The sequence below is a fragment of the Oryza brachyantha genome, chromosome 1, assembly GCF_000231095.2.
Source record: "Oryza brachyantha chromosome 1, ObraRS2, whole genome shotgun sequence".
In the NCBI taxonomy this organism is placed as follows: Eukaryota; Viridiplantae; Streptophyta; class Magnoliopsida; order Poales; family Poaceae; genus Oryza; species Oryza brachyantha.
The window spans coordinates 9616863-9759936 of record NC_023163.2 but is presented as its reverse complement, the minus strand read 5'-3'; the positions used below and the strand labels follow the sequence as shown (position 1 = coordinate 9759936).

At 39.2% G+C, this 143074-nt stretch overlaps 11 protein-coding genes and 6 non-coding genes across 22 annotated transcripts; 10 read left to right on the top strand and 7 right to left on the bottom strand.

Moving 5' to 3' along the window:
- The first annotated feature begins 53651 nt into the window (after positions 1-53651).
- On the top strand, positions 53652-57407 carry LOC102710650 (prostatic spermine-binding protein-like). Its single transcript, XM_040519839.1, has 3 exons — positions 53652-53947; positions 53993-54241; positions 56860-57407. Exons 1-3 carry the CDS (start codon positions 53792-53794, stop codon positions 57121-57123), a joined length of 669 nt encoding a protein of 222 aa, XP_040375773.1. The 5' UTR covers positions 53652-53791; the 3' UTR covers positions 57124-57407.
- LOC121053351 lies at positions 55315-55412 on the top strand. The gene has a single exon (XR_005811034.1). It is a non-coding gene; the product is annotated as a small nucleolar RNA Z119 (small nucleolar RNA).
- Positions 55615-55710, top strand: LOC121053349. The gene has a single exon (XR_005811032.1). It is a non-coding gene; the product is annotated as a small nucleolar RNA Z119 (small nucleolar RNA).
- Positions 55797-55892, top strand: LOC121053350. The gene has a single exon (XR_005811033.1). It is a non-coding gene; the product is annotated as a small nucleolar RNA Z119 (small nucleolar RNA).
- On the top strand, positions 55996-56091 carry LOC121053348. The gene has a single exon (XR_005811031.1). It is a non-coding gene; the product is annotated as a small nucleolar RNA Z119 (small nucleolar RNA).
- Positions 56246-56340, top strand: LOC121053345. The gene has a single exon (XR_005811028.1). It is a non-coding gene; the product is annotated as a small nucleolar RNA Z122 (small nucleolar RNA).
- Positions 56634-56720, top strand: LOC121053344. Its single transcript, XR_005811027.1, has one exon. It is a non-coding gene; the product is annotated as a small nucleolar RNA Z122 (small nucleolar RNA).
- A 3258-nt stretch (positions 57408-60665) lies between the features above and the next one.
- LOC102710063 (serine carboxypeptidase-like 26) lies at positions 60666-64575 on the top strand. Of its 2 annotated transcripts, none has more exons than XM_006644074.2 (10): positions 60666-61039; positions 61302-61409; positions 61534-61629; positions 61725-61817; positions 62389-62477; positions 63023-63298; positions 63387-63535; positions 63620-63715; positions 64043-64148; positions 64306-64575. In XM_006644074.2, the coding sequence occupies exons 1-10, from the start codon at positions 60760-60762 to the stop codon at positions 64456-64458; spliced, it is 1446 nt and encodes a 481-aa protein (XP_006644137.1). In that variant the 5' UTR covers positions 60666-60759; the 3' UTR covers positions 64459-64575. The 2 variants fall into 2 exon arrangements, with proteins under 2 accessions (XP_006644137.1, XP_040375772.1); XM_040519838.1 differs by having other exon boundaries at positions 63390-63535; positions 64306-64535.
- LOC102709781 (serine carboxypeptidase-like 26) lies at positions 64527-68735 on the bottom strand. Of its 4 annotated transcripts, none has more exons than XM_015842710.1 (11): positions 68392-68728; positions 68143-68250; positions 67939-68034; positions 67757-67849; positions 67077-67165; positions 66406-66681; positions 66185-66333; positions 65815-65910; positions 65494-65599; positions 64985-65134; positions 64527-64905 (listed from the first exon to the last, which is right to left on the bottom strand). In XM_015842710.1, exons 1-10 carry the CDS (start codon positions 68726-68728, stop codon positions 64988-64990), a joined length of 1497 nt encoding a protein of 498 aa, XP_015698196.1. In that variant the 3' UTR covers positions 64527-64905; positions 64985-64987. The 4 variants fall into 4 exon arrangements, with proteins under 4 accessions (XP_015698196.1, XP_015698201.1, XP_015698208.1 ...); XM_015842715.1 differs by having other exon boundaries at positions 64527-64861; XM_015842722.1 differs by having other exon boundaries at positions 64527-64849.
- Positions 68736-78523: 9788 nt separating this feature from the next.
- On the top strand, positions 78524-89493 carry LOC102710361 (gibberellin 2-beta-dioxygenase 2-like). The gene is made up of 3 exons (XM_040519957.1): positions 78524-78942; positions 88258-88639; positions 88874-89493. Exons 1-3 carry the CDS (start codon positions 78524-78526, stop codon positions 89153-89155), a joined length of 1083 nt encoding a protein of 360 aa, XP_040375891.1. The 3' UTR covers positions 89156-89493.
- Positions 89494-91194: 1701 nt separating this feature from the next.
- On the bottom strand, positions 91195-95206 carry LOC102710080 (neutral/alkaline invertase 1, mitochondrial-like). Its single transcript, XM_006645785.2, has 6 exons — positions 94356-95206; positions 93505-93670; positions 93212-93423; positions 92459-92952; positions 92051-92099; positions 91195-91962 (listed from the first exon to the last, which is right to left on the bottom strand). The coding sequence occupies exons 1-6, from the start codon at positions 95025-95027 to the stop codon at positions 91639-91641; spliced, it is 1917 nt and encodes a 638-aa protein (XP_006645848.2). The 5' UTR covers positions 95028-95206; the 3' UTR covers positions 91195-91638.
- Positions 95207-102742: 7536 nt separating this feature from the next.
- LOC102709501 (Golgi apparatus membrane protein-like protein ECHIDNA) lies at positions 102743-108109 on the bottom strand. 2 transcript variants are annotated; one of them, XM_015833571.2, is made up of 7 exons: positions 108093-108109; positions 107907-108003; positions 107448-107504; positions 107149-107352; positions 107008-107067; positions 103674-103800; positions 102743-103039 (listed from the first exon to the last, which is right to left on the bottom strand). In XM_015833571.2, exons 2-7 carry the CDS (start codon positions 107919-107921, stop codon positions 102951-102953), a joined length of 552 nt encoding a protein of 183 aa, XP_015689057.1. In that variant the 5' UTR covers positions 107922-108003; positions 108093-108109; the 3' UTR covers positions 102743-102950. The 2 variants fall into 2 exon arrangements, with proteins under 2 accessions (XP_015689057.1, XP_006644135.1); XM_006644072.2 differs by lacking the exon at positions 108093-108109 and having other exon boundaries at positions 107907-108057.
- A 3709-nt stretch (positions 108110-111818) lies between these two features.
- Positions 111819-116860, bottom strand: LOC102709795 (GDSL esterase/lipase At1g09390-like). Its single transcript, XM_006645784.3, has 4 exons — positions 116492-116860; positions 113298-113647; positions 112528-112798; positions 111819-112425 (listed from the first exon to the last, which is right to left on the bottom strand). Exons 1-4 carry the CDS (start codon positions 116772-116774, stop codon positions 112196-112198), a joined length of 1134 nt encoding a protein of 377 aa, XP_006645847.1. The 5' UTR covers positions 116775-116860; the 3' UTR covers positions 111819-112195.
- Positions 116861-123422: 6562 nt separating this feature from the next.
- LOC102709516 (CBL-interacting protein kinase 17-like) lies at positions 123423-124243 on the bottom strand. Its single transcript, XM_040519958.1, has 5 exons — positions 124182-124243; positions 124010-124085; positions 123789-123869; positions 123652-123705; positions 123423-123575 (listed from the first exon to the last, which is right to left on the bottom strand). The coding sequence occupies exons 1-5, from the start codon at positions 124241-124243 to the stop codon at positions 123423-123425; spliced, it is 426 nt and encodes a 141-aa protein (XP_040375892.1).
- Positions 124244-126449: 2206 nt separating this feature from the next.
- LOC121053296 (ervatamin-B-like) lies at positions 126450-127694 on the bottom strand. Its single transcript, XM_040520048.1, has 2 exons — positions 127132-127694; positions 126450-127042 (listed from the first exon to the last, which is right to left on the bottom strand). Exons 1-2 carry the CDS (start codon positions 127625-127627, stop codon positions 126450-126452), a joined length of 1089 nt encoding a protein of 362 aa, XP_040375982.1. The 5' UTR covers positions 127628-127694.
- Positions 127695-131095: 3401 nt separating this feature from the next.
- Positions 131096-132209, top strand: LOC102709231 (ervatamin-B-like). The gene is made up of 2 exons (XM_040520083.1): positions 131096-131513; positions 131596-132209. The coding sequence occupies exons 1-2, from the start codon at positions 131096-131098 to the stop codon at positions 132207-132209; spliced, it is 1032 nt and encodes a 343-aa protein (XP_040376017.1).
- Positions 132210-132611: 402 nt separating this feature from the next.
- On the bottom strand, positions 132612-136181 carry LOC102708949 (GDSL esterase/lipase LIP-4-like). Its single transcript, XM_006645781.3, has 5 exons — positions 135759-136181; positions 133849-134034; positions 133550-133707; positions 133193-133463; positions 132612-133082 (listed from the first exon to the last, which is right to left on the bottom strand). Exons 1-5 carry the CDS (start codon positions 136087-136089, stop codon positions 132850-132852), a joined length of 1179 nt encoding a protein of 392 aa, XP_006645844.2. The 5' UTR covers positions 136090-136181; the 3' UTR covers positions 132612-132849.
- Positions 136182-143074: the final 6893 nt, after the last annotated feature.

Below are 143074 nucleotides of genomic sequence, written 5' to 3'. Positions count from 1 at the left end.
TTTTTAAATCAGAGACTTCTTTTGCCAAGTTAGCACAATTTTCACAATCAATCAAAACTATAGTTTGCTTTTTACAATTTTGATAATAAAATATCTCATGAGTTTTCATAAGATCTTCCACATATTCAAATAATATGTTGAGCAACCTTTAGAAATCAAAGCATATTTCTATTGTTTCAACCTTTTAGCACCGATCGATAAGATTGAACATTGAACTTACATAAAAAGCAAGTTGATATTTTTTTCAATGTTTTTTTAGTTAGAAACAACTCATCTGTGACACGAGCATGCATAATTAATAACACCAAGAGAAAAAAGATTCAATTTTTTTTGTTTTCTCAATCTCATATTACAATCTCAAACAATTAGCAACACTGACATCCCACACAGGAGAATTCAGAAAATAAAACCTCACAAGATGTGTAATTATCATCATCGGGAATTAAATATTTTAATCTAGAAATTTTAGCATTCAAAATCTCATTAGTGTGATCATGTTTCATAAGTCTTTTAGAACATAAGTTATGTTTATCAGATATTTTAAAAGCAGCATGTTCTAATTCATCATAACTATCTTAATCATTTTCATTGGAGCTTCCTACACTATTAGAAATAAGACCTAATCCTGTTAAATACTTACCTTCGCCAATGTTCTCATCTTCTTCTTTTTCAGAAATCATGTTAGTGTAAGGTCATCATGTAAGGCAACATAACAATGATATGGCATAGAAGCATTGCACTTAAGAGAGCATTAATTTCGGATGTCGTGCTAGCAAGAGAAGTTTTAAGTTCACCATTCAAATCAATCAAGGAGTCATTTTGAGCGATTGAATCTTTACAAGAATCTGATAAACGTAAAGGTGTGTAGTTATGAAATGAATTTGATATTGTTTATTTCCTTTAGTCTCTATTTTTCTGTGCAAGCAGATGACAACAATAAACACATATTAATAGGCATGTTACAAAAGTTCAAGACTGAGTAAGATCAAAAGAGCAAAGATGGCTATGATACCAGATTAGGGTGAATGGTAGGAAGACCAAAAACCAAATCTTGTTATTGAAAATAAAAATAACCCTCTAACTTAATGAAGCCGTCGCCGCCATCATTCTGATGGTCACCTCGCGACGGTTGGACTGAAAGGCCGTGAATATTTTACTTGTACTGTCAGGCCGAAATTTATTAGTATGATTTTTACCAGAATTTTCATATCAATCGGTTCAGTTTTAACAAATAAAAGTCGTTCGATGTTAATCAAATAAAAGACGATCGTTTCTTCTTTTTCCCCTCCTTTTCTTTCCTTCCTCCCTGGCCATGGGCCTTCTCCCACCCAGCCAAAGTCGTGGCCAAATCCCTGTTTGGTGCAACGTTTTCTTTTTCCCATGGAGTCTGACTCACTCCCCTCTTCTTGGCCGTGGATTTCTTTTCCTTCTCTATCTTTGTTCTCTTTCCTTACCCTATTCGGTTATTTCACAAGAGGAAAGGATTAAAGAGAATTGAGGAGAATAATTCCACATTACAATAGGTATAAAATAAATCTCTTCCTAATCTCCTTGAATCCTTCTGTGATAGGGATTAACCGAAAAATGCCTTATGTGAGTCATGGTGTCCTCGTTAAACTGATCTAATCTCTTGTCCCCACTTAAACTGATCTAATCTCGGTTCCATGCGTCGTATCAATGATCCCGCGATTCCCGCGGACCGTTTTTTTTTTCAGAAAACAAGCCCAAAGTACATAGCCTCCCAACCGTGCACTGCCTCCTTGCTCCCATGCACCAGTGACCAGCCGCCGCCGCCGCCGCCGCCACTACCGCTGGCCTCCGATCGCAGGCCAAGCCGCTGCCTCAGCACCGCTTGCCGTCAAACCCTGTTGTCACTGCTCTACCCGCCGCATGAACTTCACGCTCACACGCGCTAGCCTCTATTGCCGTGTCCGTGTTTTCCCTTCCGCGCGCGAGTGTCATCCTGTACCCTCTGTTCATCCCCACGAATTTGCAATTCTATAATTCATTGGTGTGAATCTATAATTCATTCATGGTTCTGTTCGACCAAACGAATTCGTGTTTCGCGCGAGTTACTGTTGCCGATCGCTACTGTCCGTGTGAACCATTAACGTGTTGTCATGCGAATATGGTATTCGTGTATGAATTTATTGTCGGGTAATGCCGACAGTCGCATTTGGTCGTGGCTAGACGTTTCGTCTTTGTCGTCGAGATTCATACAGCAGCAGCCGTGAAATGTGTTTTTGGGCATAGTCTCTAGCATACCCACCCATTCTCCCACCTTTTCCATGGTTAAAAATTTAGATTCTAGTTAAGATTACTGCAAGTGCCAAAGCTCTTTATCTGTGAGCAGACTATTTGAATAATTTGTTTCTACTCACACTACATTTGATGTATGCTTTACCTGCACTACCTTGGTTTTTCCATCACATGAGATTGTCACACCGCAGTTTCTCAAATCTTCTTGTATTGTGGCACTCACCAAAGATTCTAGTAGTAGTAGGGATAACTAGAAGAGAAAATGAGAAGAAATAAAATTCTAATCATTATTCGGAAGGATGATCAGTAACCGTGGGTTGTTTAGATCTAGAGCTCATCGAGTCATGCAAAATAGACAATAAGTTTGTGATTATCAAAGTTTAGATGATTATGCGGTGATCAAATTAACTTGAGCCATTGGATTTATTTTTTCTTCATGTATATGTTTTCTTTAAATAAAATGATACAAAAAAAAAGAGAGCCAACCCGGTCTGTCTGCCCATCATCGGTGCTGCTGCCGTGCAACGTTGCAGCCGGCCTTCGGCCGCTGGCCGCTGCCGGTGTAGCCACGGCGTGCAGCTGCACCTGCCGCTGCTCTGCTTCCATCAGATGCTATCGGTAAATTGCTGTTATTGCTTTGCTAGTTATACACTATCAATCCCCTGCTATTATTGCATGTTCTGTTGTTGCATGCCCCTGCGACTCTTGCTGAGAACAGAGGAGGGTCTACCCAGACAGCACGGAAAAAGGAGGCAAGAGAGGAAGGGCATAGAAGGATTGGAAACTTTTGGTAGTTTCTAAAAGAAAAGTCGTTGTTTCTGTCTCAACATAGAGTTCCTATGCAAGGGTAAATTCCTTTTAATCCATAGGAGTTTAATTTTCGAAAAGAAATTGTTTTGTTGACCGATTGCGTGAATTAAAATTCTCTGTTTTGGCCTGAACCCGTTTTGTTAGATTTAAGATTTATTAGTCGATATTCAGGTCAGATGACCCAAACAAAGTTTATATCCATTGTCGTTATCTTTCTAATGTCGCTGGTTTCGTTCAATTTCGATAACTGTTTAGGAGAACGCTAAAAGCAGTACTGCTGCTCGGGTTGGGCACTGGTGTAGCGCAGTTAGTTTCCTTTAAATCGAGACTGATAAAGACCCCCGTATGGTTTCCATCATAAAACAAAAGTTGTAGAAAATTTTCCATAGATGTCCAAAGTGCCGCCGCTTATCTCTTTTCATTAGACTACCTACAATTTATGTATAATACAGTGAATAGATCGGTACGAGTTGTTAAATGTAGGTTAACCGGAATAAATAGAACCTCAGTGTCTTATCGTCGTATATATCTTAAGTATTCTAAGGCCCAATTCGGATGGAGGGGCATAAGTTAACTTATGCTTGACACGAAAAACGTAGTGATAATAGATTAGTACATAATTAATTAATTATTAATCATTAAAAATATAAAATAGATCAATATGATTTTTTAAAGCAACTTTTCTATAGAATTTCTTTTGTAAAAAATATACCGTTTAGCAGTTTGGGAAGCGTGCGCGTGGAAAACGAGGAAGTGTTAGTTAACTTATATGTATGGCCGAAAGCAGCCTATATGCTCAGTTAGTCAATTATATATGTTTTATACGATGTTTTGCTTCACAGGTACGGAGGATTCAAAGTTGGAAGGTGTTGAACTGAATTTAACGTCAAGATTTGAGGCAAGTACATGACGAAATTATATGATTAATATGTGATGAGTAAAAAAGCTATGCTATCATTATTTTCTGATACATATATTTACTCACTTGGTAATGCATAACTATTCAACATGATTTTATATTATTATTCATGTTTCGATCGAGTGATATTATTCATGTATTAATTAGGCTCAAAAGATTTGTCTCACAATTTCTCCCTAAGTACGCAATTAGTTTTTTTTCATCTATGTTTAATACTCCATTTAATTGTCCAAAGATTCGATGTAATATTTTTGGGAACTAAACCAATGTTATGACATCGAATCTTTGAACATCTAAATGTAGCATTAAACATAGATCAAAACAAAAGCTAATTGCATAGTTAGGAGAGAAACCGTTAGACGAATCTTTTGAGCCTAATTAGTATATGATTCACCATAAGTGCTAATGACGGATTAATTAGGCTCAGAAGATTCGTGTCACGATTTCCATGCTAGCTATAAAATTTGTTTTTTTATTCTTCTTCGAAACCCTTTCCGACATTCGGTCAAACGTCCGATGTAACACCTAAAAGTTTTCTTTTGGCGAACTAAATAGGCCTTATCCCCACGCAAACGCACTGGCTACACCATCGGTTTTGTGTGCATGCAAGGACAGCAACGTGCTTCATGCCTGCGTTAGCTATCTCATCACAGTCAAATTGGTGGCGTGTTGAGTTCGTGAAAATTTTTGGTTGTCACGTTGAATGTTTGAATAGATGTCAGAAGCGGTTTTCAGACATGAATGAAAAAACTAATTTCATAACTTATATAGAAATCACAAGACAAATCTTTTGAGTCTAATTACTCCATCGTTAGCACATGTGATTTATTGTAGCACTTATGACTAATTATGTACTAATTAGGCTCAAAAGATTTGTCTCACTATTTCTCCACTAACTATACAATTAGTTTTTTATTTAGCTATATTTAGTGCTCTATGCATAGGTACAGAGATTCGATGTGATATTTTTGAAAAAAATATTTTAGGATCTAAGGGCATGCACTATAGAAGCTACTCGACGGAGAGGTCTCAGCAAAAAAAAAATGGTGCCACATAGGAAAATGCCATACATATAGGATACTACTTTTCAAACTGCAAGTGTCTCTAGGTAATACCCATGTAAACTTTTTTATGTACCCTCTCTCTCCGTCTCCCCCTCTTTGCCTCTCTCTCCGTCTCCCTCTCTCTTCTCGGCAACAGATCTCACCGGCGGCGAGTCCCAGCGGAGGCAACGGCGGAGGTCGGTGGATCTGGCGGCAGCTGCCTCCCCTTCCCCTGGAGCTCGGTGGATCCAGGGCGGACCCCTGGAGCTCGGTGGATCCAGGGCGGAGCTTGGCGAAGCTCAGGGACGACAGATCTGGCACAGCTCGGAGACAGGGCGTCCTCGCTATGGCAGCTGCTTCCGATGAGGCGTCGTACCGTGCCCGGCGATGGAGCTTGGCACGCGCGTCCTTGACGACAAAATCCCAATGGCAGAGTCTCGGTGCACGTGTCCCCAAGGACAGAACTTAGTGGCAGCACGTTCCAGGCGGCGGAGCTCAGCGCACACATCACCGGTTGCAGAGAGTCTCAATGACAATCTCCCTTCTCTATCAAAGTCGGTAACTCTGGCAGAAAGCCTAACGAGGCAAACGTGCCATTTGCAAAGCACGAGAAGCTTCGTGCAGACACGACTCCATCCGAGTTGGAGGAGAATCTCTGACATGGATGGCGGAGGTTCCTAACCATATCACAACATAGTGCATGGCCTAATCATGGCCTTGGTCTATTGCTGCCTACTGCATGCATGCACTGCTTGCATGCGCCGCCCAGTTCTTCATTGTCTTGCTCTTGTCGCAAAGCAGCCGAGTCTTGCTCTTGTTGCAAAGCGGCGCAATCTATATCTAACCCTTAATTATCAAATCTAACCCTTAATTATCAAATCTAACATATATCTAACTCTTAATTATCAAATCTAACAAAAACAACCTTCATCTAACACTAGAGGCGTCTCACTAATCCTATCCGCCCACCTAGAGGGTGGCAAGGGGGCCCGCCTGCAAAATGGCCAGCGCCCTGCCTCTCTCTCCTCTCCGTCGGCTGCTGCTGTTTTGCATATAGGCCCTTGCCAATGCAAGTATTCTTCATGCCGCCATGGTCCCAACCCCTCCTGTTCGTCACGCCGTTTGCCACGTTGGCTTTCCATCCTCCTAGAGGACGGCAAGAGGTTAGAAGTGTGATTTTCTAAAATAAAAAATCAATTTTGTGAATTATTTAATAAATAAAATTAAAAATCCAAAAAATTCCACCGTGGCGTAGCGTCGTCGCTTCTTTGAAGCACAAACTGTAAGCAACAAGCCAGCAAGACGAAATTAGCACACAATCAAAGGGAGTCATCTTTTCATATTTTGAATGAAAAAACTAATCAATATAATTATAAATAAAAAATTATTTATAAATAAAACTTCTATATACATGTTCTTAGTGATCTAAAAGCCTAGGCTGAAAAATAAGCTGTGATGAAAAAACTCTAAAAATCAACTTCAAACTTAAGGTTGAAAATTTAAAATTGACATATAGGCATACGCATAGATGGAAAGATTGGGTGGATAACAAATGATGAAAGAATTGAAACTGGATAATAAAAGGCATGCAAAATTAAGGAGCTAGACACACAGCTGTACAATTGTAGACCATATATACAGTATGCTTTTTGTAATCTTTTCGAGATGATCGACGTACATAATGTTTGTTTCGGATATGATTTTTATTTCTTGGTTGGACAAAAATCTTCTCTTGCATGTTAACTAAATAGTAATTAAAAAAAATAAAAAATAAAAGATAGGAGATATATCACTTCACATTCAAATTTAACTTCTACTCTTTTTTTTAAAAAAAGAAAACAAATTGAAACCACTATGCACATATTCACAATTAAATTTGTTAGTTTTATTGTAACTTTTATAAGTTAAATTTGAACTTGCATGTTTATAAAGTGATATATTTCATGTCAATCTATCATGCCAATTTTTAATGACTATTTTATGTGACCTAGAAGAAAGGAGTAGATATTCAACTGAGTGTTGAAAATACTTTCCGTTTTGTTTCAGGCGTAGACCATCTGGCTTAAAAATAATTAAGGGCTAGGTTTGAAAACAGGTGGAGATAAATTTTATAGATTTTTAAGCTAAGAGTATATATATAAGGACTAAGCTTTGAAAGAAGTCAAACAACCATGGATCGTGGCCCGGGATGCATGAACTGCCTTCGGATGCATGAATTCTCTCTGCAAGTGTTTGCTGCATGGATGAACGACTGTTATTGCCTCCCGTTAGTACTGAACTTTGTAGATATATATTGCTATTAGCTAGAAATTTTGCATCACAACTCTGTTAAAGAATATCTGCTTATGGAACTTTGTAGGGTTTTTCAGAAGCTTTACATTGCCAAAGCTTTAAAACTATCGTTCTAGTCAATTTCACATGAGAGGTATGATTTATTGTTTCTAGTAAGTTCATCTTGTGTATGTCAATTGTTTAGGATTCTAGATTAACTTTCTCCGTTCACTTTTTAGTTGAGATTTTGAGAGATCGGGCTCTGGAAGCATGGAAGTCTGGCCCCTGCAGGAAACTCAGCTCGTTGTGGGCACAACGGTGACAATGTGTTGGAACCTGTACGTGGAAAACAATTTTTAGCACACGGGTGTATGTACACCCGTGTGCTTGCATGTTATCTAAAAAGTCATAAAAAATATGAAAAAATGATAAAATAGAATAATATGAGTTATATCTCTCCACAAACATGCAAGTTTAAATTCAACTTGTACAAGTTGTAGCAAAATAACAAAAAACAAAACTGAAACTAAGTATGTATGTGTGTATATCCGTATGTGACTGGGCTATGCTATATTGAATGTTAAATGGATTTGTGCTATATTGAATGCTAAATGGGCTTGTGCTATATATAACCTATGTGATATATGGGTTGTTATCGGATATAGTGCGTGGGCTTTTAAAATGGATTTGGTCCACCTATCGTGTGATAATATTTTGACCTATAATTTGGCTACCTAATTGAGTCATAGACCTAATTAGATAGCCCAATTGTAGGCCCATTTAGGCTTTTGCCCACTGGGCTCTTTATAGACCACAAAATATTTTATGACAAATTAAATTGTCACTGTATCAGTGTCTACGTGGTATAGTCATTAAAGACTAGCGACTTATAACGTTTCATGCATTCATCAATAACGAAAATGAGTGTCATAAACTCAATGACGATAGAATGATTCTCACTAGATTAATGATAAAAAATATATTTTCGTTATAAAACATGATTAGAGACGCATGATAGTTGTCGATTAACTTTTCGTCATGTGAATGTCACAAAGTTCAAAACATGACATAATTTTTAGTTTTTGTGACGTAAATGAAACGTCATCTATCATAAGATTTTTTTAGTGGGACTCATTACCACCCCTCTATATAACGTCAGCAGCTACCACTCCGAGCATTCTCCACTTTCGCGGCTACCTGAACAGTGAAAACAGAAGCATGCAAATCGCAGTAGGACAGAAGAAACAGGAGTCGTGGAGCATACAATTTTCAGATTTATTCTGGATCACGCGAGTTTAGAAAACAATAACTATACTGGCAATTTTGATCCTGCCATGCTAGGATTTGGTATACAAACATGACGTTTAACTGATGGTGCGTTCGGTACTATATAAGTTATTATCCAGCGCAGAAAACATAGTAATAGATTATTATATGATTAATTAATTATTAGTTTAAAAAAATTCTTAAATATATTAATATAATTTTTTAAAGCAACTTTTTTATAAAAATTTTTTGTAAAAAATATACCATTTAGCTATTATGTAAGCGTGCTCGCGAAAAACGAGTGAACCAGTGTTAGTGTAGGAAAAAATAACGCTACCTGAGTATACGCACTGATGGACCTATAAGTAAAGTTTATTTAATTAAATTAGAGCCCATGTTTATTTGATTAAACCAACCCAAGTCCATCCCTGCGCCCCACTAAGCCCGCACACATATATAGGAGATTTGTACTTTGGTTTACGGGTAACTTGCTATGGTATAGCAGCGCTAGGCGGCAGCTCAGCCCTGGTGGTGATGCCGGCGTGCAGGAGCAGCGCCCACACGAGCGTCACGAACTCGCCGCCGCGCGCCATGGCCTCCACGTGCGCCTTCGCGTTCTCCGACGGCGCGATGTACAGCATCGTCTCCGACCAGAAGCACGCCAGGAACAGCCACCCGGCCGCCTCGTCCTTCGAGAACTCCTCCACCAGCCGCCGCCCGATCTCCGCGCCGCGCTGCACCACCGCGTGGCGTGCTCCGCCGCTCAGCGTCCGCGCGAGCTGCTCGTACGACGACCTCTGCGGCGGCCCGGCCTCTCCGGCCAGCGCGGCGCTGACGTCGGACACCACCTCCGTGTACCGTGCCTCGGTCCACGCCGGGTTGTCCGGCAGCAGCTCCGGCGCGGCCGCCGCCAGGTACGCGCAGTAATGCGACAGGTCGCGGGCGGCGATCATGTGCGGCGAGCTCGACGCCGACGCCGGCGACTGCACCCCGTGCGCGTGCTTCATCTCGAACAGGCTCGTTCCGATGTGCCAAGCTAGGATGTTATCGGTGACGGTGAAGCAGCCGTCCCCGTCAAGCGCGAAGATTTTCCGCCAGGAGGACCCGTACCGTGGCCACTCGACCTTGCCGCCGACGAGCCGCTCCGCCATTCTTCCTTCCTCCGCTGAACCGCCGTAGGTGCTCATCAAGGACTTGAGCACCGCGTCCTTCACCGCCGGCGAGACCTCCACGGCCCTCATGAGGCCAGACCGGCCGTAGAGCTTCTCGGAGAAGAGCCCCGATCGCCGGAAGAACCGGCGGGGCTCCAGCACCGAGTTCTGCCCGATCTTGTCGCGCCACCGGCTCGCCGGCCTGAGACGCAGCACCGCGTCGAGCGCCCAGTGGGCACGGCGAGAACGACGCCACAGAGACTCGTGGCTGATGTAGTGGCCGAGCAACGCCATCTTAGTCCAGTTGGAACGCACGCCGGCGACGGCGTCCCGTACCTCGACGAGCGCCACCGCCATGAGGAGGCCAATCGTGACGACGTAGTTAAGCCTTTCGCCTTCTCTGAACCTGACCACGTTTTTCACGTCATAAATCCTCCCCACGGCGATGGCTCCGACGACGATTAGGACGGAGAAGACGTAGTCGACGGCGGCGCACCACCCGCTGTACGTGCACAGCGGGAGTGAGGAGAAGTAGAAGTCGCTGGCAAACGAGAGCTCGTCGACGAGGACGCGGAACACCCGCTCTGCGCCGCCGGCGCAGGCAGAGCTGACGCCGTTCATGCCTCGCAGCACGAACTCGAGGGCCTTGGTGGAGCCGGCCTCAGCCAAGGGGTAGCCCGACAGCCGCCGGCGAAGGCTCTTGAACAGGGAGAAGGAGAGGCAGAGGTCCCTTAGCTCCGGCCGCTTGGCGAGCAGCCCGTTGACGTCGCCGTGCTCCGCCATCTTCCACACGCGGTCGAGCGTGACGAGGTCGCTGGAGTCGTCGTGCACGACGTCGCGCTTGACGCGGTACCCGCCGGCGCCCTCCACGACGTGCTCCTCCTTCTCGCCGGTCACGATGTAACGGGGCACCTGCCCGTGGCCGACCTCGTCACCGTCCTCCACGAGCTGCGCCATGTAGCCGGAGACCAGCCGGGCGTTCTTGCCGACGGCGAACGAGCGGCTCGCCCGCCATGACGCGAACAGGCCGACCACCGTCCTGGCGAGGCCGAGCGTGCAGAACGCGACAAAGATGTTCCGGTTGGAGGTGCCCACCCAGCCGGCCAACGGGTAGCACACGGCGATCAGGTAGATCAACCAGACGTACCTCATCAGGTGCTCCACCGGCAGCCGGACCTTCTGCCCGTCGCCGCTGACGTCCCCGGACGACGGCGAGGACGAAGCCACGCTAACGGCGGCCGCCGCCATGTCGGACCTTCCCTTGATGACGAGGAGGAGCGCCGACCAGAGGAGGACGATCCACATCTTCGTGATATCCGACCGGGCCGGCATCATCATCACCGCGTTGTCCTGCCCCAGCTGCTGGTCGCCGGCGGGGTCGTTGGAGCCAATCTCGCCGCCGTCGCCGGAGGGTTGCGGGGAGCCATTGCCGCACCTGTCTCCCTTGAGCAAGAAGGAGATGATGGAGGTGGTGACGGGGAGAGACAGCGAGGAGGCGCCGTACACGACGAAGCGGAGAGCCGGCTGGCGGCAGCTCCGGGAGAAGGTGCCGAGCACCACCACCAGCACGGAGAGGGCGGCGGCGGCGGTCAGCTGGGCATCGGGATCGAACAGCTTCTCTCTTAGGACGTCTAGCTTACCTGTCGGGGGCGACGACGACGACGACATTGGATGTCCGGCGAGAGGTGATCTACTGATCGAAGCTCAGCGCGGCGTGCCAAGAAGACATGGCCATGCGTGTATATATACGGACGAGCTGGCTGACGAAATTTTTTTTATTAAATAAACCTTTTTAGCAAGTAAATTTATTACTAAACATCGGATAATTTTTTTTCAAAACTATACCTTTTGATCACGCCAGTGTTGGTGGCGTAGCAAGACAACGCTGCCACACAGTCTGGTTGACGTGGCATGGCGTATGTTAGTGGCGTGACAATGACGTGACAAGCCGTTTTGCCACGTGAATGTTGATGGTGTGGTCAAAAAATTCGTACGGTGAAAATATATTTTTCAGAGTTTTAGTAATGAAATTATTTATTAAAAATGTTTAAAAATAAAAAAATTCCTGGCTGACCTGGTAAGCTGCTGACGTAAGGACGACACACTTGTTGGCCTAGTTGGAGCACTGTTGGGAAGTAATTAAAGTGGGTTTACTTAGTCAATGTACCATTTTATTTTGGTATTTTTGTTTCCAGTGTAACTAGCAGATATTTCTGCACGATTTTTCGTGTGGAGCAACATGTTTTAAAGTAAAATTAGATTCCGTATATTCTAGCTGTTATTTCCGTGAACAGAAATGTGTATAAAAAAAATACTCCCAGAGGGGCGCATGTGATCTATCATTGTGGGCTACCACTTCTGTTATCTAAAAAACCTTTTTTAGAGTAGCGAATTTTGATCAAGAATTTTGTTTTCAAATTTTGCTTGTTTATTTAGCATATTTGGATAGTATTAATGCAAGTCGTAGACAATGTTATCTTGATTGTAGACACAACTTATGGATCTCAACATTCTTGTTCGTTTTTTTATTGCATCAAATTTTGAATAACCATTTGTATTCTACCAACAATGTTCGAGAAAAGTTAAACGGTCTTGCAACTTTGTGCAGTGAGAAGAAATTATCAGGTGATATCGATAGTATCATTATTTACTCTGCAACTATAAATGTTCGGAAAAAAACATTTAAGGTAATACAGATGAAGTTTCTTTAGTTAAACATTGATTTTGATGCAATAAAGGTGTTTATATATATAATTATATATATTGACCATTATGGTATATTAAGTAAGCTTGTGTTTACTTGCATACCACAGCCCTGAAAACTCAAGAATGGGCCTGCTCTCTCCTCGTGACTGCCGCTCCCTCCGCCTCGAACATAGCTACCTGTATAATCCAAATTTACCTCAAAATACAACTATTTTTTACTTCCTTCTCATTAAACCAATCACAACATTAATTTTCCCCATCTATTATCTTCACATATATTCTCATCAGCCAATTACAACAATTTCTCACTTCAGCTTAAATTCTTGGACATAATTCTCTATGTTTTGAGATGGAATGAGTAATTACTATGCTCTTGTCGTGGCGTATACATATCAAAAATAAATAAAGAAAAGGCAAGCCTTTTGGGATCAGCTCTGCATTAGCGTGTCAAAAGCTGATTACTGTAACCATGTAAACATATTCACAGCCCATCATCTAAAAAAAATGTAAACATATTCACACTGGCGACACACAGTCCAAGTAACACACCAGCGGTGATCGGCGGCGTCGCTAGCTTCGCCGTTTCCGAGCTGATTTTACCAGTAACATTTCTTAATAAATTTTCCTTGCATATCATTAAATTCTTGCAGTCAAACCATCCAAAAGCAGCCTAACTTTGCATAGCATTAATTTTTAGCTGCTGCATGTTAATTTTTCTTTTTGGTCCTGTTAGTGGCCACGAGGAGAACAATTCTCTCTGTGCTTATTTCAGCTTTCATATACTTCGAATTTTAGCTGCAACAGAAGCGTAATCGCTGTCCAGGATCACATGCCTTGTTAATTTAGTTTGTTAATTCCACTGCTTCGTATATACTAATGGTAATGTGGTGTGTGCGTGGTATGAACTACTCCCTAAATATTTTAATAACGGAAATACTCCCTCCATATTTTTTTATACGACGTCATTAATTTTTAGGTTCACGTTTGACCTTTTGTCTTATTAAAAATATATAATTATTAATAATTTTGGTATAATATGATTTTTTTATTATATGAACTTTAAGTATGCTTTATAATTTTGCATATTTAGATATAAATTTTGAATCAGACGAACGGTCAAACATAGATTTAAAAGTCAACGGTGTCATATAAAAAATATGGAGGGAGCACTATACTATATACTACGGGATCCCGTTTCAATGGGATCCCAACTACTCTGTGCTTCTTACGAGCGAGGCGGGTGGAGAGGGTGGCGAGAGCGAGGTGGAGGAGCTCCGGGAGCGGGAGAACGTGCGGGGCGAGCATGTGAAAGTTCTTGACAAAGGCGTGGATGGCGGCGCGGGGGAGCTCCTTGCTGAGACGACAGCTACAGTGTCGTCTAAAACTGTGACGGCAACGACGACAACTGCGACGACGACGGCAACGACGACAACCGCGACGACGACGGCGACGACTACGGCAACAACGGTGACAGCGGTGGCCGGGAGCAGCTAGCAGCGGTCGACGACAGGCTACAGCATCAGCGACGACTACAGCGGTTGTGACGGTGGTGATGACGATGGTGACGACGACGATGAGGATTCTCTACCAGTGATATGATAATGTTCATGATACCACTAATATTAGATATGATACTATTCAGGTAGCATTCATGGTACATGTAAGATACCATATTACTTCGAAGGTAATATATTACTTGAATATGTTACCTTGAAGTATCACACACGATACATATGAGATATCATGTTACATGCACATGGTATCATGCCTGATACATTTGAGTTACCATACTAACTGGAAAGTACCATATTACTTAGGCCAGGGTTTGCGTTACCACAGTTACCGTCGCGGTAACCACGGTAACCGAGTCCTCCGCGGACACACAACTTCAGTAAGCCGCGGTAGCGAGTTTAAATTTAAGGAGAATTTAAAAAAATTGAGAAAATTTAATGACAACAGTATATGTTGTATATGTTGATATATAGTATAGTTTTGTCAAAGAAATTCATGAAAAAAATGTATTTCTGGCATAATTAAAAATCATAAACGAGAATTTCAGCAAACAAAATTAAAAAATAGCCTATTGCAAGTAATATTTCATAGGAAGATGGTTAAAAATATTTTGTGTTGAGTCATTATTAATTTACACTGTACACTAGAGTACATAATGTTGAAATACAAATATACAATGATGGATATATGGAAAATATGTATGGAGAAAAATTATAAGTGCATGTTAGTACATATATAATAGTTTTATTCGTAATAATAGGTAGTAGGTATAGTTGTGACGCAATAATAAAAATAAAAATGTTGTTACTTGTTTTTGGTTTGAATTATTTGGTGAAGGGTGATATGACGGTGTATATTTGTATGTTGAAATATTAGGAATTTAGAAAAGATCATGTGAAAATTTTCTTGTTTTCCCTATAACGTGTCCTTTTTTTCTATGTAAAACATAGCACAAAATATTTTCCTATTTTTCATGTATTTTTTAGATTTTTTAAAGTTTTTTTGCATTTGACATCACATCTGCGGTCTCTCGCTGTAACCGCGTTTTCGGCTACAAAAACCGGACAGGAAACCACGGTAACCGCCATTCTCATGCGCAAGTAGTTACCGCGGCGAACCACGTGGTAACCACGGTAAACCGCGTGGCAAGCCGCAAAAACCGCCGGGTTTAAATTCAAATTTTTTTGGATTCAAATTTATCACAGTTTTGCGGTTACCATGTGGGATCCGTGGGAGCGCGGCGCCGTGGTTTTAGCGGTTTGCGCGGTAAGTGGAACCCTAACTTAGACAAGGTAACATATCCTGTTGTATTAACGGTACACCGTACCGTAGCAGTCCCCTAATAATAAACGATGCTACTGTGTGTTTAGCACACGCTTGATTATTTGCTTTTTCAAAAATTCTATGTAAATATGCAAAAAAGTATAATTTACATTAAAATTCTTTTAGTAAAGAATCCACTTGCAACATAGCAAATGATTATTACGTAAGTTTTTTTTACCATGACGAAGGGTCAAACATGTAACAAAATTTTAAAAGCGTTATCTATTAAAAATGACGTGAGTAATTTTTTAGTTATATGCTGCTATTTTTTATGGTGGTTTTTATATTACCCTTTTTGCATCCATTGTCCTAGTACATGTTCATTAAGAAAGTCTATTGAATGAAATGTAAATTTGTCTATTGAAATTTATCGTAGATTTTCAATACAGTCATCATTTTTTTGTCTCATTAAACACATATGGTGCACTCATGAATAGTTTACTCTTTATCATGCACACGGTCAACTGCTTCAAATTTCAGCTCCTTGTCTATCCTTAAGGGCATATATAATTGATAATTTCACGCAAACTAACGGATTAATTTAAGGAGACCGATAGTAGTGTGTGGAAGGGGTCAAAGAAAAACTCGATGCTACATAAGAAATTGAATAAAATTATGAGCGTGGAAGGGATTGGATCAATTTTCATAGGCAAGGATATTTGTCTTAAACGTTTTCTCTCCAATTGAGCCCAAAAGATAAAATAATTTTAAGTGTTATTTTGTAAATAATCACCAAACGGGAGTGTCCTATAGCAAAGGCATATTTCTGCAATGTCCTATGGCAAATGTCACATATCTATGATAGTCATAGGATAAAATTTTGCCTTGAATAAACTGACTATATATAAACAAAAGATTCCAAACCTATATTCAAAAGTTTGAAATGGGCAACGCAAGTTTGTTAGAATTTTTTTGAGAATTAATACTATTTTAATTGAAAATCACAAAAGTAGAGGCCATTAAAAAAATCACGAATTTAGAGGTCTATCGAATATTGGGCGTTCGACTGGGGCATATCGAACGGAGGAAGTTCGACGGGGCCGAACACCCATTCAACTGCTGAGCTAGCTGGGCCTATTGAACTGCCGCAGTTCGACAGGCGGGCCTGTCAAACTGTCGCAGTTAGACAGGCCCTCATGTCTAACTGCGGCTGTCGAACTACGGCAGTTCGATAGGCCCCGTCGAATTGCAGCGCTAGCGATTTAGTCCGATCTCCTCCTCAGTCGACTACTAACGATTCGACAGAACCCTAAATTTACGATTTTCCACGGATATCCTCTAATCTTGCGATGTTCTATTAAAATAATATTAATTCTAAAAAAATCAATTTGTTGGCAGAATTATTGTACCCCCGGACAGTTGTCTAATATTGTACGATCCGACTTGACTTCGGTTGGTATTGGACAACCAGTAATAACACTCACTCTAAGTGAGAACCAAGAATGAGAATTAGTCCTCCTTCCGTTTTGGTATGTTATGTCATTTCTATACAGCGACATAATCTCTAAAATTTATCTTTTACTATAAAATAATTAGAGATACATGATTTCATTAGAGACAAATCTATACACATCGCGTCCTACTGTTTTTAAACTAAAAATTTTAAAAGTTATTGATAGTTGAAATTTAAAATTATCCAAAACGATATGATATGATTTATAGAACGTAATATATATATAATAAAATTTAATCTATGGACGGTCCCGCTAATAGATATTGTTCTAAAAGGACACATGGTCGCAATTTGGCATGCTAGTTGTCGCAAGTGTGAAGATACTTAAGCCAGAAGTCAGTAATGATGAATGCGAGTGTCCAACTATACCTTAAGTAGGATAAACCATATGCATATATACATTAATTAGGAGTTTTCTTACATGCATAAAGAATTTTCTCAATCCATTCTATACGTACTGCTAAAATTTATTCATACATTACATGCGACTGAGTTTTTATATCCTTTCTATATTTGAGATCTTTCTAAAATGACTATATTTGCCCCCTTTGTACTTATGCTAAATTAATGGGAAATGGAAAACCAGAACATTTTTTTATTTGGTTTAGATTTCAAAGAAGGTGTTGTATAAAATTCATCAAATTTGATTTAAAAATTATAAATCTCTTTTTATTTTTTGACGAAATGATTTCATTCCCTTTGTTTTTTATGATGAAGCTTTTTCACTACATATTTGTTCAAGAATTACTTTTGAAATTTGATGCAAAGTTTCATTTTTTTTGAAATTTCAATAAAATGACGGTTCAATATTTTTAATTCATAATGAATAATCAATGATTTACCCCTTATATTTCCAACAACCCAAATAAGGTTGCGTTCGGTAGGAAGGTGGAGATCGGTTAGTTATCTGGTGTGGAAAACATAGTAATAGATTAGTACATAATTAATTAATAATTATTATAAAAATATAAAATAGGCTAATATGATTTTTTTAAACAACTTTCCTATAGAATTTTTTTTGCAAAAAATACACTGTTTAACAGTTCAGAAAACATGCGCGTGAAAAACGAGGGGTATAAGATAACTTATGGGTGTTTGCCGAACGTAGCCTAAGTTATACTAAAACATTTATAACTTTTAGCGACATACCGAGTGTAATAAGGACATTTTTTATAGAAACTAAATGTTAAACTAATGATTACTAACGGAATAACGATATAAAACATCCAAATAAAACCTCAAGGTTCTAGAAGGGAGCAAGCAAATCTTAGAAATATAGAAGTAATCGTGTAAATTTAAGGGGCACATAAATCAATTGACTGGTTCTCACATTTCCCTCTGTACAAAGTTGAACTACATCGATAGCAAAGTGTGATAGAAATAAAATAGCCCAAACACAACGAGAAGCAATAATATAAGTAGCGGATAATGTATTAATTTGCCTTGAGGGTTTGGTGGTGATATTATTTGGAACTAAGGGCCTGGATCCTCCAAACTTTTCTTAGTCCTATCACATTCAATGTTTCGATACTAATTAAAAATATTAATTAAATAGATCATATTAATAAAACTCACATCATACTCTGGACTATTTCACGAGATAAATCTATTGAGCTTAATTAGTTCATGATTATCGAATATGATGCTATAGTAAATATTTGCTAATCGTAGATTAATTAGGCTTAAAAATTTTGTCTAATAAAATTTAGTTTTATTATCCGTTTATATTTAATACTTCTAATTAACATCTAAATATCCGATATGACAAATGACCATAAAAAAATCGCTGAATCCAAACCACTGAGTCCATACTCCCATCCCTTTCAACAGCCGCGAAACTTGCGCCGTGGTCGACAGCGAACGAGCGAGCGAAAGATAGCGAACCACACGGAAGCATGGGCATGTATCTATCTATGTATACGCTGCTATAACATTTATGCTCACTGCTCGATCGATGGCAACCCATGCAAACCAACAAAAAAGAAGGAGCTTGATGGAGCCAGCGGAAGAAGACCGGGAGCGACGACCTCTGGTCGACGTCCCCGATGCGTCACGCCGGCGTCATCTCATGGCCCCGACACGAGGGAGCGGCCTATAGCTAGCTAGGCAGCTCCGCAGCTACTGCTTCCATGGCGTCTGCATGGATCCCTTCCCTCCCTATGTAGCTGGCCAAATGGGCCGGGCCAAACCGTGCGGGCCCAGGCACGTCAGTCCTGTAGCATGCCACGGCACACGCACACCACCGTGTGGGCGAGGCCGGCACGGCCCATTTGTCCGTGTCGTGCTTTCGTCGATGCCTCGGCCCACGGGCTCATTTGATATATTTTTTTTCGTTTTGGTAATACCATGTACCTATTCCGTTCTAAAATATAAATATTTCTAGGTTGTTTAGAAGAGATTGAGATTCATAAAGAAAACACTACAGTGTCCACCTAATAAATAAAGAATTGATGATGGTGGAGATAAAATAAAAGAATTTTATATGAGAAATGATTTATAGGACAAGTAGTACTGGGAATGTTACCAATAATACATCCGGTTTAAGACCAGATTTAAATTACATAAATACTTATATTTACCAACGAAGTAGACACACGTCAGCTTAAAACGCCCATTATTTACTGATCGTTGTTAAATATGTGATCCGAATTGTAACTGGAATTATATCCGGATTAGTTTCCTAATAGGTTTCTCCCAGTTGTTTCCTACTAGGAGTCGGATTAGTTTCCTAATAGGATTCTTTCGCCTAATCCTACTAGGACTCTTAGATTTTCCCCTTATATATACTCTTGTAGTCTGCACGCGAAGAGCAAAGTTCTTATTGTTTCCCCTGCATTGTAATCATATCCTCATAGTGATTATTGCCGATTAGCGCCCGTGGTTTTTCCCGCAAGGGTTTTCCACGTTAAATTCGTGTCTCGTTTGTGCCTTTGTTTCTAACAACCGTAACGCCACACGATGCCACGACACTCAAAACCACCTTGCAAACGATCGAGTGATGTTAAATGATATGGTTTTGACAGAGAGTATCTTTAGTGGTTGAGGGACATGAATCAAAATCAACACATGGTTAAGGGACATAAAATGAATTTTTTATTTTTTGTTTCGTTTCTGACCCTTGCAAATACATGGGCCTATCGATGTCCAAACAGTGGGCCCCTGCCTGTTTTGGGACACGATACAAGCCCATCCATGCACGGACATGCATCACTATAACTTGAGCCACACAACGGATAAACATGTCACTTGCTTGTGTACGGGGTTGGCAACAGGATAGCGCGGGCTGGGCCAGGTTGGGCAACAATGGCCCTGACCACAACGGGCCCTTGACCCAGACCGAGGCCCTGTGGGTGGACGGCAACAGTGAGGAGGCGGGATGAACTGCGTAGCGGTGGGTTCGTGTTGATGTGAAAAATGGTTTTGATGACGTGTCACACACATGGACTTGGAAGACCTTCTTAGATTGCTTAAGCGCAGTACTTACTTTTTAGAATAAATAGGTATGTCAGTCAGTTTTATCCCCCAACAGACGAGATATAAAAACATAGATAATAGCATTAAACCTAAAGAATCTATCGGACAAATAGCCAATATCGCTTTAGGACCTTAAACCGGATGGTAGTCGTCTTTGTAGGAATTTTATGATATATAAGCTTAATACACCTTTATCGGCTGAATTATGGCTATGTTAACTAATAAACAGGCTGATAAACTAGCCAATCCTAAAACATCGGACTTAATTGAGACAGTTTCATGATTGACTAGCCGATCAACTTGTTTTATGTGTTATCATACATGCATTCAGCAGCCGATAGGCTTCAACGCAGAAATAAATATGACAAAACTAGATTTCTAGGCTAATTATCAACATACAACAATATCAAGCAATAGTATGCATGTTTAGGCTAAACCTGAAAGATCGGACTAAACCAAGACAGTTTAGTTTTAAGCATGTTCAAGCATAAAATTGACGTAATATTGTATAATACTGATAATCAACTACCAAACCAGTGTAACCCCTAGACTCATCTACTAAACCTGATAGATCAGAGATGCTTGTGAAACTAGATTGGGTCAGATTACCATAGTCGGACCAAACCGAGTCAATATGCAATATGTGCCGATATAATCACAGAAGACACAACGATCTACAAGCTTAATAAACCAGCCGATGAATTGTTGAAGATAATGCAGTCTATAACTCCAGCAAAAGGAACATGCAAGCATTCAATCTAATCTATAAACACAAGTTCAGAAAATCTGATTGATCAGACTAAACTGAGAAATAACTGCATCATCCGAACTTATATCAATAAATGTGATCAAATGAAAGCACAAACCCTGATCGAGGATAAGCGATTACTTCAAGCTAGAGCATAGATCAAAATAATCATAAACCTTAGGTAAACCATCGAAATAACTAGATAAAATGTCGGACTGAACCGAGAAAGTCCAATTTTATCAATCTAATGGGTTGACAATTACAAACTCACATTACAAAGTCGATGATTTTTTATAAGCTTTGGAGTTCTGTATTTGTATCCCTAAAACTGTCATAACTGATACAAACTCATATCTATTAACTAGCTTAACTTACACAGATTCTATCTTAATAAAACAGATACTGAAAATAAAAAAACATTATTTACCTATATAGTTTACACGTGAACTTTACCTCTTTTTTCCTAAATCAATCTCCATCTTTCGCATCTCAATCGAACTCTTTTCTCTAATCCGACTCGTTTCCATATTGGCTATCCGATTCAGCCTTTAGCCGACAGTCCGATTCGGTTAAATCTTTCCGATTTTGTCTCTAACAGTTAAATCTCTCCCATTTTGTCTCTAACGGTTAAACTCCAAAGTTCGTCGTTGACAGTGCAGAGCTGTAGGCCAGTGCGGGCGGTGGCAGCGGTGCAAAGGAAATGTGGTGGATGCTAGGTGTCTGCCCCTACGCGCGTGAGAGAAGAGATATAGGGAAGAGAGTAGAGAGGAAAAATTAGGGTTAGATTTATATATGATATATTAGTTGAGCCTATTAGGCTGAATATATAGTGGGCTATTATATTTGGGCCTAGCAGGGTAAATTTTTCCCATCTCAGAACCTCGCTAGGGAAATTGCTTTCCCTACTTTTATAGTTATACTGGTTGGTCCCCCATATCCATACAATTAGGGGTGGCAAGAAAAAACCGAAACTAAAACCCCAAACCAAACTAACCGGAACCCAAACGAAACTAACCGAAGCTGAGCTAACCAAGATTGAATTTTTCAGTCACCACTTCGGTTATCAATTGGGACGAACCGAAATAATTTTGATTAATTCATATTGGTTAATCAAAATAACCAAACTAATATAGACAATGGTACATAAAATGTCAAGTAACCCAGAAAAGCTCATCAAATATATTATTCAACCAAATGTTATAGTTGGAGATATATTGGTGATTGGATGTTAATTTTTTTCTCCAAGCTACATCATTTTTAGTTGCAACCTCAATTCGACAAATTTTGGTCATGACTCAAACCAAACCCGAATAAAGTGAAACCAAATTTCTCGTTACTGGCTTTTCCTAAACTAATTTTGGTCTTGACTTTTTGATAAGCGAATTTGTTGATAACCAAACTAATCGGACCGAAATAACCAAACTAACCAAATACCCATCCCTAACTACAACTAAATATGAAGACTTTGTTCCATGAGTCGACTCAGCTACTAAATTATAATCCTACGTGGAATAAACACATTTTCTAAAAGAGCAGCTAAGATGCACATGCAGTACAAGCATGCTAATTAATGATGTGCAAAAGATCATCTCATGTATTGAATGCAAATCAGAGATAATTGGATATGTACGTCAAGATATATACGTACCAAGCGCCTAATTCACGCCTAACTCCAATGTTGCATGCACAGAAATTAATATCGCAAATCACGTGGTTATTACAAGAAATGTTAGTGCCACCACTTCATACTGTTAATTTAATTGGCAAATCGTGTTTCTTAGGGCATTTCCAACCCATAACACTATATGTAGTTTCCATAAACTCCATATCATCAAGAAACTAGTACTAGACACTACTCTTCCAATGTAAACACCACTATTTCATACTTTATTTAATGCTACTTATCTTACATGATATCTTGAATGTTGTGTAGAAACCATGTCTCATGCAAGACATGGTTTCATTCTCTTTCCTCATTTATTCACTTGTCACATCATTTTTCATCCTAGATGCCAACTTATTTAATGTTATGGACACCATCCTAGTCATTGGGTTGGGAATGCCCTTAATGTAGTTGAAGATGCACACAATAGATGTATTAAAAATATTTTTCTAGATTGAGCAGCAGCAAAATAAATTCTTCGGTTGGTATGTGTTTTGTGATGTTTCTTTTTCCCGATGATACATAATTGTGCTCTGTATTGTTTCTGTTAAGCCAATACCATCAACTCAGTAAAAATGACCTGTTTACTGTGTTGAAAAGATATCTTCATCTTATGCACAAAGTATCAGTCAACTCTAGCTTGCATATGTAGATTATCAGTTACTCCGTATACATTAGAGCGGTAACCCTCAATCGTCACAGGCCAAAACCCTAATTTGTCAAGGGAATTGGCCCTGTGACGGAAAAATATTTATTGATCCTAGCAGACATTTGTCATGGGTCACCAGCCCCCGTTACAGATGTAGAATATTGGTAACGGTGCAAGATGTGTAACCGTGACAGATACCCATGTACCGAACACTAGTATCACGAAAACAACCCATTTTTTTATAGATGAATATCTACAACGGTTTTAGATCTCGAATAGTTAAAGACAATACATATCTTTAATGGACCATAAAATACAGACAATGACATGTAAGATCTCACAGTCCTATATTGCGGGGCACTACCAAGTGAACTTTTTATAGTCCCTCTTATTGTATTCATTCTGCTCTTCATCCCACAACATTGCGTCAAGTGTGTTATGCTCTACGTCGAACATTTCACCCCCTTAAAGGTGAAGGAACAAACATGTCTTCATTTTCTTCTGAATTATGTTGCTCCTCTTCATTAACTTCCATGGCATGCTCTTTCAATTGTTCTTCTGAACTATGTTTTTTAGAAACCCCCCCCCCCCCCCGTCTCAGAAGTGACTCTGTATATGCAATTTACATCTCCGTGATTACTCATTCGTGCATAGTCAATGCATATACTCAAGCATTTTTCTCACGCGCTTGTCATCCTTGGGATCTGTAAAAAAAACCGAAGTCATGTTCTGTACTATTCGCTCGACTCGTGACAAACTCGGCTCGGCTCGACTCTGCTCGTTTTATTTTTCTAACTAGCCGAGCTAGCATTTTAGCTCGTTAGAGATAACGAGCCAGCTCGTGAGCTGCTCGCGAGCCTAACGAGCTAGACCAAAGATACAAGATTCACCGGTGTTCATTGATTTTACCCTGGAATGCATGTGTTTAGTACTTTATAGGTTCACCATGTGATTTGTTGGTTCAAACTTTAATATTTAAATACAATTTCATATGATTTGCATGTTTAAAATAAAAATTTACTTGTATATCCTATTAAAAAATTATTTAGGTTACCTTTTTATGCATGGCTTACGAGCCTAACGAGCCATCTCGAGCTTTATAACGAGCCGAACCGAGCTAGGTTTTTAGCTCGTTACGATAACGAGCCGAGTTTATCTTAACGAGCTAGACCGAGCCGAGCTGGCTCGTTATCCAGCCTTAGTGAATTTCCTCCTCAGATATGGTGGGTATGGAAATGATAGAAGAGATCAGGAAAGAAGGAAGCATGCATATATGCATGGCAGATCGATGTCGTTTGGTCGTGCGTGCGCCTCGGTTAGTTTGGGCCATCGGTCGGTTACCCGTAGCCGACAGAAACACGGAGAAAAATACTCCATCTTCTTGAAGTACATGAGAGACTGATCGATGGACCAACCACATTTCGGTACTTTGGTCCCATTTTTTATTTTCATGCTTAGTTATTTTTGGCTCGGTTTCTTTCCCATCCTTAACTATGAGATGATATATAGAACCGACAATCCAATAGCGGTGAGCCAAACCCCTGGGGAGGAAGACAACATACATAACCATATCTCATCAAGAAATTTGTCATCACAAAATATGTAATCTAAGATACGATACTTTGTTTTTATTATCTGCTGCTACTAATAAATTCCTTTAAATACACTCATGGTACGTACTCTCCTCCAGTAATGTGAGAATGCTTTATCAGTAAATTAACGTACAACTAATCATCATCAATAATATCCTATTGTCATGGAAAGTTTATAGAGTAGTAGCTAGTCCATCATCGGTATTCAGTACTACCATATACATAACGTATATGGAAGATATACCGACTTTCTGTTTAATGGAAAGTTAATAGGCATGCATGCATGTGCCCTGTCCTGCATATAGGGGTGGATAACGAGCCAGCTTGGCTTGGTTCGGCTCGGTCTGGCTCGTTAAGATAACGAGCTAGCTCGGCGACTTGTTATCATAACGAGCTAAAAACCCAGCTCAGCTCGGCTCGTTACAAAGCTCGAGCTGGCTCGTTAGGCTCGTGAGCCATGCATGAAAAGTTAATTTAAATTATTTTTTAATAGATTATATAAGCAAATTTTTAGTTCAAACATGCAAATCATATGAAATTGTATCTAAATATTAAAGTTTGAACTAACAAATCACATAGTGAACCTATAAAGTATTGAACACATGCTTTTCGGGGTGGAATCAATGATTGCCGGCGAATCGTGTATCTTTGGTCTAGCTCGTTATACTCGCGAGCAGCTCACGAGCTCGCTCGAGCTGACTCGTTATCTCTAACGAGCTAAAATGCTAGCTCGGCTCATTAGAAAAATGAAATGAGCCGAGCCGGATTTGTCACGAGTTGAGCGAGCTAACGAGCCACAAGCTTTCTGTCCACCCCTACCTGCATATAACGGCCAACTGCCTACTAGTATGAGATGTGCAATTTTCATGTAAGGTTGGAGTACGTACAACATTGTTCATTACTTTGAAGAAACGGTCCTTATCTCCTTTTTTATGTTTATACTTATAAAAAACAAATTTTAAATTTAATTTTGAATTTGACTTTGCAATTTTTATGATAGTTTATTTTTCATTTTTGGAGATCATTAAGAACATATAATTAATAAACATTTTACCTATAAATTATTTCATGAATATCAGTTTCACTTATGCATATAATCAACAGAAAGCTAGATAGGGTTGTAAGGCTAGAAAAATACTGCAATATTGTATAACGAAGTCCATCATCCATGTACCGGTTGATGTGTAGGCAGACGTACGTTATCTCCGGTTCTAATCAATGGAAGAAGGTACTTTTGGACACGAATAGCATGCATGTTATTGCGTATTTATATATGATAATACATATTTGATGTTGCGTTTCCGGTTTAATTTGTATATATGCTATTGTGATCTCAAGACTTTGCTCCAAGACGGGCAGCAACGTACACTAATTCCCTCTGTAGGTTCATTGCACCAATGGTACGTATCACCCGGCCCCCTCATATCCGCCTCAAATGTCCTGGAGCAAAGTCTTGCGATCACATTTGATCGTCGAATATGGCAAGCCTTGTGATCACTCCTCAAATGTCCTCTGTTGTTCCCATGTGTTGTGTGAAATTTTTTATTTTTTAAACTTTTTTAATAAATAATTTTATCACTAAAACTCGGGAGAAACTATTTCCACTGGGTGAACTTTTTTGCCACGCCATCAACATTGGCGTCGCAAAACAACGCTGTCACGCAGAGTTTTTGGCGTGGCAGGCTTGCCACGCCATTGTCGGTAGCGTGGCAACATTGTCTTGCCACACTACTGACACCGGTGTGGCAAGACTGCCACGTCAACCATGCTACGTGACAATATTGTCTTGTCACGCCACTCATACTGGCGTGGCCAAAAGTTTCATACGGTGAAAATATTTTCCTCTAAGTTTTAGTAATAAAATTATTTATTAAAAAGTTTTAAAAATAAAAAAAATTCTGTGTTATATATATACAGGGATCCTCAGGCCAAAATTTCATATTCAAAAGTTTCAGAACTAATTTTCTAAAACACGCGATATGATTGACGCAATTTGAGCGTTTGCACTGGACGAACAACTTAATTGGATCCACTTGAATATCGTAGAGTGGCCTAAACTTTAACAAAAAAATGGGATTAAATTCCAAAATTTATAAACCGCATCTTAGGATCAAGGAGGTTCAAAACATTTTCTTCAGAATAAATTGTAAGACACTACTATAGAAACGATTTTCGCGGGATACACGCTATATATTCTTTATATAGATGATCCAAAATTTCAGCTACCTTTAAAATATATAAGACCGTTTTATGGTCAAACAACCCATGTAAAAACATATTTTTATGGAGGTTCCTTAAAAAAATTACCTGTAAAATAGGGTGGTTTTTTACTGACTGTTCTCTTAAGGCACTATGCGTGAAAATTGATTTCCATGGACCGTTATATTAAGAATCTATTCATACAGCTTTTTCTTATTAAGTTGGATGATGACAAACTTTAAATGAAACATATACCTCTCAAAGAGATTTACAACTTTGTAGTAGTGTGTTTTTGACTTGAGATATTGAGAGGCCGAAGCATGCCTTACAAGATCCCAAAGCTATTTTTTAAAAAAAAACAAATTTTCTAAGGTTTTTAGAAGACCTTTGAGGGAAATATATATGTTCCATACCAAAATTGTAGAACTCCACAAAATCTATAACTTTGTAGTCGAATGTTTTATCGTTTGAGATTTTTTAGATAATCAAATAGTTGTTACACACTCTCATATCTTTTTTGACCTATTGTTTGAAAACAGCCAAAGATTAAAAGTTGATACAGATTTTCGTTTTAAATCCGATTGGGGTGAACCAAAGTCGTCTAAGATCCTTACAATATTCCTTTTAATACATCAAGGTTAATATTTTCTTACAATATTTCCTATAGCATGGTTTTTCAGTAATGACAAGTTACATAACAAGTCGGCTCATATAGGTCAGCTGACGGCCGGGAGACATCCCATCTATTGAATTCTGAAGACGTAAGGAGAAAACAAAACAAAGCGATTTATGTTGGTACAACTCATGTTTAACTGTATTCATTAGAGATAAAACACACACCATGGAAAAGAATGTTTTCACAAATCCTCTTACGAAAAATCCTGTAAATATGTATTCACGTGCAGTTCTCTCGAGGAGCTGATTGATTATTTTTCGGGTAGTTTTCTTAAGTAACCACCTAATTTCATTAAAAAAAATAACAAAGTTTCCGTATGAGGTTTGATGAGAACAAAATTTATATTTAAATTTTTGATCTTCAAAATATGTACAACTTTTCAGTTGAATGTTTTGTCACTTAGGATCTTTTTAATGGCCCAATTATTCATTACAAGCTTTTAGATCATTTTTAAATAAACAAAAGTTGGATGATTTTTATGCCTTGCTACAGATTATGACATGATCGATTTATCTGAGTGCATTTTAAATTGTCAAACGCATGTATCTTGATAAGGAAGAGGTTGATCAAGGACTACCGAATTTCCTAGCTAGTTAAACGAGCGAGGGCGATTATTTTCACCTACGGCTGGGATTCACGACTGCTTACATTTATTTACTTAGAGAAAACAGTTGGCATGCAAGGAATGAAAAATAAAGTGAGTTTTCTTGTATCTTCAAAATTCTTAGCCAAGTGAATGTGATAGACCTTGTGTACAATCTAAGCGGTTGTATAATGCTGAAAAAAGGGAGTTAATCTAAAAAAATAAACAATGTACCAATCAATTTAGAGTACCAATATTCAACAAGCATGTGGCTTAATTGACATAAGCTACACCAACCTGCAAGCTAGAGGCCTATATATACTCTATGGCATCATATCCAACAAGTATCAAACCAACTTTAGCAACAATGGCTACCAATCAAGCAAAGAGCTCAACTTTGTTCATCTCCATGATTCTTTGGGCATTAACATCTGTCAACGGCCAACAGTTGACTAACCCATGTCTTGCTGCCCCAACACCTAACACTACTGAACCACCAATGTTGGCACCAGCACCACCTCCAACGTCATCACCGACGCCAGCCCCGGCACCATCTTCACTCCCCAAGTGCCCACTAATCTCAGCTGACCTTGGAGCATGTGTTACTCTTGGATTAGGCAATAACCCGATAAGCTCTGCTAGGCAGCAATGCTGCTCACAAATCTCCAAGCTTGGAAGCAACACTGCTACTGCTTGCTTGTGTGATGCCGTAAAGGCTGATGTCCGTGTTGGCGTGGATGTCTCCATCGCTCCCATAATTGCTCTTATCCTCAATCTTTGTGGCAAGGTTTCCACCTTAGTCGCCGTTTGTGTTCGTTGATTTGAGATAGCATGCATGCTATATCAAAATTGGACCTCACAAAATTTGCCATTTATGAAGGCAAAGTATTATTCCAATATATATACACATTATACTATGTAAACGTCTAACAATAAATTGCAATCAATATGATTGTCATGTATGTTAGCATATCTGGTTCCAATCATATTTTTGAATGTTATTGTCCAAATAAACTGCATGTATACTAGCCTACAAGATTACGTTTATGTGCACTCTTTGTATGCATGCCTACAAAATAAAAATATATTTATCGGATTACCATTTATCAGTTACTAAATCATCGTTTATCTCTTCATATTGGTCTAATAATCTGTTATCCTGAAACATATTTTCCTATCTCGTGCATGAAGCCTTCTTTTAAGACTCTGCATGCAACATCACTAGGTTGTGCCACATTCTCACCACTTGCACCTGAAGGTGGGCTTTAACCCCAAGTCACAAGAGTTCCCTGATCGATGCATCAAGGAACAGGAACAAGGATCACGGACACCATACTCAAAAAACTTGGTATAGCGGGGGTATACCTCAAGTCGACTAGGAGTGTGGTTTGTGATCCAAAGAATTTGGGAATGATGATCTGGGACGATTCATTGCGATTGCTAGCTTGCCTCGTAGAGATACTTTGCGATTGACACTTAGCAGTAGTACCAACTCATTGCCAGCTACAGCAACCCTTCCCCCACCCCACTAGCTACCTCGCCCTCACTCTCTTTCTTGTTGTCTAAAACCCTTCTCCATCCACCAAGTAAGCAACAGTGACAACAAATAGGAAAGTTGGCGGCCAGTGCTCCACGTTCCTCTCCATTTCTTAGTTTCAAATCATGATGGGACGTGATTCGCCCGTGATCCATTCACTGTCCCATACGGTTCCCGTCCCTTGTTTTGGGACAAAGTTCCCAAAACGAGGAACGCACCAACGCACCACGATCCCAGTTCCGTCATAACCTGGTGGAGGTATGTCTAGCTTTAGCTTTTATTCCTTTCCGTAAGAGACCATGTGAGAGAGAGATGGGCCATAGTTCAATTTTTAGAGCTACTAGTTGGCCATTCTATTGACCTTGTTTTAAATACAAAGAAAATAAATGAGAGCATAACTGAAATATCCCAAATAGGATGTTAACATGGATGTTTTAATGGAATAGGCATCTTCATTGGCACATGAAAAAATAAATGTTTAGTTTTTTATGTCAAAATAGGGCTTAATTAACAATAAAAAGTTTGTACTGGATCAACAACTTTGATCCTCTTGAATCTCCTAGATTTTGGTGTAAATTTTGTGCAAATCAAAATTTTTCCTTAAATATGTAGTTAAGCTAGGTCTTGGATGTTGGAATCTTGGAATATGCCATATATATTTAAAAAATTAAAACCACATTGTATGAAATAATTTGAGTATTTGTTAGATTTATGTGAAAATAAATTATTTTTCATTAATAAGATATACTACCTCTGTCCCAAAATAAGTGCAGCCATGGAATTTGAATTTGAACTGTGGATTTGCACTTATTCTCGGACTTAGGGAATACATTGTTAAGTTTAAATGGCAGTGCTATGTAAAATTGATAATATCCACAATGCTCTAGCATCAAGACTAATCAATGGAACGTTTAATGAACCGACTGACAAATATAATTTTGAAAATTTGGTCTTTAGAAATGGAAAACCAAAGTTGTCAACAGAAACAAAGGAATACTAATTCGGTTAATTGAATGGTCAGTTCGGCATGTCACTGGGAACGTGGAACTTGGGTGAGTTCCTCATTCCAGGAACTTCTTCCCAAATGAGCTGGAAACGGAACTATAGGGAATTATTCAGAAAATGGCCCAGGACATGTGTTGCTAACACAGTGACGTGGCTAGTCGACATAGCTTGTCAGAACTGGCATGGTTGCTGGGACCGTTGTCTCGCAAGGCTCCAGGAAGCTCCGTGAAGCTCTAATGTCTTGAGTGCATCTTAGGTGAGCGACCATAGTTTATATGTGATGTAATAATTATATGAACTTCTTTATTGAGCTTAGGGCTGAAAACGGAGCGGATAGTTTCTGTCCGTTCCGGCAAAAAACGGATACGAAGGTAGCTCGGAGCGGATATTTTCCGGATAATTTGAATACGGATATGAATACAGATAATTTTCTTTGGATACAAATACGAATACGGTATGGCAGTTTTTGACAGATACGGATATTCCGATGGATATCCAAAGATTATAATGAACGGATATCCGCGAACACCTAAAATCAGTTCAGCCCACTTGGTTCCAGGTCTGGCCCATCAACCAATTTACTATAAATTGCTTTTGTGCTATTAGATTATCAGTATTTGTTGAACTCATTATGTGCTATGTGGTGGATTTATGTCACTTATCTGTTACCCGTGAAATTAAATGTAACGTGTTTAATCTATGAGAAGGCCTAAAATGATAACTATCTCCATTAAGTTAGCTATATATATGTGGTGCTATTTGTCTTTACGAATGGTTTGAGTGGTTTGTATGTTCTGAGAAATATTTATTTTCGTATTCGTGTTCGACTACATCCGATCCTTATTCGTATTCGAGATAGTCTGTATTTGTTTCCGTATCCAAGATATCCGTATCCGTTTTCGTATCCGCCTAAAAATATGGAAACAAATACAGTATGTCTGTTATCCGTCTGTATTCGCTCCGTTTTCAGCCCTAGTTGAGCTCAATTGAAATCACACTAGGTTAGAAAGTGTGTAACCTAGCTACTAGTGGTCTTATGGATTAATCCCACTAATTAAAGCTCCTTAAGTTAAGTTAGGTATGCCCCAACAAGTGGTAGTATAACATTTCTTATTATTATGATGTACACAATTTTCATACAAGATTGGAGTACCTATAATATTTTCTATCCTGAGGCTACAAAATTACTGCGATGTCGCATACTCGTATTGGATTGATTAATTGGCTTATCTAGGAAAAAAGCAAACGTGATATTTATAAATGAAAAATAGTTTGTGAATAAAACTTTGATATACATGTTGTTAGTCATCTAAAAGTCAAGGTTGTAAAATAAACTAGGATAAAAAAACCCTAAAATCTACTCCAAATTTAAGATTAAAAATTCAAAATTTGATTTATAAGAGCATAAACACAGACAAAAGGATGGACCTGGTACCCCGGCTCATGAGTTAGGCAGAGATGTATGTTATGTGTTGACGTACAGACTCCAGCGATCTCCCGTTCTAATCAATATGAAAAAAACATTCGGGCATGAGTATATATATATCACGCATGCACTATGTATATTATATTTCTTATTATACTTGCTGTGTTAATTTCCTGTGTACGCTGCTACCCGTGTCAAGGATCAAAGCCTTGCTGTAACGTCCACAGCCTACTTTGTTGACCTACTTGAATGTAGACTCCATCCGTAGAAGAGGAGGAGCTCGAGCTGTACCAAACATGCTTTGAATCTCCCAGAATTTTGAAAATTTTGTCTAAATTAAACTAAATTCTGAAATATCTAAGCCATATGTTAGGATCGATCTAGGAGGTTCACATTTTTTCATCTTCAAAACAAGTCGTGGTTCCACGGCACGACCGCAACATGCATGAAGTGTAATACACTGGCCCATTCTTATTCTTTTGGTTCTTGTGTGTGATATGGATTAGGGGCACATAAATGTTTTGTATATATTTGTTTAGGATAAGGGATCTATAGATACAGAGATAATAAATCGTGTATAGTATGGCTCGGATAGGGAAAGGTCTAGTATTCTACGGTTGATCTGAAAATACCAGACCGGGCTCGGTCAGATATTACCATTCAGGACTATCAAGTATGGAAGGCATTGCCAAAGGTTGTGTGCAGCGTACGTGAAGTCACGGCAGGCTGAACTCTCGCCTGGGTAATCCTTTGTTAGCTCTTAGCAAATCAATTACAATATGCTTACATCAAAAGCATAGAGAAAATCTAAAAAAAATATCATTGACAAACGTCTAAGTCTAAGAAAATGCCATTGACGAATACGAGTTCTAAGAAATGTTATCGTACAAACGAATTTGTTTGAGAAATGTCATCACCGTTAGGGTTCTGTCCATTTCCACTGTTAAAAACACTGTTCATACTATAGCACTTAACAGAAAAAAAGATGACGGAACCCTAACGGCGATGGCATTTTTTAGACAAATTCGTTTGTATGATGACATTCTTAGAACTCACACTCATCGATGTTATTTCTTATAATTAATTATTTGTCAATGACATTTGTTAGATTTTCTCAAACCGTTTTAACGTCGTTTTTCTGTCCATGTATCACTGCCAGTTTGTGTTCATTGCTTGGTTTCTAACACGAATTGAACTGGCACCGTTTTTATGCATGAACCGACAGTAATTGATAGGAAGCGAGTATGATTGCTTAGTTTCTAACAACAGATTGAACTTGCACCGTACTCAATGCACCAGTCCATTGAGTATCAAACCGACAGTAATACTCGAATGGTTGGTGCCGAAGTTTGTAAAGCGATCCAGCTATGTTTGCCTTCAAGTGTGTGTTTCTCAGGTTTTATAAGCTACTGGGCAGTGAGGTGAGGTTTCCTTGCAGGTCCAAATGTTTTCTATGAGGATCCCTTTTCAGTGCTCTCAACCGGTAGTATTGTATTATCAGTAGAATTAATCTGAGTCATTGATTAAAAGGTATTTTAATACTTTGTTAATTACTTGATTGGTAGTATAATTTAATTACAACCATTCGATAAAAATAGATCAACGGTGTTGATTAAATTCTACTATCAGTTGAGAGCACCGGAAATGGGTGTGTTCTGTGAATGTAAACTGGGTTTATACCCTTTCTTTTGGTCTCTCCAGAATATTGGAAGGGATGGGATCCAGTGTTTCTTGGAGAATGGCTCTATTTCCTTGGGGTAGCTCACTTTTCTGCTTTTTAGTTTCAAGTGGTGAATCTGCTACTGTATGTTGTAAGACTGGTTGTTTTCATTTCTATTAATGGGAATGGGATGTGCCTTGCCCTTTTTCTCAAAAAAAAAAATACCTATATTTTGAAATAGTGTTCGTAGCCGTGGTTGTACCCATCTTGTAGCAAAACCTTGATATATCACTCTAGGTAATGTCCACCACATACTCCATTGTCCCATATGTGCTATATATGTTTGCTCCAATGATCTAGTACAAGGAAGCCAGATTAGGTTATACACCTTGATCTGTGTATGGTTCACAATAGCAGTTCCAAATTTCGGATTTATGGCTGAATCTTTGCAGGAAATTCCTTTGATCAAATTTGACCAAATTTCATATACATAAATTTCAGTCCTCCAACTTTTTTACATTCAGTTATTTAAACTTTTCACCATATGGGTGTTTTATTACAAAGTAGGAATCCCAACCTTTACTTAACAGAAAGAGTAAAGTATATGACCGGTCCTTAAACTTGTGGCGCGGTACCACTTAGGTCCATCAACTTAGAAAATGCACGTTTAGGTCTATGAACATGTTTTAATGTACCATCGAAGTCCATGAACTTATTTTAGTATACCATCTAGGTTCATGAACTCGTTTTAATTTACCATCTAGGTCCATCATTTTAGACATTAAAACGAGTTCATGGACCTAAACATATATTTTCTAATTTTATGGACCTAAGCGGTACCACGCCATAAGTTTAAGGACCGGCCACGTACTTTACTCTAACAGAAAATACATCCATATATTGCACAATTTACAACTCAAAAGGTTCCCATTCAAACAATCCAAATAATGACAAAGAACCCTAAACAATCCAACATATAGCGAGATAAACTAATCAAATGGAATTTAATCATATTGATGAATCTCCATCTATTTTTGGCATAGATATGCATAAGCATTAATTGCCTCTAGACTCTAGGGCACAAATATTACTACCTCTGTAATGTAAATATTTCTATATTACTTATTATAGATTAAGGTTGAGAAGAAAAGACTCTGCCGTCCCCCAAGAAGACAAGGGATCAGCCTCGTTGCACTAACTTCCTTTCACGTGGTTACTTTGTGAATGGAATTAATCCAAAATTCATGGTGGTAGATTACACATTAGGACTAGAGATCTAAGCTACAAAATGATTAGGACTAGATGACTCTCCTGCGGGCATGGCAAGATTAAGTATGGTTGAAATATGGTGAAGGTGGAAAATATATAGGTAATCTTTTATTGCAGAGTTTCAGATTTTCGCTGATTTGACTGGTTTAACTTAGGTATCCTTTGAAGTGATAAAATTGTGCTAAAACTACCATCGACAAATTTTTGTTATGTAGTATTTTTGTAAGTGTTTCCATTTTTTATCTTGAACCAATTTGCTTTAATTTTTTGTCCTTAGTCACCGTAATGTATATGGATCCTATTATGAAATACATTTAAATTCAATCAAAATAAACCGTTCGCACAAAAAGATGGTTTTTATGCCTCGCTACAGATTGTGGCATGGTTTCTCTGAGTGAATTTTAAATTGTCAAAACCATTTATCTTGAGATTGTAGAGTTTTTTTTTCTGTTATCAAGTAGATATGGAAGAGGTTGGTCAAGGATTACCCAATTTCGTAGCAAGTGGAATGGGCAAGGGTGATTATTTTCACCTATGTTGGGATTCACGTCTGCTTATATTTATTTACTTAGAGCACACAGTTGAGATGTAAGTAAGAAAAGTAAAGTGAGTTTTCTTGTATCTTCGAAATTGTTTGGCAAGTGTACAATCTAAGCGGTTGTATACTGCTGAATAAAAGGAGTTAATCTAAAAAAACAAACAATGTACCAATCAATTTAGAGCACCAATATTCAACAAGCATGTGGCTTAATTGACATAAGCTACACCAACCTGCAAGCTAGAGGCCTATATATATTCTATGGCTTCATATCCAATAAGTATCAAACCAACTTTGACAACAATGGCTACCAATCAAGCAAGGAGCTCAGCTTTGTTCTTCTCCATGATTCTCTTGGTATTAACCTCTGTTAACGGCAAACAATTGACTAACTCATGCCTTGTTGCCCCAACACCCATCACTACTGAACCACCATTGTTGGCGCCAACACCACCTCCATCGTCGTCACCGACACCAGCCCCGACACCATCCTCACTCCCTCGGTGCCCATTGGTCTCGACTGATCTTGGAGCATGTGTTACTCTAGGATTAGGCAATAACCCGATAAGCTCTGCTAGGCAGCAGTGCTGCTCACAAATCTCGAAGCTTGGAAGCAACACTGCTACCGCTTGCCTGTGCGACGCCATAAAGGCTGATGTCCGTGTTGGCGTGGACGTCTCCATCGCTCCCATAATTGCTCTTATCCTAAATCTTTGTGGCAAGGTTTCCACCTCGGTCGCCGTTTGTGTTCGTTGATTTGAGATAGCATGCATGCTATATCAAAATTGGACCTCACAAAAGTTGCATTTATGAAGGCAAAGTATTATTCCAATATATATACACACTATACTATGTAAACGTCTAACAATAAATTGCAATCAATATGATTGTCATGTATGTTAGCATATGTGCTCCAATCATATTTTTGAATGTTATTGTCAAACTAACTGCATGTATACTAACCTACAAGATTATGTTTATGTGCACTCTTTGTATGCATGCCTACAAAATCGAAATATATATATCGGATTACCATTTATCAGTTATTAAATCATCGTTTATCTCTTCATATTGGTCTAATAATATGTTATCCTGAAACATATTTTCCTATCTCGTGCATGAAGCCTTCTTTTAAGACTCTGCATGCAACATCACTAGGTTGTGCCGCATTCTCACCACTTGCACCTGAAGGTGGGCTTTAACCCCAAGTCACAAGAGTTCCCTAATCGATGGATCAAGGAACGGGAACAAGGATCACGGACACCATACTCAAAAAAACTTGGTATAGCGGGGGTATACCTCTTTGGAAAGTCGACTAGGAGCGTGGTTTGTGATCCAAAAAATTTGGGAACGATGATCTGGGACGATTCATTGCGATTGCTAGCTTGCCTCGTAGAGATACTTTGCGATTGACACTTAGCAGTAGTACCAACTCATTGCCAGCTACAGCAACCCTTCCCCCACCCCACTAGCTACCTCGCCCTCACTCTCTTTCTTGTTGTCTAAAACCCTTCTCCATCCACCAAGTAAGCAACAGTGACAGCAAATAGGAAAGTTGCGGCCAGTGCTCCACGTTCCTCTCCATTTCTGAGTTTCAAATTATGATGGGACGCGATTTGCCCGTGATCCATTCACTGTCCCATACAGTTCCTGTCCCTTGTTTTGGGACAAAGTTCCCAAAACGAGAAACGCAGCACCGCACCACGATCCCAGTTTTATCTTAACCTGGTGGAGGTATATCTAGCTTTACCTTTTATTTATTTCCGTAAGAGACCATGCGAGAGAGATGTGGCATATACTAATTTTCTAGTGTGAATCTATAGCCAGCTATTATACAAATGGCCCATAGTTCAATTTTTATAGCCAGTAGTTGGCCATTCTATTGACCTTGTGTTAAACACAAAGAAAATAAATGAGAGCATAACTGAAATATCCCAAATAGGATGTTAACATGGATGTTTTAATGGAATAGGCATCTTCATTGACACATGAAAAAATAAATGTTTAGTTTTTTATGTCAAAATAGGGCCTAATTAACAATAAAAAGTTTGTACTGGATCAACAACTTTGATCCTCTTGAATCTCCTAGATTTTGGTGTAATATTTGTGCAAATCAATTTTTTTCCTTAAATATGTAGTTAAGCTAGGTCTTGGAAGTTGGAATCTTGGAATATGCCATATATATTTGAAAAATTAAAACCACATTGTATGACATAATTTGAGTATTTGTCAGATTTATGTGAAAAAAAATATATTTTTCATTAATAAGATATACTACCTCTGTCCCAAAGTGCAGCCATGGAATTTGAATTGAACTGTGGAGTTGCACTTATTCTCAATCACTCCCATAATTGCTCTTATCCTCAATCTTTGTGGCAAGGTTTCCACCTCTATTGCTATTTGCGTTCGTTGATTTGAGATAGCATGCATGCTATATCAAAATTGAACTACACAAAATTTGCCATTTATGAAGGCAAAGTATTATTCCAATATATAGACACTATACTATGTAAACGTCTAACAATAAATTACAATCAATATGATTGTCATGTATGTCAGCATGTGTGGCTGCAATCATATTTTTGAATGTTATTGTCCGCAAATCCTGCCTGTATAGTAGCCTGCATGGTTATGCTTATGTGCATTCTTTGTATGCATGTCTACACAATTGAAAATATATACCAGATTACCATGTACCAGTTATTAAATCATATTTTATATCTTTACCTTGGTCTAATAATCTCTTATTCTGAAATATATTTTCGTATCTTGTGCATGAAAAACTTCTTTTAAGACTTAGCGCATGCAACATCACTAAGTTGTGTAGCATTCGCACTATTTTAGCCAAAGGTGGGTTTTAACATGCCGGAGGGTATAGCTAGCTCTTGCTTTTATTCCTTTTCCTTAAGTGACCATGTGAGAGACAGTCGGGCCATGTACAAATTTTGTAACGTGAATCTATAGTCAACTATTATAAAATTAGATCGTAGTTCAATTTTTAGAGCCAATAGTTGGCTATACTATTGACCCCTTGCTCTAAGCACAAGGAAAATAAGTGAGAGCATAACGAAAATGTCCCAAATAGGATGTTAAAATGGAACAGGAATCTTCATTGGCACATGAAAACTAAAATATATACTTTTTTATATCAAAACTGGGCCTAATTAACAATAAAAAGTTTTCGCTGAACCATCAACTTTGATCCTCTGGAATCTCGTAGATTTTGGTATAAATAAATGCAGCCATATATTAATTTTAAATTTGAACTATAGTATTGCATATATTCTCGGACCATGGGAATGCATTTTTATGTCTAAAATGGCAGTGCCATGTAAAATTGATAATGTAGGCAGTGCTCTAGCATCAAGCAAATCAAAGGGTCGTTTAATGGGCTGACAAATGTTCTTTCGAAGGATTAGTCTTTAGAAATGGAAAACCAAAGTTGTCAACAGAAACATGGAATGCTGAGTTGGTTAATACTCCCTCCGTCCCTATATATTTGACGCCATAGACTTTTCTATACAAGTTTAACTACTCGTCTTATTCAAAAAATTCACATAATTATTAATTATTTTTATATCATTTTATTTATTTGTTAAATATACTTTTATGCATATATATAGTTTTACATATTTGACAAAAAAATTTGAATAAGATGAATAGTCAAACATATATAAAAAAAGTCAACGACGTCAAACATTTAGGGACGGAGGAAGTGAATATAGTTGGCTATAAGGCTCGAGGCCCGACGGTCCGGCCTAAGCACGGCACGGCCCGGCCGGCCTGATGGTTGGGCCATGCCTGGGCCACACCCTCGGCACGCTGGGCTGGTCCGGCACGGCCCGGTTCAATTAAAAAAATATCGATTTTAGACTTAAATTATTTATATAAGGCCTAGTCCTAAAGAAAAAGTATGTAAAATAGACTTATCGTAGCCACATGTAACATGGCCCAAAGAAGAAGGGGGAGAAATAGACTTATTTTAACAGCCCAATAAAGTGAGGGATGAAATATAGACTTGTTTAGTGAAGAAGCACGATGGGCCATTTTTTGCTTCGGGCCGGCCCATATGGCCAACTATAGAGTAGAATGGTTAGTTCGGTCTTGGGGCTCCACCAATTTGACTGACAATAGATGGATTTCCACGGGTGGCTACACTGAGGTCATGGTGAGTGGTGCAGAGGCAGGAATTCTTTTTGTTCCAAAGCTGCGTATCTTTCTTGTTGCGAAAACAATCTTGAATATTATATCATTTTGTATGAATATATACGTCTAGTAGGAATTATTAACTATATATACATGTTCTATGGCAAGGGCGGATTCAGCATATAAACAATATGCCCTCGAACCCCAGTCAAAATTTATATTTTTTACATATATCCACGGTAGTATGACCTATGGGTCCCTATTTCAATCGGAAAAAAAATAATTTTTTATAGTTGTTTTAAGTTGCAATAAGGTGAGTTTTACTTTATTTTCTAACGGTTCTATGAGTTATATATGCAGGCCTCAGTCAATTTTTATCCTACGTCCATCCCTATTGTGTGGGATGGGTTTACCAAGCTACGCAATACCTTGTCTGCACCACGTTGCACCGCACTGCCGATTATCGGGGTTGTTCTCTTCCTTGGTTATTACACTAGGATATAGACTTAGTTCTAATTGGTTCTCCTAAAAAATACAATTGAAAAACTACTATATCTAAATGTATTTAACTGGAGCAGTAGGAAAACAAAAGGTATCTTGTATTCGACACATTTTGTGTTATTTCTTTTCTTCACATTACACCATATATATATATGGTTCCTCGCTTGACTCACACATGTTATCTCGCTTCTTTAATCTGCTACCATAAGTAACGAAACAACTGAACTACCCAGCTACCAGAGGCGCCATACGACCTGTCTACTGCCTACACCAGTTATTAGGCTGCCTTCTTCCACAACTCATTGGTTCTCAATTTCTCATCCCCATGCATCTGTATGTCACTCTCACCAGCAGCCGTGCGAACGTTTTTGAATATATATATATATATATATATATATATATATATATATATATATATATATATATATATATATATATATATATATATATGTATGTATGTATGTATGTATATTTTTTATCTCAATTTACATGTATATATGTCTAGTAGAAATTCCCATAAATATATGTGTCGCACGATACGATGAGTTTGATCGACAGCGCCATACTGTGCCCCATCACGTGCACCACGCGGTGCTGCACCCGGCCCATCATCGCGGCGCCACACAGTATCATACCAATATCGTGTGGCACCACACGCTACTTACACGCTACTGATCATATTCTCTGATTGGTTATCATCTGTTATGTTATCCACTTAATTATCTTAATTAATTGGTTCTCCTAAAGAAGGATATGCCTAATTAAGTAATTAAAGTTATCTAAATTTGTGTGAATCTAACGTAGAATTAGCAGTATCATTGTTTAGATGGCATTTACGACTGAATTGACAATAGAGACGTGCTTCCATGCTCTTCAAAAAAGGCATAATTTTTAAAGAAAATAATAGGCGCCGGCTGAAATTAGAAAGTATTTAATAGTCTAAACTTCATGTAGAAAGGACAATTTCGTCCTTGAGTGAGTTAATATTTGTGTACTACTAGCCAGCAATAATATGCTACTGTGGAAAGTTTGTAAAAGGAGTACCGTCTTTCTTTTTAATGGGGGTGCATGCGTGTGCCCAATAATGGGCAAGTGGCTACTAACAAGCTAAGGGGAGCTAAGGGTGTTTGTTTCTATGGGCTAAACTTTAGCCGTCACATCAAATGTTTTGACACTTATTATAAATTTATTATAAATAGTAAACGAAGTCTATAAATAAAACCCATGCATAATCTTGGACTAATTTATGAGACGAGTCTAATGAGTCTAATTAATCCATGATTAGCCTATGTGATGCTAAGTAAACATTTGCTAATTATGGATTAATTAGACTTAAAAAATTCGTCTCGCGGATTAGCTCTCATTTATGAAATTAGTTTTTTAATTAGTATATATTTAATACTTCAAATTAGTGTCTAAACATCCGATGTGACATTGGGCTAAAAAGTTTAGCTCCATCTAAATAACCCCTAAGTAGTAGTACAACATTTGTTATTACTATGTGATAATTAATTTTTATAGGACTTTTAACTTGTTTGTCACTCTTTTTTATAATACTTTCTCTATTTCATAATATGAGATGTTTGACTTTTTTACTTGTAATGTTTGACCATTTATTTTATTCAAAAAATTATAGAAATATCATTTATTTAGCTTGTGACTTACTTTATTATCAAAAGAACTTTAAGCACGACTTATTATTTTTTATATTTGTACTAAATTTTTAAATAAGATGAATATTTAAACATTGTAACCCAAAAAATCAAACCTCTTACATTATGAAACATTTGTAGTATTTAATCCCTCTCGCAACACTTGTAAGAGTAGGGTGATAAATTAGTTAGTCACTCACCCATGAAAGTGGTAAAAAATTAAATTTTTCCTATTTTCATACAAGAATTAATGGAGTATCTACAACATTTTTTTATTAGTTTAAGAACCTGAGGACAGAAAATTACTGCGACGTTGTCGCATACTAGTAGTCCTCCATGTACTGGCGGCAGAGATATTGTACGTTATCTTGACGTACGTACGTACAGACTCCAGCGATCTCCGGTTCTAATCAATACTACACTATAGTCAAGAGAAACGGGTGCACCCTATAGAAAGGTCCCGTTTAGCCGTTGACCGTAAAAAGTAAAAAAAAAAGGATTTTTTAGAAATTAAAAAATTCCCTATTTTCGCCCTTAGATTATCCCAACAGCTCATCATTTTTCATATATTCAAATATATTCAAGAAATGATCATCTTTTTTATCCATATCTCCTCTAAAGGAGAGTGCGCTGGGCCCCAGAGCTGGTGCATCTCGTCATCGCTCGACCGTGTGCAAGCGCGCACATACCTATATGAATCAGTCGAAAGCAACGTAAATGGGCGGTATGGTACAGAACTTGAGACAACCAAACTGCAACGAAGTGATTAAGGCAAACAATACGGCGTGAAGTTTTTCCCGCTCATGTTTTTATTTATAACCGAAAATTAAATTTTAAAACTTAAATTTAAATTTATAGTTGAGTTTGAGAATTTTTTTAATTGTACTTTATTTTTCAGACTTCTTTTTATCACTAAGAATACCGATATAAAAGTTTATCTAAATTATTTTTAATTGTCAATAAATTATTTCACTTATACTCAAAGTTCAACAAAGCAATTAGAGTGTTCAACTTCTCCTTAGCTAGCGACTGCAACCATGAGAGTAACTTTATGGTTTTTAAAAAATAAGTAAATGTAAAAAAAATTTCAAAGTTTTGAAAAATTTTAATCCTTAAAAGAGTAATGTGAGGTATCATATTTTAAATATAAAATTTTGGTACATTAACATATTTAGCTATTTAAAGCTATAAGTTTTTACCCTAAAAAATATAGTACCATAAATTATACTTCTCAAGTAAAAAAACCTGGCTTACATCATCCTCTTGCTTCACTATTTGCTTATGAGACTGAAACAACAAAAAGACAAAATGCCATTGATCGGGCTATTTTTCAAAAGAATATTCAAAATAAACTTATATGCATATGCAAATACGTTGCTTGTCATTTTTTTTAAATAAAACGAAAAAAAAACAACCTCGCCGGTCTCTGTCCACCCGCGCACCCTCTCTTGCTCCTCCCCTTCACTCCGGACCTGCTCTCCTCCGGCCAGTCGCTGCGGCTGCAGCAGCTCGATCACTGTCGAGCTGCCGCCGCTTCCGCCGCCGCCTCTCTCGTCAACGTCGATGGCCGCTCCGGTGATCACCGGCGAGGTACTTTGAGGGCGGTGACGAGCTCCTGCACGGGGATGCCCATCGTCGGTAACACTTCGATCCATCCTATTCTTTTCTAGTTGTAATTATCTGATCTTTTACTTTGGTTTATGTTTATAATGTACGGTTTGAATTTTTAACTTTAAATTTAAAATTAATTTTAAATATTTTTCACCGTAGTTTATTTTCAGTTTTGACTTTCAAATTATTATGTTTTAATACAATTTTTGACTCTTCGTCTTATTTGAAAAAAAATTTAATTAATATTTTTATTATTAATACATGATAAAACATGAATGGTACTTTACGTACGACTAATTTTTTTAAAATTTTTAATACATTTTTTAAATAAGATGGTTGTCAAAAGCTTGATGTAGAAAACCCAGAAATCTGTTTTTTTGGGACAGAGTAATAATTAACGGGCTCCAGTGACCTAGCAAGTACATACAGCCACCTCTAGCACAAAGAGAAAAGTTCAAAACTAAAACATCCCAGATAGCTTCTGAAGACACAACGCAACCCACTGGACCTCAAAAAACCGAATCTTTCATTTAGCTCCCCAGTCATGTATGTGTATGATATGTGGCCCTCATGAGTGGGCCCTCACGAAAATTTAACTTTTTACCACACTTACGAATGATCAAAATAGATTTATCACTCGCTGTCTATGACATGTGGGCCCTCATGAGTCTATGATATGTGGATCCAGTGACAAATCTGTTTTGAACATTGGTAAGAGTGGCAAAAAGTTAAATGCCCTGGCTAACTTATGGTGATGGTATTTCTTAAATAAATAAGGCTGTAAGGAGGCATTTTTTATAATTATCTTTTTCAATGGCAATTTGTAGAACAAAGTATTTGTCAATGAATACCTCTGTTTGATTGGCTTCGGGCAAGTGTTCTTTCTATTTGTTGTGTAAATCACCATAATCCTTGTGGAGTATTTTTTTTGTGCTCTCTGTATTGTCACAGATGGAAAGATCTCAATTGTTGATAAAGTTATGCTATCAATAGAAAGATTATTCTACCATCAGTAGTCGATGGTATGATTCGTTGGATCAAGGAAAAAAAACTAAAAGACTAGATTAGTTACCATGAATAAAGGACATCCTAAAAGATCTCAATCCTCATGTATCATTACCTTCTGGGACAATAACTTTCTCCACTCTTAATATATCTGGCAAAGATCTTACTGTCATCATTTAAAAAAAAACTTAAACATGCTAGTTAGACGATTTATCTAGAAGATTTTTTCAAAACCCGCAAAAAAAAATCCGACGGGTGCGACAGACAACCACCCCCGCACTGTGCAAGGAGGTAAGTCAAAGGGGTGCCATATTTTATTCATTGCAATGGGCGTGGGAACCCAACGGGTATCCATCACCCGTACCGGTATGGGTATAGAGTGTGGGAACCCGTCACATGCATACCCATTGCCAACTCTGGTATCCTATATGTGACCTCCTGATTAGCCAAGAGGGCAGGCTGCAGAATGGCAGCTGTTAGGGACTTCCGGAGAGGAGAGTCTAATATGAGTTCGTCTTGCTAACACGGTCAACCCCACCATATGATCGGTAAGTTATGGTTACCTTGCGCGAGTCGCAATTAAATGGTAGAAAATTTGTAACGCATAATAAAAGTCAAGATTGTGGGTTTATCTAGAAAAAATGTTATACTGCATGCATAAAGTTTTTTTGGCATGGTATTTGCTATATTTTTTTCGTTTAAACAAAGTAAGATTCATATTCTAACATATCTCTTCTCTTTTTTTACAATTTTTTGTTCAAATTTTGGTGTGAGTACTAAATATGAAGTAAACTTCTTTATTTCACAAACTTTGTTCACTAGATAACAACAAATTTAGGTATAAAAAATTTTCTTTTTGATATTTTCCTTTATTGTTTTTCAAAATCAAATTTAAACAAATTCATGGAGCCCTACAGGTGGTTACTCCTATTGCCTTGTCATGGGCTGCGTTTGGTATAAGGGTTAGTTATCTGATGCGAAAAACGGTAGTAATACATTAATACATGATTAATTAACTATTAATTATAAGAATTATAAAATATATTATATGTTTTTTTAAGTAGTTAACGGATAGAAAATTTTTAAAAAAATACATCGTTTAGTATCTTGGAAAGCGTGTGTGTAAAAAAAAAATCTTGGGTTACTGCGGCCATGGTAAGCTCAGTAACTACGGTAGGGTAAACCCTGGTTAGTAACCGCCCGACAAGGTGAGAAGAATAGAATATGGGAAAGGTGGTAGGAAGTGTACCTCTGTTTTCAGGAGTTCGAGATGTTCAGGGCTTCTGACGATGAAGGCTGCGTTGAGATTGGTGATGGCCACGTTTCGCGAGCGGAAGAAGCCCCAGTCTCTCTCTTACCACTCAGGCATATCCACCGTTTAGCCTTTTCAACCCTTATTTCGTAGAAATAATAATAATAATAATAATAATAATAATAATAATAATAAATAATAAATAAATATCAGCGTTTGACAGAGGTTGGAAGTGCACTTTGCGGCCCAGCAACTCACAGATTTCGTATACTATTGAGCCCAGTCGCTAAACAGGAGCCCGCTAGGCCCAGTAAAGCACAAGCGCCCAAGAGCATCTCAAATACATAAGGATAAAAATTACAAGTCCCCAAAACCCTAGTGACACTTAAAATATAGTGGGTCTAAAAATTACCTCTACCCTAGCATATATAGACCTAAAAATTAGATCAAAATAGTTGGTTAAATGACTACATAAACAAAGTGAGGCCAGGTTATTGATGGTTCTCTACCTTCTCGCCTTCCACACGATGAATTCCGATGTTGCTTTATTGTCGTATCTTCATTTGAACTGATGATATAACTGCTTGATACCCCGCGTGTTGCTGTAGGCATATCAAAAAAGATGAGCTTATATTACTTGTTAACAACACGATGTATATTGTTTTTTATTGAAAATAAATGTCAATACTTCCTATGAACTAAATGGACATGATCTTAATATTTGGAAATAACAGAAGAAGAATTTATTTGTTTGTTATTTCCTACTGATAAAAAAAAGTTGATTTTCGAGAATAGATTGTCACATGTAGTTGATCTTTGAGAGGCAGTAATTAACGCTGTATTTAAATAGTAAAATATCATGGCAAGGTTATTCCTATTGACCCAATATTCGGGCAACAAACACAATTGGCATGAGTGCAGGTGTAAATTTATAATGACAATTATAACATCGCCCAGATAAATGGATTTGCTTGAACAAATAATTCATGAGGCTAGTATCATTCACTGGGTGATTGGGTTACATATAAGTTGATAGGAATATATGTAAAATATCAGGTAATTTTCTTTATTTGGCTACAGCAAACTGTAGGCAGGTAGTACCAATGTAAATTGGAAATGGCTGGAACGTGGTAACAATATAGAACTAAACCTATTCGCTTCCATGATAATCTTTTGTTTGGAAGGTTATCGACTTCTGTGAGAATCCACTGTTTTACCCTCAGTACTTGAACAAATCTCCTTCAATCTATTAAACCAACATGACAACAAAGTATTGGTGTCAAGTGGCACAAATATTTCTTTTCTTAAAGAAACAAAAAGAAACAATCGCCAGTGCATAAGTGTAGGATTACGAATAGTCGTTCTTTCTTTAGGCTACCAATGAACAATTCAGCCAAAAAAAATCACCTTCTTCCTATGAGAATCAAACATCACAAATGCTCAGTTTTAAGGATACAGAACCAATTCAGACATACAAACTTGGTAAATGAAGCACAATGTATATTTGTTAACAAAGAACTTTATTTAACTGCAGCGTACTAACCTTCCACACTTTGATTGTAGACATTTGATTGATGCAGCTAGAGGCTTGGAGCATATGGCTGGCTGGTTGTGGAGGAAGGTGTTTGTGGGGCTGGCATGGTTGCAAAAGGGATTGCAAGAGACTCGTAATGACAGTAAATTGAATTTACGATGGTGGCTAGCGGCGTAATTAATTATGGTTGTTTCTATGGTAAATTGTTCAGGAAACAGAAAGAGGACAAGAAATGCATGGCTGGAAGCTGGATCGCTGGCTACGTCGTTCCGTCATTTATTATATTATTATTGACGTCAAAATATGAACGTTGACGCGTCATACATGAAGGCTTGGGAGTCAATCTTAAACAGCTCCAGTGCAGGACCTAAATTCTTAGAATGATGATGTACGGGTGTGCCAGTCAGTTTGATCCTGCAACTGACAAGATGAACCGTAAAACAAGCCAATCGGCTATCAAGCCGATATGTGACTAAATATCCAGCTGATCGAATACTGATGCAGCATCGTTTAGCCGATAGGATGAACGATCAGCTGTAAAAGTTTGGATCGGCTAAAAACCCACTAGAAATAGATTTAAAGTAAATATTAGACCAACGCGATCCGCCAAGTTACCTATTAATCTTAGTCGATCGGACGAGCCCCTATAATCAGATCGAACTAGACATACAGAGATTGGACTTAACCAAGACAGTATGCAGTCGAGCACGATATGATTATAGGAAACATAAAGATCGATAAAGCTAATAAATAAATAGACGAATTATTTGGAATAAGCAATGGAATCATGCGTTACGATCGGCTAGACTCGTCTTGCATGCAATAACACATATCAACCAAATAACACAGTAAGCCGATGCAATATAAATAACTGACGATCTAACTAAATCAAGCCGATTGGTGTAAAAATAACACAGTAAGGCGATCGGCTACTATATTGATGTAAATATGATAAACATGTAGATCGGCAAGAATCATCGGCTATAAACAGCAGACAAACAACCAATATCTATAAAATATCTAGCCTAGATTGCTAAGAATAATCATAGAAGATCAGACCCAACCGAGACAGTTCAACGTTAAACCTAGCAATGTTAAGATAGATACTAAACAGATCTAGATTGCTATCAAGCCAATGAGCCGATGGCTGGTAACTTATCAGCTGGTACTCCGATAAAACAATGAACAAAATACATCGATCTGATATAAACCATCTGACAAACGCAATATACTAGATCGGACCTAACCGAGACAGTACTAGATTGAATATGTCAAACGACAAATATCAAACCCAAGTAGTAGATCGTCTAAAGTGGTCGACCAGATCAACTCAAAACACGAAAGTGATCTAAGTTGAAACTGATACGATAACTATCAATCGCACAACTAGATTAGAAGATCAGACCAAACCGAGACAGTTTTAATGTAACTGAGCGATTACCGTGGCCCGGCGGAACGTAGTACTTACCCCTCCGTCGGAGATCAAGACGATGCAGCCCCACGTCAGGTGCCAAGTTCCGCCGGAGTTGAAACCTCGGTTAGGAGGGTGGCGATGCGCTAAAAGAAGTTGATCTAGGGATTGTTAGATGATTTACAATAACCCCGGGCATACATATTTATAACCTCGGGTTGAGGCTAGGCCATGTTGGATACGACATACAACTCCTAATAGATAAAAAGAAATAATAAACTAGTCCTATGCGAACTCTATCTCTAACTCCTACTAGATAAAACACACACAAGTCTTGATCGGACTCTAATCTCTTAGAGATAAAATAAAATACTAACTAAATCTAATTAACAGATAAATTTACGCCGCTAAGCCTTGGTCTTCACGATTCCCTGTCGGATTCGAACTCTTCCGAATAAAATTTCTATCGACGATGGCAACTTTCCTTATCCGAATCCAATACAGAAATTTAACAAATTTTGGTGTTAACAATTATGTAATTCCTTCAGCAAGATGAATAATGCGCGCGTGGTTTTTGGGCTGACTGACTAAGGGATGGTGGTATGAAATTTATGGACACGTGGCGAAAATCTAAAGTTGATCGGACGACTGTGATTTAGTGATAACGTGGGCTCCTAAAAATTAATCTTTATGAGTGAACTATATATGAAATATGTTTAATCTTCTTCTATTTTGTGAGAAAATAGAACACCAAAATGACATCCTAACCAAACGTGTCATCAATTACATACCAATAACGCTTAACTCCATGTGCGCCAGGTGCGAGATCGACAGAGGTGGAGAAAAATACGGATCAACCAAAAACTAATTATCAAATTAATGGTAAACTAACGGAACACGCATGTAACATATTCAAATAAAAACTCAGGATATAAATTTTACGGTGTAGAAGTGATTAGGAGAAATTACGAGGGCATACAGAGAATTGACCCAATTAAAAATAGCCATGTGATGATAATTATCTCTAAGGAGGGAGATTATTGCTTGTTTAATTAATTCTTTGTGTACCTCAAGCCAAACGGACGTGGACAACACGTCACACGTGAGAGACCGTGACCTCTCAACGGAATATCCTCGGGCGGCCGTACGTACATTCCGTCTACTCTACTCCTGGCAAACGGAGGACCATTGTGCAGTTAATCTTTTTTTCGAGGGGGTAACCGCATATGTGACAGGTTTAATAATGCTGGGGGTGGGGTTGGTGATACCTGGATCCGGTGAGGCCATGTATCTCTGTAGCCTATCTGTGTCGTCTTGTTTTAGAGCGAGGACTCAGGATGGCGCCGTCGGTGCGGCCGCACGAGATCCCTAGGGCGGTTTGGTGCGCGGAACGCTCGGCTTTTCTCCTGTTAATTTTTTTTATTAACAAAAATATCTGGCTTAGGTTAACAACTGGGTTTCCAGCCGGCAAATCATTGAGAATTCGCTAAAAGTATAAAGCCGTTAGAAAATCCTAGTCGCTCTAATGAGAAATCGAACCAGCTGTTAGAAAACCCTAATCATTCTAACGAGAAGTTGAACCTAGACTTAGATGCTACTGAGACCTCTGTAACCACAGAGCAACGGATCCTTTCGTAACAATAACTGGGTTTAAAGAGGAGACAGTTGGTAGTTTCACTTAAAACGCATCAGATGGACCGTTGTTTTTCATGAGAAAATAAATGGACGTCAATCTATGAACTTATCGCTCGCAACAGAATCTCTAAATTTGAATTTTAAATGCCAATTTTAGAATTAGTGTTTTCATTGATTTGTCAATCGGTTGCAATGTTTTTGGCTAAGAGAATAAAACTATTACATTTAAATTATTTTTTATCAGGTCCCGCTTGTTTGAGCGTATATAAGTTTGAAATTTAAAAATGCAGTTCTATAGTTAATTTATGTATATTTCTTTTTTCATTTTTTGAAGCTTACGCTAAGAGTAGAAGCTTAAAAATTATTACCCTAAAATTAGTCTTTGTTTCTTGATCACTTCTACCTCCGTTCCCAATAAGTTTATTTTTCAGTTTTTGGATACGATGTTTGACTCTCCGTCTTATTTGAAAAATTTATAGAAAAACTAAAAAAATCTAAACAAATAAATCTAAACACATATACAAAATATATACACTCATATATGGATAAATCTAAATAAACTCAGAAATCTTATAATATAAAGCGGAGCGCGCTAGGTAAAAGGAACAATTCAAGCATTGCCTATGTTCTGAACGAGAGAAATTAGAAGTTCAGAACTAACTCAAAGGAAAAATGTAGTCGTGTGTATGGACAATTTTCACCTATTTAATATATCTCTTTTGAAAGTTACCAACATAAATATGTATTCTTTCATTAAAAATTAAGTTTGATTAAATTTGTAGGTGAAACAATAGTATTTATGATTTATGATTTTTTCTATGAAATGCCTATATTTTTCTCTCTTCGGCCTATCATGCATGCAAGATGGGGTGGGATGGATACCGATAAGTACATAGATAATCCATGCCTAGCTCTATTTCAAATAATTTTGTTTATTTATTTGATGTTTTGAACTATTGGTGACTATGGATTACCCACATGTCAATCTACACCTCTTCCTACCTATAAGGATAACCCAATTAATCAATTATCGTATTAACCTGTTCCCGGTTAGAAAAGAAGTAAAAATAAATGGAAAAGGATACCGTGACCAATGAATATTGAAACTTTATAATTTGGAGAAAGGGTGACAAGTGTAGCAGCACACATACTTTCAAATATCAACCTAAGTTTTTTCTTGCAATTTACACAAGATTTTTTCCTGCAAAAATAAGTAACACAAGATTTTTGTTTTTAGAATTAGTTAGAAAGACTTCTCCGCCCTTTCTATTATTTTAATAAAAGCCACATTAAAAAACTAAATAGAAATTTGTTATTATCGAAGTCGAACAAAAAAATAATCTACACCCTCTAACACTAATTAACCAAAAATACAAGAGCAATGTCAAATCTAGAATCTGGAACTGGGTGAATAATTTTCACCACAATAATTAAGGATTAATTAGATCCATGCTATTATAAATTTGCTAGTTTTGAAATATACCATTACAATTCAACTAATTGTAAGTATGCAATTATAATTTTAGAAGTAAATATGTCACTCCATACCCTTTTGGTGTATTTTTTTAAAAAAGTTAGACCATATTGCCCAACTGCTATTTACTGCGATATTGGCATGTGCAAGGGCAATTTGGTCCAAAAATGTTATATCTAAAATGGTTCTAAAATTATAGTGGCATCTTTACAATTAGTCAAATTGTAATGGCATATTTCAAAACTGGTAAATTTATTATGGCATGGATCTAATTAACCCAATAATTAACCAGTTAAGATGAGACTACTTAGAATTGTTTTTATGATTTTAGGAGATAAAAGCACTAGTATAATTCTTTTTTTGAAACTAAAATGTGAAAGGCGATTTTTTTTGAAGGATTTATATAGCCACCAAAGTAAAAAAAACTAAGAATTAACAAGAGATCACTTCATCTATGTCTAATCACTGCTTTTAAACTCTTTATTACTTCACTGTATACATGGGAATTTAAATATATAATTGGTAGAAACATGAGGGTATAATAGCAAATAACAAATACTACCTCCATTTCATAATGTAAGACTTTCTAGCCTGTTATAAATTTATCAATTGATAAATAAATAAATAAATATATATATATATTTATATTTATATATACGTCTAGATTCATCCATATGAATATAGTCAAGACTGAAAAATCTTATATTGTGGAATGGAGCGTACTCAAGTTCCATAATTATTGTTGTTTTAGATAATCACAGAGTCAAACTTTTAAAAACACTACAACAACATGTATAAATGTCATAAAGTGTACTTTAAAAAATATTTATTTATATATTATACAAATTAATATAAATTCACGGTTAACGATAGAATTAGAAAGTCTGTGTGATTGTTTAAAAAATATCAAACTGGAGGGAGTATACATTATTTGCTTAGATGCTTACAATCCGTTAATGACTAAAGGAACGCAAAGAGTTTCCTGCGGATACAATACACACACACAGGCTCGTTCAGTTACCAAAAATATTTAGGGGCGAGTTCACGTCGACGCGTACGATCACGTGAAGTATTAAATGTAGTCTAATTATAAAATAAATTTTAGATTCTGTCTAAAAACCTCGAGATAAATCTTTTGAATCTAATTAATCTATCATTAGCACGTATTGGTTACTGTAACACTTATGGCTAATCATATACTAACTAGGCTCAAAAGATTCGTCTTAAGATTTTTCTTATAACTATGTAATTAATTTTAATATTCATATCTATTTATTATTTTATTTAGATATCTAAACATTCGATTCGATATCGTTAAAAAATTTTTTGAACTAAACAGACCCATATATCTGCAACAAGAAACATACCGCTTGTTTTCAGTAGTACGAGAGAACAGAACTATACTAACTCTGAAATATATTTTTTTCCCATTGGAAAACAAAAAAAAGAATCTCTCCAATCCCCCCCCCCCCCCTAACGCTGACGTCAGCCCTAGCCGTTCTCTCCTACCCCTCCTCCCCCAGAGTCCTCCGCCTCCGCTCCACGAACTGATCCCCCGCAGCCGTCCGATCGGCCGCCACGTCACCGATCCGCGTGACTGTTCTTGTCTCGGACGGCCAGGATCTCCCCGCGGCCATCCGCCCAGACCCAGACCCAGCGCCCCTTGTTCTTCCCCCCTCCCGCTTACAAATTCGCCCAAATTTTCCTCCTAAATTTTCCGCCGCCACAGCGAGAACCCAAGCAAGGGAAGGGAGGAGAGGGATCTTTCTTTGTTCTCTTCTTCGCGAGGATTTCGTTCCTGTGTAGCCGTAGTGTGTGTTGGATCGATAGGGGAAGAGATGAAGCCGGCGGTGGAGGTGGAGGTGGAGGAGGGGGACGAGCGGACGGCGGAGCTTGCCCGGAAGAAGGCGGCTGCTGCTGCTGCTGCGGCGGCGGCGCCGGCCAAGAAGGCGGATGAGGGGGAGGAGGTGGTGAACGGGGAGGAGGAGGATGATGCGGAAGTCGAGGATGAGGAGGAGGAGGAGGAGGAGGAGGAGGAGGAGGAGGCGGTTGATGGGGAGGGGGACGGCGACGAGGATGGGGACGGGGAGGAGGACGACGACGACGACGAGGAGGGGGATGCCGAAGAGGGTGGTGAGAAGGGCGCGGCGGGGCAGAACGTGGTGGAGATCTCCGACGAGGAGGATGAGGACGGCGAGGAGGCGGAGGGCGGTGATGACGACGACGATGACGACGACGACGACGATGACGAAGAGGAAGAGGACGAAGTGGAGGGCGACGAGCAGGAGGTATAATTTTCGCATCTTAATTTTTTTATCAAAATTTTGTCTTTAATAACTCTATATATTTTGCTAGTGTGCTCAGTTCACGTGCTCTTCATTTCTGCGCCGATAGATCTATCTTCGCTTTACTGTTGCAATTAGTACGAAAATTTCTTCAGCTTGCTGTGCGTTTTCTCGTTAATTCTGCTTTTTAAAAATCCGTGGAAATAGTTCTGTTAACAGATCTGTTCACTACCTTTTGTCCCCGAAAGAAAAGCTCATTTTTTATGTAGCGTTTTTTTTTTGCAGCAGATGTATCTGCTTGGTTTTGAGTGAGTTTGAAGCCTTGTTCCTCTTAAAAACCTTTCCAGAAAGGTCGAGCTTTTTTTGTTTCTGGTCATCGTGTTTTCAAATTTTATTTTCATCCGAAAAATCCCTTAGATCCGTGGAAAAAAGAAAATAAAAACAGGCTAGTTCTGTCGCCGGTCAAAACTTATTTTGGGTGAATTGTTTTCCTCCCAGGAAAATGGATCTGGGAATAAAGAAGTCTTCTTTTGGGCAAAATAAAAATATCTTGACCAAAAAAGTTCATTTATTTTGGCAAAAAAGAGTCCTGCTTCCGTATTATCTGTAGATCTGGGTGATTGTTCCCTGCCATACCGTTTACCCTTTTCCAGTCCTTTGCACATAACTGATGTGGTAATTTCCCATAAGGACATGCTAGGTTTTCTAGTCTAGTCTTATCCACTTGCTGTGGGTGTCCTATTGTGTGGTCTCTGATGTAAGCCCATCAGAGGCCCATCTCTTCAGCACCTAGAAAAGTCCAAGAGCATTTGTTACCTTGGAAATATTTTATTTATTTATTCATTTATTATTAAAAAATAATTGGACATTGGCTGTCCCTGTGAGCACAGGGATGTGTCTACCACTGTCCAAGAACTTCAGCATATGGTTTTTGGTTGGATTATGACAAAACCATGATTTAGAAATCATCACCTAATATTGATTCTCCTATGGGCTCATGTGAAATTAACTACTGGATCTGGGTTCTTTGCTATGGTGGGGGGCCAGATCTGTAATGTATTAGCTGCAGGATTTACATTTGGAGATGATGATTTGTATCAGAGGCTGTTTCTGAGGATGGGCCAAGCGCTCTCCAAGTGCTGCACAAGAACTGATTTGCGGTTCTGATCCAAAACCACTCGTTGATTGCTGTTTGCTTGCCATTTTGGAGGAACTCTATATCTGGGAGGGGAGCAGTTTAGAAAGCACGCTATTTAGGAGTGACTTCCTTCAGATCTGGGAGGGGAAAGCACGCTATTTAGGAGTGACTTACTTCAGATCTGGGAGGGGAGGGGAGCGGTTTAGAAAGTTATTGTTTTTTTTTCTTGTTTATGTGTTTTTGGAGAAGATGATTTATATCAGAGGCTGTTTCTGAGGATGAGCCTTGCTCACCCAGTGCTGCAAAAGAACTGATTTGCCGTTCTGATCCAAACCACTTCATCGATTGCTGTTTGCATGCCACTTAGAAGGAACTTACTTTAGATCTGGGAGGGGAGTTGTTTTTTTCTTGTTTATGTGTTTTTGGAGATGATGATTTATATCAGAGGCTGTTTCTGAGGATGAGCCTTGCTCACCCATTGCTGCAAGAGAACTGATTTGCCGTTCTGATCCAAACCACTTCATCGATTGTTGTTTGCATGCCACTTGGGAGGAACTTACTTTAGATCTGGGAGGGGAGCGTTTTAGAAAGTAATTGTTTTTTTTCCTTGTTCATGTGCTTTTGGAGATGATGATTTATATCAGAGGCTGTTTCTGAGGATGAGCCTTGCTCACCCAGTGTTGCAAAAGAACTGATTTGCCGTTCTGATCCAATTCTTTGTCTGTTCTTTTAAACCTTTATATTTTTCGTTTCTTCTTTCAAAGCTGCCTACTTGGTGAAATTAAAAGGGCATCGCTATCTGATGCTTTTCAATGCGTGCTCGAAGATTGAAAGCATCAAATGTGAAAGATTCCAGGCTTAGCTCCTATGTAGGGATATGATGAAGAAATTATTCCAGAGGTTGTTTCTGAGGGTAGATCTCATCTACCTGTGATTAAACATTACACGTCAGTCTGATCCCATTCTCTGTAGATCTGAGAGGGCCACCTGGTCTGATTTGTTCCACTACAATTCCTTGGAGATCTTCATATTTGGATGCTCCATTGATGTTTTTATCTTGTTTGTTTCTCTGGGAAATAAACATTTGCTCAATGGTTGTTTCTGAGAAAGATTTCTTTTCCCTGTAAGTGAAAGTATTGTGGGCCAGTAGTGATCACATAAGACAAAAGTAGCACAGTATATCTTTTGTTGTTACACACTAGTATACTTTTTCTGAATCTAGGCCTGTTTGCCAAGGTCTTGTCAAGCAACTTTCTATGTGGGAAATGACGAACAATATCTCAGATGTCCTTTATGGATTTATTTTCAGAATGATGAAAATTTGCACGTCAGTCTGATCCCAAAGTTGTTTCTATCATCATGTTTAGTCAAATTTAAGTTTGTTTCAAAGGCAATCAAAGCTTACTGTTGCACTATGCACTGTAATATCTGATTCTTTTAACCCAATTTAGTCATGACACGCCTTCCATTTAAATGTTTACAGGAGCTGGGAACCGAGTATCTGGTCAAGCCACTTGGTGATGCAGAAGACGAAGAGCACTCCAGTGACTTTGAGCCGGATGAGAACGGTGAGGGTGCTGAGGATGAAGAGATCGATGAAGACGACGATGACGGTGGTGACGATTCTGTCAAGGCGGCGCAATCCTCCTCGAAGAGGAAGAGGTCAGGCGGCGATGATGAAGACGACGACGACGATGACGACGGTGATGATGATGACGACGACGACGGTAGACCATCAAAGCGATAGTTGAGAAGCTCATCTGTGGATCAGTGGTCCTCTGCAGGGTGCTAGAAAGAAAATAATCCTCTCGGGGGAGATTGTTGGTAAATGCTTGTAGCTTTAGGACATCTGTGGGTAGGTTTAGCAGCTCAAAACATGAGAGGGTCCAGTCATGTTAGTCGTTAGTTCATACTGCTGATGTGTTGATTAACAGCCTCTGAGGACATCTGTATGAGGAAAGATGAGGCTTTTGCTTTTATGCTGTGTAGCTTCTAATTCAGCTCTGAAATTTCTGGGTGCTTCGTTCTTAATCCTGCAACTATGATGCTTCTTTACTGAATCTTCGTCCTGATGTTTCCAGTTTTCTACTGACTTGAGATGTGGCAGTCTCATCCTGAGAGATTAACAGTTAACTACTGGCTCTAATTTATCTAGTTAATTTAATACTAATTTATATAATAGGTACTTATAAAATATTAATATATGGTTTATATGTCATGCATACTAAGCGTCTCGTATAGCTAACTACTAGCTCTAATTCTAATTCATCTATAGTTAATCTAATAGTTAATTTGTACAATAGTTACCTATAAATAATTAATACATGATCTCACATATCTCTTGGAGCTCGTGTATAACTGACTATAAATTAGTAGTTTATCTAGCTTATAGCTTGCTATTGTACCTGTTCACCTCTTTTCTCCTTTTTCTTCTTTTATCTTCTTGGAATATACTTGCTTATACTCGGCTCGTAGAGTCTGTACCGTACGTGGCTACTAATTATTAGTAGCGTCTGTACTATACCTAGCTACTAATTATTAGTAACCCACTGTTTTTTTTAATAGCCGGCTTATGGTTTACCTGCTTTGATGCTTTCTGTAGGTAACTTATTTAACCTTTTCTTTTGAAGTCTGCCGTCCCCAAAAATGTATTTTACCCATTCTAGGAAGAACACAGGTTTCTTGTCCATGGAATGAGTTTAGCAAGGGATTGTGAAGGAAAAAAAAAGGTAAACACATATTTACAAATAAGACATTTATAAATAAAAAATAATTTATGAATAAAATTTTTATACATGTGGTTTTTAGTGATACAAAAGCTAGGACTAAATAAATTATGATAAAAAATCTCAATTTTAATTTTTGACAGGTTTCTTGTCCATGGAATGAGATTATTTGTAGTTTAGCAAGGGATTGTGAAGGAAAAAAAAAGGTAAACGCATATTTACAAATGAGACATTTATAAATAAAAAATAATTTATGAATAAAATTTTTATATATGTGATTTTTAGTGATATAAAAGCTAGGACTAAATAAATTATGATAAAAAATCACAATTTTAATTTTTGACTTATAAGTATAATTAGAAGTGATGATGTGCGGATGAAGTATTGTTTTGAAATGCAGTGGCTTGTGATTGGACACTCGAAAGGGTCGATTATTTGACCCTTACTTTGTTTGCTCGTCGAATTGGGATATGTGACCAACCTCAACTTCTATGAATGCAGAATATCTCACTCTAATCTCGATTGAGCCAGATTGCTAGTGCTAGTAAACTCGAAGAGCTGAAAAATCACAAATGCATTCGATTTTCAGATGTTAACATCGGTTTGACATCTAAGTTGTCTCAACTGTCATAATTATTTTCGGGGGCCAATGAAAATGACATTTGATCATGATACTTTTGGGTAGTATAACTAGAATATGTATCAAATCTATGATTTGAACTCTCGGACAGGTTTCAAAAAAGAACCTAACCAGTTAAGCTCATTTGCTCGTACCATTTTATTTGGTTTGTAGAAACTTCATTTTGTCGTTGGCTGCAGCCAACTCAGCAGAAAGCGGCGTCAGTGTTGCAAACAAGACTCGTCACTGCTGAGCGTTGCCAGGAGCATTATTTTTGCTCGAATTTGTGCAATCGGTGTCAGTTCGCGACATGGCAATCATGTCAAAGGCGACCAGGATCCAGGATCCTTCTTGGTGGCTTGTAAAGTAGCATAAGCAGGTAAGATTTTGCCTACAATTTGCCGAGATAGCCGGCTGGATTTTAGCCTTCTGGCCCATGATATAGTCAATTGCAGATTGCTCCTATTGGTCTCTAAGCAAATAGGTCCTACATTTTCCTTTTTGGCAAACCAGCCTATGAATATTATGATTTCTGAATGGAATTAGTTTGACAACAAATTGAAGTGTGGAGGCTAGGGAGTGGGGTCGATGGACCGATCGAGGCCCCATTTAGATAGCAATTTTTGTTGGAATGGTTACATCAAAGTTTAACCAGACGTCGAAAGTGGTTTTCGGACACGAATAAAAAAATGAATTTCACAACTAGCCTGAAAACCACGAGACGAATCCTTTAAGACTAATTAAGCCATCATTAGCACATGTGGGCTACTATAGCACTTATGGCTAATCATGGACTAATTAAGCTCAAAAGATTCGTCTCACGATTTCTCCCATAACTGTGCAATTAGTTTTTTGTTTCATCTATATTTAATGCTCCATTTAGATATCCAAAAATTTAATGTGACGCTTTTGGGAAACATTTTAGGAACTAAATGGGGCATGAGTGCAAAGAGGGGAGGACATGACCAGTGGACAAGCTCGAACTTTACTGTAGATGTACCTACGTATAGGAGGACCAGTCTACGAACCCGCTTATAGTGTCCTTATAAGCAGATGCCACTATTAGTGGCTTTGTAGGTTGGCTCACCTATATCTATACCGACATGCCTCACTTGCAATGGTGACAAGGGATTGCAGAATAGGACGGGCAGAAGTAGCGATAGCTTAGTGGTAATTGATTCAATTAGAGTCGATGAAAAAATTGAGAAGATGACAAAAAGTGCCAGTGGAATTTAACCCAACGGCTTTAATATCAACTAATATGAAAAGAAACACTCAATATCATATAGACAATCTTTATAATATTGTCTTGTGATTCATCCTAAAGATTCAAGGCGATGACAAAATATTACGTATTTTGCACATGACTGGTGAACTTAATTATAGCCTCAGGAAGAAAAACATAAAAAATGATCATTGTTATGAGTTTAGCCCGTGGCATACTGGCCAAAGTTTGGTTAAATTCAAACTTGAAGTTCTTTTGCTCTAAGAAAATCAATAGATATGATTGGTTATTTTAGAATTTTGTGTAAATTTAAATATCAAACTTGATAGCATCTCGCAAACCTGCAAATGATAAACACATACTGAAATAGTGTTCATGAAAAACTGTTCCAGACTTCTAGATAAATATTTATCTATTTTATCATACAACTGAGTTAATATCAAAACATTGAAAAAAATATAGATATACCATATTCTCCAATAGAAGTGCCAACCTTTTCTTTTGAGAGTTTTATAAACTTACCTGTTCTGTGGACACTGGAAAGTGCAAAGTTACAGCGGTTAAACCATTTTTTAACTGCACTATCAGCTGACCAGTCAAGGACTTTTACAAGCACAATTCTGATTTTCTTACGTTCATATAAGAAAAGTATCTCAAATATCACACATACCAGCAAATGGCAGCTTCCTATATATGTTCAAATGCTGCAATATCTTCCCCTCCAAACACTGAGTAGTGGACACACAGAGTTCTGCACTCTCTTTCACTGAAGAAAGAGCAGAACAGAAATAGAGGAGAACAAAAAAAAATCCTATGGCTTCTTGTGCAGAAGCAAGGCTCAAATCCCTGTGCCACCATCCACTCTTCATCATCTTGCTTGCTCTCTCATTGCTGCAGACAATCACAACACTGGATGAGCAGGAGGCTGATAGGGTTGCCTTCCTCCCTGGGCAGCCAAGGAGCTCACAGCAGGTCTCTCAGTTCTCAGGTTACATCACTGTGAACAGCCAGAATGGCAGGGCACTGTTCTACTGGTTCTTTGAGGCCCAGTCACTGCCCTCCAAGAAGCCTCTCCTTCTCTGGCTCAATGGAGGTTGTTACTTGTGCATTCAGCATATGCATTTCTTTGTTTGATAATTATTCACTCATAGTGATCAGTAGTAAGCAAAAAAGTGGTTGTTCAGCTTAGTTTTCTGTACTTTGACTTGTCTGCTGCTGTCTATTCACCTTATCTGATGGTTTTTAGTTCATCATATCTAATTAGTCATAGAGTTTTTACCCTGCCGTTTTTGTATTTATTTTTTTTCACTGTTGCTTGTTTTGTATTGCCATTCAATTGAATTTCCCATCTTCAGGTCCTGGCTGCTCATCTGTGGGCTATGGAGCAGCTTCTGAATTGGGGCCACTCATGGTCAATGGAAATGGTACTGGTTTGGAATTCAACAAGTTTTCCTGGAATAAAGGTATGATATTTTCATTCTTCTTCTACCGCTTGTACCGGTGTTATGCCCCAAAATCGTGTTGCTACTTGTCAATGTGGGACTAATAATGGAATTAAACCTGTGATTGTTCCTCTCCATGTTTCAGAGGCCAATTTGTTGTTCTTGGAATCTCCTGTTGGAGTTGGCTTCTCTTATACAAATACCTCTTCTGACCTAGACAACATTGACGACCGTTTCGTCGGTATTCATCTTGTCTAATGATCTTCAATTTACTTGCCTGAAAGTCCAATATTTTCTGTTATTGCCTTTATTAACCGTATTTTTCGATCCATGCAGCTGAGGACTCCTACAATTTCTTGGTGAATTGGTTCAAGAGGTTTCCTCAGTACAAAAACCATGACTTCTACATCTCTGGAGAGAGCTATGCAGGTAATGTGCAGACAGCTCCCTTTCTTCCAACAAAAGCATTGCAAGGTTGAATAAGCCCACAAGGAAAAAAGATAAAGATATTGCTTTTCACCTTTTGTTAATGAGTAGTGTGTTAAGCATGCAAAACAGGAATAAATCCTCCATCTTTCCACTGCCCACTATTCTGTAGTCAAAAGGGTTAGCCTAGAATATATGTAGTCATGTAGATCCTATTCCTTGAAGTCTTCAGTCCACACCAATACATGGATCCCACTATGCTGTCTTTGTTAGGTCCTGAACAAGTTGTTGATTGTAATTCTGTTGAAAAATACAGCTAACTTTCAAAATATTTCTTTTTGTTTGCTGCTGTCACTAAGCCCAAAACAGTCATATTAAGGGTCAAAGGAGAGAGTGGCTTACACAATAAACTATATAGATAGTCAAAAGTATTGAGATTTAAACATTAGTGGTCATCTAGTGGACACACACATGCCAAGGCCATATGCTGAAATCCACCTCATCCACTGTGTTTCAGACATGCAAACATAATCCTCCTTACATAATAAGACACTTAACAACTTTGATGCAACAGGGCACTATGTTCCTCAGCTTGCTGATGTGGTTTATGAGCGCAACAAGCACCTTGAAACAGATCAGCATATCAATTTGAAAGGGTTTATTGTAAGTACCCTTATGAAAATGGTCCATTTTTCTTTTGGCACCAGATTTCTGGTAAAAGAATGATATATTATAAATTATATGTAAGCCTTATTTGTAGTGCTATTTTCCCACACATGTTTATATGAGTTTATATTTGTGTGCTTTGCTGGATCTCTGTCTATTGAATTTTCTAGCTCTAAAAGCTGCTAAGGAAACTAATTGTAGGGCGAGTAGTGTGTTACAAATTATAATAGTTTTATCATATAATACTAGTACCCACAAGGGCCTGCAATTTCAATTCAAAATTTTGGAACCCCCCTTGGCACGGAATTATTTTGTCTGAAAATTTCAAACTATGTGAATTCAGCAAAAAATATTTAAATCCACTGAAAAATTCATTCAAATTTACATTTTCTTATCTGAATTTTTCCGAAATTTTGGTGAGTTTAAGCATACTGAAATACTAAACCCTGTAACCATGTAACTTAAGCACATTCTGCATCCAGCATGTTCTTCCAAAACAAGCTGTGAATAATTTAATCACTAATAGCACCTGTACTTTTCAGGTTGGCAATGCAGAGACTGATGATTACTATGACTACAAGGCACTAGTCGAGTTTGCATGGAGTCATTCAGTGATCTCAGATCAACTTTATAAGCATGTCAACAGTGTCTGCGACTTCAGGTTATCACCCCGTAGCAATGAGTGTGACCATGCAATGGGATCTGTATATTCCCAGTATGACATGATTGACATTTTCAATGTATACGCACCTAAGTGCAACAGTGATCAATCAGAGCTCTTTTCCACCTCTGACGGTACAGCTGCTATGAAAGCTAAGGTAACTGCAGTGCTTAACAACTATAGTATTGGTACTGTAGCAAATATGAAAACAGAATGTCCTGAAGATAACTGAATGTACATTTCAGAAGAGACTTAAAGGAATGAGGATGTACTCAGGGTATGATCCTTGCTATTCGATGCACATCGAAGATTACATGAACAAGATGGATGTACAGAAATCACTTCATGCGAATACCAGTGGATTGATCAAGGATAGAAGATGGAGTATCTGCAGGTGATATATGCATGGGCTTTTCTTCTGATGTGGATCAATTATGCTAGCTGGATACCAGCAATGACATTCTCCATACATGTGCAGCTATTCAATTTTCGACAACTACAATATCACGGTCTTCTCTGTTCTTCCTATTTACTCTAAGCTTATTAAGGCTGGACTAAGAGTCTGGATGTACAGGTTCGGTTCTTGAATAATTGTTTACTTAAGAGTTAGATCAAAATATTAACTGTTATGCTACAAACTAAACTGGACTATACACTTACTTTTTTTTCTCATTGTTTCTTCATGTTTTTAAAATAAATAAATTTTCTTCTCATTTCTGAGCCTTTGACTGTTATCAGTTGGCTTTGTAAAGTTTCTAATGTCAGTCAAGAATATAATAATTCATACTTACATTCAGGACCTGCTCTTACTTGTTATACTCACTAAATTATATTTAATTTCGAATTTATCAAAGTCATCCAAAATTTGAGATCAACAAGGAAATTATCATTTCTGCTACAGCGGCGATGTGGATGGTAGGGTTCCAGTTATTGGATCCCGGTACTGCGTAGAAGCCCTCGGCCTTCCTATTAAGTTGCAGTGGCAACCATGGTACCTAAACAATCAGGTTGTTACCCTCTAAATATGTCGTCTATCGTATATATGATGAATTTCTATACTAAAATACTGTTAAGAAATACCGTATATTAATGACCAGAGGGAGTACTTTGTAACATTGCATGCCCTAAGTTCAATCATTTCTTCACCTATGCAATCCAATTCAGGTTGCTGGGAGATTTGTTGAGTATCAAGGGTTGACAATGGCCACTATCAGAGGAGCAGGCCATGCAGTGCCTCAAGACAAGCCAGAACAAGCACTTGTGCTAATTAATTCCTTTCTTTCAGAAACGCAACTACCAACAAAAACCAACCGATGAATTCAACCTTGATGAGATTTACTCAAAGAGAACAGCAAAGAATAAATAAGTAGTAGCATATGAAAATATGAAATAATACGTGTATTTTAGGCGCTTTCTGTGTGCAATTGTCAGTGTACGATACATAGTCTGAGTTAACTTCTCAACTATAGATATCACCGTGTACAATAATTTCTACATGCTGCTTATGTTTGTGCTTATGTTGCAAAATAATATTCCTCATTAATCCTGTGGACATTTAGCTCAGCTTCATCAGTGTAAGTGCTTGAGACATGAGATGCTTTAAATTTGACAAGTCCTAGTCAACAAAATTTTACCAAGACCCAAGAAGCTTCAGACAAGACGGCAAGAAATGAAAAATACAACAGCAGCATCGTCCAAAAGGATCAGCCTGAAATTCAAACTGTTTCCTTTGGTAAAAATTGTATTTCAGTTATGGCATGGCTCCTGACATAAAGGTTGACAGCTGACACTCATTGAAAAAGTTTTAAGAACAAATATCCCTCACTTTAAAAACTAAATTTACCTGTTATCGGTGTGTGAAGAACTGTTTACCAAGAAGGAATGCGTCCATCAGAGCGAGCCCTTCTTCAGGTTTATTGAGGGGCACCAAATGTCCAGCACCTCTAATTGTCACCATGGTCATGCCATGGTACTCCACAAATCTTCCTGCAACCTATATTGCAAGTGAACTCCACATCAGTGCTATTGGAAGTCTGGAATACAGATCCATTCACAAACTAACTTAACTAATGTAACTTCATAAACAGATACTACCTCCGTCCCATAATAACTTCATTTTTTAGTTTTTTGATACAATATTTTGACTCTTCGTCTTATTTGAAATTTTTTTGTGATTAATATTTTTATTGTTACTAGATGATAAAATATGAATAGTACTTTATGTGTGACTAATTTGTTTAGTTTTTTGTACAATTTTTTCAAGTAAGATGAATGGTCAAACGTTAGACACGGAAAAACGAAAAATGAAATTATTATGGGACGAAGGTAGTATGATAATTCAGAAATTCAGACCTGTCTGTTCAGGTACCAAGGTTGCCACTCCCTCTTGATAGGCAACCCAAGTGCTTCCACACAATACCTTGATCCGATCACCGGGACCCTACCATCGGCATCTCCACTGCATGGACAAAATTCTTATTAACTTCCTAGCACTAATTTAGCAGCTGTTTACAAGGATTAAAATTCAGAGAAAAGTAGCATTGTATTTCTGAGGAGTAATAAGAAGCATTATCAGGGGAAAATATACTTGCTTGGATAGGTGATGAAAATGCTCAGGCCTGCATGTATCTGGGACAGGAAAATGGTCTAAAGATACAGGAAGAGGAAACACACCTGTAGAGCCAGATTCTAAGTCCTGCTTTAATGAGCTTGGAGTAGATTGGCAAGACAGAAAGCACCGAAAAGTTGTAGGACCTTAGAATAGACTCACTGCGTGATAAATGAAAAATAAAATATTTCAAATCAATATTTTCACTCAGCAGTTATCCATTTAACATTCTTTTAGACAAAGATGGCTACATGTCAGAATAAAAATGTGTGATTATTGCAATCATGGTGTTTTGAATTATGAAGTAAGTTATATAAGGCCATTTATAGTTACATTTACTGCTAGGTTTAAGTGAAATATGGAATTTTGAGATTTTAAGCCACCTAAAATTACCAATCTAAATATTTTTAATGAAACAGATTTAGTCTGATGCACCTGCAAACCTTCCATTTCCCAGGGAGCATCCCATTTCCATTTGCATGGAATGCTGTCTGCACGTCTGGCTTGTTGAAGTACTTCTCAGCATATGATGAGTAGCATGCGTCGTATCCCGAGAACATCCTAATCCTCCTACTGAATTGTTCCTGCCAAGTCAAACAACAAGCCTCAGAATTTCAGAAGCAGCACAGGACTAATTCGAACTATTTGTCATCTACCTGATCACTTGCTTCAAATGCGTGATTGACGGCGGCTACTTTTGAAGTTTGAGCAGGGTTGCACTTGGGTGCATAAATGTTGTAGATGTCAATATCTTGATACTGTCTGAAAATACTGTTCATGGCTTCATTGCAATCATCTGTCCAGTTTGAGAACTTAAAGTTGCACGCCTTCTTGATGCGCTCGTAAATTGCATCTGACACAACTGCGTGGCTCCAAGCATATTCAACCAAACCTTTCGAGTCGTACTGATCGTCAGTTAGTGGATTACCAACCTACATTCGGGACATGTAACAATGTTATGAGACCAGAAATTTCTGAACTTATTTTGTGAACTGCAAGCCTTTTTTTCTCTCTAAAATTCATTGATATGAACAAATTTTTGGGTAAATCTTGCTAAAAGGAGATATCAACATAAAAAGTTAATGTTTCTTATCTAAATTAAAGAATGAACATCTTCCAGTATAAAAATGTATCAGTATTGTTGTCAGCATCTTACTGAAATGTTATGGGTGAAGTTTACTTGCAGCTCTTGAATTCTCATCGAAGAGTTTTTGAGTTCATAAAATGAACTTCACCAAATAGTATTGCCATCAAATTTTGAAATATGAAAGAACAAGGCCAAAACCAGTAATACTGGCAAACTAGGCAGTGAATGCATAGTACTCACAATGAACCCTTTCAGGTTGATGTATCTGTTGGCCATCTTATCCTTGTTGTTCTCATAGACAAGGTCTACAAGCTGTGGCACATAGTGACCTGCATTGATGCAAATATTCTTGCTGGTGATGTACAGGGAAAAGGAATTGTAGAGCATCTATTTGTTCACCGCATATGAAATATCACATAATTCTAGTATGACCAGCCAATGCCACTTGTAAAGCCCAATCGAACGGGGGAATGAAACATTTTATTTGGAAAATGAGGATGATATGCCTTGGTTTCTAAATAGTACGAAAACGATTTGCGAAAAAGAAATGATGTCAAGTCACATTGGTTTTATTTTCACTGATTAGGTATCCTTCTTCCGAAACGACTATATAACCTTTTCTTTTGGTGGTTTTACAGGACAAAGATATGCCCTGCACTTAAAAGTTAGAACTTCAAGACAGATAGTCGTAGACATCATTAGTGATGAGTACACCTATATGCATAATCTGAACTATCAAATCTAGTAAATTTTTGAATTGAGTTGATTTCGAAGTCAATTCATGGTTAATAAGGATTACATACAAGTAATTACCACTAATGAATTTCTGACTGGCAATGTCAACTCTAACCTGAAATTGATGCATTAATACGACAAAAGGAGGGCCAAGGGAACAAATTTCATGTTCATGTGAAAAATACCTGCATAGCTCTCTCCTGAAATGTACAATTCACGGTCCTTATACTGTGGAAATCTGTCTAACCAATTTACCAGGAAATTATATGCGTCCTCGGCTACAAGGAAGAAAGATGACCAAAGCATCTCAAGTGCTGCAGATAATGCTCAACAAAAATATACTTTATCAATAATAATACTCAATTACCTACAAAACCATCATTCAGTTTGGTGAGGTCAGAGGATGTGTTGGTATAGGAGAAGCCAACCCCAACAGGGGATTCCAAGAACAGCAAATTGGCCTCTGGCAAGATCAAATGCAAAAACAACAGAATTCGCATACCATTTTATTCATTTGGCCAAACCAATTGGAATAATTATAATGAACAAAAGTGCAGAGTTTCTGAATCACCTCTGTTCCAAGCAAATTTGTTGAACTCAAGCCCATCACCATTCCTGCTAACTCTGAGTGGTCCTAGTTCAGATGCAGCTCCATATCCAATTGATGAGCAACCTGGCCCTGCATATAAATATCCATTCATGCATGTCACAATGTATACCAAAAGGCTCACATCTTTACTGAAGTAGGCACACTTGGCACAAATGAAATTGAAAGGTACAAACTGAAATGAGAAGAAGTAAATGATCGAGCCGTTGCAACCTCCATTGAGCCAGAGCAGGAGAGGCTTCTGGGATGGCAGTGCCTGAGCCTCGAAGAACCAGTAGAAGAGTGCCCTGCCATTCTGCCTGCTCACAGTGATGTACCCCGAGAACTGAGAGACCTGTGGGCTCCTTGGCTGCCCAGGGAGGAAGGCCACCCTATCAGCTTCCTGCTCACTGTAACCACCACCAGCAGCAGGGTAGCAGTGCAAGCTCTGCAGTGAGGTGAAGAGGAGGAGGAGGACGAGGAGAAGAGCAAAGATGAGCTGCTTCCTGTGTGGAGATTGGGGAAGAAGAAGAAGAAGAAGCCATCTTGCTGCTGCTTCTTCTGTTGCCATGTGAAATGTGCAACTGTGAAGCTAGTTCATGTAAAAAAAGGCCGAGGTGTAAGCTCTGCTCACTGGAGTCACACTGCACGCTGCTCAGGCTGAGCTCAGCTCAATGTGCGTGACAGTGAGAGAGAGTGAGATCATGTGAACGGCATTGGAGGTCACAGGTTGCATTTGCAGTGGCTAGGCAAAGGCTGCATCAGCATGCATGCGCATGTGAGCACAAAGGGATAACCATTTTTATGTGTTTTGCTGCTGCCGAGGGGCATCTTCTGCCCGTGTCTGTGACTGTGAGTCTGTGAGCGTGAGTGAGTTCTTGGGCATGGTCTGGTCTCCCAGGGGTCAAAAGATTTGGTGGATGTGTTCTTGGCGTCTTGCCCGGCAAAGATCGATGACTGGTTTGCTTCCAAAGGAAGAGGGATGATCCATATAGCACGTATCCGAGATACGAGTGGTAGTTCCACAAATTTTTAGTTGGATATTCCAGTATACTACCTCCGTCTCCGTCTCTAAATATTGACGACATTAATTTTTTTATACACGTTTGATTATTCGTCTTATTTAATTTTTTTATCAAATATGTAAAGTTATATATATATATATGTATAAAAGTATATTTAATAATAAATAAAATGATAAAAATAATTAATAATTATGTAAATTTATTGAATAAGACGAATACCTAAACGTATATAAAAAAGTCAACGACATCAAACATTTTGCGATAGAAAGAGTAATACTTTAAAACTTCGTAATATTGTGGACTCAATATACATATAGAAAATTTACTTAATAAATACGGAATAATATCTTATCACATCATAAATCCAGTAAAATACTAAAGTTGCAAAACATATAAAGTAAAATATAATAGAGAGTGTTCTTCTTTGCGAAAATAGAGAGTGGTCCAAAGATCACCCGGACCACCCATTGGCTGCTTTCTAAAATATTTCATTACTAACTACTTATGCGCGTAGTTTCGTAAAAGAATTTCTATATATAAAAATATTGACACATAATCGTTCTGGAGTAAATACTCTCAAATAACTACCATAAAATATCATATAACCCAAATATCACTGTAGCCTGTACTGGCGTGTGCAGTGACTTCAACGACGCTAGCTCGACGGTGCACAACATTTTCTCAGCTACAGGTAATCAGGTATCGTGCAGCGATGACCTCTCAGGATCAAGTACTCAACTCAACAGCACGAGATGCAGAGCTGTGAACGGCCTCCACGGATATATAGGAAATTAATGTAGCGCATAAGCACGCAACAAATGACATCCCAACGATGTTGTTACTCAACAAATGATGACATTCAGAAATATGGCCTTTTTACCATCTTTCATCAAAAGTATCTTTAGGCGCACAAGAAATTAATATAAAATTCTAATATCGTAAGGTACGTGCTATATTTAATATAGCTTAAGACGTTAGACTTTTACGATGAAAAATTTGATATCTCGAGTTTTTTTTAAAGGACGGTAAAATACGCATTCAGAATAACGAGGGTTGATTTAACTCTGACGGCATTTATCGCTGAGGACGAGGACCAGTCCCACCCAGAGCGGTGGTGCTGTGAACTGAATTCCGTGGACGATGGGCTGCAATCTGGACACGGGTTTTAGGCCCAGGCAAATCAGGTCACAAGACTCTGCATCAAGACCCATTTAGAGTTCTCAAATAAATAAATAAAAATCAAGACCCGTTTAGTCGTTTAGACCACGCCATTTTCCTTTAGAGAAAAAAAAGACTGTACAATCGTGTATGGATTTAGAGGAATTAAAGGGTCCAATACTCCCTTGGTTTGAAAATGAAGGTACATTAGCTTTTTACACAACCTCCCTTGATTATTAATTTTTGTTATACTATACTATCAACAACTATAAAAATTAACATCATACACAAATATTATTGGAGGGGTTATATATATATCTATATATACACGGTTGTACTACACAGCGCACCACAGAGATAATGTCACACAGCGATCAACCAACTATCCTCCACATCAGCCCACCCCTCTCCAACCACCACCCCCAATAAAATTAGTGGAGTTAAAAAATAACTTATATATGCATGAGGGTGTTTACTACGATACACTATATAGTTAAAATTTAACCGATGAAAACGTGAAAAGAATGTGCGCATTTACTGATAAAGGAGTTAAAAATTAACTGATGAACCCCACAAATTTTAGTCTGATTACGGAGTTAAAAATTAACTAATGACAATGTGAAATAAATGTGTTCATTTACTGGTTCATTTGTAGTCGTTTGATGTGCATTTAAATTTTAACTATAATTCGAAATGTCTCCGTGAGATTGCTACCTTGGAAATGACCTATTTATTGCGACGTTGTACTTGTTGAGTATGGCAAGTTATTTTTTATCTCAACAAGTACAACATCGCAATAACTACGTCATTTTAGAAGGTAGCAAACTTACGCAGACATTTTGAATGATAGTTAAAATTTAACTGCACATCGAACGACTACAAATGAACCAGTAAATGAACACATTCATTTCACGTTGTCATTAGTTAATTTTTAACTCCACAAACCTTTATGGGGACTAAAAGCTGTGGGGGTCATCAGTTAATTTTTAACTTCTCAACCAATAAACACACACATTTCTTTCATATGGTCGGCAGTTAAATTTTAAGTCTACAACGTATCGTAGTAAACATTCTCACGCATATATAAGTTATTTTTTTAACTCAAACACCCATACTATCAGTTATTTTTTAACTCCACTAACTTTATTGGGGGTGGTGGTGGTGGGAGGGGTGGGCCCACGTGGAGGTTGATTGGTTGATCGCGGTGTGACGCGCTACATTGCTTCATAGCGCACGAAGCTTTTGTGGCGTGCTATGTAGCGTCACCGTATATATCAGGATAAAAACACTAAAATTAACTCAAATTTAAAGCTAAAAATTTAAATTTTAACTTATAAGCCTTATTAGTATAAACCGAAAGACGAAGATGTTCGCATTTCTCTTCCGTGGTGACAAAGCCGTATCACCTCAGTTATTTAGGATACAAGTTGCTTTCATCTCTCCTCTCGTTAAGCCATGACATCTCGATATTTTTATATTCTTTCAATAATTGATCAATGTATCAATATAATAAGATACTGTACAACTTTTCCACGGCAACAGCAACAGCAACAGCAACGCATACAAAAGCCGGGTTATTAATTATACGAGAGTTGAATCCATACATGTGGTTTGCACTGAAACTGCAATGCTGAAATATAATTGATCAGCATGTGTCAAATCCGACATTGACATGAGCCGCAGCGGGCATGCATGAGCAGCCCCCGAAACAATTATATATTAACTGTCTTCTAATAGTATATTTGTAAAATTCAATTTATTAAGAAAACCAGTGTATTTCTAGAATTTAATTTATTAGAAAAATAGATTTGTGAAGTAATAGTTATCACGTCAATCATCTTATATTTAAATCTTTATTTATTTTACCTATATCTACCTCTCACTACATATAACTATTTTACTACCTCTATTTTATAATCTCTCTATTTTATAATCTAAGATATTTGACTTTTTTTGGTTGCAACGTTCGACCATTCGTCTTATTTAAAAATTTAATACAAATATAAAAAATTGATAAGTCGTGCTTAAAGTTATTTTTGGTAATTAAGTAAATCACAAGTAAAATAAATGATATTTTTATAATTTTTTGAATAAGACAAATAGTCAAACATTACAAACAAAAGAGTTAAACATCTTACATTATGAAACGGAGAGAGTATTTAATAAGAGACATCTAAATTATTTTGCCTCTATCGTGTTAGATGATTAATGCACGTGGAGGGAAGTGGTAGTGTTAAGGACAGAGAGTCTTTAGGCCCTAACTGCCAAGCATAACAAAACATGAGAATAATCCTTGGAGAAGAAACATACATGAGAGAGCAATAATATATGTGTAGGGGCCTGGTACGGCCGGCCTTGGCCCGGTACCAAATTAATTAATTGGGAATTCTCTTGTAAAGTGACATGTGGAGCTCAAGGGTATATACGGCCTTATCTTTTACTCCTATGCATCGCCTCTGCTACTACTTGATCAGTTGATCCTTCTGTTTTGATTTTGAACCCTAATCTCCAGAGCTGAATAAGTCTATGGATGCGCTCTTTTCTTCATATATTATTGTCAGTTATTTATCAGCTTTTGCGTACGTTCTTTCCAAGATTTTTAATTTTGTAGTAGTTAATTTCATCATTTATAACATTAAATAGCTACTAGAAAATCAGATAATTTTTCATCTTTCCTCATTTATCAACAAACATAACACAACCATGAATATACTCCTATATGGTTTATATATGTGCATAGATTTATCAGCATTCATGAATCTAAGTAGGGCTAAAAATTCTTACGATGTAGAACAAAAGGAGTAATTAATTAAAGCGAATACAGTTGTTGTTTGCCAAAAAATATTGTGGGTTGTCCAAGCTTAATTAGGACATTTATAATACAATGACTAGGATGATGTCCATATAATTAAATAAATTGTCAGATAGAATAAAAGATAATGTCACGAGTGAGTAACTAAAGAAAAGGAAATTAGGTGTGCATGAGAAAAAATTTCTACCCTACTTCCAAAACCTAATGAGAGAAGGATAGCATTTAATTCAAATATAAATTAATATTGTTTGCATTGAGAGGGAGTGCAATGTCCAATACTAGTTTCTTTATTTTTTTATGGCATGGATAATATAGAAAAATCTTGTCTTGTATTGTAGATGCCCTTAGCATAAAGCTCTACAATAGAAGTGGCCCACGATGCTGATTCCGAAGAGACATTAGTGTTGTATAGCTTCCATGTCCAAATCCAATAAAATCAATACATAGACAATCAAAATCATAGCTATTAGAACATCCCGAATACACATATCAATATACAAATGAAGGACTTAGAGACAAATCACAATGCTACTTGAGTCATTTCACAAATCAATAACTAACAAATCCAAATCAACGGAACATATCAAGATGTGAGAGAAAAGGAGGGAGGAAGAACGAGAGAGCAGAGAGAGGGAAAAGAAGAGAGAGAGAGGAGAGGAGAGATGAGGCAGCGGTTGAATGACACACTCGTTTAACAAATCATGTGATCAAAATTTATATTTTTAGTGTATAAAAACCTAGATAAAACATGAGAACTCCGGCCATGCATGTACTTTACCCCTTTATAATTAACAAAAAGAACCTAGTTGAGAAATGCCGTCCGCCCCCGGTGCAAAGTTCGACAGATCTCATTTTCAATAACGAATTTATGTCAGCTATTGACAAAAGATTGACAGGCAGGTTTCTTATGCCAGTCTTAATGGAGGTTTCATATACATTAATTAGGTGACACATCAACACAAAAGTGAATATTTGCATGAAACTATAAGGAGAGAGAGAATTAGTTTTATGACCATAAAATCTTTGGGCATCATTACCAAGTACTCGGTAACCCAATGAAACTCGTATTAAGGGGCTTGAGGCGTTTCATCCAATCAAACACTCTCTGCATGTAATCAAACTTTCAGCAGTAAGTGTTTCATTTAGCTTTAAAAATGGTACGATGAAATGTTGCACTGTGAGTAGTTGTTTCATGTATCGTTTGATCGAGTTAGCTATTTTAAAAACTGTGTAGTGAAACCGAACATCGACGCCTTACAGAAAAAGTAGATGTGTAAACAAGAAGTATCCTTTCATGAGGCTAGTAAGAGGAAAACGTCGAGAGAAATGCCAAGCCAGCGTAGAACTTTGAACAGGCCAACAGTAAGAGGACACGGTTTCTCTTTTCGGGTACGGCCAGATCCATGGCCACGTAATTACTAATTAATAAGCATGCATGCCATGGACTCATCGACCAGCTGCATTGGCAGTACATGAAACACCCGGCAGTCAGAGTAATATGCATGGTAGTCCGGCAGCTTAAACAACTTAAGATCGACTAAATTAAACTAGTTGAGGACGGCAGCGCCTATCTAGCTATAGCTACTAGAACAGACAGCTCCTTCTTCTCTCCGGTCTTCAGAATTTGGATGATCCTCTGCAAAGTTGTTAATATTAATTTATGGTTACTTCCATGTGTGTGCCTCTTTTGAACATCATCGATCGGCGTGTGAGGTTACAATGGCCATTAAAATTAAATAACCAACTCGATCATGGCCCTACTAAGCTGTAGAGGCCCCTAGCTAGCCTGCATGCAGGGTCCGGATGTTCACATGAGGAGCACAGTGAAAAATATCACAAACAGTGTTAAAATACTGTAACACTTGATCTGAGCCATCTGTTTCGATTCGATGGAAAAAAAGTCTAAATTCGGGTTACTTTAGCCCTCTACGGTAGCATGTGCTGTGTAACTGTTTGTGTGATTGGAACAGTAAAAACAAGCTCAATAGTATAGTCAACCACTGGCTTCAATTCATCTATAACCAATCTAATAGTCAATTCATACAATAGTTACCGACAAAAACATATACTACAATGTCTCACCTATCATATACATATACTACGTATTGGAGTCCGTGCTGTAGTTGACTATAAATTTATAGCCCACTGATCTTCTCTCCTCTCTTATCTTATTAAAATATGTTTATAACCAGCTTATAGCTTACTATCTAAAATCAATGCAGCGAATATGCATGCATGGTTGCTTTTGCTGAAGCTACAGTTCCTGAATTTGATGCAACAGGTTTACTGTAGCAACCCATCTGAACCATCCACCACGGATCAAACCGTGAACAATACACCTTATACTCACCTTTGACGTAGCAACATGCTATGACAGATGATCCTATTTTTTTTTGGCCATTTGAAACGTTGGATTGTGAAAACATAGGGATAGAAAAAAAAAGCATGAATGTAATATCATGCTCCCTAATTGAAAATATAGGAAAGTACCAACATTATTATTTGATTGACATACGGAAGAAACATAGGAATTTAGAGTTATAGGAAAAAGAAAAGGGAGGTAGAACCTCATGCTTATTTTTCTCAAAAATCTCTAAAGAATTGCTCAATCCATAGATATTCCAAAGGAAACAATAGGACACAATCGTTGTTTTGAAATCGATTTTATTCCTATAGAATTAATATCCTCCAAAAGTTATATATATTTTTCCTATAAATCAAAGGTGCTTAACATTGAACCATGGGAGGTCACCAGATGTGAAGGAGACAGTTGGTGACTTTGTGCGGAGGAAACCAGGGGTGGCATCGAAAGAGGAAGCTAGTTATGGGAGAGAGAGAGGGGGTAGAATCAAATAATAATGGGTAATAAATAATAAATTAATAGTTATTTAGGATGCTTCAACTATTGTAGGAATATGGCATATATACTGATGATGTAGATGAACTAAGTGATTAAATTGTACTCAACCGCTGAACATTTCTCTTATGTATATATTGTTTGACCCAAGAGGATGAGCAACCAATCTAACACTAGGACTTGTGTGTGTGCGTAATGATGGTGAAAATAGAGGTTAAACAGCTTTGCAAGGCCACTTGCCACATTGTTTCAGAAAAAAATTAGACTACTCTAAAATGTAGCACTTCAAAAGATGATCTTCTCAAGGATGGATTTATTTTTACCTTTTTGTCCTATTGCACTTTCCAAAGATCCTAGTGGAGAGGACGATCTCATCTGATCAATAATGATATACTTCATTCGTTTTAAAATGTAAGCATTTCTAGCATTTGAATCTTGTTCTAAAATATGAGCATTTATATAGTACTATTAGTCCCATCAATCACTTCATATTCAAGATTCTTCATATTTTACCCCTACCATCCAAGCTCAATCTATTTATTATTATAGTTTATTATAGTATTTTCTTCTTAACCTTAATATCTACTAAATAATATAGAAATACTTATATTTTAGGACAGATGTACTATGTTAGATTGATTAAAGTCGACCTAACTAGCTTGCCTGTAAGTTCAAGTTCTCTTTGGGCTTACCTTCCAAATCTATACCTAATTCTTCTATATTAATTCAATGGTAAGTTCGTTCTAGAATTCTTATTTCTCAAAAATAAATCTCTCAAGAAAGAAGAGAGACTGGTAATTAATCATATGGTTTTTGCTGTGCGCAGCATGTTCACGTCTTAACCTAACAAATTTGAAGCCAGCAAGGGCATGAAGGGTATATATAACATTTTGCAGCAATATATAGTTTTGTTTTTCATTTCTTGTTAGGGTTAACATTCAGATAACAGATCGATTGTAATATGAAGCTCTTTATAAGTACGAGAGCCAGAGATCTTAGTTTGAATAATGACTATATATGATTAACTATCCAAATTGCAACCCACTTGCGCTATGTTCCATGTCTTAGGCTTAATTAAGAATGAGCTGAAATTCACTTGTACTTCCCACAGTGTCGTCTGCAACTTCAAGTAGAAGCTACCTGTCTGGGATTTATTCTTCTATTAATTGATCTAGCTAGAATTTAATCTCGAGACATTTGACTATCTAGTACTGTTGAATAAACTCATGTATTTCATCACTTCAATAGTTTCAGATCTAGATTAAAAAAAATCGCTGGTACAGGCAGGATCAGATCGACAAAATTTTCAGTACACGATGAGATAGCCTACCTATATCATTACTAACCTAGAATAAGGCACATTTTGCATTGTGGTTTCATGGTTCTAGCCATAGGACACCATACGAAGTGATGTGAGAAAAACACTTTATAACATAAAAATTAGCTCGTGGACATCTATCATGTAGGCCCGGGGTAGAATTTTCACACAATTTTCTTGATTCAACCAAAAATCAGTAGCCTAATAGGGTGTAGGTCCAAGGGTATTTTAAACCTTTCACGCAATTTATGGCTAGAAATATATATTTTAATAGGCATGCGTTCACGAGTTAATTTTTATGTTTACAGAGTATTTTTCCTCAAAATAACAGTCATTTTGTATGGGTCCTACAGCTAAAATCACGAAGTCACAATATCATGTAGCAAAAATTGCCAAGTATAATAAGTAGGGCAATTATATACACTTGTAATTTTCTGTTCTAGAATATAATAATTTCTAGCATAAAAATATATCCCAAATATAATATATAACTACATTCTCTTTTCATCGGTCATAAACTCCCACCACTAAAATTTTCCTTCTAACTTGTATTCTCATCAACCAATCACAGCTATACTTCATTTAAATTCTCGAACTCTTATCCAGCTCTAAAAGTCTTTATATTTTAGGACGGAGAAAATATTACAGTCGGCAAGTTGACATTTTCTCGTGGTCGACATCGACCTTTTAGCAAAAGCTAGCAGAGACAGTTTACGTTGGCTACAATTTGGACAGCTAGCTAGGTAAGCCACATAAGATCATCATTCTGTTTGTTACTTTGTTGACGTCCAAACTTATTATATAATATGCATGCAGGCCAGTGAGTGACATAGAAATATATAATAATAATTAACGGCCTGCAATTCAGACAGTTGGAGAGGCCGTCCAACAATCGATCGATCCCAAGCTAATAATTAAGCACTTAAATTAACCATGCATGCATAATTATGATCGAGATCGAGCTAGCTTAAGGACACCAGGTCAGATGCAGAACCTATGGTCAGCATTTCCACAGGAATCTCCGCATGAACACGTACACACAATAAATATATATAATCTCCTATAAATACAGTGGATTTTGCCAATGCGACCATCGCTGCACAGCCCAGCTGCGCAACAGCAAGCTCAAGCACTGTAGGCGGTGGCGGCGGCGGAGAGAGATCGAGCTGCAAAATTAACGCACGCGCGCGCGCGCCATGGTGGTGCCGTCGGCGGCGGAATGCCGGGAGGCGGCGGCGGCGGCCGATCAGGCCGTGACGTGGCGGCGAGGCGTGCCGGCGGTGGTGGACATGTCGGCGCCGGCGGGGCGGGGCGAGCTGGCGCGGCAGGTCGTGCGGGCGTGCGGCGGGGGCGGGGGCGGCTTCTTCAAGGCCGTGAACCACGGCGTGGCGCCGCGGGTGGCCGCCCGGATGGACGCCGCGGCGGCGGCGTTCTTCGCGCGGGCGGCGGCGGAGAAGCAGCTCGCCGGGCCGCCCGACCCGCTCGGGTACGGCAGCCGGAGCATCGGGAGCAACGGCGACGTGGGCGAGCTGGAGTACCTGATCCTGCACACCCACCCCGACTCGGTGGCGCGCAAGGCCAACGCCATCGACACGAATCACCCTCACCGGTTCAGGTATTATATGATATGATATATATATATATATGCATGCATGCATGTATACGGAACTAATTAATTCATCACGAATCACATCACAATTGCGCTCGTGCGCAAGCAACCTTTCTTTTCTTTTTCTCTCCAAACATTTTAAATCATTTCTTTTTTCTTCCACTAATTAGTTGATTGACCGTGTTTGTACAATTTTTTGTGTCGTGACTAATTATTGACAATGCATATGATTACGTTTATATATATACACACACACTCCTCTGATTTTTTTCAATGACACTGTTGATTTTTAATCCTTCGACTTTTTCAAAAAATCTATATAATTATTGACTATTTTATTATGATTTGGTTTATTACTAAAGTAACTTTAAGTATTATTTATAATCTTGTATATTTGGACATAATTTTTAAATAAGACGAATGGTCAAACATAAATTAAAAAGTTAACGGCGTAAAAAAACCGGATAGAGTATTAACTAACTATCTTGGTAAATTTGTATTATATATAGAACCACAAATAATAACAGCTTTGTTATTTTTTAATGGTCTGCTTTTCCTTTTGTTTTTAATATCATTCGACTAATAAACCTACACATGCATAACCTAAATTTGCCGATTTCTTAAACTTGCAAGATTAATACATATGAATCTAGTGCAGTTTTTGTTTCGATGCATTTGTATATGCATGGTTGCCTATATTAAAATATTATGTGTTTCATATTGGCAAGGATCCACACTAAATTTATTGTTTAAAAATAATTTACGTTATAACACAGTATATGTTTCACCTTCTAGGAACAAAAGTGACATGAAGTATTATATGTTGATGTAATAGTTGACACAACTATTTAATAGAATAAAATAATCAGCCACTTGACAAAAAGATGATCCCAATAATTACAATGTCGGGGTCTCGTGAAAAGTGGCTGAGGGACTATTTAAATATATTTTCATAATAGCGGGATGCATTTTTGAAATAACAAATTCTTGTAAATTTGTAAAATATACGACAGCGCATTTTCCTTTCTTTCAGTGTTTTTATCAGTAAAAACATGGAAGAAACAATATTTTCTGTAACATTTTGATCCCTATTTTTTTTTCATATTACTCTATATTTTTTGCCTGCTATTTAGGGCTGACATACACTAGTGCAGAAACCCATATATGGTGTTAGTTAGGAAACACAGCAGGTGTTGGATGCTCAACCGATACCAATATAGCGGCACTGTCGTGGGCGAGGGGAGGGGGGACATAAGTTGCACGAATAAAAGAAATCCAGCTCCATACATTAGCTCAATTCGAGTCGATGCATTGAGTGGATCTCTAACATATGCCCCTAGAAACGTTCAAAGCATTACAAATCACATAAATTAATTATAAAAATTCCCCATAAACAAAACAATAACACAAGTCATCATAAACAATAGCACAAGTCATCATAGCACAAGTCGATGCATTGAGTGGCATAGTGCTCACTGGTAAGATTCGACGACCCCTGAGCTCATGGCAGCCCGGTAGCTCTCGATCTCCAAACAACCAGATCTTATATAATGTGAACGGGGTGGCCCGATCTTCTGAGAGGTTCTGATAAACTCGATTTGGTGGAGAATCAACACAAGTTGATCCGGCTTCCGAACAACACGTTCTGAACCCCGCAATCACAGCACCAACTCTCCTCAGGTTATCGACCGGCGTTGCACGGTCGACCTCGCCAAGAAGGCTAATCCTCACCTGTGAATCGAAGAACACAAGCAAGAACTCAAAGAAAACAACCAAAGTTGCAGATGAATGATTAAACTCGCAAGTTGGGGTCTCACAAACCGATGTACAGCGAAAACTATAAAGTACAGATTGAATCTAAGCAAAACCTGAACCCTAATGGTGTGGCTACTGAATATAAAGAGGGGAGGATCGTGCAAGACCCTCTGGACGCACCCCTAATGGGTCAACGACGATACATGGACCAAAGGACCGACGCGGTGGTGTAACTCTGAAAAAACAGATTCTGGACTTCCACTTGTACGAATTATTTCCGGTGACTCCTGATGAATTTGGCAATGAAACCGGTGCCCTTCGAAAGGTTATCTTCTGAGTTGTCCGTGGATGTAAAGAATGTCCTCATCCGAGTCCATATGCGACCTAGCGGTCGTTTTAGTGCACACTGCTCCTAGACTCCGAATCTGAGTTGAGTCCGACTTGAGTTCGGCCTCCAACTTCACTTGGCGCGTCTTGGACTTCTTGTGCGCCTCCTACATCCTCCTCTTGGTCTTCTCCCATGTTTCTAATCACAATAAAATCATTAGGTAGTAAATCATCCTCAAAGTAACATACGAAGACAAGTTAAGAAACAAGCTCACCTCTAAATTCAATTGTCTTGCACGAGCTCGAGTGATTGGACCTTGTATATCAGTTGGAGGAACATGTGCAATGTGCTCATCCGAAGGAGTGATGTCCTCATCATTATAGTCCTTGAGCTCCACACGACGCCATCCTCATCATGCCATGGGAGGGAAATAAGCTGTCGCCATATTGAGGGCACGGAGCCATCATCACCGTTCTACCTAGATCTACTCGCAACTGAGCTTTGGGTGACTAGATCCACTGTCAAGCAGGCTAGACAATGTTGATTCACCATGTCATGGAGAGGGGACGGGTTTTGGTAGCCGGATCTGGCCGCCCCAAGATCATGTCGACAAGTAGGAAGGACGCCTCTGTCGTCGCTGCCATTGCTAGTGAGGGAGGTAGAGAGGGAGATGAAATTAAGGAGGAGAGGGAGAAGGAGATGAGGTAGGGAGGGAAAGGGAGAGACGAGAGATTGAAAGGGAGGGAGGGAGGTCGCAGGTTTTTACTGGTCGCCTACGGCTCGGTTCGGCTCGGCTTGCTTTCTTTTGGTGGGAGGGTCAAGAAGGTAAAAACCTCATAGGTGTTAATTTTAAATTAACTAACACCTATGAGGCGTTCCTATTAGGGATTTTGTAGTAGTGATATATGGACTTATGCATATCTTTGACCATTAACTTCGTAATCATACATTCACAAAAATGTACAGATACACATTATATTTCTCATGAATAATACAACGGCAATAGTCACATAAAAATAGGAATATTTTTAATATATTAGTGCATTACGAATTTGAGGTCTCTCTACATGTTTTTCTACAAGAATATATATTTACAAATGCAGTACATAAATTAGCCATAAAAATATATATTAGATTAATTGTTGAAAATACATTCATTAAATTTTAACTTCATTAAAGTATATTACATAAGACTATAAGTACGTGCATCAAAGTTAAAATCTCACATATCTTAAAAGATACTCCCTGACAAAAATACTTAAATTTTACAACAAGATAAAAGTAAACCAATACTTTTGTCACATTAATCCGTAGGATCCTGGGTTTCTCGTTTCCCAACTGTCTCCTCTCGCTCTCCCCATTTCAGTGGATAATGTTTGCAATGATGCATTCAAAAGCTGAAAAGCACATAGGGCGTGAGAATATGTTTTCTTTTCTAGTGTGTCGATCAGTGAATGGATCTGCTCACTGCTCGAACCATTCTGGTAGATAGTTTATCTTAATTGCAAACTTTTGAATGGTTCTTAATAGATCTTTAAAAAAATCATACGTTTATAGCTCCTTTGGAGCACATTATTGGAAAAAAAATACAGAAATAGGAAGAATTCAAGAATAGATTGTCATGATTAGCCAAAATCTAGAGGAAACGAAAATACAAAATTTTGATTAAAAGATATGTTTGGTTGGTTCATAAGGAAAATCACAGGAATTTTGATTCAAATAACCAATATAATACATAAAAGAGGAGAGGTAAAGAGACATGTTGGCTTGGACTTCTCTAAGGAACGGTACACAATATGAGCTTTGATTAAATGTCTGGAAACCTCCAAAAAATGGAGGAATGGGAGAAAGAGTATAGGAATTTTAGAGCACACAACCACAATTCAAAGAGTTTAGGAAATATTTCCATAAGCTTTCAATCCTTTGAAATTCCTAGAAACTTTCTTGGTTCCAAATGAGCCCTTAGCTAGGGAGGATATATATATATATATATATATATATATATATATATATATAAACACTACCTCTGTCCCTAAATGTTTAACGCCGTTGACTTTTTTATATACGTTTATCTACTTGTCTTATTCAAAATTTTTTGTCAAATATGTAAAACTATATATGTGCATAAAAGTATATTTAACAATAAATAAAATACTATAAAAATAATTAATAATTGTGTAAATTTTTTGAATAAGACGAAGACTTAAACGTGTATAAAAAAGTCAACGGCGTTAAACATTTAGGGATGGAGGGAGTATATACATAGATAACTGTACTATAGGAAACTTTAGGAACAAAACCGTAAGATATAAAATTAGCGAAGACAAAATTACTGGAAAACACTACCAATGGTGGACTGCCAGAAATCATACTCGCATCGTTACACTTTTGGGAAGGAAAAGAGAATTTGTATTGTTACCATAAAAAATAATTTACAGGTAAACTTTTATATATGTATTCATGGTGACTCAAAAATCAAAAGCTATGAAATAAACTAGAATGAAAAATCACAATATTAAATAAAAAAATAAGTTTTAAAATTTAAATTTTGGCTTATAAGCAATTACAACTACAAAACGATGGGAGCCCTTTATCCTCCATCTTAAAGTATATGTTTACTCTATTCAGGTTCATGTTATAAGATGTCGTTGCTTTTTCACTACAATCATAAACTAAAACATATTGTAACTTAAAATAGAGGGAGTATATTTTTAGAATTCAAATTCATCTAAAAACACAACTGCTTCTCTGGTAAATGACATAAATAGCTCTAAGAGCAAGGCTAATAATATAGTCAACAAACTGGCTATAAGATTTCTTATAGTCTTTTTTTAACACATCCATATAATAATAAACTCTTTATCATCGATAAAGGACCCACATGTCACTCTCACATAATTTTTTGGTTCTTGTGTTCAAGCCCACTCCTCCTCTCTCTCCTCCACGTAAGTATTTAGACAGCTCGTAGCCTGCTATTATAGTTGGTCTGAGTGACTGATATTTTCGCCGAAACGATCAATACCAGCATCCATTCAGGGGAGCCTTTCGTTGGGCTGATGAAGGTGTAATGTTTCATGTGTGGTTACGGTGGCAGATGCTTTAATCTGCTGCCAGTTGGGACCGATGGGATGGGACCCTTCAGGTCAATTCAGTCCTCTTCCCCTGCAGCCTCCCTGAAACCCTGAAAGAAATGTGGCAACACCTTTCAGCCTACACCAATTGTAATGAGACATTTTCTGTCACACCACACAGTCTAGATCCAGAACATTCCCGTTGATTATGTTAATTATTAGCAAATAATGCTTGCATCAAGGATAATATCGACACATTCATCGGTCCATCTACGGTCTTGGTAGATGATGTAGCCCCAGTTGTTTTCAGCTATTCCGAGCTTAATTACTCATCGGTCTCCGTTAGCACACCTTTTAAATTGATAGACAGGGTGTTTCGTGTAAATAATTTATGTATAGTGGTTGCTTAAAAAATCAAATAAAATAATGTTTTAATTATTTAATATTTAATAATTAATTAATTAATCGCATGGTAATATTAGTTTGAATAAAATATTTATTTATTACTAAAATTTTACCATATTTTTATTTGGAGAAATGTATCATAAAAAACTGCATCTTTATTCTAAGTTTCCTTTATTTTTGCCCATAAATATATCAAAGGATAATTTTACCTCTATGATTACATGCTTCTCCTTACGGATCTTTTTTCTTTTATAACTACGGTAGCATCTAATTTTCCTTACAATCAATATTATTTTGTTCCTCACCTCCTCTTGGTCAGTACCACCCCTTGATACTACCCTTTCATCAATCCACCTATTCGCTTCCTCCTAATTTACAACTTCAATAGCTACTATCAACCTTACTCTATGTAATCTCCTCAAATTATATCAATACAACTTAGAACCTAGTCTATAGCACTATCTGACCTACTCTATCAGGGCTAGAACCTCCTTCAATGCATGTTGCTTCCTCACCCCATCTCCAAAAAATATATAGTTGACGATTGGTAAGGCAACAAATGCTAGAGGGAAAGACTACAAGCTTAAAGCTAGGTAACTATATAGCTATAGATGAAAGGAAAAGGATGACAGGTTTTTTTTAGGCAAACCTTAAAAGAGGGTAAGGAGCTCCTGCTTTTATTAAGAAAAAAAGAGTTGGAATGATATCTGAACTAGGCCTAAAATAAGACAAATATTAAATGGGGAAAACCAGCAAAAGCTCATCTAAAGAAGCAATAAAGAACTAAAAATAAGGGGTAACCTAGCTATTGGGACTCTCCCAAGTCATTGTTCCCAAGCTCAAAGGAGTGGCTTCCTTCCCTAAGGATGGTCATCAGCAACAACAACCATGAGACCTACAACATGAGGAGAAATTTCAAGGAATAGCCTCCAACCAGGGAAACAACGTCTGAGACACAAACAACACCTTAAAGACTAGGCACTAGTCAAAGACTAGGTAAAACTTGAGTGTAAAATTCCTAACAACCGCCAACTATGTCCTACAAAGCACGCAACGATGAGGTTGAAGGTTATTTTTGTTGAGCTTGCTACCATGGCAAGCAGCTCCAATTCTACTCCAACACACTGCACTAACCTACGACAAAACCACTTGCACAACACCTCTTAGCACTACTAGATGAAAGGTGATGATGTCTATAGTTGTCGAGGTTGCCACACCCAACCAATCAACTCTAACAATGCCCCATTGCCCCGACACACAAATGCAGAGGCATAATCGTGTCTCAAAAACTTCGTACACCACATCTCAACCAAATAGGTCGCCTTACTATCTCAAGATCAATTAAAGTGTTTCCGATGCCAAAGACCAACCATTTTCCTCCAAAATTAACCCTTGTAGCTAGGCGCCAACAACTTCTACCTTATCGTGAGGCTCCCTATGACCAAAGTGTAAAAACAAGGCCATAAGAATGAGATGAGTTACATAGTGTGGGAGGAGACCCATCTAGCTAAAGAGAACATATTCGTTGTCCTCTTTGGTTACTAACCATACGTTGCTTAGCATGTCCCCACCACCTAAGCCTTCTTGCGGCTTTCCGACCAACTTTCGGACAAAGCAACACTAGCGATCATGCACGACTAATTCCCCCACTTCAGCCCACTCACCAAGCAGATTCACCAAACCACCTGCATCCCTCCTAGCACCAATAGGCCTCTCCACATGGTCTCTCCGCTAGCCATCACATGCACACTAACACCACACATGTGCCACTCCTTGATCATTATGGCAACACTATTTTTTACAGTCGGTTTTGATGGGGTCTAGGTTGACAGTTCTAGGTTACCGCTGGACTCGCCTATTAGGACAACGTGGGGGGATGTTTTTTTTTAGAAAAAAAAAGATGTGAAAGGAAAAATGAAGATGTTTTTAATTATTAGAGAGCCGGGCATTTCCAGGAGCTAAAAACAGCATAGTGTGACCGAAGCATTCATTGTGAAGTTGAACAATCTGCCGTTAATCAATCTAACAGGGGTGCCCACGGTGGTCCCTGTCCTATAAAGTTTTTTTTTTCTCCAGGATTATTGTCTGCAGCTTTTCAGTCGCTGCAATATAATCTCATACACCAATCAGCTTTCCTTTCCCGATCTATGTGAGTCTTCTCGTGTCCTGAATTTTTGCCGCATCAATTTAATATATGATCAATAAACCATGTGAACATTGCAGTCCTATCCTGAAGGGCTTCTTGCCTTATTTCTTTGTCCGCTGTTTTGTTCGGCTCCATTGTTTCTCAGCTTCTAACTCTCTCTTTTTTTCCTGTGTACGTGTTTCCTAATTAAACTGTTAAACTGTGTGTCTTTTTTTTAAGAAAAATATATGTTTGAGTTTAGCTTAATTTGGACAAATTTGTACTATCCTTTGATCACTTCCATGTTGTCATGCTAAGTGTATTAATGGTATAGACGCTACCGGCTGAGACAAACAATGCAGGGGCATTATTAGGAGTATTATGTATGGTCCAATCCAGATTAATAGCTGGTAAGTACTATAGTAAAATTTAGTGTAGACCCTTCGCTACTGTGCTTTTGAGCATTGTTGTTACACTGAAATAGAACTCTCTCTCTCTCTTCATGCTGTACTGTAATATCTCTTTTAAGTTTAACCAAGTTTATAAAACATTAAAAAACATCCATATCACACTATTAGTTTCATTAAATCGATAATTGAATGGATACTCATAGTATATTTATTTTGTGTTTGAAATTTGTCGAACTTAACGAGATTTGACTGACTTAAAATATGAAAAGGGAGTATACGGCTTATGACATATTTTTCTTGTGCTAGACTTAATTAGATAGGTGTCTGTCTGCATTACTACAAAGTGCAAACGATTAGGATAACGAAAGGTTATTAGCCCCATCAACAAAATGAGTAATTAGGAGCCGAAGACAGAAGACGTCAACAAGACATTAAACGCTGGGCTGTTCATAGTTTTTTGAGACCCTTTCTTAATTTAAAAACTCGAAGATTCACCTTACCAATACCATTATAGGATATACGTGGCCTAACCCATAAGGCCATATGGACTTTACTTTACCCCGTTTTCCCTCTAGCGCTTTAATGGAGAAATCGCGTCACCCGTTTTTTTCTTTGTTTCAAAGTGGAACACGTACTATTTTCATTATCAATATGTACGTACTTACTCTGTTTTATAACATAAGATTTTTTTTAATGTTTGATCATTTGTATTATTCAAAATATTATGGAAATATCAATTATTTTGCTTGTGACTTACTTTATTATCAAAAGAAATTTAAACACGACTTGTTATTTTTTATATTTATACTAAATTTTTAAATAAGACAAATGGTCAAACATTACAACTAACAAAGTCAAACATCCTACATTACGAAATATAGGTAGTACTCGTTTTTATCCTTAGATTTCTCACCTATTTATACCCGTTTTTATAACATGGTTTAGTGCTACCTACATTCGTTCCAAAATATAAGTAGTTTTAGGTTGTTAAAATAGACAAAAATATATCAAAAGATTCTCTTTTAGTGAATTCAATGATCATTTTTTAAATTTCTGAATTGATTAGATTTTCTTTCTAAGCATGCTCTAAAATCATTAGAACGATAAAAATCATAGGAACCGGCGCATGCAGAAATCATTTTATTATTATACAAAATTTAAATTATAAAAATACGTATATTTAAAACAGAGTGATTGAGAATTACAAGTCAAACCTTTTATTAACAGCCAGGTGGTGAATGATTATGTGGAGGCAGTGAGGCAGCTTGCTTGCCAGGTCCTTGACCTGCTAGGGGAGGGCCTGGGCCTGAGGGACCCCACGTCGCTGAGCAGCCTCATCACGGCCACTGACAACGACTCCCTCGTCAGGATCAACCACTACCCTCCTCACCCATCCTGTGCGAGTGCAACGAAGCCCGGCGGCGGCGGCGCCGTCGGGTTCGGCGAGCACACCGACCCTCAGATCCTCAGCGTGCTCCGGGCCAACGACGTCGGCGGCCTGCAGGTGCTCCTGCCGGACGCCGCCGCCGCCGCCGACGGCGACGGTGCCTGGGTCCCCGTGGCTCCTGACCCGTCTGCGTTTTTCATCAACGTCGGCGATCTCCTACAGGTCGGTGGTACTCAGTGCTCAGTAGCTGGAGCTACGTATATACACGCATTTCTTGAGAATTTCGAAATCATCCATCTTTCTACAGTTGCAAGATAGAATCATCGAATTTAAGATTTTAAGGGAAATATGGTTCGTGTTGTGTTATTTTGACAAAATCATGTTGCATGTAATTAAACTGAGTGGGGAAAAAAGTGTGTTCTTTGTAACTGAAACGTTTTTGTCTGTGTTCTTCAGGCTCTGACGAACGGGAGGCTGGTGAGTGTCCGGCACAGGGTGGTGGCCGGCGCCGGCAAGCCGAGGCTGTCCACCATCTACTTCGCGGCGCCGCCGCTGCACGCGACGATCTCGGCGCTGCCGGAGACGGTCACCGCCGGCGCGCCACGCCTGTACAGGCCCTTCACCTGGGCGGAGTACAAGAAGACCATGTACACGCTCCGCCTGAGCCACAACCGCCTCGTCCTCTTCCACGTCGGCGACGGCGGCGCCGGCATTGAGGACCACGATGGCCAAGAATAGCTGGACATGAGAGATCTTTGGAAAGTTTATGTATAATGACTGTGCAGTTCAGAGAGTGAAGTATAGCGATCAGTTGAACATGTTTTTTTTGACACGAAATTTTGTCTCATCGGCAGTTTATCGCAGATTTGCTGAATTATAATATTTCTGTCCTAAAATATAAAGAAATTTTAATTAGGAATTTCTGTTAGCAAAATTGTTTATATTTTGAGACGGAGTTAGAATATATGATGTGTTTGATAAGTTTAAGGATGCAGTAGCAGTGGTCGAAGCTGTTGTGCAGATTGTATAGGCTATAACATAATTGCTATTATGTACTTTCTCTATATTTTTTTATATGACGCTCTTGACTTTTATATTTATGTTTATGCTTGAACATTCGTCATATTTAAAAATTTTATCTAAATATATAAAATTATAAGTCATACTTAAAGGTCTCATAATAATAAATCAAATTATAACAAAATAGTTAATAATTATATAATTTTTTGAATAAGACGAATAATTAAACGTAAACATAAAATTCAACGGTGTAGAAAACATGAAACGAGTAATATGTACTCTATATATGAGAACTTGTTTTTACCTTTATATTATTGTGTGTGTCAACAGGTCTTATACTTTCTTGGTAACGTTGCAGATATTGTTCTTTGCCTGAGCCTTGAAGCGAACGTTGATCTTTACCTGCACGCTGCAACTGGAGAACGTATCAGTCAGAGATGTTGAGATCCAAGGGATTTCGGTTGTCTTTTCTCGTTAATTTTAGTGGCACTATTGCGTTTGGGCGTGAAGGCTTCTTCCCTCTTTAGTTTGTTTGCTTTTTCATTTTTTTTCCCTTCCAAGATTCCGTTTCCTGATAGCAGACTTGTGATCTTTCTTGGTAGATCTTTTTTCTTTCCTTGATAGCTTGGTATATCTTCCAATCGACCTAACACAGAGGGTGACAACATATCTGTAAATGAAAAATAATTTGTAAATAAAATTTTTACATACGTATTTTGAGGGATCTAAAATCTAAATTATAAGACTGAAAAATAACTATGATGAAAACAAATCTCAAATTTGACTCCAAATTTAAGATTGATATTCAAATTTTGACTTGTAAGCAGAAGCGAAAAGATAGAGTCAATAATTCTAAATATTTCTGGCCACTCTGCCATGTCACGTGGATCGAGCATATATTCTGACTTAGGCTACGTTCTTTGCCCCCGGTAAGTTAACTTACCCCTCGTTTTTCGCGAGCACATTTTCTGTTTCCCGAAGTGCTAAACGGTGTATTTTTTGCAAAAGTTTTCTATAGAAAAGTTGTTTTAAAAAATCATATTAATTTATTTTATATTTTTTAATAATTAATTAATTCTATACTAATCTATTACTATTTTTTCTGTGTCAGGAATAAGTTAACTTACCCCTTAAGCTAAACGCGGCCTTAGAGTTAGAGTTACCGACATGTGGATCCCGTTACTATAGACTTATATATCAATAACAGTAAGACCACATGACTTGAGTAGAAGACCTATATATCAATAACAGTATGACCACATGACTTGAGTAGAAGGATTCTGTTTCATGCGGATCATGTCTATAGACTTTGCATTCAGAACAATACATTTGGAGATCCTGAAGTTCTCAACCTTTCATACGGCATACAGGAATAAATTTGTACAGATTTATAGTTCAAACGACGATTTGCAGTTGTTCAACCTCTCGTCTATAAAACTCTTGTAGGCTATCCCAGTTCACGATTCAACACAAAATGTCCGGCTTTCCAATCCATACGCCCGTGTTTCATTGACTGTTCTTCCAGATTTCCCAACATTGACAAAACAAACCAAACAGCAAAGTTGAATTACGCATGTGAAACGATCTGCCAAAGCAACCTGACAAGTTCAAGACAGGACCACCTACGAGGCAACATGGTAACCAAGCGAGTCTTGCGTATATGCAAGATTGCAACGCAAAGATAGGGGCATAATTAAAAAAAAAAATTTCACAGTTCCAGCGTCTCAGCTCTCAACATCCAAACAGAACATAATTGATAATCATAGAATTCATAGCATTATTATAGTTCATGAAGACAACATGAAAATGGTGTCTTGGTTTAGTTTGCCAATGATACAAGCAAGATACAGCTTAAATACTGACAATGGATACAATGGTTAGGGCTTCGCAGCACTCCCGAATTAGGAGCTGCTGGTGGACCGAACACAACAACAAATCTCAATTTCCTGTGTACATGAGAGCCAGAGACCTGAATCAGTGTTGCTCTCATCGACCACCGGTATCACCCAGGGTAGTTCCAATCCCATCAATGGCAGCTCAGCAAAAACGAATGAGCGCACATTGAGGAAAATGAATGGATGGATATCTAATGTAAATCTATACTAATGTACATGGCTATAGTGTGTCCGTTCTCAGTTAATTGTCGACAGGTAGTATACTTATGCCTGCAGAGTAGCATTAATAAAACGGACTCTGCAGTTTTACTCAACGACATGGGACTTGGCTGCACGGCGTGAGCATCTAGTTCTCTTCTTAGAAAGGCAGCACGCACAGCCTTCAAGCAGCTCAAGGTCCTCATCACAGGTCAGAATAGAGGCCAGCTCAGGGTTTTCCAATAGCATCTTGGAGGTCAGAAAACCAGCAATGGTCCAGGTCTGATATGATCGGGATTGCTTCCCAATGAACCTTCCAGACCGGGTGTCATAGTATTCCGGCCACTTGTCAGCTGTGAGCCTCTCCTCAGCCACAGCAATGGCTCGTCGGGCCAACTCTGGTCTTCCCATTTTGATGCAGGCCAATGTGAACTGTATAGAAATGAAATACACTGATCAGGGATGATTCGTAGTCATAAAATGGGTAAAAATTGTAAGCAGTGTGTTAATATCTCTGTACCTGCCACAGCAGAGTTGGCCAAGATCCACCATTATGATATGACCATGGGCTGCACGTTAACAAATGATTAGATGTCAACACAATGGGAAATGACAAAGGAATGCATAGCATCAAAAACAATATCAGAATAAACTAAGTTGCTCATAAAAGGTTTGGGTGCAGCAGAGCATATGCTGATGTTTGGAAAAAATAAGAGGTTTTCAGATCTTGGATTTTGCTTATTTATGTGTTTGTTGTGCTAAAAAAATTATAATATAATAGCAAATGATTATAAATTTTATGCTGTGGCATACTAAATATGTTCACTGGGCAAGTCATTCATTTACATGCACTTATCATTATAAGAAAGTCAGCTGTTTGAACAGAGGTCATGAAAATAACAATTTAGATCAGTTCAAGAATCCTTACGTGTTCTTAGGATCACTGCCAGTAATAATGCGCCATTCATCGTCTTCCATTGCAGGGTAACATATCTTGAGGGGCATGTTTGCTACAAGATCATCCCATTTCTCTTCAATAAGGCTAAGTATGCCCTCAGCTTGTTTTGGAGTAGTTAGTGACGAAGCTATAGCCCAAAGGTTACCGAGAGAGAAGAACCTGAAATCCATGTGAGCTGGCTGCAGGTTCCCAATGAGATAACCACCTTTCTCAGGAATCCAGTCAACAAGCCAAGAAGGGATTTGCTCGGGATAAATGTTGAATTTGTTTGTTGCATCATGGGAGTATTCTTCTGTTTTGTATCTGTATATCTCATTTATCTTTTTCATGTCAACCCAGTAGTATTCCCTGATGTGAAAAGATAACGCACTGAGCCTGTTGTTAATGGCACGAAGGAGATTTTTCGATCCATCATTCAGAACAAGCATTTCCCGTGAGCACCGTAGAGCAGAGTAGAACAAAGCCTGAAAAGCAGATACAATTGTCAGTACAGACGTTCTTTTGAATCTAGCTTCAAAGTAGCAGCACAGAAATTTTAATATTTCAAATCAATATTGTGTCTAACAACATGCTGGCTCCTTCATGTTATAGTATTTTATCCTAATAGTGATAACACATTGTATTTATTAATAACTCATTTTCTACAGGTAGGCTGAACACATGATAAACAATAGTAGTTCAGAAAGATCATTCTGTAATAATTTCTACTAAAAAACAACTTACTTGAATCTCAAGTGGGTGCCCATGTATTCCCATTCTCCTGTCTATCATGCATGATCCGTCTGTGACCAGTAAAGTTGGGAACATATCGAACCCATCAGACAAACACAAGCTTAAGATAAGTTTAATGCCAGTTTGCACATCTACTCTTTCCTGCAGTGCATAGTCCCCTGTAATCTTGCAGTATGCTCTCAGCAAAATAATCCACCAAAGTCCTGCAAAATTATTTTGGTTAAAAAACTACATAGAAAAAAATTGCCATGGTTGATAAACAATCACAAGAGGGAGTTAATTACCTGAATCCACAGGAGCTACACGTCCAATAGCTGACTCTCCAAAGTCAGGGTCCAAAACCTCCTCAAATGCTTCATTATTGTCATCAAGAGGCACAGCCCTAATTTTAAAGCTAGCTGGCATCAAGCCTTGCCCAGGGCTGTAACAGTCAACGGTTTTCTCCCAACTCTGGCAGATAACAAGAGGACAAGACTATAAGAAAACTAAGCTCAAAACAACTATGAATAAGACAGGTTTATGTATCCTTAAGTTAAATGCTAGTGTCACTTGTGACTGGAAATTTATGACAAATTCAGCTGCCAGATAAGGGAATCAAGTTTTTGTCATTCACCACTAGCAGTATTGATTACTGTAGCAATTCATCATTTTTTGACAAATGAATCAGTAGCAATTCAATTCCATCACACCACTCATTATTTGAATGGAGTACAAAATGCCAACAATCAAAATTCGACGAGAAAATCAGCTACTTCCATAGATTACATAGGCTGTCTACTTCATCAGACTATGTGAGAAAGAGACATTTTAGTCTGCCAAAGGGAAACCTTATCTCTATCTCCCCCCACAGAACTCAAAGCCATATAGAATACAAATTGGTCATATAGGACTAAACAACCACATCTAGCAAGCAAATTCAATCTAAAATATGATACTGAAAGACCCAAAGCGGTAGTAAAATTCTCATATATATCTCTTAATCCCTAACCATGCAAAATTCTGTATTTTTCCTCCCCAGCTAGCAGGAAAGCCTAACGTGCACGTAATTAGCAGTACCCACCATCCACAGTTTGGTAGTTGCTTTCGAATTCGAAATTGAAACAGGATCAGGATCCGAATTGGCCAGACGGCTCACCTGCAGCTGCAGGGTGTGGAGGAGGAAGTTGCGCACGATCTCGGTCTCGCCGCGCATGAGGAAGGCGAGCGCCGAGGGCACGAAGTCCCGGATGAAGACCTGGTCGTAGTTGAGCGTCTCCGTGCACTCGGGATCCTCCGCCGCCACCGTCCCCACCGGCGCGCCGCAGTAGCTCACCACCGCCCTCCTCAGCAGCCTCCACGCCTCCCGCTCCGTCTCCGTTTCCTCCCTCGCCCTGAGGGCCGACGCCAGCTCCTCATCAGCCGCCTTCGCCGCCGACGCCGAGGCGTCATCCTCCTCCTTCGCGGCGGGCGGCGTCTCGAGCGGGAACGCGTCCGGGAAGAGGACGCGGTCGAAGAACGGGAGGTTCCCGGAGACGGCGGCGCGGGGGTCGCCCGTCACAGGGCCCGCCGGCGGCGGCGAGGCGGCCTGCCCGGACTGCTGCGACGCCTGCGACGCCGCCGACGCGAGGAACGGGAGGCGGCGGCCGTGCGGGTGGTGGTGCGGGTGGGGGCATCTCGGGAACAGCGGGGTCGCCATCCCGCCCACCCCAGCCCCCGCCCCCACCCCCGCCGCCGCCGCCGCCGTGGCGGACGACAGCAGCCGGCGGCGGCAGGGCCTCACTGCGGCTGCGGCGGCGGCGGCGAGCCCCATCGGGGTTTGACCATTCATACGGGGCACAGCTCCGGCGAAGGGCACCGACGCGATAATCGCAAACTTACCAGGGGCCTCCCCGCAAAAGAACCCCGCTCCAAAAATTTCTCCAAACACGGAGCGCTACGTAAATATGGGGGTCGGCGAGGGGTGTTTCTGCAAAGTTTAGGGGGTTCGATGCGATGCGGTTAAGGTGGGTGGGGTGAGGGCGAGGGGGGCGGCCTTTTTATAGAGCACGGTTCGGTGGGCGCCAAGCTGGGCCCACCTGGTTTTAAAGTGCATCTTCGCTTTTATTTTTCAATGTTTTCCCTCTCTTTTTGCTTTTTTATTTTTCTCCTCTCTGGCCTAAATTTGGGGATTCTTTGGGTTTTTGGGAGGGTGAAATTACGGTCGTGCTCGTGCAAGTGTGGGAACGTGACTCGTTTTTTTTTGTTTTCCTGGGCGAGTTTAATTTTAGGCTCGCAGAGTGTACGCATTAATTATAGACGTGACAAATTTGTAGCTGTTTGACAAGGAACTTGTTAGCCTGTTTATTAGACCTAGCTCAAATGTTTGTAGTTATAAAATAGAAGTATTTATATGTTATTTAGAAGAGATTAAGGTTGAGAAAGATGAGAGAGTATGTAGTGGTAAAAATAGGAATTTACTCATCTATTTCATAATATAAGATTTTCTGAGTTTATCTATAGTTATCTATATATCAATGTATATTGATATATGTTTATATATATATATATATTATATTTAGATTTATTGGCACACATATGAATCTAATTTAAATATAAAAAGTATTAAATACGCAGGAAATTGATATGAATTGATTTACATGATAAATACAATTTTAGTACCAGATTTAATATCTTAAAAATGTTTATATTTTAAAAGGGAGAATAGGGGATGTTTTTCTTTGTAGTCCTGTTTATGTCATCATTTACTTCTTGTTGTATAGGTGTGTTAAAACTAAATGGTTTTGATTTCCATAGTTAAAGTGATTTCTATCTCCACAAAGTTAGGCCTTGTTTATTTGTCAAAAAATTTTGGTAAAAGGTCACGTCGAACGTTTGACTAGATGTCCGAAAGAGTTTTCGGACACAAATGAAAAAATAAATTTCACGGTTCGCCTGGAAACTGCGAGACAAATCTTTTGAGCCTAATTAATCCGTCATCAGCACATGTTGGTTACTGAAGCACTTATGACTAATCATCCGCTAATTAGACTCCAAAGATTCGTCTCACGATTTTTTCCATAACCGTACAATTAGTTTTATTTTCGTCTATATTTAATGCTCTCTTTAAGTGTCCAGAATTTTGATGTGATATTTTTTGAAAAAGTTTTTTCTGAAAGGTCTCAATGGACAGAAGCTTTTAGTTCTTTGAATAAAATGGCTTCTTCAAATACAGAACGTGCCATGGCCTAAACGAGAAAAGTCAAAACTGGGCACCCAAAGAAAGGCAGCGTGTGTAAGTATACGGAGGTTATTTCCGTCATTACGCACCAAGGCATTAAAGACTAGCTCAAGGAAGAAAACAGCTCGTGCGGGAGAGCTGTGGATCGTCAGCAAAAAAAGAAAGGAACCCGAAAGCGTGTCGGAGAAAAACCAATTTTCTAGTCCGCATCCGTCACCGATGGAGCAATACGCACCGGCCCATTTCTACCCGACCTCAAGTTACATACACCGGCACGCGGGTCCCACCACGATGTGGGCCGCGGTATGGCCCACCTGTCTGTGACGGTTAGGTAGATTTTTCCCCGTATGGGGAGGCGCACCCGGTGCCGTCACGTGGGTTCGCTGCACCGCCCACCGACCGACCCGACGCCGTGCGCCGCGTTTTAATCCAACCAAAAATAACCCGGCCCGATATTTTTAACCGGAGGCAGATCCACCGTGCGATGCGGATCGGTCGGGCGGGAGGAGGCCACGCGTCCCGACCGAGAGGTGTGGGGACAGAAAGGGAGCCGTTGGTTGGAGGCTGTCACGTGGGACCCACCGGTCGGTGGTGGGTTCGGGTGGAGCCTGGATCGGATAAGGTCGGTAGGGAGAAAAATCTTCACGTGGTGCGGGTGGACACGTCACTCTTGTGCTGCAAAGTTTTACTGGTTCGTCAGCCACCGCTTCTTTTCTTTTTTCTTTTTTTGGTTTCTTTTTCTACGTTGGAGAATACTTCAAGCGTAGTGGATGACAGGATGTACGGCATGCATGAAGGATGTCGTTGTGGTAAATTGGTTTTATTTGGCGGGAAATTGTAAAATGGGGGAAAACCCACGTGTCAATTTTGAGATTTTTATCTATGCTAGCATATTACACATGCATTACAATAGGATTTTATTTAAAAAAATACTATTAACATCTTATAAACTAGAGTTAATAAAATGATTTGAATTATAAGTGTTAATTATTTTCTATTTAAAGAAAACATGAGAGAGTGGGTGGTGATGGGTAAGTACCAGACTCATCATTACCTATTATCACGAATTCACCGCTACTTTTTTATAAAAAAGAGTGGAGATTGCTTGGTAAAGATTGATTGATTTGTTACAAGTACCTGACCGCGTTCGGCACCTCCAACTATTTATCCAGATTCTCTCGATTTCCGCGTGCGTGCTTCTAGAACTACTAAACAGTGTATTTTTTGCAAAAAGATTCTATAGAAAAATTGGTTTAAAGATCATATTAATCTATTTTTCAATTTTTATAATTAATAATTAATTAATCATGTATTAATTATTATTATATTTTTCATGTCAGATAAGCTATCTTATACCGACGCAGCCCTAGTGTATATTATAGTTAATGTGGCTATAAAGATTGCAATTTCAATTAAGTCGTTCGGCTCGCCCCTTCCTAACCCATGATTCTCTCGTTTTTCGTACGTACGCTTCTCAAACTGTTAAACGGTGTAATTTTTATAAAACTTTTGTATAGAAAAATTATTAAAAAAATCATATTAATCTATCTTATATTTTTTTAATTAATAATTAATTAACAATATACTGATCTACTACTATAATTTCTATGTCGGATAACTAGACCTCCTTCCTCTCATGCCGAACGGCCCGAACGTGACCTAAGTGAGAGCATGAGATGTAGTTAATTAAAGTTATGCATGATCCGCTATACATATGGCCTTAAGCACATCTTCCTTCTCAGTAATCACATCAAGCTCATCTTACCACCCTTAAATTTGCTCGAGAAAACCCAGTAAGACAAACACAATAGGCCATTCTGTTGAGCCTAGTTAGTATAGATGACAACCACGATTCCTCTTGGGCTATTTATATTCATAGGAGTCCATGGCAGGGTCTATGTACGGCCATGCGAATACGTGAGTTATGATAATATGGGGCTATGTTAAACCAAAGTGAATACGAGGGAAGGTATTTACAACCAATCAATTTACAAAGGGAAATCTCAAACTATTTTCTCTTTGTGGTTACTACCTCCGTTTATATTTAACTTTTTAGTTACAACGTTTGATCATTCGTCTTATTAAAAAAATTAGTATATATATAAAAAATGATAAGTCGTGCTTAAAATTCTTTCGATAAAAAAAGTAAGTAACAAGCAAAATAAATAATATTTCCATAATTTTTTGAATAAGACAAATGATTAAACATAGCAAACAAAAAAATCAAACATCTTACATTATGAAATAGTGAGAGTATATCTTATTTGGAATATAGGAATTTCACAGTAACTGACAAACCTGAACAAATTTCTATATATTTTTATATTTAAACTAGTTGAATTACTATGGTTTGCTATGAATAAAAGGAATTATATTATAATATTATCAAAAACAAAGAAAAACATGTTTTCTATGAAATATGTTATACACCTTTTTGCTATAAAAATATTCAACCTAAATTAGTTTTATATGTGGTTATCCATTTAGATTTGGTTGTGTTTAACATTAAGAAACTTAAGGGATATTTTTTAAAAATTATAATAAGAATAAGTGGGATGACAAATTAATTGTCATCATCCCTACTTCTTTTAAATGAGTATAGATTTCTAAAAAAGGTAAGGGTTACAAACAAACATTTTAAATAATAAATATGATGATCTGGCACTTTCTTTGTTGCTAATTTGTTTATGTTGATAGTGAACTAGAATCCTACTTTATGAGAATCTTTCCTTTTAAATCAATGTCATTTTGGGAAACGTCCTTGAAATTAGTTCTCCTTTATTGGATTATATTTTTAATAGCAATAACATGTACCATAACCTTTTCTAGCCACATGGTCATGACTTATGTTGTTGATTAGGTTGATTCCTAAGTAGTGACGAATTTACCATGGGGTGGAAGTATCCCGAGCCTCCACTACCAACTATAGGTCCATGTACCCATTGAGCCCCTAAAAATAGTCACTATAAGTTTATGGAAAGAAGGTCCATGAAAAGGAGGACTGAAACTCTATCCGAGATTAAATAGGTAGGTTTTAACCCTCGGTATTATTTTCTCCTAGACCCGCTTATCTAAGAGCATGCATAACACTATATATGCTTTAGATAGTTGCTTAACAGAAAAGGGTCCGAAAATATCCATTTTAAGAACCATGTTCTGCAGTAGAATTGTCTGTTTTTCTTCATGGGGACTATGGCATGCAACCTGAACATTTTATTGATTTAAACTATCAATGACCACAAAGTATTTTCCACGCGCGACATGGTTAAGCGTCGATCGATTCGTTTCACAATGAAGTGCTCATTCACCGGTTGCGTGGTGAGAAAAAAAGAGCCGGTTAATTAGCCTCGAAGCATCTCTCTTAATTAACACCCCCACTGCAAAAATGCATAATACTATGACATGCATGCAGGCCAATTTGCTTTTCAACCTTTTTTTTAATATTTTGGTAAGAGATTTTGACCCCTACTTACTTGGTGTAACAGTTGACAAATCTCTTGATGTTAGTGCTAGTCCTTGTCCCTTCAGCACTCTCAAGATCTAGACAGGAAACTGATCATCCAGGTGATCACATGGCAATTCATTAATCAGTATATGCACGCAAATTGTATCTCTGTTTTTCAGTACTACCGAATCATCTTAAATTAAGATGTGGTGCATCACCTATGGAGAAAAAATGTACTTAGTTGCTTATTAATTGTGTTGTCTTTAATGAATCAATCATTTTGGGCGTCAGTGTCATGATTGCAATGCTTGAGTTTGTTTCAGACACCCATGACCCATCACAATAGGAAGCATTTCCAGCCAAGTGATTCAGAGCAGCATGAAGGGATCCCAACATTGTCACTTTTTTTCCATTAGCACTTTAATTATCATCATGGTTATTCTAGAACTAGCATGGTAATTAAAATAACAGTGGGAGTGCCTTTTGAAGTCTCTCAAAAAAAGAGGACAAATTTTATTTTGAAAGCCAGAATCAAATTGGACATCTCACATGTTTCTTTATTATCTTTCTTTTTCATTTTGCAAGGATATAAATCTGAATAGACTTCAATGGCTAGCTCTAATCCAAACCAAACCATCCCATAGGAGAAAAAATTGAAGTGGATAAGGGTTATTGGATGACGTGGCTGACATATTTAACACCTTTTCCCTTAGGTGGCACTGACGGCTCCTATCCTCGTGTTACCCACGAGTCTATTTGATCCTACCTGGCATCTCAGTTTCTGGCCAGTAGTTTTCTCCCAACCATCCACGTTTCACCACGTGTTAGCTCCTCCGAGAAAGCAAAATTCGTACCAATAAAAACCTCTAAAAAACATTTGGCAAATTTTATCTCCACACTCACCAAAAACTGAATTTGTCACTATCTACGAAATTTCAGTCTGAAAACGAAAAACGGTAATCACTTGGAAAAAAGAGAATAAAATGGTACGTGGATGGAAAACCAAAAAGCGACTCCATCGGCGCAAAAAAGCCTCACAAAAAGACGCGGCACGAAAACGAGATCACATTGTGGACTCAACCTCCATTGGTTCCCCATTGTCGCCGCGTGCTGAAAAATAATTTCGCGTGCCAAATTATGTGGCAAGAAAAATATATACTACCAAAAATACAAATAAAATTACACGACTATTGGGAGAACGACCCGTCAGCCGTTGGGAGAAGAAGAGGGTCCCCGTGGCTGGCACGCCGGATAACGTCCGACGCGGTTCTCGGCGGGAGACGATAACGCCGGCGGCTTGGCGGAGAACCACGGGCAGGTCGCTGTCGGTTAATAGTAGCAGAAATTTTGCTGAGAGTTCTTTCTTTTTTTTTTTCTCCCCTGCGTGCCATCCGTTGGGGAAAAAAAAACGTACTTTGCTTTCGTCCGTGTCCGTCCCGGCGTGCGAAAAATCTGGCGGATGGCACGGTGGAGACGTCGCGGCGCCCGTTTTTGTCGTGGAAAACTCTCTGGCGTCGACGACGGGACGGATCGACGCAAAATCTCCAAATATCCACAGTGACATGCATGCAGCCATGCAGGGTCCCGGGAGTGCCTTTTTTTGTGATGCTGCGTCCCTGTGGGATGAACAAATATCCTAGATTCTTTTGCAACGAAGTTGCTGCCATGGAGCACGGGTTCTCTTACTGCCTCGCACATGTTATCGCACACTGACCCGTAGTAACCACTAACCATTTGGTAATCACGGCAAATCGTATAAAATTTATCAAGAATTCAGATTGTTTTTAAATTTTTGCTTGAATTTAGTACGGTTAGTGTGTGGTTGTCCTTATCGTACCCTAGCGGTAACCGGTGTTTTGGAAAACCCTGGCAGGGAGCGGCTAGGGAGAGCAATGGAGGCCAGGAAATGGGTCATACATCTATTTGTTGTGTTTCGTGGAATATGATTGTTTGCATATTGTTTAAAGAGTTTTTTTCCTATCCTGAGTACGTACCATGAAATACTACTGTTTTATATGTAAAATTTGGCACCTCTTGGTACTTAGGTATTAGAAGATACCATAAAATTTGGCACCTCTTGGTACCTTAGGTACTAGAAGGTACCAAATTAGAAAACAATGATACCTCATGGTAACTCTTTAAGAATAGGAAAAATGTTGTTTAAAAGATCGGTTCATCGGCTGCTGACAGGAGAAAAGGTAATGAGATGTTAAACCACATTGCCTTCATCCAGTGAAATATAGAGAATAAAGATAAAAAGATATGAGACAGACGGACTGCAAAACTGCAAAGGGGAAAATGATGCAGTCCCACTTTAGATTGAGTCGCAAAACTGCAAAGGGGAAAATAATGCAGTCCCACTTTAGATTGAGTCGTATGCATAGCAATTTCTAAAAAGATGTGCAAACATATGATGCAGTACACGTTTTCTTGAAGCTGTTTTACATCCTTTGCAACTTTATTTAAGGTCAACCGCAGCACATGTTTTTAAGGCAGGACTTCAGTTTTTTTCATTTTTAATGTTGATATGATTGTAACCAATTGGAACAAAGCTTTTCTTGTTATCCCTCAGCAAATCTATGTCAAGGCTAAACGCAAGAGGCAACATCCAGCAAATTTATTCTGTCGGTGGTGCCAAACAATGAAAATCACAATGCATTTTCTCCTGCAAGGTGCTCCCTCACAACATCTAGCTTTTGCCTTACGGAGTCACGGTTAAGGCCTCGACGAGACAAACTCAGTGCAGTACCATATGCTAATGTTTCAAGATGTTAGCTGTACACTCCAACCTATCGCAGGTAGAACGTTTTCCAGTTCAGATACTATACAGTGTCACAAGTGGCAAGGCTAAAAAACTACAAAGATAACCAAGACTAATTGGTTTGAGTACTGTACTAGTGTGCATATCTTGACCTAAAGTTAAGAGCTTGAACTCCAGTTCGAACCAACCCTCTTTTGTGACAGTAAATCAAACAATGTAAGGACATCAGGGGAGCACAAAGATGACTGGGAACTAGGCAAATCAAACGCAGAATGCATCATCTTATCCATAAGTTGTACAGTGTTGTCTGTAACATTGGGGCCTCTATTTAGACACCGAATGCTGACTGAATTGTTGACCTGACACCAGATGATAGGAGAGTAGTTCTAGTCCAGTCTGCGACATTTTTCTTGGCATCTGAAAAACAGCCACAATAAACTTGTACTTAAAAGGTTCAAGCAGAGTAATGTCTCATATGCTGGGGTGGCCTAGAAGCCGACTTAAAACAATGGGAAAAGCTATATGTAACATCTGAAGTCGACAGAATGCATGTATTTTCTGGCATACAATGTACTTCCCTATGGAATTCTCTACTTAAATATACCCAGAGTTACGAAAACACATGTAACTCCTTGTCCACATTTTCAAGGTCATATCTAAAACTGACCAGGATAGCTATTCAAAAGAATGATCATGACTTCAGGATAAAGATAACTGGTTGAGTTTCTAGAACACAAATTTCAGGATCTACAGTACTACAGTGCCTTTTCAATAAATGAACTGTATTTTCAAACAAGATATTGATGTTGTGCTTCTGTTTTCACTAACACGATGTTAAAAGGACATGAGCCCACAGTGTACTGTTGCTAACTTTACCACTTTGTGAAGAAAGATAGAAATTCATGCAGTTTACTCCCAATGCATATATGCGCTGTTTCTAACTGGCTAACTTAAGACACAAAAAAACATCCTCTAACAGGCTGCATCTTACATGCACTGTAGATTTTTCTAACGAGAAACATGTAATGTTCTTACAAGAGAAGTCTCTTACCTTTGTTGCACTTCGTGAAGCCAACAATGTTTGCAATGCTGAGACTCAAGCAAACTCCAACAACAAGAAGGTAATCAGCATGAAGTCTGATGAGTGAGAATATCCCAAGAATAATCCATGCAGCAGCCTGAAACATGGAAAGCATGCTTATCTCAAATAGCCTTTAAGAATTAGTACCTTTTTCAGTTAGTATTGTCACCGTTCTCCTAGATAATTCTGTCTTATTAAATTATTTTCTAATTTAAGCATTATTATAATAACAAGAAAAATGAAATCATGAACAATTTACAAAAGACGGAACATGATTTTTTTAAAAGAACACAGAGATATAATTGACTGTTGTCCATGTTTATGGCGGTCTATTGTTTGTCAATACCTCATCAATATTTATGTGGTGTTCACATCAATCCACATATATCATGTATTAGTATTAGCTTTCTCACAGTTTGCCATGATGGGAGCTTTAATTGATATCAACTCTTTGCTCTTGTACTACCTTTACATAGGTAAAGGTTAACACTGTTATATACTATAAGGTTTTACAAAAACAATTGAGTGAATCATATTCCAGATATAACGCAGCGAGTTAACTACTTCTGTGAGATGGATATCCAGTAGTACATACATAACCAGCAGGATATTCATCAATTGAAGATATTTCTAGTGCATCACTAAAGACTATTTAAGGAAGCTTATTGTATTAGCAGATTCATCTGAAACAAACATGACCACATGTCAAGACCTGAGCTCTTTGTAATACTCAAGTTTACCATAGATGCAGTTTGAAGAACGATGCATTCACAAATCGCAATCAATCTCTCTATCTCAAGTTTCAATTAAAAACAAATGTCAAAGCATAGTGCGCATTCACTGCCAGACTAGGGTTGGTAGTTTCCCTTGTGGAGCCGGGGACCTGGCGGAGATCCACACCGAAGGGGGCGGGGCCAGGGGAAATTTTCTCCCCGTGGGGAGCGGGGTCCTGTAATTACCAGGGCCCTGAAGTTTGTATTAACCCTTTCAAAAATAGTACATGCCCAATAGGCCCAATATATGTATGCAACTCAGTGACTTCAACCCTAATTCAAAACCCTTGCCCTTTCCTCACTGTTGCCACCACCGCGGGCCCTATAGCGCCACCGCCGTCATCGATTCCGCCTGCCGCCGGGCCATTGCTGCGCCAGCCGGCCGGCCGCCGCCACAACTCCACACTCCCCCAGCTACCGCCGCGCTGGACGTCACTGCTCGCGACTCCGCCGGCTGGCACTGCCCTCGACTCGGCCTCGTCGGTTCGTCACGGCCTCGCCATCTACTTGCGGGGCCACGGTTGGGGGTGGGGTATGTTTTGGCCCTGACTTTTGCTTCGGGGCAGGGGTCAGGGGAGGAAGTCGGGGGCAGGGCCGTTCTTGCCCAACTCAGCCCTAACCTGCCCCGTTGCCAACCCTTATGCTGCTACTGATCTAAAATAAATAATTTAAAACTACCTCAGCCTGAACTTAAGATCTTTTTTGACCTTTTCGCAGTCTTCAATGCAAGATTTTGATTATAGATTTTAGGTAAAATAGGTTCCGCACCATTCAAAGAACTGAGCTTTAGTTTATGACATCCAAATTCATTGCTACACTTTAATATCACTCAAAGTTCATCATCTTCACATTTTTACCACTTCGCTACATTCGGGCATAGCACCATTGACATTCACAATTTTGACCCCGCTGTTCACTCTATCCGTACTAAAAGCCATTCCCCACCCATATTCTGTAACTCCATCAAGAATGAATTCCTCCCTTCCTCTCCAGTTATAGCTAACCCCAGTAGCTACTCTCAGTTTTTACTGGCGACTTCCCCTTCCTCTTCTTCCCATTGCCACCCCACCCTTTTAATTTCAATCTGGTGTCTTATTTAGTTTCAATGCCTGGTAGCTGAGGAAAAGTCAGATCCTCCCCCCTGGATATTATCTGAGGCAGCTTCCTGCTCCTGCAACAAGGATACACACACTGCAGGACCACATGGAGCTGACCTAATACTTTACACTTGGCTCGCTTTTGTTGATGCTTCTGCTAGCCTACACGGTCTGCCCCCTCCTCTCATCCATACCTCTTTGTTCTATTCAGCTCTTTTCAAGTGTCACTTGTTTTATCAGCAAATTTATGAATAATTTAGTCTACCTATCCTGTAGGAGACACCAGCAGGTCCAGCAGCCGCAGGAAGAGAAATGAGATTGGGGAATATCTGATTGCAACATTTACTTTGGATCTAATCTTTTTAGGGAATGTGAAAAGCACTTAGGATCTAATCAGGTTGAAAGGGCACATGTGTTCTTGCACACGTCTGTTTGACATGGAAAAAAAAAAGAAAAAATCACGACAGCAATTATCACAGTGATGAAAAACACAACAGATCCATTTTATGGTGGAACAGAAGTGCACTACAGCGGTACAAATCTAAATGATATTTCAGTGTCATGAAACCATTTTTCCTAGATTTTAATCATAGTATGAAACAACAAAAATATTCAATAGCATTATTTTCATATGTTGACTTGCACGGGGTGGTTTTTTTTTTGGGGGGGGGTGGGGGGGAGTGGGGGCATTACCCCACCAACCTCCTTTTTTAGTCATTAGATCAGCCAAGTGATATAAATCGGTTATGCAGTTCTGGCAAGAAGATGCCACTGCTATCCAAGGCTAGGTGACAGCCTTTTAGAATACTAGCAAGCTCCCACCTTCCTAGTAGAGGCACCTCAGATACTTTCATTTAGCAAATCGCAATATAAGCTACCAGCAAAACGGATTAACTGACACAGTATTCCCAATCTCTACTCACTCGTTTTCCAAGCGCACACTTCCCGAACTACTAAATGGTGTTTTTTTTTTCCAAAAAAAAATATCTATATGAAAGTTGCTTCAAAAAATCATATTAACCCAATTTTCAAGTTTTTTAGCTAATATTTAATTAATCATATCCTAATCAGTCGCTCCATTTCAAGTGCATGGGAGACTAATTCTCAACCACTGCAACCGAACGCAGCCTAAGTCAATGGGTCTAACCTGGAGTTAATCTAGAATCTGTATACATATTTGATACATACTTCTATGATTTACATAATAGGTATGCTGCAAACTGAGTACCATATAATTGGAATAGCACATTTGATGACCCTTCTACAGTATTTATGTTGAGCTTTCTGTTTCCATTTTCCAACGCATCCATTTATATAATTGTTAGAAACAGAAATATAAAGACATGAGGGTTTCTAAACTGAACAAAATTCCATATGTTTCATGTACAGATACTAGAAACGAAAAGCTGATTCATAGTGCTGAATGTGACTTACAGTCAAGTACAGAGTCCACCAGAAGAGCCATGAGTCTTTCTTGTTCATCCTAGCGAGAGACTGCAGTAAAACAGCTTTTAGGGAGGGGTGAACAGCTGGATCGACAATATCACAAGGATACACGGGGACAAAAACGCAAACCTCTCCATCAAGGCACTCAAACTTCCACACGCTGTTGCCCTCGTCGTCGATTTCATTCCACCACCGCAGCCCAACCAATATCCTCCCACTGACGTTCTTAACAACCCAGAAGTCAAGCGCGGCGAGGAGCACGGTGATGACGAAGATAATGACGAAGTTGTTCACAAACAGCGCGGACAGTATGTAGAACGCCAATGCCCCTGCCTTCACAGACAAACAGTGCAAGTGCAATCGAAGAGCTTCTAACAACCGTGCTGCACAAACAATTACAGAGAAGAAACAGCACGCAAAGTGGGTACCTTGAAGAGGACATGGAAGAAGCATGTCTTCGGATTTGCATAATTCTCGCCAACCACCTGCAGCAACAGAAACATTGTATCACTGAATCTCAACTAAGCAGCAGAACCGAAAGATTCAAAATATTAGCAGAAATAAAAAAAAAATTCGCAATCCAAAAACCCTAGCCACATTGGATCCACTTGACCTAGAAACAGATAGAAATAGCACTCAGTGACCAAGCCAGATCTCGAAGAGTCCGCTGACTGCTCTCTCTTATGCAATAACCATCTAACTAGCTAATTCTCTTGCACAAATCTGGGTTCCAATCGGGAAAACCTAAAGATCGATCTGGAGCAGCTCCAATCCCCCAAAACCCAAACCAAAATCGTAGAGGTAAAACAGGGGAAAAAAACAAAAAAAAGAAAATCTCAGCCCGCAATCTCGCGCGCGGGGAAAGGGGAGCGGAGCAGAGCTATCACCTGGGTTTGATCCATCGGACTCCACTCCACTCCACGCTTCGCCTCCTCGCGCGGCTACTACTCGCTGATGAGTTCTTCGCCGCTGCTGTGCTATTGCCTTCGCGTGGAGATCGAGGAAGAGGAAGGGGTCAAAATGCAAAAAAAAAAATGCCTTCTAGAAGAAGAGGAGGAGGAGTAGATACGGACTACTTGATGTCAGCCCACTTTACCACGGACCAACTTAGTTGTTGTGTAGGAATAAGTTCACAACCTAATTAGCAAAAAAGCTAGTTCTTGTTGCCTTGCTGCCGATCTGGGGCACCAACCTGAAATTACTAGTTTTAAACCAAACAAATCATGAAATATGGATCATTTCCACCCCCATCAAGCCCCTGTTATCTAATTCCATTTGCATATAGTTCTTCGACCAAACACAACCTAATTAGCATCCACCTCATACAAATTTATAGATGTTTTAGAGCATACTCAATAGTCACAGTTTCAAACGGTTTTTGCATTATTTGAAATTTTTCAAAAACAAATTACGAAAATATGCTAATTTGAAAACTATTTTAAAAAATGGACTATTTGTTCCACGCCACCCTGATGGTGTGGAGATCCTTCATATGCACCGTGCACGCCAAGGGGATTGGTGCTGAAGTGCATGCCTATTTGATGGACTACACTTAGTCAGCAAGGTCCACACCGAGCCCTGGCATGGAGACGAAGGACCTCCGCGCCTTTAAGGGTGGCTCGGAATAAAACGACATATTTTTAAAAGAAGTTTTGGAACCAACCTATTTTCATAATTACTTCTGAGAAAGGGTCAAATTGTGTAAATTCTAGCACTTTCAAATGGCTTTATTATAAAAAATACTCGACACAAAAGTTCTATTCCTAAGTGAAATATCCAAGATGGGATGGTTTACCTAGCCAACTAAGAGCTTGCCACTGCATTCCAATACACCGGATAAACAGTTTTGGAATCTCACATAGATGAGTGATGTCCGGATATCACTACAACAAAATGGGCATCTAGATACATTTTCAAAGGAACGGCTTGGAAAACCATATCTACCGAAGCTACTTCTCACCCCACCTCATACGGATGGGAAAGATAGATCAATGGACCGTCTTTGTAGTTAAATCAATCCATTTGATAAAAATAAAGTAGGATAGAGATAAAATTTCGTATAGACCGTATATAGGATGGGCATGAAAAACCGTGTCAATCGATGAAAAGATTTATTTTTGGCGCTCGTTAGCTAAGAAAAAATATACGCATGTTTCCTAATTAAGTTCAAGGGGTTTTTCTGTTTTCTTGGAGGTGGTTACGACTATGTACAAAACCAATCTACTATCCCCTTCAATCAATCTTCCAATACCTCCTAGCAATTGATGGGAGAACTAAGAGTTGGCTTCTCCATCAGCTAGATGGCAAATGGAGGCAGTCCAAGGCAAAACTGAAAGGAAAATATTACAAGTCTAACTTACCTATTGAACGAGTATTGCAAACTATACCCAAAACTGTTGATGAATCTCAATGCATGGCCTACACTTGTCTCTTACTGGTACTCACGTGACTCTAAGGTAAATATATGTTGGGACTTTTTAGTGAGTTGGCTTTCATTTTGAATTATCTCAGCTCATTTAAATGATGATATATGTTGTATTAATTGTTAGAAAATCAGTGACAGAAACCAAGAGAATGCACAAAATATCAAGCATCCACACATTTTAGGAAGAAAGAGTTTTGCAAGAAAGAGAAAGAGCTAGTAAGTCATTAGGACTTTTATTTCTTAATTCATTCTTATATTTCCTCGTGTATTTGAGATCTATAAATATATGAAGTTAATGGGGGTGGAGGTGGACCAAGCAACCTTCTTCCATGAATGCCACAAGACAAAAGATGGTAGATATGTTAATGATGCTACTCAAGAAAAAATGGTAATAACATATCTTTTTTTAACTGTTTGTACAATAAAATACACCATGCTAAGAGTCTATGATTTTTTTCCAATGTAGAATAATGTACACATGAAATTGGTTGGGAAAAGAGTAAATGGTCAAGAACTCACTGAAGCTGATTTTGAACAAGCTATGTTGGATGCGTTTGGAAAGGATCATAGTGATAGAGTTAGAGGCATGGGTCCGACCATTACTCCAACAAACTATTATATCTCAGCAAGTAATGAACAAGGAACCAGCTCTAGTAATGTCAATGCTTTCATAAGTTTTAATGTCTCGTATATGGCAGAGAAATTTCATGAGGACAATTTGTTGGCTAGGCTACCACCATCCCTTACTAGGATCAACCCAACAAGTGAGGTATGGGCATAAGATTACTAATTTTAAATATAGCAACTTATATGGGCATATGCATAAGCTTGAAAAATATTATATTCATGGGTGCATTTTCAGGTTAATCAAAACCAAGAAATTCAGGCACCAAATAGTGTGCCATCTCCTAGTCATAGAGCATCCTCTCATCCTTCAACTGAAGAAGAGTGAAGTTACAAATTTACAGTGGCAACTATATACATCATTCCGTACTACTTGCTACATTAGGACCTTTTTTAGTTAACTTGTTTTGGAACCAATTGTTTCATTGTCATTGGAAAGAATGTTTAAGCATTTTTATTGGGAACAATGTATGGATATTACTTGTTTGTTTTAATGTAAGTACCGGTGCTAAAAATCTTGTTGTGATCTACTAGTAATTCAATGCGGTGATATTGTTTTATGAATTTTCTGAATAAAATTTGTATCAATTGTTCTCGTGTAACCAATAGTGCTAGGGACGGTATTATATGTAAATTTGACACAACATAGAGATGGGTATAATCATGTCTATAGAAGTAAAAACGTCTTTACAAAAAAAAATAACAAATATACTAACCATGAATAGAGACGGCTCTAACCGTTTCTAGATGTACAGACAATAAACCGTCTCTACTATATGGTAGAGAAGGAAACAACCGTGTCTAGTATCAACAAGTGTCTCTACATGTTTTTAACAAAACTTTGTATTTCAAATTTAACACGGCTATAATTTAAAGTGGAGACGGCTATAATTAAAAGACCATAGACTTTGCCAAAACCTCGTTAACAAATATTGTAAGATCATAGTCATGATCAATATTTTCTGATGAACAATTGGCTTGTAAATTGATTTATTATTAGAAGTTGGCTTGGAAATATTTAACGTGTTGGTGTAAGTGTGTATGACTAATGTGGATCAGGTTATGATATATGTGCCCGAAAACTGTTAGTTTATCTCTGTGTGTGCACTTGACTTAGATGTCAATATTGGTTAACGACGGGATCATGACTAGGCTCATGAATGAACTGAGGTCTAGATGGTCGAGAATGTAGAGTGACGTTGTTGAATACATGTTGACATATGGTAGAGAAACACTATGTGAGAATTTATGTATAATAAGATTCTTATATTATGTGTGAAAGCGCCTTGAAAAATTTGGATGAAAATTGGAGAATAGTCGGTGAATAAATAAAGTATAAAGGAGAGAGAAAACCATGTAGCATGCACTGTAGTTGGTGGGCTGCAGGCCCGGTTGGCAGCACGGCCCAAGTGACTTGTTTGGCAGATGGATGCCAATTTTTGGTAAATTGAGTTCGAATTTGGAAGGGAGTCCAATTTCAGCAAAACTAATAGAGATAAGTAAATAAATAATTAGGTTTCCTAATTCTTTGAGGAAATGTTTGGGATTCCTAATTTGTGTCCTATTGAGGGTATAAATAGAGTCGGGTATGTCCTCGGTGTGACTTTGTGAGACATATATGAGAGAAAATTAGTGTTTTAGATGAGTTTTTGATTTTAGATCGAAAGTTTTAAAAGCAGTGCGGTTGGTGCACTTTGTAAACTCTACTTGATGTAATAAAGTCGAGATAGTTTAATCTACATTTTCGGTTTTCATTTACTTCTGTTTTTTTAGGTCCCAACAGTCTGATCGAAGGTAGTAAGGTTCCATCAAGTTTGTCAATAGAGGTAACCTTTTACTCCGCAAAAAAGTTTTGGGTTTTGGTTTTCTACCATTGATCCCCTCTAGTATGTTTTTTTGATATTGTTGGATCCTAAGAATATTACTTGTTCCCGTATCGTCATCTGGCGTACGTGAGTTGATCAACGCCCTTTTACCACATGGCTCTAGTCTGGTCCATCCAATCGAAGAACGGGAACCCCAGACCCAGACACATATTATTATCTCTCGACAGAAGTGTTTTCCTTCCTTCCTCACAATGGAGATCGAGCAGCCACATGGATCTATGAATGCAAGGCAGCTCATGCATTAATTACAGAAGTAGCTGAAGGGCAGCCTGGGCGTGGAGTACTCGCCGGAGAGGATCTTGCCGGCGACGACGGCGTTGGCGGCTTCGGTGTAGTGCACGCCGTCCCAGCTCACGTACTTGCTGCCGTCCTCGCACACCCGGTACCCCGCCCCGAGGCAGCTCACCCCGAAATCGTAGTTGTACGGCGGCCCGCCATGGCCGCAGCACGCCATCAGCGGCTCCTCGAACCCTAGAAGAAAAGAAAAACACATTCGCATCTTCGTTGTGACGACAGACGACTCAGGAGATCAACGCATGCATGGTGATAGTGGTGGCGTGAGCTAGCTTTTACCGTAGCTGGAGTGGTTGGCGATGAGCTCGTACTTGATGGCGAGGACGTCGGTGAAGACGACGGTGGCGCCCCTGAGCTGCGAGCTCAGCTGGTCGCAGATGGAGGAGAGCTGGCCGTTGAACTCCACGGAGCCGGCGTTGAGCGTTTTCAGGCAGCCGCTGGAGTCGAGGTCGCCGTCGTCGGCCCTCGGCACGGCGAGCTTCTGGGGCAGGCAGCCGAGCGGGCCAGTTCCATGGATCCAGAAGTTCTTGGCTCCATTATAGTACAAACTCTGCTCACATTCGAAGCATATTTAGAGTAAGGCCTCGTTTAGTTGAATAAAAAATTAGGTTCGATGTCTCATCGAGAAATTTAATTTTTTGCCACTCTTACGAGCGGCCAAAACAGATTTACCACCGTAAGTCTATGACATGTGGGCTCTCATAAGTCTATAACAGATGGATCCAGTGGCAAATCTATTATGAAAATTCATAAGTGTGGCAAAAAGTTAAAAGCCCCACTGCGAGACGAATTTATTAAGCCTAATTAATTCATCATTAGTAAATGTTTACCGTAGCACCACATTATCAAATCATAATATAACTAGGCTTAAAAATTTGTCTCACAATTTACTTTTTTGTCTATATTTAATATTATATGCATGTGTCTAGACATTTGACGTGACGGTATGAAAATTTTTGTTTCTTAAAATAAACAGGGTCTAACTAGTGAGACAGATAACGAAACACATGAACTGTAAAATTGAGTGATTGATTTTGCATGCAATGCACCTGGATGGCGTCCTTGATCTCGGAGAGGATGGCCGGGAGCCTCTGACGGATCACGTCGCCGTAGGGGAGGCCACCGGAGAAGGCGGCGGACAGGTCGTTTTGGCCGATGTCGATGAGGTAGAGCGCGTTCCGGAAGCCTACGGCGTCGACCGGGACGGCCTCGCCGCGGCTGGCGAGCTCGAGCGACCGCTGCTTGAAGTGGAGGAACTGCTGCACCTGGATGTGCAGCGAGAAGGCCGTGTTCCGCGGAGCCGTGCCGGCGCCGGAGATGGCGAAGTTGGCGCCGTTGGTGAAGTCGGTGCCCAGCGCTTCCAGGTAAGGGCTCAGGTAGCTCATGTTCAGGCTCTCGCCTTTGAGATGAAAACAGTTGGAAACGGTCAGAAACATGTATTTCTTTTAATGTTCATTTATGAAAAGGGTCTAAAATAGCCGTGAATATTTTATATTTATGAATTTTACTATTTAGCGTAGCTATAATATGATTTCAAAATAGTAATCGTTAGAAAAATATTGTTGTTATATTACTTTTTAAAAACGATATTGGTATTGTCAGGGAGTTTCCATACTATTTGGATGTACAGTTTGGTCACACTTATGTTGTACCACGTAACAATCAAAATATATAGGTGTGCACGTCTTTTTATGTAATTGAGAAAAATATATGTCAGTAGAATTTCAATCAAAATAAAAAGGACACACTACCATTGATTTTGTTTTTCTTATTCACTAAAATTTAACTCATTCGTCTCTACTGCTCCGTCTTAAAAAAGATAATTTCTGAGTTTTTTAGGTTGAGCGTTTAACCATCTGTTTTATTTGAAAAATTTATTAAAAAGTTAAAAAAAATTAGTCATACGTAAAGTACTATTTATGTTTTATCACGTAGTAACAATAAAAATATTAATCATAAAAATTTTCAAATAAGACAAATAGTCAAGAATTCGAAATTCGTTTATTTTGGGGCGGAGGTTGTAACTAGAAACAGTTTAATTAAAAGTCACTGCATCACCTAAAGCAGAGCAGGCCATCAGACCAACCTGACAGCACCACAGCACACAAACTCAACAGAGAAAATTCTGGCGACAGCAATTAATACACAGTAACTTGATCCACATCCATTGCAGGAAACGAACTGCGTCACAAACGGTGACCGTGCAACAATCTACTGCACGCGGTTACAATCAGTTACCCTGTTCGATGATTGCTGCTGCTGCTGCTAATATATCGATGTGATGTATGGTTAAAACTACCTGTATCTTTGTCTACCCAAAAAGCAAAACCCCCAACCATTAACAGACAATCACTACATACAACACACTAGTGATCTCCAAGCATCCCAAGATCTCTTCTTTTTTCTCTGCAAGTCTTGGTTTTTGTGGGACCTTCCATGTCGGTGCTCATGCATCACCTTTGTGTCATTCCCTTGATCAAGCTGGTGGAGATCTGTCATTCTCTTGGATTGAATTGATCAATCAGAGCGAGCGTGCACGGTTCAATTCAGAGCATCACGATCAGCCACTACCTCTGCTGCTGCTGCTTCTAGTTGCTACGGCGCACTACTGACTATCGCATCAATTTTAGAGATTTTTTATCATCCTTAAAAAATATATCAATGTATCATATTTTTCAGTGTAAAAATATTAGTAGTTTAAGGTATCAGAATTTTGCATTAAAATTTTTTTAGTACATCAAGATACTTTTCAAGGATGATAAAAAATCTCTTAATTTTATTTCAGGGCTGGGCGAGAAGAATCATTGCCAATTTGTCACAAGTTTGGAGGATTGAGAGAAACAGGACGTGTGTTTTCGAAAAGTAGAAAAGGACTGTTATTTGATTGCCAAGAGCAAAAAAAAAAAAGAATTTGTGAAAGTGTACTGGCAAATACACATCCACTCATTAAAGTTGTTTAGTTGCCAAAAGCAAAGTGTGCATGCAAATTAATACACCCACTGTCCTGTCTTATTCGGTGGTTTGGGATTTAATTTCATGGTATTCTAGATATATATACTTTTGAACAAAAATTTTGGATACAATTGTATCTAATCATATAGTGTTTGTAACTTTACTTTGGTGGAACATGTAGAAATGTAATATAAATAGTTTGAACAACAAATTTTGGGTCTATTCGTTTTGAAGAAAAAATAAAGGATTGAATTCCTAAGGATCGGAGGCATTTGGTTTGTAGGAACGAGCTAGAGAAAAACCAAAGGAAAACTTTCAATTCCTACAAGTTATATTTTGCGGGTATGAAAAAATTCTGCTGTTCACTCTAATAAAAAAAAATACGTGACAGAAAGGAGCATTATTTTGTCATGCACTGCCACTAGCGAGATGTACGAGACAATACCCTGCGTTTGTACCATGTTTCGCAACAAAAATATAAACATTAATAACATCACGTGTTTAGGAGAAATGTATGCATATATTTTTCTTAACTAGCATTTGAGAAATGCTTGGTAGCTCAAGTTTTAATTTTTTTTTTCTTAAGTAGCATTTGAGAAATGATTGGTAGCTCAAGTTTTAAAATTTTGATAAAAACTTTATCTATCGAAACGTCAATGATTTGTGACCGAAAGGAGCATGTTCTTGCATTTAATTATGAGATACCCCAGCGGAGGTCACACACAAGGGCCAAGGCCTGCTTCTGTACCGGGGTTGGAAATATAGTTCTGTCATGCAGACTTAAGACAAGGCACGTTAACATTATAGTTCCTGGAAGGCCTGAAACTAAGTTTTTCTTTTTTTTTTCCCCTTTCAGAAGAGATTAAAAGAGTCTGAAAGCTTAGTTACTGTATACTGCATGCGTTTCAGACAAGACAATGTGGAAGCAGAATAGCCAAAGAGGGAGCGTGGTACGTAATTTTATGATCCATGCAAAGGAAAGGAATGGAATATGTCATATTAATTTTCTAATATAAAATTTGATACCTCCTTTGTATCAAAATTTTAATCGTAAATTTCGGTATCTAGAGATATATATTTTTCTCGTGTAAATTAAAACTGTCCAGGAGGCACGACGCGTTCGGTGTTCCCGGTCGTGTGTTGGGGCGAAACTTTTCGTTAGGCGATCGATCTTGGCGCAAAAGCATATATATATATGCGCGCTCGCAGCACGTCACGGGAGTCGGAAGAGAGGTATACGGGGTTGGGTGTGGAAGAATTAAGAGTGATATATATGGATGGATGCGCTCACAGAGGTGGTCGATGACGAGGCGGCCGTCGCAGAGGCGGCCGGCGGCGCGCCGGAAGAAGGCCCGCCCCGACGGGAGCGGGAAGTAGAGCCCCATCCCGGCCGCCACGCCGCCCGTGTCCGTGTTCGAGTCGCCGAACGCGAACACCACCGGCCGACGCGCGCCGCACGGCGCCTCTCCATGGCCACCGTCGTCGCCGTCCTCTCCTCCCGCCGCCACCGCCATCACCGCTACTACCACAAGTACCGCCGCCGCCGCCGCCACGGCGCCGTTGCTGGCTGCCATATATGCCTCGGCTCGATCGATCTTGCAACTGGCTAGCTGGACACGCGAGCTATGTAGCTAGCTATAGCTGGATGGGGCAAATCGATCAGTGACAGCATCTTGGCAATGGCAGCCTGGAGAAGGCGATATATATAGCGGTGGAGTGGGTGGACCCCTCCCAACAACACGCGCGCTCCCACACGGACACACGCACTATATTTCAGTGGTTGAGGCTACCCCTACCCTCAACTGTTTAGATCCACCACCGTAGAAATCTCTATCGGTGCCGGTCGGGGAACCTCTCGATCATGGCTGCTAGTTTTCTAACCGGCACCACACAGGTGACACCATTAATGGCCTGGTTAACTATTGGTGGTGCTTCCACCATCGACAACATTAATAGAAACGAAAGGGGGATGAGCCCAGCCATCACAAACAACACAAAGCAATCCACAAAATCCATACATAAACAATAGGAAAAAAAAAATCTTAACTACACCTTTGAATTATTGGATTAGTACGAACTATCCCATAACTGCAAAACCAGACATTCTTTACCGTCAACTGGTAATGCCAGATGAAGAATCCTCTGGAGCGGCTCTGGGGCTGGTTTTCGCTTAGATAATTAGTACACATGGCTATAAAAAAACAGCCACATGTATTAATCTAAGCCAAAACCAGCATCAAAGTCACTCGAATGGGTTCTCCATCCAGTATTACCAGTTAAGTGTGACAAACATCCCGTTTTGGGGTTCAGGGTAATCATACTCACCCAATAGTTCAAGGGTGTAATTTGATTTTTTTTCCTAAAGAATGTCACAAATCCATAGATCAAATAGTGCCGCTGGACTTAGAACAAACAACATAACTACTATCATATCCACAATTTAGAACACCAAAATATGCAAAAAAAAATAATGAATAGTAATATTGTAAAAGTTGTTACCAAACGATAAAAATTATACAAGATTGTCGAACCTACTGCCAATCAACTAACCAACAGTGACATCCAAATTGCTAGGTTGAATTGATCAAGTTTAGACGGTCGGGATATCATCTGACATGGTAGGATTAGAGTCGTGGTCCTTAGAGGTCAACATCAGTCAACTCTGAGATCGAGACTAGGCTCAGAAAAGGAGCTAAGGTCTAGACAGTGAAAGATATTTGTGATGATGTTGAATAAAAGGTAGCACATGGTAAAAGAACATCATGTGAATGGATTTGTAGCGTGATTTATATGTTGTGTGTGCAAGCATCGAAGAAATTGCTTGGATGGAAAGTTGAGAAAGAAAATTAAGAAAAATTGAGAAATTTGGAAATAGAGAAATTCGGTTTTAGAAATTAAGGGGATTAGTTTTTGGTATAAATAGGCGATGGGTTGAGATACTAAAGACATAGCCTTTGTACAACTTGTGGATGAGAGTAATTTAAGGTTTGTGGGGAGTATATTGCATGAACTTTGTAAATACGAATTGATGCAATAAAGATGATATACTTCTAGCGCATCTTCGAATAGTGTTTTTAGCAGCGAGGTGACAACGATGACTTCATCAAAAGTTAGAGAATTCTTTTTATTTTCGCTAAAAATTAATATTTAGTTGATTGGTTTTTTCGATCATTCAACTTCCTCTGGTAGGCTTGGTTCTTCCGTACAACTTTTGTTTTACTGAATCCTATTTCATGTATAATAATGCAAATCCTATATGCAACAGTATAGCATGCAATTAAGCAGCAGTACTCCAAAAGGTCCAGCTAGTAGCTAGAGCCAAAGGAGAGATGGTGGATACAAATCGACGGAGGCATGCTTGCTTGCTTGCTGCAGCTAGCGTTAGCACTTAGCACGGCGTACACTTTCAGATGCTATATGCATGCGCTTGTGGTCACATGAAGCATAAAACCGTATAGATAGGATACAAGAATATATGGTCCACATGTACGTATATGCAGCTTTGCCTCCTCTTCCTCTCTCTGTCCATCCACAGAGGCTCTTCTCAACGCCTTGATCAAACGCATGCAGCGGTAAAAAACATCGATGGCGACTATACCAACATCTGGACAGTAAAACAGTGCAACTAGCACAGCATTTTTTTTGTCTTTCGCTACAGTAATCTGTACACCGATCGCTGCAACAATACACTCCGTCTCGATCTTGCCGGACACGTTTTACTGTGCCCCTGCAAAGTCTGCGACACATGCGTGGCAGATGGGTATATATGTACAGCATGGTATGATTAGCTTTGTACTATGACAGCTAGCAAAGAGATCATCACTTGGTGAAGGATAACTGTGATTTATCAGGTTAATCGATCTTTTCACCTATGGATTTTTTAAATTTAGAGCGGTCGTGGGGTTTTATTACAGTTTATTTTTAGCATTTATTTTTATATTATTAAGAATATGTATATAGGAGTATTGTTTGTAACTTTTTTTTTTGCAAAACCACCGCATATAGGTCATCTATTGTTTTTTAAGGAAAAAGCTAAATGATATATTGTAATCAGAAAATAATTTACAAATATTTATTTATGTGTTTATAGCAATCTAAAAGTCAAGACTAAAAATAAACTATGATGAGAAAATCTCAAAATTAACTTTAAATTTAAGATTAAAAATTTAAATTTTAGCTTATAGGTATAAACAAAAACAAAAAAGAGCAGAGTGGTACTAACGTCGAGAATCTTGAATATGTGCAATGATACCTACTCCTGTTGCAGAATCTGTAGCAGACGGTAGTTATTCAGATTTCGTTGCGTTAATCAGAGGATATGCCTCCGACCCAAACAGTAATTCTTAATTGGCAAAAACTCTACCTTTTCACCTCTGTTCATACTTATAAACCAAAATTATATTTTCATCCTTAAATTTTAGTAGATTTTACGATTTTTTATCGTAGTTCATTTTTCAACATTAGCTTTTAGGTCGCTAACAACACGTATATAAAAGTTATATCCATAAATTATTTTTTATTTGTAAATATATCATTTGGTTTTTCCAACCTATATGCCAAACGATCACCATTGCATCGTTTGGTGCTCAACTTTGAGAGGTGGATATCGTGCTCCTCTGTTTCAGGAGATTCATTTACAGCAATAGGCTTTGGTTATACTTGCACTCCTTTGTTTATTTCACTCACCCAATTGTCCATGAAAAGTATGGAGTGTAGGAAGTACAAACTGGTCTACGTGAACATATATACCCATATACTCCTAGCTAGCTAGGAAGACAAGGCAAGCTGTATGGATTATGCATGGGAGTGCAGAAAAGAGAAAACTACAGATTGGTGAGACAAATATGTCTCGTGCTGAAGTTTCCGTGCATGTGCAAAAACTTCATAAGAAAATCGAGTACTAATTATGAGACGATTAATTGACATTTCGTCTCATACGGCAACGGCATACGGCCTCTCTGTCCTTCCTTAGTTCCTTACCTTCTTTTTTCTTTTTTGCCGGGTCAACGGAAAATGGCGTAACAACATAGGGAGTAGTTTGACCATAAAGAATATTTTAAGAAGATATCAATAGTCAATTTTTTTTAAAAAAATAAGCATACCCTTATCCAAAACTACAAAGAATTATAGAAAATGAAGGGATAGTTGTTGATGTACCAACCATAACACGAGATAGAGATTTGCTTCAATCCAACAAAAAGTACCTTGAGCTACCGGTAACTCGCGGTATCAAATAATTTCTGATCGTTGGATATAACAATGCACATCCTACTTAGCAAGATCCAATGGTGACAAATAATTTGGTATCTCCAGGTACCAGGCACCGGTATCTCGAGGTATTTTTTGTTGGACCGGAGCAAATCTCCGTGAGATAACATATAGCCAAGGCCACAGCACAACGTAGTGATCAATCAAGGTAATTTTAAAATATGGGGGGTGATTGTTTGACATTTTAAAAGAAAAAGCCAAATGATATATTTATAAAAAAAAGTAATTCTATGAAATCATATGAAAAAATTGGTTTCATTTGTGTACCTCGGTGTGTTGATTAATGTGGATCACGTCGAGTGGTGAAAATCTACTAATTTCCTTCTCTCAATGAATGACGAAGAGGCAACGAAGATCTTGGGCTAGCACAGGGTAATTAACAAGATGCCATCTCGTGGCGGCCCAACCCTGGCCCAGGAGAGAAAGGGACCGATGCTCGCATGGGGCCTGCCAGACATGGCCAGTACTCCTCCTGGCTTGCCTGTGGATGAGGAAGGAAAACAAGAGAAAACAAACAGATAAAAATAAATAAACACAAGAGATGCCATTTTTGGATGACTGAAAAAAAATAAAGAGAATGGATTGATTTTAGGTGACTGAAATTTTACTTTTTAACATTGTATTGGAATATAGGGGAGGAACTCAATGTTGATGGCGACTCCCGGGTGGTGGCAGTAGCAAAGGAGATGCCCACCTCTCAGTGACAATGTCCAACTCCGATATAAAACATAGGGTTTAGGTTGTTGAGTCAAGGTCAAAGTAGGAGAGGGGATGGGGGGCTAGGGAGGGGGAAGAGGAAGAAGGGTGGCCTTGGGTAGTGGTTGAACCGGTGATGTACTACAACGACAAACAGGTATAAGGCGCGAGGGGACATCGCCAAAACCACATGGATGGAGGCTAGCGGTGGTTAGAGGTTGGGAGGTTGTCCGGTTATGACTTATGAGGCGGTTATTGACAGTAGCAAATCTAATTGTATGAGTCACCCAATATAGAGAACATACTGGTATGGGAAATGGTGCCACCACCAGATTAGGGAGGGAGGAAAAGAGCCTACCCAGGTATAAAGGGTGGTTACGGTGGTGGTGAGCACTCCGAAGCACCCATGAATTATTTCGACCAATTATTAGGTGGGAGGGGAAAAGGAGAGAAGACGATAAGATTTACTGGTTTTTGCACGAATCTCAATGTGAACCTAGCTACACAAAATGTTAAGGAGTATTTTCGTATGACTTAAAAACTAGATTTTCCTTTTTAAGAACAAAGACATAAGCTATGAATCATTTCACTAATAAAGAAAAGATGCATATCGACGCAAGAAAATGTTCACACCAAAAACACCTTCCTACAAGCACCTTAAGATCATTTTCTAATCAACTCAAACACAACCAAAGCAACAAAAAAAACTTATATATGTTCAATTTTTTTTAGAACGGGGTTTGTTTCGTACAATTCTCTCCATCACTACCCTATATGTTAATATGTATGTTGGACTATAGCTAGAAGGATTGCATTTTATCATAAACTTGTCGAATAAACTCCTGATGTCAAAGAAGAGGAATGTGAATCATGCAGTATCCGTTAGATCTCAGGAGCCATCAAATGTCAGGTAGCAAGCTGGTTATCTCAGACGGTGCCGTGAGCAGCTCTTCCGTTTTCCTCTTCTCCTCTTCAACACTTTCTTCATCTGTTTTTTTTCAATATTTTAGCTTGTCTTGGCGATGCTCAATGTTGAATTGGTCATAGTAATGGATGTGTATCGGTATGTAGATAATCTATAGCGGATTATAGCTCAAATAAATAAACTAAGTTATATTTATTGTAACTGGGTACGGATTACTCATGAAGCATGCCTATCTTTGGATTGGTGGTTGGCATGCCTCCTTGGGAACAGTTTGTAGCATACAGGTGAATGTTTACTCATGTGCTTGCATGTCATCTAAATAGTTATTTAAAATACGAAGAAAAAATTAACATGATAGATTAATATTAGTTATATCACCCCATAAACATGTAACTTTAAATTCAACTTCTATCAGTTGTAGAAAAAACAAATTAAACTGAAACTAAATATACACATATCATAATTATTTTTTTATTTTTTTGCAACATGTATAATTTAAATTTTAACTTGTATATTAGTGGAGTGATATAACTCACATTAATCTATCTTATCAATTTTTTATATTTTTGGTAACTAATTAGATGACATACTAGCAACAAGTGGACATCCACCCATATACTAAAAAGTTACTTCCATGCGTCCTCTCGAAATCTCCGGTTCGAGAATACATGGCATTGCCAGTGCTTTATTTGGGAAAGCTAATACCTAGTAGTAGTATGTTAATTTGCAAATCGAACTGTTGCATATCGTGTCTGAAGTTAGGCAGCATGCCCTGCATATGCATTTATACAAGCAAGCATATTCAGACAGTAGGAAGAGAAAAGCATTATCGCAAGCAGTCGAAAATGATCTTTACAGGTGGGGCGGCCATATGCCTGTAGGCAAAGTACCGTGAAAATCACCGATCTTCGCAGACGGGGCGACCACCCGCCTGCAAAGATAATTTTCGCAGGCGGGCGTTGGCTAATTTGGTCCGGTTGTAAAAATAGGAAACTGCCACGTGCAAAAAAAAAAAGAAATCCGCATGCGAAGATAGGTAGAAATTTTTGAAATTTAATAATAATTTATCCATAAATTTAATAATAATTTGCCCGTTAATAGAAATTCTTGGAGGTCGATTATTTGTACATATATTGGAAGATTATCAAACATTTGGCACTGAGAAATTTATTATATTGCATAATTCAAAAGTATTGCCAAAATATATATTACAATATTTTTGTACATTGTTATTTCATATACACCATGTAGTTACATTATGACATAAGATTGTTCCACTCCTAAAGATTCTTGAATTCGTCACTTCGCTAGGCAATACCATCTCAGGATCATATCACTTCAGATTGAGATAAACCACTACCTTCTGATAAACAATAACAATATTTTGGTCATCAAATGGAAGATATCCTACAAGCATTACGTGAAGGATTACTCCACGAGACCAGATGTCTAACAAAGATCCATTATATCCTTTATTCTGCAGAAACTGGAAGCATTTAGCACAAGGATGAGAAGTTTTACAAGAGAATAATTCGGTTGGTCTGAAAAGAACTTTCACTTACCTCAGGGGCAATATAGTTGGGGCTAACACAAGTAGTATGCAGTAATCCGTCATTCTGAGAAGTACCGAATGTACAGTTCAATGAAAGATCCATCTAAGGAAAACATTTTTAATATAGCTGAATTTGTGAAATCATACCCCGAGATGTTGAGGTAAAGCACTGAGACCAAAATCAGAGATCTTGATGTTGCCTTTTTTGTCCACAAGAACGTTTTCAGGCTGTAACAGTGGAATGATTCACAAGAACCATGTTACGGAGTCACAAATCCACATTGACCAAGTTGCTAATTTTCATGAAAGACGAAAATCCGTAAGATAGATAATTACAAGTTTTTCCCTAAAAACAAATCGGTCAATACCTTGAGGTCTCCGTGGTAGACTCCCTTATCATGGCAGTAGCTTACACCATCAATTAACTGCTGAAAAGCCTCCTTCCTACTTTCTCAGAGAGTTTTCCTTTTATTGCCTATTTTTTTAACCACAAGATGTAAAACAGATTCAAGTGTCAAAACTTAAAACTAACCATAGCACCTGACATGATTTTTTTGCAGCGTGGAAAGAACACAAAAGATCAATGAAATAAGGGTGGACATGGGCTTACAATTCTCTCAAACAGTTCAATGCCATGAAACCAAACTACAGATTTTGTGTTCCTCATTTTAAACGTGAAAAGAACATGCTATAAATTCGACAAGGACAAAACTACTGCTAGTCGGCAATGGCCATGCGTGACCATAGTCGGGATCACACACGCACAAAAAGAACCGGCTGGAGGTGAAGACGACGATGATGTGACGGTGAGAGGCATCCGGTTCTCAAGCGAGCCATGGTCCTACAAGATAATAATTGGGAGACCAACCAAACCGACGACGCGGTGCGCCGAGTCCACCACATTGCCTTGCTCCGTCGGAAAGCGACGCGCATGGCCATGGTGTCATCGCCGGTGGCGGTGGCTCCCGCCGGTCCAGGTCCAGCCAGCGTGGCGTTTTCGACCGCGGCAGTGGAGGCACGGTGCGATGGCCAGCAGATGGGGTTTCCGACCGCGGCAGTGGAGGCCGGCGGATGGGGTGCGACGGCGTCGGTAGAGGCCGATGGCGCGGTGGATGGGCCGGCGGCGGCGGCCGGACGTCGAAGCATTGCGGCGGAGATGGGAGGGCGCTGGCGTAAGCGGGCGGCGGAGGAGGATGGCTTGCGGTGGCGAATAAATTTGGCAGCCTCACGGCGCCAAAAGGGTAGGGTTCGCGCCTTGGACTTGAAAATTTTGGGGCAGCAGGCGGGCGATTATATAGGGAAAAGGTTTTCGCAGGCGAACGGTCCGCCTGCGAAAACAATTTTCACTATCTTCACAGGCGGACGAGTCGCCTATGAAAATGTACCCCTACACAGCACAACTATCTTCGCAAACGGTCCGTCCGCATGCGAAAATTGTTACAGATGTGGATGTATTTATTTTGATTTTTTTAGTTTATTTTTGTAATTTTGTAATAAAAAATTAATTTTACATACAAATATAGAAACCTTAATATTATTACTTTTAATTTTTTTTAAAAAAATTTCCATACAATGGTAGGTTCACATAAAAATTTGGTACTAAATTTTGAAACCTCCTTTTAAAAAACTTTTAACAAATAAAAAAATTGTACATTATACCATAATTGCACATAAAAAATAGTAAAAACTAATATGCATAATGTTGGGTAAAATTGTTTTATTTTATTTTTTTTAATTTGTAAATGTATACCGTAGTTATAATAAAAATATTAATTTTACGTACAAATATAGAAACCTTAATATTATTAATTTTAATTTTTTTTCAAAAATTTCGATCCAATGGTAGGTTCACATAAAAATTTGGTACTAAATTTTGAAACCTCTTTTAAAAAAACCTTTACCAACATATAAAAAACTATCCATTGTACCAATTGCACGTAAAAAATAGAAAAAATGAATATGCAAAATGTTGAGTAAATTTTTTTTAGTTTATTTTTGTGATTTGTAAATGTATCCCGTAGTTGTAATAAAAATATTAATTTTACATACAAATATAGAAATCTTAATATTATTATTTTTAATTTTTTAAAAATTTCCATCCAACAGTAGTTCACATAAAATTTTGGTACTAAATTTTGAAACCTCTTTTTAAAAAACCTTTAACAACATATAAAAAACTATACATTCTACCCTACAAATGGTAATTGCGCATAAAAAATAGTACCAACGAATATGCAAAATATTGAGCAAATTTTTTTGTCAATTTGCAATATGATAAAAAATAGTAACACCAACATAAATAGAGACATATTTACAGGCGACCCATAAAATAGGTGTCTGTGAAAATGGATTTTATCAGGCGCACGACGCCTGCCGCCTGCGAAAATTGATCTTTGCAGGCCACGCTTATATGGCCCGCCTGCAAAGATTCATCTTCTCAGGCGGGCCACCCCTCTAGACCGGTACAATTTTTGTGGACAGTGTTTTAGCTAGAAATGACACGTCCGTCTGTAAAAATCAAATCCCTGCGATGCCCGAAAATAAGTTTTCTAGTAGTGCAAGTACGAAATCTGAAAATCACTTTTTTCTACAAATCCAACTAAAGAGGAAGAAATATTATATTATTGATTTATTTGTCTTGTACGATTGCATTCTCACATCGACGAGAAACTAGAAATGGATCGATGCATCAATCTGGGCCGTCCTTGTCTCCATCAATGGACAGATATCATAGTACTACTGTGCTTACGCATGCATATGCGCACGAACGCCAGCCGCCGGCGACGTCACAGCCGGCGGCCGGCGGCATCAGGCCGTCGGGTAGAAGGGCGAGGTAGCGAGGCCGCACGTGCCCTGCGGCCACCACACGTCCTTGGCGAGGTAGACGTAGCCCTGGTCGCCCCAGTCGCTGCTCCACGAGTTCTTGGCGATCCAGTACTTGTCGCCGCCGATGTTCTCGCAGTAGCCGACGATGGTGACGGCGTGGTTCACCCTCCCGGCGGCGCAGGGGCCCCGGTACACGCCGCCCTTGTAGAACTGGAACTTCGGGGCGCTGGCGTCGATGTACACCGTCACCGGCTGCCGCGCCACCGCCAGCGCCAGCTGCCGCTCGTCGTTGGGCGGCACGGCGGCGAAGCCCGACACGGACGCTGAGTGGCCGGACAGCAGCTTGCCCACGTCGCAGCCGCCCCGGACGCCCGTGTACGGGTACCTCTCCTCCGACGTGACGCCGCCGCGGGAGGCCAGGAGGCCGAGCGCCGTGTCGGAGCGTCCGCCGCCGCACCCGTTGCTCCCGGTGTCGCAGTCCACCATCACCTGCTCCGACAGCGACACCAGCTCGCCGGTCTTGATCCTATGCAGGCCTTCGATGGCCGCCGCCGCCGCGAACGCCCAGCACGACGCTGCCATGCATCATCAAAACTCAAATCATCAGCTAAATCAAATTGGCCGGGACCCGAGACGAGAGCATGTCGTCGTCGATGTAGCTTACCGCAGGAGCCCTGGAACTTGACGCCGGTGACGGCGCCGGTGGAGCGCCAGTCGACGCAGCACGGCAGCCACGAGTGCTGCGGCGGGATCGGGGTGGGCAGCGGCGCCCGGAACCCGGTGGAGTTGAACCCGGTGAACTGCTGCACGAACTCGTCGGAGTTGAGGTCCCCGAACCTGTTCATGCCGACGAAGGAGTCGGTGATGGTCTGCGGCGCGAAGGCGCCGACGCCGGAGGAGATCTCCGTCTGGCTGGCAAAGCCGCCGATGAAGTCGGTGTTGTCCTTCCACACCTGGTACCGCTTCTCCTCCTCCTCCGGGCACGAGTACTGCTTCGCGTACTTGGCCATCCACTGCGAGAACATGTACCTCATCTCCCTGTCGGACTTCTTCTCGCACGGCCGCTCAGGCGGCGGGTCCGCCGCCGCCGCCATTAGGAGCTGCATGAGGCAAGTGATGGACAGGAGAAGCCCAAGGAAAGGCTTGGAGGAAGAAGCCATGCTCTCTGATTAGATTATGTTAATTTCTCTTTTTGTGTACTTAGTGTGTGTAGCTTAATTGTGTCTTGTTCTTGTTGTATGATGAGACATTTGCTGCACATCAAGGTAGGTTTATATAGAGATCTTGGCCATGGATTAATGCTAATTGCTACTATATTGCCTTCTGACTTGGCAGTTGATGATGAGTAGAAAGTGCACCAAATTAATTAAATGTGTTTTTTTACTATGCTAATTAACTTGCTAAGACCCATCAGAAAAGGAGGATCTCGAGAGTTCGGTATGAATTAGCTGAAATTACCTCCAATAGTGTCCTTTAGAGGAAAAGGTGAGCCTCTTACATTCATATGGGATGACTGAGCAATTTTACCGGTACCTCAATTTATAGCGTAAAATTTGGTATTTCTAGATATTTCGTGTCTAGATATATCAAAATTTTGAATGTAAATTTTAAACATAGAGGTATTTTCTCTTAAGAACAGTAAAATTACATATGAAATAATATTTTCTGTACAGTTTAATATTGACAAGACTTAGGTTAGCATAAGTTTCCAGCCTTATTTTTAATTTTCATTGCACATACCTCCGTAGTTATTTCTATGCCCTTTGCCAATAAAGCATCATATCCTTCCTTAATTGTACAGTATGATTGGCAAATTCAACAATGTAGCTAGTACTCCCTTCGATCTAAAATCATACTGAATGATTCAACAATCATCACATCATGTATCCCAACATGGCATAATTTAGATAGCTCATGATTTTAATTAGTCATGTAACAGTTAACAAATCATCAATAATTGAAGGATGGATACATATCTAGTCAAAATATGATGTGAATAGACTAGCTAGGTCGCAGTACATCTTAATTGGTTCGTGAAATACAAGAACTAATACATGTGAATATAATTGTGATTTAATTCGAAAGACACTAGTTGACTGAGGTTGAGGACAACGTATCAGTCCTATAATAATCTTATTTTTCGATTTCTGTATCCAAAGTTTGATCGTTCGTCTTATTTAAAAAATTTGTACAAAAATTTAAAAAAATTAGTCACGAATAAAGTACTATTTATATTTTATCATCTAGTAACAATAAACGTAATCGTAAAAAAAATTTAAATAAGACGAAGAGTCAAAAACTTATTTCGGGACGGTGGTTGTAATTAAGATCGAGATCGGTTTTGTCGCGAAGCTATCAGCTCCTTAATTAACCACTCTCTTAGGTCACGTTTATCTCATGTTGGGAACGCGTCCGTCCGAACTGGTCTTGGAGTAATTAATTAGCATAATCTTCTGTCAAACTAAAAGACACTATCCATAATATAAAAATGTGGGTCAATGCACGTACCGCGAGACGTAGTTTAACTGTCTGTGCAAGTGCACTCTTAGAACTTCGGTTCCATATATATTGCGAATAAAGGGTTTCTCTAAAAAGCACACTCTAATTTGGCAATTTGCTATTGTTTTGTTGATCGAGTAAGAAAGAACGTCACCAATAAAAGTCCAATATGTATCATAATTCTAAAATTTTGAGTCTTTAGGTGAAAAATGGGCTCAACAATTTTCTACATCCAAAAATTACAATCACCAATCTCGGAGAACTTGTTCTCCGTAAATCGGAAGAGGTTACCCTCGCAATATACCATGAGGAGCGTGTCGCATGTAAGAGAGAACAAATGCATGTTAATTTTTGTTTGTATCCTTTGGGCCACTTGGTTATTATTGGGAGTCAATTTTGAGTTATCCATTGAAACATCACCCTATCCCAAAGTTACAAATCTGGTCAGATAACCCTAATCTTAGAGATGGATTAATTTCTAGGTGACGGTTGGTCATGCTCTAACTACATATAATTAATTAAGCATCTCTTTTTCTGGTAGCAGATCAGTGTATTGAAATGTTGGGTACTACCAATACTCATCAGTGACAAGTGGAATTTGAGAACTCATATATTTGCTGACCTGATAACACCTCACCTCGATCGATTGATGTCCCTTGTTTTTGTTCAAAGTCATTTGCACTGACGTCGTAGGCGAGAGTGATGAACCTTTCAAACCTTGGAGATCAAGCGAGCATTTTCGAGAATTAGTCACCTACTTACCCTCGAACGCCGGCCCAAGTACACGCTTAGCTTAGTAGTACGTAATAATAAGAGCTTTTTTTACCATCTTTAAAACAATATCTTGAGCTTTCACATTTTTATTAGTGTAAAATTCTAATACCTAACATACCTTAAGTACTAAAATTTTACAGTAAAATTTTTGGTATGTCAATATACTTTTTAGGTATTGTAAAAAATCCCTAATAATAATCCTGAGATGTACTGCTAGCTTCGAGTTCTACCAGCCATTAATTATCTCTTCTACTATAATGTTTCCCTTAATTTTCATGATCTCTCTTCCGTATGATTTGCTGTTGGGTTGATGACAAAATCAGTTAGGAAAACATGTCGAATTGATCAGCATGAGAAGGCATTATCAATTCATCATCGAATCTAACTAAGGCCCCGTTCAGCATCCCCATGTTAGATATCTAAGCACTCTCTTTTTCCGCACGCACGTTTCCCGAACTACTAAACGGTGTATTTTTTGAAAAAAAATTTTATAGGAAAGTTGTTTAAAAAAATCATATTAATCTATTTTATATTTTTAAATAATTAATAATTAATTAATCATGTACTAATCTATTACTATATTTTTCGCGACAGATAACTTATCATGTACCTCCTCCAACCGAACGCGGCCTAAATAGTATTGCAGCTCTGGCTATGCAAGCAAGAGTGTAGTTGCATTACATTACATTATAGTACTCCGAACATTTAGAAAGTCATCTCTGAATTTCTTTTGTATGCATGCACCAAATTGCCTTGACCTTGCATGAGCATGAATGGTTCAGTGCCTACGTACGTACGGTACGGAACATGTCAAATGAAAAGCCAGGTCGTTGGAAATATGTCAAACTAAGAACATATTTTATGAACAGTAATTGCACTAGGATATATAATCATTAGGATACTGAACATAACAGTTGGGTCTAAACAGTCAAGTCAGACTGAAACAAACTTCTCGCCCATGAACACATTGCTTTCTTTAACAACTACTGATCGATGCACTTCTGCAAACAATTGAGACCCTCGACGACAAAACAGCTATCAACTGTCATTACAATTAAATTAAGCATCCAGTGTACATACACACACTTGATCGATTCAACCTACGCATTGTGACATTGTGTTGCAGCTATAGCTAGCCATTGCCAAGATGACAAACCCCTGTGTTATTAGTAGCTAAGCTTATATAAAGCCTGGTTCTTTCAGAACATTTCATCATAATCTCGATAGCTAGCTACACTACTAGCATAAATCCAGTGTAAGACGAGCTAAAAGATCTAGCTAATTTGACCAAGAGAAATAATTAGTGTTTAGATCGAAGTGATCATAAGCTGGTGACACTTAATTACTTGGTTACCATGGCTAGTAGTGCAGTAGTACTCCTCGTGTGCACGTTCATGGCGATGCAGGCAATGGCGGCTGCGGAGGCCTACTACAGCGGCGACGACGGCGTGACGATGCAGATGTTCGAGGAGTGGATGGCCAAGTTCGGCAAGGCGTACACGTGCCACGGCGAGAAGGAGCACCGCTTCGCCGTCTTCCGCGACAACGTCCACTTCATCCGGAGATACAGGCCGCAGGCGAGCTACGACACCGCCGTCCGCGTCAACCAGTTCGCCGACCTCACCAACGACGAGTTCGTGGCCACCTACACCGGCGCCAAGCCGCCGCACCCCAAGGAGGCGCCCCGCCCCGTGGATCCCATCTGGACGCCCTGCTGCATCGACTGGAGGTTCAGGGGCGCGGTCACCGGCGTCAAGGACCAGGGCGCCTGCGGTAAGTAGAACCACGCTCGCTCGCCGCGCCGGCTCGCCGCTCGTTTGCTCACCGTCGTTGGCTCATGGTGTGCACTGTGCAGGGTCTAGCTGGGCGTTCGCGGCGGTGGCGGCGCTCGAGGGGGTGATGAAGATCAGCACGGGGCAGCTGACGCCGCTGTCGGAGCAGGAGCTGATAGACTGCGAGGGCAGCAGCGACGGGTGCGGCGGCGGGCACACGGACCGGGCGTTCGAGCTCGTCGCCGGCAGGGGCCGGGGCATCACGGCGGAGAGCGAGTACCGGTACGAGGGGTTCAAGGGCAATTGCCGCGTGGACGACATGCTGTTCAACCACGCGGCGCACGTCGACGGGTACCGCGCCGTGCCGCCCGACGACGAGCGGCAGCTGGCGACGGCCGTGGCGAGGCAGCCGGTGACGGTGTACGTCGACGCGAGCGGGCCGGCATTCCAGTTCTACAGCTCCGGCGTGTTCCCGGGGCCGTGCGGGTGCGGCACCGGCGGGGAGCCCAAGCCCAACCACGCCGTGACGCTGGTGGGCTACTGCCAGGACGGCGCGACGGGGAAGAAGTACTGGGTGGCCAAGAACTCGTGGGGCAAGACCTGGGGCCAGCAGGGCTACATCCTCCTCGAGAAGGACGTCGCGTCGCCGCACGGCACCTGCGGCCTCGCCGTCTCTCCCTTCTACCCCACCGCCTAGCCTGCCGACCCACCTCCATCGCCGGCGCCGGCGCCGGCGTCTTCTTCCCCCTCACTCCCGCCAATTATAACACGTGGAATAAGGATTAAGGATTATCAAGATTAATAAATGTTTTTTCCTTTGCTTCGTGTTTAGCACTCTCTATGTAGTCATCAATACTTGACGATTACAATAAAATTCGTAAAAAAATTTAAAACCTGAACCACAACTTTTTTTCTTTTTGAAATAATTAATTTCAAAACAAAACATAATGATATGCATTGATTTTTTCCTGAAATGTATTATCATAGCATGATAAACTTATTAAGCTTTATACATTTATCTAAATATAAAATTAATGATCAAAGTTTCAAAAAATTAACTAAATCTTATCATATACGACAATATTTAATATTTATTACTGGACGGAATAACAACACAGGCAAAAGCAACTAATTTCAGATGTTACATTGCCACGTTAATAGAAAGGGGAACAAAATTGTATTGCATCAATTTAATCATATCCCCTTGCAATTGAACAAAGCAATTATTGTCACACATGAAGGTCCATTTTGGACCCTGAAATGAAATGCCACCTCTCTCATTCTCCTATATTTTTTCCCCCTGAACTGGAAATGTATTAAAAGTACAGTATCTATCATCAGAGTCTGCAGAACTGATCAAACTTGATCTTGGGTCTGGAGTAGTCAGAGCTGAGTATGCCTTGAGCCACAATGGCATTGGCAGCCTCAGTGAGGTGCACACCGTCCCAGCTAACGAACTTTGAGCCATCGTCACAGACACTCGCATTCTTGGACTGGCAGCTCACGCTGATATTGTAGTTGTAAGGTGATCCACCATATCCACAGCATGCCATCAGCGGCTTGTCGAAACCTGAACAGTAGCAGTGGGTAAGAAACTGACCAGAGTCCACCCCCCAAATGGTTCAATCAGAAATGGCACATTATCTGTATCAGTGGCTCGAGTGTGCTTCGCTTGCTTACCGTATTTGGTGTGGTTCGCCACAAGGTCATACTTGAGAGGGAACAGATCGGTGTAGACGATGGCCGCGTCTCTCATCTGCGCGCTCAGCTGATCGCAGAGGCTGCCTAGCGCCGCGTTGAACGCGACCGCAGCTCTGTTGTAGGTCTTGAGGCAACCATTTGAATCGAGATCGCTGTCGTTCTTCCGAGGAATGGAGAGCTTCTGAGGCAGGCAGCCAAGGGCCCCTGTTCCATGAATCCAGAAGTTCCGGCTCCCGTTGCTATACAAAGTCTGCATTTTTAACGGAAGTTTAAAAAATGGTGATCTGGCATAGTACATAAACTCAGTTCACAACAAAAGGGGAAAAAATGGAAAACCTGGATAGCATCCTTGATCTCAGCTAGTATCGGGGGGAACCTTGCAACTACTTGATCATAAGACAAGTAGGAAAGAAGAGCATTAATATCGTTCTGCCCTATATCTATCATATATAGAGCATTTTGGAACCCTTCAGCATCGACTGGACCAGGGAGACCTGAATATTAAAAAAGAATTGCACATTACACAAAATGGTACAGTTACCAAGGCAGTGCACATAATATTTGAGATTCAAGTACAGTAACATTTCTGCAATTTGTTCCATTAGATCTGAGGGGAAGGTAAACCACAAACAAACCTTGACTGATGAGCTCTAAGGATCTATCTCTGAAGTATAAGAATTGCTGCACCTGTATGTGCAATGCAAAAAGAGCATCCCGTGGTAATGTCGTTGAACCGGCAATGGCAAAATTTGCACCATTACTGTAGTCAGAACCCAATGCCTTCAGGTACGGACTCAAATAACTTATGTTCAACCTTTCACCTGGATGAATTTTGGTCACCCATGGACCCAAAATTAGTAAAAGGCCAACGACTATATCCAGCAAACTTGACATGAATAAACAATATGTGTGTGAAAATTCAAAGTTGCAAACAATTGAACTAGAGAGAAGTATAAATGCCAGTGAATCATAAATAAGAAAAGCTTGATTGACTGGAGTATGAACGTCAAATCATTCTAAGTTTCTAGCTGAATGTCTTTCGTCGAAAATTCCATTGGCTATACATGCCTTAGTAACTTGTGAGAAATTCAGATCAGCTAGCGGCTTGTGTAATCCTCTTTTAGTTGTCTCAAACTCATATTCTGGACCCAATTACTGGTAGTAGCTACAAAGTTGTTTTCTGCAGTGGCACATGTAGAACAGGATTCAGTAATTCATGGATGATGTGCAAACTTGGGAGAAGATTTTAGCAACAAAAAGATTCTTTGAGTAGTGAATTGCCTACTTCCACGGCAACCGTGAATAAGCCACATCTCTGCAGAAACCAGAAATGCCTTGCTACTTCAATATCATAAATATTTAAGATTAGTGGCTTGTATCTTCCTATACATGTACCGACCTGCGGTTTACTTTGCTCATCCAGTAGACTTGCTGCAAAAGAATGAAGCTTGAAATAGGATTGCTTATTTGCAGATATCAAAAGGGCAATTCAGGATTTTTGTCAGATAATTACAGCCCATCTCAACTGCAACCATCAGGCACCCAGCCAAAAGGAAATGTGTATTGACAAACATAGAAAGGAGAATGCACTCTTTTTTCGCAACGGCCTTTCGGCTCTTTTGCGTTAAGAGTCTGAATGCCACCAGCTGATGCCAAAGCCTCCCCCCAACTCGAGGAAAAGCACAAGTACTGAATGCCCAGATCAAAAGCATAGGGCATTTAGTATCAACACCTCTCTTTTTTGGCTTTATTTACATAGATTGGATGCTCACGCGCAAGCAAAAGCACGCCATTTATTGGAAGTGTAAGGCAAGGAGGTTCAGAAAAGAGATGCTCCCATGTCAAAGAAAGAACAGCTGTGCTGTGAGCCTGTGACCATGGATGTCCTTGCGTTCAGAAGGACAGGAGATTTGAATGAACACATGAAAGACAGGGACCCAACCGACCAACTAATCTTGGAGCAGCCCACATGATATGTGTTACTAGCTGATATTGTTGCTGCTTCTTAGATAAGCTGTCCAGGATATGCAGTTAAATTCAGGCTTCAGTACCAAGTCTGAATTACCCATAGAGTAATTGAGAATCCTGCAGCTTAACAGAGCTACCTTTTCGGAAATGGCAGGCAGACAATGGTATGAATTTAAGGTTTTATCTTGAAGAAAGAGTTCATGCTTGACTGTTTCGTGCAAAATTCTGCAAAAACAATTTGTGCGAGAGACATGTCGGCAAGAACGGTTCGAAGTGAGATGAGAGTCAGCCCCAAGATCCAATTTGGATTTCAGGAGACCTGTCAGTCAGTGTGTACACGCGCGCGTTTTAACTGAAGAAAAAAAAAGAAAATGCTATCTTTTTCCACTAAGAGCATTGTGCATTTTCAGTTTTTCACTGAAATGTAGCGAAGTTTGTTTCTCTCGAGAACAAAATCGTAACAAACACAGCTAAACTGAAGTAAAGAAAAGGGTATCGAAGAGGAAAAAGGAAAATCTGGATGAATGGTGGTAGGCAGCTAGTGGCTTGGGAGGGGATAGCAACAGCAAGAACTCACAGAGGAAGTCGATGGTGAGGCGGCCGTCGCAGAAGCGGCCGGTGGGGTGGTGGAAGAAGGCGCGGCCCTCGGGCGGCCTGATGCGCCACCCCATGGCCGCCGCCATCCCGCCCGTGTCCGAGTTGGAGTCCCCGAAGTTGAACACCACCGGCCGTGTCCCCGCCCGGCAGCCAAACCCCGCCGCCGCCGCCGCCGACACCACCGTCTCTGCCGCCACCGCCGCCGCCGCGAGCAGCAGCAAGAACTCGCTCCTCCTCCTGCTGCTGCTCCGCGGCGCTGCTGCTGCCGACATTGCTGGACACCGTGGACGACGGCCTCTGTCCGCGGCCATGTGCCACCGTGCTGCACTGCACTGCCACTGACGAGTTCACTCTCTCTAGTAATAAATGGTGGTGTGGTGTGGTGTGGTGTGTGTACTGGGAATCCGTGGGATTCTGTGAGGCCGGCCACCACGGGGATGGATGTTTTTGTGGGCGCGCAACGTGGATTTCTTGTTGCCTTTTAGCCGCCGAAGATGTCGGTAACGAACTGATTACGACTAATACTGGCGTTTAACGGCTCTCTAATCAGGTTTGATGGTGTGTGTGTGTGTTTTGATTTTTTGCTGATGGATGGATCATGGATCGATGTAGCTGAGACTGATGGATCATGGAGTGATGGTGAGATGATAGGGGTGGCAGCCACCTTAGGGCATTGTTAGCTGGGCCGGTGGCAGCTGGCTAACGGCGAATCATTTGTCTTTCTCTTTTTTTTTCTTCTTCTTCTTTCACTTTACAACCCATGTTTAGCAAGACAAAATCACTGTTATACCGTCTTAAAAAGTGCTTTGTCGCTCTAAAATATTTTTTTCAAGCAAGTGCAACACGGATACATTCATTTAAAAATATAAAATATATTAATATGATTTTTTAAACAAAATTTTTATAGAAAAATTTCACGAAAAATATCGTGTTTAGCCGTTCGAAAAACGTACCCACGGAAAACGAGAGAACGAGTAGGAGCCAAAAGCGATCTACTCACATCTGATTGATTATGCTCGTAGTCATGAGCTAAAATTTAAAACTTAAATCTTAAATTTTGAGTAAAAATAGCGGGTTTTTATCATATTTACTTTTAGCCTTATCAGAACATGTATATAAAAATTTTATTCATAAATTATTTCTTATTTATATATATGTGTCGTTTGGTTTCTTTATGCCCTTCGATGGCAGGTCATTAGGCCCAAGATATTTTTTCTCGACGTCAAATGCATTGCTAGAAAAGAGTTTATTTTTGGAGTAAGTTTTTATGTGAGGTTTGTTTGTAAATAAAACAAAAGTAAAAAACGGCCAATATGCAAATATTAGAGTCTTGTAACGCACGTCTCGGGGATTTAGCTTGTTGGCCGTAGCGATTTTGTTTCCGATACAAGAGAGCTTCAATTGCACGTGAACCCAAGCTTTGGCAATTTTGGCATACGTACGCATGCACGTGAGAGGGTACGGCCAATCTAACAATGTTGTATTATTTTAACCTTATCCTTCTTCATATGCTTATAAAATTTTAATTTTTTAATCTTAAATTTAAAATTAATTTAGCATTTTTATAATAGTTTATTTTTTAGTCATGCATTTTAGCTCGCTAAAAACATGCATATAAAATTTTATTCATAAATTATTTTTTTAAATATACCAATTATCATTTTCACCCCATTCTTTTCCAACTTTTCCCAATTTCTGCGTGACGGCATCTGTTAAAAAGACGCAGCAGTAGTGGTAGTACTTGTCGGAAAGTTGAAGGTTTTACAGAGAAAAGAGTCTACCAGGCAGGGAAAGTAGTCGTATCAATGGAAAAGAGATCCTATAGGATACTGTTTTCTAACGTATTGTTTATGATTATAAACCAAAATTTGAATTTTTAATCTTAAATTTATAATTAATTTTGAGTTTTTTATTAAAGTTTATTTTTCAGCATCGACTTTATGTTGCTAAGAATACGCATATAAAAAGTTTATTTACTAATATTTTTGTTTACAAATATACCCCTAACTTTAGATAGCTGGAATGTAAAGCCCACGTTTTCATGAGCTCATACACCAGTAAAGCCACGTGAGAGAGCAGTACTTAAGCCATGTTTAATTCCCAAAAACTTTTCCCGAAAACATCACATTGAATATTTGGACATATAAAAGAAGCATTATATATACCTGAATACTAAAACTAATTATACAGATATGGAGAAAATCGTGGGACGAATCTTTTGATCCTAATTAGCACGTGATTAGGCATAAGTGGTACAGTAACCAATATGTGCTAATGACGGGTTAACTAGACTCAAAAGATTCGTCTCGCGGTTTCTAGGCGGAATCTGAAATTTATTTTATAATTAGACTACGTTTAATACTTTAAATGTGTCTAAATATTTGATGTGATGTTTTTGCAAAAAAATTTTACAAACTAAACAAGGTCTTAATATACTTCTACAAATACATAGTTAAATTTAAATTTGGCTACACTCCTGCTCTTGCTCTTACCGGTAGAAAAGTACTGTGACAATGAAGGTGACTCTTCTATACTATCAATGAATGAAGGTGTGGGTGTGTGTGTATGCACGTATTTTAATGCAGTAGTTTTTCGGTGGAAGGAGGCCTTCCCAGCCCGGAGCCCGTGAGGAGTGAAACAGACAAATGTGGACAACAAGTTCAGGCCCAATATTTTGGAAGCAAAAGCAGGAGGACATGTGTGTGTTGGCATTGTTCTAACTTCTACTGCCCCCAATTGAAAGCGACGTCACTCGGGGATTCATGGTAAGGATTAGTACCATAGTTAACCCTACACTTATTATTGTCCATATCTAACATACGTCCCTCAACTTTAAAATCGGATATTGGATCTCCTAATTATCAAAACCGTTCGATTTAAAACACCCTACGACTCGAATTAGATTGGTTTTATCCATTTGTGGCCGCTTAGATGGTGATGATCTGGTTAGCAGGAATGGTCCCATACGTCAGATATTAACCTTCTTCCGGTTGATTCTCCATTAAGACTATCACCTCATCTTTTCGTTTCCGTTTGCTTATGCTTATATATCAAAATTTGAATTTTCAATCTTATATTGAGAGTTTATTTTAGGATTTTTTTACCAAAATTTATTTTCTAGTCTTAACTTTAAATCGGTAAGAATACATATATATAAACTTTTTACTCACAAATTATCTTTTGCTATGAAAAAGCAAAACAAGCACCCCTGCATGTTATCCTCCACGGGTCAGGTCCGTTCTAGATCTACCTCATCATCCTCCATGAGTGCCTCTGCCTCAAGGTCCCACCATAGATCTGTCTCATCCTCCTCCATGAGCCACCTCCACAAGTGAGCATCATCATGTTATAGGAGGGTGAGGAGCACACATGAGTAGAGTTCAACGTGTGGGAGCAACAATGGAGCTGGTATGGGTGTGAGCCATGATGATCAAAATTAAAGGTAAGAATCAGTGATGTATCCAATATATAAATTAAGATTGGGCTAGTGTAAGAACATCCTCAGGAGATCCTCCATATTTGATCATCCAAACATCCATATGGATGGTCATCTAAAAAGATTCCCATCTATATTTCTTTCCACTCCAACAAACCATCTATATATATTACATCATCCATATCACACCCTCATATATTTTAATAATATCTTCCCACTAACCTTACATTTGTATTATTAAGAGATATATTTTGAACAAATAAATTTTATTGTTGTTATTTATCACAACAATAATTAGAAATGAGTATAATTAACATCAATATACTGAGCATAAAGTGGAGAAAAATTGTAGCAACAAAAAAATTAACACAAGTACAACAAAGATTGCTCTCCTTTCTCTGCTCTAAATAAAAACAGAGGTAGTGAGAGGAGGCAGGCAGTGATGGCGGGTGGGCGACGACGAGCGAGCAACAGCCGGGGGAGGAGGCAGGCAGCGGCGGTAGGCGGGCAGACGATAGCCAGAGGAGGCAAGTAGCGGTGGGTGGGCAACGGCCGGGTGAGGAGGCAAAGCGGCGGTGGGCGGGCGACGGCCGGGGGAGGAGGCAAGTGGCTGAGGGCGGGCGACGGCCCGGGGAGGCAGGCGGCGGCGAGCGGCGACGGTCGGGAAGGGAAACACCGGTAGGGGCGGCCGCGGGCAAGGTGGTTTCCGACGATGGGCGGACTCCGGCCGGCGACGACGGTGACGGAGGGGAGGTCGCGCCAGAGGAGAGACCGCGTCGGAGTTCGAAGGAGGCGCTGGCTCGAAATGGCGTGAGGAGAGAGACACACCATTCTTGGGTTTTCTCTCTCTTCATTTGGCGGACGGGCTATTTTTGGCAGACGGCATTGCGTTTCCACTGGAGCTTACTTTTTCACCTGCGTACGCTAAATTTTGGATGGAGCACTGGATGGATCATCTCCTGGGGATCTCTAAACTCATAGTATAACTGAAACAAACTAGAGTTATTCAACTAGGTTAATTTACTTTCAGATGCATTAAATAATACTATTATTTTCCCACCAAAATGCTCATATGATCAAAATAAAATACATGCTAATCGTAGCTATACTTGCAAAAAAAAAATCTATAGGGATAAAATTGGTATTTTCTACTCAGTAAGTTACATATTTGTTAGTTTGGGCCTAAGCGTTGAGGTAGTCAGGCAGCTTGCATCCATGTCGTTGGATCATTTTTCACTAATGGTTAATTAGACTTGTTAATGGCCATTAGGTGTAGGGATTAGAGGTGGGTATATGAAATAATGGATAGAGGAAAAAGACAGTAAAGGAAGAAGATATGGGCATTATTGTTTTTTGAGATATAAGATAGGAAGAACCGAAGAAGCCAAATCGTAGCTGAGATAAAAGAACAACAAAAAAGAAACGTGAAAACTATGAAATACTAGCTTTAAGCTTTTCCTAGTTACTTCAAACTTTAGTGACAAACGGAACCGGCCCACACGTTTTACCATTTTGTAATTTTTCTCCAAGGTTTAGTTATAAAATTATTTATTAAAAAAGTTTAAAAAATTAAAAAAAATCGGACATGTGTGTGTTTGGACTGTACTACCGATTGAAAGCGACGTCACTCGGGGATTCATGATAAGAATTAGTATCATAGTTAACCCTACACTTATTATTGTCTATATCTAAAATACGCCCTCAACTTTATAATCGGATAGTGGATCTCCTAACTATCAATACCATTCGATTTAAGACACCTTGCGACTCAAATTAAGTTGGCGTCCTGTATGTCAGTTTAACACTTTAACCTTCTTCCTGTTGATTTACCATTAGCTCAGAACTTTTTTTTTCCTTAAAGACTACACCCTTATCTTTTCGCTCACGCTTATGCTTATGCTTCTAAGTTAAAATTTAAATTTTAGCCTTAATTTAGAGTTGATTTTGGATTTTTTTCACAGAAATTTATTCTCCAGTATTGACTTTTAAATCACTAAGAATACATATATAATTTTTTTCTCATAAATTATTTTTTATTTACAAATATAAAAACAAACAATGACCCTGTAACTTACAAGTTTTGTCATCCTCCATAGGTCATTTCTGCCCTAGATCTATCTCATCATCATCCATGAGCCGCCTCCATGAGTGCCTCTGCCGGTCCTACCCTAGACCTGTCTTATCCTCTTCCATGAGCCACCTCCACAAGCGTCTCTAAAGCGGCATCCTCTTATACGAGGGTGAGGAGCACAAATGAGTAGAAGAGCTTAACATGTGGGAGCAACAATGGAGCTAGTATCGATGCGCGATGATGACTAAAATTAAAGGTATATATGATTCAATGGTGAATCTAGGATATAAATTGAGATTGGGCTGGTGTAAAATCATAGTATAACTGAAACAAACTATAGATATTCAACTAGTTTTACTTTTAGAAGCATTAAACATACTATTATTTTCCCACCAAAATGCTCATACGATCAAACTAAAACGCATTGCTGGTTGTAGCTACACTTAAAAATTAAAAAAAAATCTATGAATAAAATTGGTATTTTCTACCGCATCCGTTTCATATTGTAAAACTTTTTAGTCTTGCTTAAATTCATCAATTAATAAATGTATATAATTTATATATATGTCTAGATTCATTAGCATCTATAAAAATTTAGACAAAGCTACAAAATCTTACGGAGTACTCAGTAAGTTATATGCATATTTGTTAGTTTGGGCCAAAGCGTTGAGGTAGTCAGGCAGCTTGCATCCACGCCGTTGGATCAGTTTTTCACTAACTATGGTTAATTAGACTTGTTAATGGCTATTAGGTGCAGGGATTAGAGGTGGGGATATGAAATAATAGATAGAGGAAAAAGATAGGAAAGGAAGAAGACATGGGCATTATTGCTTTTTAAGATATAAGATTGGAAGAAGCCAAAATTTACGCGAGTGCATATGCTCTAAATCTCATACCTTAGATAAAAGGACAACCAAAAAAACACACGAAAACTAAAATACTAGCTTCAACCTTTTCCTAGTTGCTTCAAACTTTAGTGACAAACGGAACCAGCCCACACGTTTACCATTTTGTTCACTTGCTACTTTTACAACCACCAAAAAAAACTCCTCCGTTCCATCCTTACCGAAGGAAAGAAACATAACTAATCCATCCAACTGCCTTGTAGTCGTTAAGCACCGGTCTCACACTGCTCAGACGCCTAAGCGAATGAGTCCATCACCTCCATGATTTGAGATAGAGTCATAATGGGCTCTACCATTGAATATGCCCTAAGAGAATACGAATGAGTCCATCATCTCCATGCCACCATCATAGGAAAGCACCACCTCCATCGATCTATCGCAGCATATCTTGCCAAAAGTGACCATTGCTACGTTAAGTTTGTTGCCACATCGCACAACAATCATCACCCTTGTAAGGTAAATGAGCATATATGTTGTCGCCCCACCGGTGTTGCCATAGCACCCTACCGCCATTGAGCTGCTGAACTTTATCCCACAAAAGACCGCCACCGCCATGCCATCGACGTCGTGGACCACAACATACGTGAGACTTCACAGCTTATCTCACCGGATAGCCATTGTTGCCACGCTGTCGATGCTATAGACCCAAACATATACCGAGCTACCTTCACATACTATCTCCGCTGCCATACCGTTTTTACCAATGCCCTTTACAACACTTGGCGTCGCTAGTGCGTCTGGTGTCACTCCTAGAACATCGTTGAGCCAACCAACCACCACCACCACCAAGCCAAAACACACCATTGCCACCTACCCTCTGATGTCGTTGATGCGTACGCTGCTAATGCCCTACCACTGTTGCCCCCCCCCCCCCCCCCTCCCCC

What these genes read in the sequence shown, in the direction of transcription:
- LOC102709231 (XM_040520083.1), top strand. Translation starts at nt 131,096, where the DNA reads ATGGCTAGTAGTGCAGTAGTACTCCTCGTGTGCACGTTCATGGCGATG. An exon ending in CAAGGACCAGGGCGCCTGCG is followed by an intron (nt 131,514 to 131,595) that starts GTAAGTAGAACC and finishes TGCACTGTGCAG; the next exon opens with GGTCTAGCTGGGCGTTCGCG.
- LOC102710080 (XM_006645785.2), bottom strand. Translation starts at nt 95,027, where the DNA reads ATGAATGGTCAAACCCCGATGGGGCTCGCCGCCGCCGCCGCAGCCGCA. An exon ending in TGTAGCTCCTGTGGATTCAG is followed by an intron (nt 93,424 to 93,504) that starts GTAATTAACTCC and finishes ATAATTTTGCAG; the next exon opens with GACTTTGGTGGATTATTTTG. An exon ending in GGCACCCACTTGAGATTCAA is followed by an intron (nt 92,953 to 93,211) that starts GTAAGTTGTTTT and finishes TCTGCTTTTCAG; the next exon opens with GCTTTGTTCTACTCTGCTCT.
- LOC102709795 (XM_006645784.3), bottom strand. Translation starts at nt 116,774, where the DNA reads ATGGCAGCCAGCAACGGCGCCGTGGCGGCGGCGGCGGCGGTACTTGTG. An exon ending in CCTCGTCATCGACCACCTCT is followed by an intron (nt 113,648 to 116,491) that starts GTGAGCGCATCC and finishes TTCATCTCAAAG; the next exon opens with GCGAGAGCCTGAACATGAGC. An exon ending in AGATCAAGGACGCCATCCAG is followed by an intron (nt 112,799 to 113,297) that starts GTGCATTGCATG and finishes GAATGTGAGCAG; the next exon opens with AGTTTGTACTATAATGGAGC.
- LOC102709501 (XM_015833571.2), bottom strand. An exon ending in TCTTCCATGTCCTCTTCAAG is followed by an intron (nt 107,353 to 107,447) that starts GTACCCACTTTG and finishes TTGTCTGTGAAG; the next exon opens with GCAGGGGCATTGGCGTTCTA. An exon ending in GGTGGACTCTGTACTTGACT is followed by an intron (nt 103,801 to 107,007) that starts GTAAGTCACATT and finishes TCCATGTTTCAG; the next exon opens with GCTGCTGCATGGATTATTCT.
- LOC102710650 (XM_040519839.1), top strand. Translation starts at nt 53,792, where the DNA reads ATGAAGCCGGCGGTGGAGGTGGAGGTGGAGGAGGGGGACGAGCGGACG. An exon ending in ACGGGGAGGAGGAGGATGAT is followed by an intron (nt 53,948 to 53,992) that starts GCGGAAGTCGAG and finishes GAGGAGGAGGAG; the next exon opens with GAGGAGGCGGTTGATGGGGA. An exon ending in TGGAGGGCGACGAGCAGGAG is followed by an intron (nt 54,242 to 56,859) that starts GTATAATTTTCG and finishes AAATGTTTACAG; the next exon opens with GAGCTGGGAACCGAGTATCT.
- LOC102710063 (XM_006644074.2), top strand. Translation starts at nt 60,760, where the DNA reads ATGGCTTCTTGTGCAGAAGCAAGGCTCAAATCCCTGTGCCACCATCCA. An exon ending in CCTTCTCTGGCTCAATGGAG is followed by an intron (nt 61,040 to 61,301) that starts GTTGTTACTTGT and finishes TCCCATCTTCAG; the next exon opens with GTCCTGGCTGCTCATCTGTG. An exon ending in CAGCTGCTATGAAAGCTAAG is followed by an intron (nt 63,299 to 63,386) that starts GTAACTGCAGTG and finishes TGTACATTTCAG; the next exon opens with AAGAGACTTAAAGGAATGAG.
- LOC102710361 (XM_040519957.1), top strand. Translation starts at nt 78,524, where the DNA reads ATGGTGGTGCCGTCGGCGGCGGAATGCCGGGAGGCGGCGGCGGCGGCC. An exon ending in AATCACCCTCACCGGTTCAG is followed by an intron (nt 78,943 to 88,257) that starts GTATTATATGAT and finishes TTTTATTAACAG; the next exon opens with CCAGGTGGTGAATGATTATG. An exon ending in ACGTCGGCGATCTCCTACAG is followed by an intron (nt 88,640 to 88,873) that starts GTCGGTGGTACT and finishes TGTGTTCTTCAG; the next exon opens with GCTCTGACGAACGGGAGGCT.
- LOC102708949 (XM_006645781.3), bottom strand. Translation starts at nt 136,089, where the DNA reads ATGGCCGCGGACAGAGGCCGTCGTCCACGGTGTCCAGCAATGTCGGCA. An exon ending in AGATCAAGGATGCTATCCAG is followed by an intron (nt 133,464 to 133,549) that starts GTTTTCCATTTT and finishes TTAAAAATGCAG; the next exon opens with ACTTTGTATAGCAACGGGAG. An exon ending in GGCGAACCACACCAAATACG is followed by an intron (nt 133,083 to 133,192) that starts GTAAGCAAGCGA and finishes GCTACTGTTCAG; the next exon opens with GTTTCGACAAGCCGCTGATG.
- LOC121053296 (XM_040520048.1), bottom strand. Translation starts at nt 127,627, where the DNA reads ATGGCTTCTTCCTCCAAGCCTTTCCTTGGGCTTCTCCTGTCCATCACT. An exon ending in CAAGTTCCAGGGCTCCTGCG is followed by an intron (nt 127,043 to 127,131) that starts GTAAGCTACATC and finishes GATGCATGGCAG; the next exon opens with CGTCGTGCTGGGCGTTCGCG.
- LOC102709516 (XM_040519958.1), bottom strand. Translation starts at nt 124,243, where the DNA reads ATGTCCACCCTTATTTCATTGATCTTTTGTGTTCTTTCCACGCTGCAA. An exon ending in TCTACCACGGAGACCTCAAG is followed by an intron (nt 123,870 to 124,009) that starts GTATTGACCGAT and finishes CCACTGTTACAG; the next exon opens with CCTGAAAACGTTCTTGTGGA. An exon ending in CCAACTATATTGCCCCTGAG is followed by an intron (nt 123,576 to 123,651) that starts GTAAGTGAAAGT and finishes AAATGCTTCCAG; the next exon opens with TTTCTGCAGAATAAAGGATA.
- LOC102709781 (XM_006644073.2), bottom strand. Translation starts at nt 68,728, where the DNA reads ATGGCAACAGAAGAAGCAGCAGCAAGATGGCTTCTTCTTCTTCTTCTT. An exon ending in TTCAGGAGAGAGCTATGCAG is followed by an intron (nt 67,166 to 67,756) that starts GTATTTTTCACA and finishes GCATCAATGCAG; the next exon opens with GTCACTATGTGCCACAGCTT. An exon ending in CATTTGAAGCAAGTGATCAG is followed by an intron (nt 66,334 to 66,405) that starts GTAGATGACAAA and finishes TTGACTTGGCAG; the next exon opens with GAACAATTCAGTAGGAGGAT.